This window comes from Abrus precatorius, unplaced genomic scaffold, assembly GCF_003935025.1.
Source record: "Abrus precatorius isolate BTA unplaced genomic scaffold, Abrus_2018 Scaffold6, whole genome shotgun sequence".
NCBI lineage: Eukaryota > Viridiplantae > Streptophyta > Magnoliopsida > Fabales > Fabaceae > Abrus > Abrus precatorius.
In genome coordinates, this window is record NW_020874406.1 from 22,872,782 (window position 1) to 23,011,782 (window position 139,001).

At 30.1% G+C, this 139,001-nt stretch overlaps 12 protein-coding genes and 1 pseudogene across 23 annotated transcripts; 6 read left to right on the forward strand and 7 right to left on the reverse strand.

Annotated features, from left to right (window-relative positions):
• The first annotated feature begins 14,269 nt into the window (after positions 1–14,269).
• Positions 14,270–21,409, forward strand: LOC113868601 (pyruvate dehydrogenase E1 component subunit alpha, mitochondrial). 2 transcript variants are annotated; one of them, XM_027504327.1, is made up of 9 exons: positions 14,270–14,368; positions 14,482–15,190; positions 15,265–15,344; positions 16,653–16,730; positions 19,476–19,571; positions 19,662–19,733; positions 20,238–20,291; positions 20,417–20,482; positions 20,893–21,409. In XM_027504327.1, the coding sequence occupies exons 2-9, from the start codon at positions 14,494–14,496 to the stop codon at positions 20,935–20,937; spliced, it is 1,188 nt and encodes a 395-aa protein (XP_027360128.1). In that variant the 5' UTR covers positions 14,270–14,368; positions 14,482–14,493; the 3' UTR covers positions 20,938–21,409. The 2 variants fall into 2 exon arrangements, with proteins under 2 accessions (XP_027360128.1, XP_027360129.1); XM_027504328.1 differs by having other exon boundaries at positions 14,279–14,368; positions 14,488–15,190.
• A 19,004-nt stretch (positions 21,410–40,413) lies between these two features.
• On the forward strand, positions 40,414–42,916 carry LOC113869012 (probable galacturonosyltransferase-like 9). The gene has a single exon (XM_027505096.1). It carries the CDS (start codon positions 40,797–40,799, stop codon positions 41,937–41,939), a length of 1,143 nt encoding a protein of 380 aa, XP_027360897.1. The 5' UTR covers positions 40,414–40,796; the 3' UTR covers positions 41,940–42,916.
• A 373-nt stretch (positions 42,917–43,289) lies between these two features.
• LOC113869013 (germin-like protein subfamily 1 member 1) lies at positions 43,290–44,221 on the reverse strand. Its single transcript, XM_027505097.1, has one exon. It carries the CDS (start codon positions 44,199–44,201, stop codon positions 43,533–43,535), a length of 669 nt encoding a protein of 222 aa, XP_027360898.1. The 5' UTR covers positions 44,202–44,221; the 3' UTR covers positions 43,290–43,532.
• A 724-nt stretch (positions 44,222–44,945) lies between these two features.
• Positions 44,946–50,421, forward strand: LOC113868651 (protein WVD2-like 7). 3 transcript variants are annotated; one of them, XM_027504437.1, is made up of 8 exons: positions 44,946–45,698; positions 45,926–46,585; positions 46,685–47,092; positions 47,223–47,290; positions 48,064–48,160; positions 48,288–48,359; positions 48,612–48,716; positions 49,485–50,335. In XM_027504437.1, exons 1-8 carry the CDS (start codon positions 45,657–45,659, stop codon positions 49,512–49,514), a joined length of 1,482 nt encoding a protein of 493 aa, XP_027360238.1. In that variant the 5' UTR covers positions 44,946–45,656; the 3' UTR covers positions 49,515–50,335. The 3 variants fall into 3 exon arrangements, with proteins under 3 accessions (XP_027360238.1, XP_027360237.1, XP_027360239.1); XM_027504438.1 differs by having other exon boundaries at positions 45,116–45,698; positions 47,226–47,290; positions 49,485–50,421; XM_027504436.1 differs by lacking the exon at positions 49,485–50,335 and having other exon boundaries at positions 44,951–45,698; positions 47,226–47,290; positions 48,612–49,437.
• A 1,004-nt stretch (positions 50,422–51,425) lies between these two features.
• On the reverse strand, positions 51,426–54,716 carry LOC113870411 (formin-like protein 8). Its single transcript, XM_027507002.1, is given in 5 exon segments — positions 51,426–52,641; positions 52,731–53,135; positions 53,232–54,119; positions 54,121–54,149; positions 54,708–54,716. Coding segments are annotated over 5 exon segments (2,547 nt in total).
• Positions 54,717–64,007: 9,291 nt separating this feature from the next.
• LOC113868884 (two-component response regulator ARR5) lies at positions 64,008–65,077 on the reverse strand. Its single transcript, XM_027504855.1, has 5 exons — positions 64,945–65,077; positions 64,764–64,849; positions 64,581–64,661; positions 64,431–64,501; positions 64,008–64,296 (listed from the first exon to the last, which is right to left on the reverse strand). The coding sequence occupies exons 1-5, from the start codon at positions 65,075–65,077 to the stop codon at positions 64,008–64,010; spliced, it is 660 nt and encodes a 219-aa protein (XP_027360656.1).
• Positions 65,078–71,737: 6,660 nt separating this feature from the next.
• Positions 71,738–77,377, forward strand: LOC113869288 (zinc finger MYND domain-containing protein 15). 4 transcript variants are annotated; one of them, XM_027505539.1, is made up of 11 exons: positions 71,738–71,911; positions 72,021–72,134; positions 72,236–72,351; positions 72,744–72,790; positions 72,886–72,986; positions 73,383–73,461; positions 74,321–74,429; positions 74,530–74,701; positions 74,828–74,899; positions 75,811–75,924; positions 76,020–77,377. In XM_027505539.1, exons 1-11 carry the CDS (start codon positions 71,810–71,812, stop codon positions 76,110–76,112), a joined length of 1,119 nt encoding a protein of 372 aa, XP_027361340.1. In that variant the 5' UTR covers positions 71,738–71,809; the 3' UTR covers positions 76,113–77,377. The 4 variants fall into 4 exon arrangements, 3 of the variants coding, with proteins under 3 accessions (XP_027361340.1, XP_027361341.1, XP_027361342.1); XM_027505540.1 differs by having other exon boundaries at positions 72,744–72,787; XM_027505541.1 differs by having other exon boundaries at positions 72,251–72,351.
• A 138-nt stretch (positions 77,378–77,515) lies between these two features.
• Positions 77,516–81,238, reverse strand: LOC113869287 (putative disease resistance protein RGA4). Its single transcript, XM_027505538.1, has one exon. It carries the CDS (start codon positions 81,132–81,134, stop codon positions 77,772–77,774), a length of 3,363 nt encoding a protein of 1,120 aa, XP_027361339.1. The 5' UTR covers positions 81,135–81,238; the 3' UTR covers positions 77,516–77,771.
• Positions 81,239–83,792: 2,554 nt separating this feature from the next.
• LOC113869382 (DNA polymerase lambda) lies at positions 83,793–90,918 on the forward strand. Of its 4 annotated transcripts, none has more exons than XM_027505682.1 (14): positions 83,793–83,913; positions 83,999–84,136; positions 84,621–84,971; positions 85,258–85,336; positions 85,420–85,550; positions 86,170–86,232; positions 86,731–86,910; positions 87,018–87,071; positions 87,676–87,764; positions 88,297–88,387; positions 89,427–89,507; positions 89,826–89,893; positions 90,456–90,540; positions 90,616–90,918. In XM_027505682.1, the coding sequence occupies exons 1-14, from the start codon at positions 83,803–83,805 to the stop codon at positions 90,712–90,714; spliced, it is 1,620 nt and encodes a 539-aa protein (XP_027361483.1). In that variant the 5' UTR covers positions 83,793–83,802; the 3' UTR covers positions 90,715–90,918. The 4 variants fall into 4 exon arrangements, 3 of the variants coding, with proteins under 3 accessions (XP_027361483.1, XP_027361484.1, XP_027361485.1); XM_027505683.1 differs by having other exon boundaries at positions 90,626–90,918; XM_027505684.1 differs by having other exon boundaries at positions 86,857–86,910.
• A 1,858-nt stretch (positions 90,919–92,776) lies between these two features.
• LOC113870412 (metalloendoproteinase 2-MMP-like) lies at positions 92,777–93,895 on the reverse strand. The gene has a single exon (XM_027507003.1). It carries the CDS (start codon positions 93,893–93,895, stop codon positions 92,777–92,779), a length of 1,119 nt encoding a protein of 372 aa, XP_027362804.1.
• Positions 93,896–97,392: 3,497 nt separating this feature from the next.
• On the reverse strand, positions 97,393–101,407 carry LOC113868598. Its single transcript, XM_027504323.1, has 7 exons — positions 100,781–101,407; positions 100,040–100,180; positions 99,591–99,956; positions 99,074–99,316; positions 98,441–98,533; positions 97,780–97,980; positions 97,393–97,698 (listed from the first exon to the last, which is right to left on the reverse strand). The coding sequence occupies exons 1-7, from the start codon at positions 101,087–101,089 to the stop codon at positions 97,486–97,488; spliced, it is 1,566 nt and encodes a 521-aa protein (XP_027360124.1). The 5' UTR covers positions 101,090–101,407; the 3' UTR covers positions 97,393–97,485.
• LOC113870413 lies at positions 101,232–103,815 on the forward strand (annotated as a pseudogene).
• Positions 103,816–136,493: 32,678 nt separating this feature from the next.
• Positions 136,494–137,819, reverse strand: LOC113869551 (metalloendoproteinase 2-MMP-like). 3 transcript variants are annotated; one of them, XM_027505928.1, is made up of 2 exons: positions 137,148–137,819; positions 136,560–137,053 (listed from the first exon to the last, which is right to left on the reverse strand). In XM_027505928.1, exons 1-2 carry the CDS (start codon positions 137,802–137,804, stop codon positions 136,898–136,900), a joined length of 813 nt encoding a protein of 270 aa, XP_027361729.1. In that variant the 5' UTR covers positions 137,805–137,819; the 3' UTR covers positions 136,560–136,897. The 3 variants fall into 3 exon arrangements, with proteins under 3 accessions (XP_027361728.1, XP_027361729.1, XP_027361731.1); XM_027505930.1 differs by having other exon boundaries at positions 136,636–136,753; positions 136,796–137,529; XM_027505927.1 differs by having other exon boundaries at positions 136,494–137,819.
• Between the last annotated feature and the right edge of the window lie 1,182 nt (positions 137,820–139,001).

Genomic DNA, 139,001 nt, shown 5'->3' on the forward strand with positions numbered 1-139,001 from the left:
TAATTTTGCAATAATTCTAATGCTTTACCTAAGGCTTTAGGGTATCCCTTTTTTTTTGGAATTTGAACTAACATGTTTCCTTTTTGTACATTTTGAACTTTATTTTCTTACCTATTATTTTTCGTTTTAAGTTCACTAACCATAATTTTTATCCTAAATAATGCAATAATGGTAGTATCATATCAAGTAACTTTGACTGTCTCATTATTCAAGCAAATGAGAAAAATGCATGTATTTGAAAGCTTTATCTTGATATATGAATATCTTTGTAATGAACGGTCACAAAGATTGGATTGCAATTGGGGCAATATTTTGGGAGAAAAAAAAGGTTTGGATCAAAGAAGAATAAGTGTAATAGGGCAACTTTTTTGTGGAATTAAAATAATTTTCCTTACGAAAGATGACAAAACCTTCTTTCTAAGAGTGCAAATGGAAATAAGTTTGAAAATAAAAAATGTGATCATATTTATAAATTAGACCCCACTTGGACATCAAAAGATTGAATACATTATGCCACAAGGATTTCCTGATTAGACTTTACTTCTCTCAGATATGATAGTTGGATCTCTTTAAAAAGCAAAATAAAGATGCAAAAAAAAAAAAGGATGGAAAAAAAAGGGAAAGATTTGATTGTTAGATTTGAAAAATACCAAAAAGGAAAAAGAAAAAAGGTTTCATGAAATAAAAACAAAAAAAAAGGTTACCAAAAAGGATCTTAAATGCAAATTAAAAAAAAAAAAAGATGTCCGCTAGGTTGAAAACACAAAAGAGCAACCTAGGCAAAAGTCAGCGCAAAAGAAAAAAGATAGACTTGACTGCCAGATTTACCAAAAAGAAAAAAGAAAAAGAAAAGTAAAAAAAAGGTTTCATGAAATAAAAAAAAGTTACCGAAAGAGATCATAAATGAAAAGCATGATAAAAGCTTAAATTGGATCAATAGATGTGTTGAAATCCTTAATTTGGGACAATTGGCATGATATATTCAAATAGGGGCAATTGATAAGTGTCAAACCCTAAATTGGGATAAATGATGTTCCAAGCTTTTCAAAATGGGGTAATTAATAATTTTGAGATGAAAAGAATAAAATGATATGAATGCAAATTGAGGCAAAAGAGAGCCAATTGAAGTGCTTGACTTCAAACTGGATAATTAACAAGGTTTCAAGCTTGGTTAACCTACTTCTAAGTTGGTTAATGAGTAGTCAATATTATTAACATGTGCAACTAGCATTGTTCAAAAAAACATTACTTCAGTATCATTGTAGTCATTCATTTTGATTCCATCCACTTCAAATTATATGCATTTCATTCTCCCCCGCTATACATTACCCTCTTTGCAATGTGTTTCATCTCTCTCTTAAATAAATTATTAATTTTCTTTGTTTTACCATTAATTTATTTTACATTTTGATAAACATATATTAAAGGGAAACATGTGTCTACAAAAAAAAAAAAAAAAAGAGAGAACATTGCAATTATTTTGATTTGTCTTGAGTCATAAAAAGTTCATTGGGTTCTCAATAAATACAACATAAGTATATCATCATTTTAGCTCATAGAATATTAGCAAAAGCTAATCCGAAAGCACGTTGGCCAAGCATCTAGTCACAAGTCAAGTAAAAAAAACCATGAGTCCTTCCTTATATTTGATTCATAAGGAGCGTGACTTTATAAGGATGATGGGCTTCAAAGTATTTGAAAAATGAAAATAACTTGTTTTGCATCATTTTCTAACATCATCTTGATTACTCATATTTGATTCATAGGGTGCATGACTTTGTAAAGATGATAGGTTTCAAACTATTTCAAAATAAAAATAATTTGTTAATATTCATTTTACATTCTTTACGTTTTACATCATCTTGACATCTTGCATCATTGACATTATCATGCATCAATTAATTCAACTAGAATTGTCTTTCATACTGCTTGGATAATCTTGATCTCTCAGCCATTCATAATTTTATCTTCATTATGCTTGTTGCCTATGATAAACATTCATTTCATAAACTCACACTTGTTGCACATCATAAGATTTCTTGTTATTCAAGTCCTTGTGCCCACTTCCTATTAAGGACACCATTTACTCCTGGTTCAAAGATCGTCTTATTGGTTCCCTCTCATAACTCTTTTTTTTTCTACCTTTAAAAGGTTTTTGTGTCTATTTCATTCCATAGTACTTTGTGCTTATTACTTCTTAATAGCTCTAGTTGCTACTCACCTCAAAGCCTCATAAGCTTGTTATGCCTATATTTGTTCACCATAAAGGACCATTTGCCTACTCCATTCCATAAGTCCCATGCCTATCTCATTTTAAGGGTCTATAAGTCTATCTCATCTTATAAGCTCTGATGTTAACTAATCTTAAAACTCTGGTACTTTCTTCTTCTCATAAATTCTTATGCATTCTCTATCTCACAGACTTCTGTACCTACATATCTCATAGGTCCCATAACTGTCCTATTTCACAGGTTCATGTGCCTATCTCATCTTATTAGCTACAATGACAATTGATCTCAAGCTCTTGTATTTGCTTTTTTCCATAGGTTCTTATGCATTCTTCACCTCATAGATTTCTGTAAATACCCATCTCATAAGATCCATGACTATCACATTCCACAAGTCTATGTATCTATCTCATCTTATGAGCTCTGATGTCAACTAATATCAAACTGTGGTGCTTGCTTCTCCTTATAGGTTCTTGTGCTTTCTTTATATCACAAACTTCAGTACATACTCATCTCATAGGTCCTAAGCCTATCTCATTTCACAGGTCTATGTGCCCATCTTATCTTGTTAGCTTTAATATTAACTAATCCCAAGCTTCTGTACTTGTTTCTTCTATTAGGTTCCTATGCATTTTTCTTCTCGTACACTTTTGTACATACCTATTTCATAGATCCCATGACTATCTCCCTTCACGGGTCCATGTATTTATCTCATCTTATGAGCTCTGATGTCAACTAACCTCAAGCTTTTATTTTTGCTTCTTCTTATAAGTTCTTGTACATTCTTCATTTCTCACACTTATATACATACCAATCTCATAGGTCCCAAGACTATCTCATTGTACTAGCTCATGTGCCTTGATGTCAACTAACATTAAGCTTTTGTACTTGCTTCTTCTCGTAGGTTCTTACGCATTCTTCATCACAAACACTTCTATACATATCCATTTCATAGATCCCATGATTATATCAGTTCACAGGCCTATGAGCCTATCTCATCTCATGAACTACGATGTCAACTAATATCAAGCTCTTGTGGTTACTTCTTCTAATTGATTCTCATGTATTATTCATCTCACACACTTTTGTATCTACTCATCTCATAGGTCTCATGACTATCTTATTTCACAGGCTTATAAGCTTATCTCATTTTATGAGCTTTGATGTCAGCTAATCTCAAACTCTTATGCATGCTTCTTTGCATAATTTTGGTACATTGTTCATCTTGGATAGATTCAATGTGCCTATCTTATCTTATAAGCTCTGATATCAATTAATCTCAAGCTTTTGTACTTGCTTCTTTTTATAGGTTCTTGTACGTTCTTCATCTCACATACTTCTATACCCACCCATGTCATAGGTCTTATGGCTATCTTATTCCACAGGCCCATGAGCCTATTTCCTCTTGCATACTTTGAAGTTAGTTAATTTTGAAGCCCTTGTACTTGCTTTATCTCATAGGTTCACATGCCTTCTTCATCTTACAAGCTTTTTCACTTACACACTTTATAGGCTTTCATGCTTTCTACTTTCATAAGTCCATACCTTCTCTTATAGGCCCTTTTGCACATACTTAGGACCTATGCCTAATTAGGCTTCTGTGCATATGCACTCTTAAGATTGCACACATCATAGGTTAGCGTGCTTGTTCTAATAGGTTTGGTGCTTACGCCACTTAATATGTCTCACATCTACTCACCTCATAGGCCCTTATACCTATTATATCTCATATCGTGCTTTTTCATAGACTATCATGCTTGCTACATCTCATAAGCTTTTGCACGTACTTACCTCATAACTTCATGCTTGTTGTATCTCATAAGCCATCATGACTGCACTTGTTAGGCTCTAGTGTTAAGTCCTCATGCTTACTTTAATCCATAGGTATCTAGACCTTTTCCATCTTACAAACTTTATGCTTTTACATAGACCTCATAGGTTCTCGTGCTTTCCTAATCTAATAGGTCTCTATGCTCATGACATCTAATAGACTCTTACCTACCCACCTTATAGGCTTTCATGCTTGTTACTTTTAAAAATCTATCTTTTGTCTATCGTGCAAGCCTTCGTGCTTACATAGGTTTTATGCTTATTAAATTCTTTTGACCTTTATGATAATGAACGTGTAAGCTTATTGTACCTCATAGGTTGACACACTTATTCTTACAGGCCTCACTCACTTACCAAATAATCCCTCAAGTAATTTCATCTCATCAGTTTCTACGTGTTTTCTTATAGGTCTCTATGCTCGTGGCCTTCAATAGACTTTTACCTACCCACTTTGTAGGATTTCATACTTGTTGAATTCAAAAATCTATCTCTTGCCTATCGTGTAAGCCTTCGTGCCTACATAGGTTTTATACTTATAAACTCCTAAGCTCATTGTATCTCATAGGTTAGCACGTCTATTCTTACTCGCTTACCAACGAAGCCCTCACTCAAGTTTATCTCATAAGTCTCTATGTGCGCTTCGTCTCCAAGGACTTAGTGCCTATTGTAATCTTAGGCCTAATGCCTATTTTACCTTTTAGGCTTTTATGTTAGTTTGTTTTAAAAGCTATAATGCCCATTCATCTTACAAGTACGCGTGTTCATACATCCCTGAGGCCTAAGCCAATACATGTACTTAATCATAAGCTTCATGTATTTTGTGCATCAGAGAATGTTGTGCTTGTTGCAATTCACAAGTCTCATGCTTCATATTTTAGAGGCACTCATACCAATTTTTCTTAAAGGTCCATATGCTCATTCCATTACTCATACCTCATATATCTCATAAACTTTACTCTCATTCTAGTTGGATCCCGCAAGGCTTCCTATTATCTCACATGCCTATGTTTTATTCTCATCTTATACTCTTGCATGTTTGAATCATCTTATGAGCCTTATACATACCTCATTTTGTAGGCCTTGACTGACTTCTTTATTGTTCTATCAAAGCTCAGTAGCTAACTGTATCTTTAATTTTTTGTTAAAGCTTGAAATCTTATCGACACATTTACATTTTTTAAAGTCCAGAACCTGACTGGCACCTTTACCTTTTTCAAAGTCCAGAATCTGATTGGCACATTTACATTTTTCAAAGTCCAGAACCTGACTGGCACCTTTACATTTTTCAAAGTCTAGAATCTGACTGGCACCTTTACATTTTTCTAAAGTCTAGAACCTGATTGACACCTTTACATTTATCAAAGTCCAGAATCTGACTGGCACCTTTACATATTTCAAAAGTCTAGAATCTGAGTAGCACTTTTACTTTTAAAGTTTCCAAAGTCAAGAATCTGACTGGCACCTTTACATTTCTCAAAGTCCAGAATCTGACTGGCATTGTTTATATTTTCACAATGTCTAGAACCTAACTAGTTCTCCTTCACAAAACTTGACTCGTATACAATACTTGTGTTACACAGGACCACAGATGAAATTAATTCAATTCTTTACTTATTTCTTACTATAATAATATGAAAAATTTTATTATTCATATTATTTTGTAAAAAATAATTAAAGAGGGGCAACTGTGAATACCCAATTTTATCCGGATCTTTGTCAAAAATAAATTTTAAAATAAAAAATTAAATATAATAATTTCTTTTTTAAGAGGTTAAGAAAATAGATAAAAAAAATTAATTTAAATTCAAATTTTTAATTTTTAAGTGTAAAATCAGATTTAGAAATGGTTAAAGTAGTTAGTAGATTTTTAGGAAAATGGATAAAAAAGAAAAAAAACTGATTGCTAGTCCTCAGAAAATAAGGGAGCCTTTATTAGGATCTACAGTTTTAGAAAATGCCTATAAATAGGAAGCTTAGGTCTTCAGAGGAAGGGACTTTGAGGTGGACACATTTTATTTTCTTTACGGAGATACTTTGAGAGCACAGAGAGAATTCAAGAGAGAAAGCTCAAGAAATGAAGAGAAAGAGAAGATTCAAGAGAGAGAGCTCGAGAAAAACAAAGAGAAAAAGGAAAGAGTTAAAAAGAAATCAACTGAGAGTTAAAGCGTAGTCCTAAAGATCAATTGGAAAGAACATATTTAAAATGTTGAAGGAAAAGTCGACTCAAAAACTCTGAGTCATAACAAATGAGTCAACAAAAATATAATACACTTCTCTTTATCATTCAGTAAGAACTACTATTTCCTTTTTCTTTTGTTGTTCCTTTTTTCTTTTACTCATCATATCTTCATGTGCTTTTTTTTTTTTTCTGTATTAAAAGTTTTTCCTCTTACAAATTCTAGTTTATCTAACCTAAAAACTTTTTCTTTTCTTATAAACCTACAAAATTTTTAATTTTCCTTTTACCTCTAAAATTTTTCTTTCTGCAAATCCCAAATTTTTTTTAACATGAAATATTTGTTCATTTTATAAAAAAAAAAAACATTTTTTCTACCCCAAAACTTATTCCTTTTGCAAAATCTTAAAGAATCTAATTTTTCTCCAACAACCTTTTTTTAATGATAAACCCTCGTTTTTTTGTAAACCTAAAAACCCTAATGTTATTTTAACCCTAAAAACCCTTAGTCAAACCCTAAAAATAAAATCCAAATCCATAAATTTTTTTTTTCTAACTCCAAGTATTACCTTTTTCTACAAATCCTAAAAATAAACTATTTTTTTCTAACTCTAAATTATTCTTTTTTTGCAAACCCTAAAAATAATATTTGTTTTTCTAACCCAAAATTATTCAATTTTATTGCAAGGTCTAAAAAAAACTATTTTTTTCAACCCTAACAATTTTGCAAATTATAAAAATTTAATTTTTCTAAATCTTAAAAATTCTTTCTTTTCATAAATTTTAAAACTCCTAATTTCTTTGCTTATCCTAACCTAAAGAAAAACTTATTTCTTAAATTGAATAAGAGTTATATACTCATCATTTTTGTTTGCTTTTGTATTTGTTTATTTGTTCTGTATGTCTCTCGTTTGTTTTTTTTTTTACGTGCAATAATCTCATATTAAAAGGTACATCAATTTTGCATTATTATAAAAAAATGAGTCTTTTGAATCCACGCAACGGCCAAAGAATTTTGATAGAGTGGAGGATCCAATTTCAACGTTACTTGGATCGTAAGGGTTTATTGAGTAGCCGTGTGCTAACTTGAACCATGTGCAGGAGTGAATTTACTTTAAAATGATAATAATAAAGAAAAATCAAGTTTTTTTTCACAAAAAAAAGAAAGAAAGAAAATCTTTGAAACTTATTCAAAACATAATTCTTGAAAAAGAACTACGTGTAGCTTTGATTCCTACGTTACACACGGAGGATACGTAGGAGTGTGAACGTGACCTGTCAAGTCCAATTTTTTTTAAATGTTTTTTCAGGTTCAAAATATTTTTAAAATTGTTTTAAACTAAGATTAATTTCTAGCACATTTTTTTTATAAAAATTAAAAAATAAATTTTTATTTTATTTTAAAAAATAGAAAATAGAAAATAGAAAATAAAAAAATAAAGTGTTAAGATAAGTTTTTTTACTATATATTTCTTTAATACAAAAAATGGAAAAAAAGAATAATATTTTTACAAATAACTCATTCCTTTGATTCAAATAATTTTTATTATATTTCCTCATTTTAAAAAATAAAATTAAAATCTCTCAAAAAATTTGTAAAAATTAGAAATAAATCTAAAAATAATAATAATAACAAATTTGAATATAGTAAAAAAAATATTAATTAGTTTCTTTTAGAGTAAAATAAATATTTTTAAAGTTAAAATAAAATTTTGCACATTTATTTAGAAGGTAACTGTTTTAACCAACAAACGTCGTAAGGTGTTAATATCTTCCTTACACGTAAACGACTCTTGAGCCCAAATTTGGTTTCAAAGATTTTATTTTAATTAAAAGTTTTTTTCAATATTTTCTTTAATAAACTTTGGTAGCAACTCCTTGTCATCGTCGTCCCGTCGTGACTCCAGTTGCGACCCACATTTTATTTTATTTTAGAATTTAAATTAATGATTTTTAGTACAATGATAAAATAAAACACAGCGAAATAAATATCTACATGTTAACATGGTAATAATAATAATAATAAAAAAAAACTCTTGCATATTAACACTCGACACTTCTTGGAATGAATTAATTTCCTTTTATGATGCAAAGATAACTTAGTTTCTATCTATCTATCTTCTATATCTATATGTAAAATTGACTACACCTATTTATTACCCTATGCATTAAATTTTGAAATGTATAAAGTCATTTTTATATATATGATTTCATTTTCTTATTACTCTATGCATTAAGATTCGGAAGTTATAAAGTCACTTTCATGTGCACTCACTTATTACTCTATGCATTAAAATTCAAAACGTACAACTTATAAATTGAAATTATATTTATTCATACTTATTTATCTTTGAATTGTATTTAAAGAATTTTTATTATAATTGATTAATTGTATTTAAAGAATTAATTCAGAACCTATAAAGTCACTCATATTAACTGCATCTAATTATTACTCTCTACATTAAAATTCGAAACGTAAAACTTACTGATTGAAATTATATTTTATTCATACTTATTATTTTTGAATTGTATTTAAAGAATCTTTATTAGATTTGATGAATTGCATTTAAATTTTTTTATTAGAATTGATGGTTATATTATGTTATAAATTGCAACGTAAATCTTTATACTATAAATTGCCTTACATTATAATTTATTAAAATTAACTACAACATTTTTCAAAGTTTATGAATTAAAATTATATCTGATTTATACTTATTATGAAATACATTTAAGAAGAATTTATTAAAATTTATGGTTATATTATATACATTGAATTAAAAAATTACACTTATAATATTATTACTTCATATTATATATTATTAAGTTAAATTTTCATAAATTCTTTTTACATATTTAAATTATTTTATTAATTAATTTAATTTAATTTATATTTCAATATTTACTTCAAATACTAAAATATAATGTAAATAAAAAAATACATTTATAAAATTATTACTTTATATTATATATTATTAAATTAAATTTTTAATAAAAAGGCAAGCTTACATATTTAAATTATTTTAGTAATTAGTTTAATATAATATATAATTCAATCTATATCTCAAAAATTAAAATATTTATAAAATTATTAATTTATACTATATATTGTTAAATTACATTTCTAATAAAAAGGTAAGTTTACATATTTAAATAATATTATTAATTATTTTAATATAATATATAGTTTTATATATATTTCAAAAATCAAAATATACGTTGAATGTGAATTATTGTTTTATATTATATATTATATTATTAGAGTAAATTTTGAAAGAAAAAATAACTTTTATTACATTAATATTTTATTTTTTGACTTTTCATATATCTTAAAGAAGGATTTCTTCTCTCCTTCTATAAGTCATATTTACATAACTTTTAAAAACTTGTTCACCGTTCTTTCTATTGTCATATTTTTTCTTTGTATTTTGCAACAATGTCAGCAGTCAAAAATTACTTATCTACATAAGTATATGTGTTTTCAAGTTTGATATTTTTTATTTTGTTTCACTAAATTGTGTTATATATTTTAATTTTTTTAAATAAGCATAAAGTATTATTTTTAAATTATATAATATATTGAATCTTATTTTTAATTGATTAATTTGTATTAAATCTCTTATTATTTTCTTATATTCATCACAAGTAATTATTTATTTTTATATTTCCATGATGTTATAGGAGAACGACAAGTTTCAATGAAAATAAATAGATTTTTCTTAATGATCTGAATTCAACAATAGATGAATGGAAAATAAAAGTGTGAATATCACGACTGTGATATTTAATTATAAAAAATATGAATGTATGTATTATAGGTAATATTTATATTTTCACATCAAGATCAATAAAGAATTATGTCAATATTGACATACCAGAAATTACTCATTTGATAAATTCATTCAAGTATTAAAATTATTTAAAATCTTTCTATTACATTAATTATTACTAATTTTTTACTTTTTATTTTAACTACATTTTCAATTATTCATTATCACTTTGTTGAAGGGATTTTAATTATATGCATATTGCTCACAATGTTGATAATACAAGATCTACTATTTTTCTTAAGTTAGAAAATTTTAAAAACATATCTGGAATATTGACAACGGTAAAATCAAAGAGTGATATAGTAAATTTAATCTCTTTTATACTTTATTCTTCTTACTTAAGTTTTAAACTAATTTTTTAATAAATTTTTAAAATATCGTAATTGGTTATATTATAACTGTGAATGATGTAATACTTAAAAATGGTTGGTATTATATTTCTTACTCTCATTGCAAGAAGAAAGTTTCTTTCACAACTACAAATTTTAAATGTGAATAATGTTATAAAGACGTAGAGTATCTAATGACAAGGTAATTAATTTATCACTATGTATTCTAATTTTAAAATTTCATATTAAAATAAATTGAATTATATATTATTACCTTAATTTATATACATTACAGGTTTCGTCATAAGCTTGATGTTAAAGATTTTACAGATTTAATTATATTTATCTTATTTGATGAAATTGTTGAACAATTAGCACAAATAAAGTTAACAGATCTTATTGCAACATTTGAAATTGTAAGTAAATGTGTTAATTTTTAACTTCTTATAAATAAAATATATTAAAACATATAATTATTTTTATGTGATAATTTTTTTAAAGGTAATGGTGAAGTGTTAAAGTTATCACCACAACTTTTAAAGATTATTGACACTTCACATATTATTCAAATAAAAATGAGTACTTACTTTGAAAGTCGTGAAAAATAAAGTTTCACTGCAAATAAAATTGTGAAGCCGATAGTGAAGGTAATATAGAAAATTAAATTAGAGTTTTATTACTTTCATTTATAATGTTTATAATATAATGATAAATAACTTTATTTTCATTGTTTATATTTACAGATTGAAAAGAAAGAAGAAATAGACAATATAAATGCAAAAATAAAAGAAAATAATTTGGCAATAAGTTATTCACGTATATCTTTAACCATAGAAACATCAAATTTACCAAAAAAATGAGAAAATTAATGTATAAATTATAAATTTATAATGTATTGTTCAAATTTATTAGATTAGTAATTTATATTTGATATTTTTTTTTAGGTTGTAACTTAAGGAAGACAAAGCAAAAAATTGTGAACAAAAGACAATAATGGAGAATTTAGAAGATTGAACCATTTTTATTGCAGTATTGTATAAATACTTTTAATATTGTGTAGAGTCTGAAAAGTAAAATGTCACTAAACATTTAAGTCTTTTATAAGATAATTTTGTTATTTTATTATATACATTTCTCTCATTTTATTATTATATATATTATGTATTAACTTTGTTCTTAGATAAATCTTATATGTGATTCATAAATTTTATATTATATTAACATTTATAAATTTAATTGATATAAAGATTAATTTTTGTATTAAAAATTATTATCTTTTAGTTTATACCTAAATCTTAATTGAAAATTTTTAACAATACTTTTTTTCTCTTCTATTATTTTAATTTTTTTAGAAAATAATTTAATAGAAACTGATATATAAAAATTATGTATAACCTACTAACATAGACAATATTTTATTTATATTTTATATTATAATAATTATGATGAAAAATTTAATTTTTTAAAATTAAAAAATTAACAATATTTATACTTAATGATTTTGTTGCAATGTTTTTTATAAAATGCTATAATGATGATGATAAATTTAAAACTCTTCAATTAAAACTAATTAATTATAATAATTAAAATAAATTAAATATTACTAAATATCATAACAATAAAAATGAATATGATTTAACTATTCTATTTTCATATTTAATAATTTTATATCATAATGAAGGAATAAGTAAAGAAAGTATAACGTTTTAATTCAGAATTAAGTTCAATTGTTATATTTAATTTATATATATATATATATATATATATATATATCATTTATTTTAAAATTTTATGAGTATGAAGTCTAAATCTTTACAACTATTAAAAGACTTTAAATCCAAGAAAAATAGAAGTTAGTGTTTAAAATGTTATAAAATAATTTTTTATATTAACATATCAAATTATATTTATTTATTAGAATTTCATATTCTAACTATATGATTATTTAAAATTTTTAGATTGAAATATAAATTCTAATGTTTTTAAAAAATTTTATGATAAGTGATAACATTCAATTACAAACGCAAAGAAGAGTGCTTCATAATGAAAAAATGTAGTCATTTTATAAATTTACAATTAATTTTCAAGATATAAATTAAAATGCAGATATTATATATAAAAATATGAAATCAGTACATATTTTTTTATTAATATAATTATTTATTATGTTATATTTTTAAATTATATATTTTTTAATTAAAAAATGAAATCAGATTCACTAAATATTAACCTCTTTTTATAGAATTAGATAATGTACGAGAGATTGACAAAAAAAAAATCTAGAAACAAAAATATCTAATTTATTATATTTGCATCAAAATTGTTAGAACACATTTATTTTTTTAATGGTGATATAATATTTTAATGTATTTATATTAAAATTATATTTATATATCTTTAAAATAATTATATACTTTTTTTACTTATTTTTAGTTCAATCTATGTGTTTCTTTTTATATAACATTTTAAAGTTATTTTTTAAATTTTATTTAAATTAATATTTGTTCTTTTAATAAAATTTTTAAACATTTCATTATTAAATTAGTTTATAGATATATTTATTTTTATTAATTCTTAATTAAAATGATAAATAATAAATAAACTATATTAATTATTTTTAAAAATTAAAAAATAATTATATAAGAAAAATTAATAAATTTATTATTTTAATTTTATAATTCAAATAACATAATTTTATTATACTTAATTGATTATTAGATAAAATTAATTTATTTATAATGTCAATCAATATTAATTCTATTAAATTATCAAAAAATATAAAATCATTTAATCATTTAAAAAAATTCAATTCCATATTTTTTTTTATCAAAAAGTAAATTTCCAAATTCAGTATATATATTATATGATTATTAATTTTTATTTACAATATTTTTGTATGATAATTTTATTTATATATAAAAAGTTTAATATATTTTATTTTTAAATATTAATATATAATTTTGTGTATATTGATATTTCAAGACGATTTTTAAAATTTCATACATGAATAAATACTTTTTTTTTATATTAGTCTGATAGATTATTTTTAAAAAATATGATATCATGTTTTAATAATTATATAGTAAAATTTTATTAATAATTTTAAATTATAATTATAAATAGATAGTTTATCTTATAAATTTAATTCAACAACTATAAACAAATATATAAATAAAAAATTATAAGACCTTTTATTTAAATTTTATAACATATACAAATTTATTATATTTAATAATTTATTGTTATAATTATTTATTTAAAATTTTATAATAATAAATGATTTATGATATCATGAAATAATATAATTTTTTTTTTACATTTTGAAAATAAGATATATGTATGTTATTTTATTTTATACTAAAAAATACTAAATTATACATATTTTAAATAATAATTTATTTTGATAAATAATTTTTTTATTATATTTATATATTTTTTATATTTAAACTATATATTTTATATTTTAAAATAAATTAATTTAATAGAAAAAAACCGGGCATATTTTCTAGTTTAAAATGTAATCTTAAAACTATTTTAAATATTTTTTATAAATGCTAGTGATATGTTTTAATATATATTTTTAGCATACTTTTAATTATTAACAAATTTATTAAATTTAAAACAAATTTATGTAATTTATAATAAATTTTATTTTTAATTTGATAAATGATAATTTAATTGTTTTTTTTTCATAATTATAAAAAATTAATCGATAATTGAAAATGTATTTAAAACAAATTTTAAAAAGTAATTTCCCAAAACTCCAGACTGACATCGGTGAGCTGTGGAGCAGCGAATCCAGGGGCAACACACAAAAGATGAGCGTGAAAAGAGCAATAAAGGCTCGCGAATAAATTGGTAGGGACTACCACACAGCACATAAAAATAATAGAAAACCAAAATTCGCCCTCAAATATTGGTAGCACACTTCCATTCTCAATAAACTCATATATTCATAGTTTCAGCTCTCTGCTGGTACCTCACCAACCCCTTCAAGTTCAATCTTCATCTCGATTACACTACCCTCATAAGACATTCATTTTTCCATTTAATTCAAAAATTAACTTTTTATTTTTTATATTTTGTAGTAACAGATCGAAATGGCTCTGTCACGTTTAGCCTCTTCTTCTTCCTGCGGATCCAATCTCCTCAAACCCTTCTCCGCCGCGTTACTTCACAGCCGTCCGATCTCCTCCGACGCGAACGCCACCCTCACCATCGAGACGTCCGTTCCCTTCACCGCCCACAATTGCGACCCTCCCTCACGCTCCGTCGACACCACTGCCTCAGAGCTCCTCTCGTTCTTCCGCGACATGGCTCTGATGCGGCGGATGGAGATCGCCGCCGATTCTCTCTACAAGGCAAAGCTAATCCGCGGGTTCTGCCACCTTTACGACGGCCAAGAAGCAGTCGCCATCGGCATGGAGGCCGGAATCACTAAAAAGGACTGCATCATCACCGCCTATCGGGACCACTGCACCTTCTTGGGCCGTGGCGGAACCCTACTTGAAGTGTTCGCGGAACTGATGGGGCGCAAGGAGGGGTGCTCCAAGGGAAAAGGTGGTTCGATGCATTTTTACAAGAAGGAGAGTGGGTTCTACGGTGGTCACGGTATTGTGGGGGCTCAGGTTCCGCTTGGTTGTGGGTTGGCTTTTGCTCAGAAGTATTCTAAGGATGAGAATGTGACTTTTGCTTTGTATGGTGATGGTGCTGCCAATCAGGGGCAGCTTTTTGAGGCTCTTAATATTGCTGCACTTTGGGATCTCCCTGCTATTTTGGTCTGCGAGAACAATCATTGTGAGTGCTTGCGTTGGTTAAATTTTGGTGCTTTTTTCAATTCGGTTGGTTTGATATTTTGAATTGGCTAACAGATGGAATGGGAACTGCTGAGTGGAGAGCTGCCAAGAGTCCTGCTTATTACAAGCGTGGGGATTATGTTCCCGGATTGAAGGTGAGCTTCGTGGATGGTGTTTTGTGCTGCTGTGTTTGTGGAATGATTGATTTTGTTGGTTGGAATAATGCTGAGTGCTGACAAATGATAATACACCCTTCATTTGATGAACCTTTTCTAACACAATGTGTTACTCGGTGAATTCATGTGTGTCTTGCTGAGAAGAGAGTTTGGACATGTTTTTTGGTGGGAGTCGTGTAAATTCATCCAATAATGAGTGTGTTGCTAGCATTGCTTGGGTTGTTTGAGAAATGCAGTTCAATTCCTTTCTTCTCTGATGAGAATGTATTGTGTAACATCTTGGTTAAAGGGGAAGGATGGATGGATGTGGAGTGTTTTCATTCTGGTATGCAAGGGGGCGTGATTAGGTGGCGGATATGGCAATACATCCTTCTTGAGGACTTGTGTATGAATGGACATGATGCATTCACGTGCTCAAATTATGGGCTCATTTGGTGGGTAGGATATGATAAGAAAGAATAAGATATCGAAGTTGGATAAGAACGTGATAGAACAAGAGAGTATGATACACTCTCAACCTATCTTATGTTTCATGCATACCAAGAGGACAAACTAGATAGCATTATCTTATTTTATCCAGCCTATTTCTAATCCAAGCCCTTTCAAAGATAAAAATTACACTAGAGAGATGGATATGATAAACACATAAAATAGATTTATCATATTCTATTGGTTAGACAAAACAGAAAATGGGATATGATAGAAAAAATTATCCTATCTACCAAATGAACCCTAATAATTGAGTATTATATGTTGATTGATAATGAATTTTATTTTGTGAGGCATAGTATTTATGGTTTATTAGTAGTGCTGTTATGGAACAAATGTTGTTTTGGGACAGCATTGCCAAATTAAGGACCACTTATTTATTTCAATTATATTTTAGGCCAATGCTTCTTTATGTTGTTTTTGTTTTTAAATTTGGATCCTTAAGTCTTGCACTCTTTCCACATCTCTTGTAACAGTCTGGATGAGTTTTAACTTTTGAGGGATGGACATTTTTCTTGTTCTTGCATTGAATATTGATGCTGTTGTGGACTCTCCTGTTTTAGCCTCCATGGGCTCCATTCCTGTTTTCATGTCTTGATGTCCAAATATGTAGGACTATGTTGACTATTTGTTGGACTTGGACACGTGTTTATGTATTTGCTTCCTACCATTTAAGTGTCATTATGCACTTGCATATAAAACTGTCTGTACATGGGTTAATTAAGTATACACAGTAGTCTTTTTAAACAATCTTGTTTGGATTATTTTAATTTTAATGAGTATTTGTAATTTGTACAGGTAGATGGCATGGATGTTCTTGCTGTTAAACAAGCTTGCAAATTTGCAAAGGAACATGCTTTGAAGAATGGGCCCCTTGTGAGTTAATTTATTTACTATTATGTATACTTGAATTTCTCCTCACAAAATTAATTATTGGCAATGTTGCGAATCAGCCATTCATCTACCTAAGGCTTGACATAACACTTTAGATTAGGAGGGATCAACTGTGGCAATTTCTTGGCTGTCAGACTAGTTTTAATCTTAGGGACAGGGGGCTATACTTGTTCATTAATCTGCTAATAATTGACAGAACTCCTTATACATTGTCAAAGCAACCTTGAACATGGTATTAGCCATTAGACTCAGTTGAAAGTATAGATCTTTGAATTAAGGCATACTAAGTGCATATAAGATGAGATTGTTTGGGCTTTCTGCCCCTCAAATGTTGCACGAGATTAGATTGTTCTGGCTTTCTTGCCTAAGGTTTGTTTCCTATTCCCTTGGAGTTAAAGATGGGATAACTTTAATTCATTCAATCTGGTCTTGGCGGGGATTGTTATAGTTTACTAGTGTTTACATGAAAAATTTGCCATCTTTGTTGAAACTTGATTCTGGATCTCAATTTAGGGAAGGAAATCACTTCCTTTATGGTCTACTTAGTAAATTTGGTAACCTAGATCCACTATTGTCAAGTAACCATTATGGCGGCACCATAACGGAAATCAATGACAGTTTTCAAGCTTTCCATAATAGGCATGGCATTTTTTGGTGGCAGCACCATGGCCACTGTTACTAGTGGCTGTTACGTGCATGGCAGTAATAGCGGCCGTGGCGGAAAAATGACATTTTTTGCAGAAAAATGGGTTGGGCTGCAAACCTAATCCAGTCCAGAGAAAGAATCCGTGAGCCCAAACCCTAATATTAGTTGCCTCTCTTTTTTGTCTCTCACTTCATCTCTCTTTTTTTATCTGTCTTCTTCATTCATGGTTCTTTTTTTGTAACCTTTCATCTTCTATTCTTTGTTCTCGTTGGGGTTTTGGGTTTTCTTCAACTCTTGTTTTTCTGTCGAGTGTTTCTGCTGCAACTCCAACAACAACTGCTCCATCTCCAGCGACTGATGAGGGAAGCAAAACAGAGACAAATGGGGGAAGTGAGTCACCCTCAAACTCAAATCAAGGACAGAGATGTGTCAAACAAAGACTATTTGAGAAGGGAAAGTGGATATTTGAGAAGACAACAGAAACAGAGATGGATATTGATTGATATTTGAGGAGGGAGCGTCAAACAAAGAAGTGGAGAAGAAAATGGGTCAGTGATGTATTCTAATAAGACTAATTTACCCTTAAAAACCTTAAAGCAAGGTCATTTTAAGGGCAAAAAGGGAATTTTTTTTTTAAAAAAAAGAAAGTCTTTTTTACCCTTCAAACTGCTTCATTCTAGGGATGGAAAGGGAAAGTAAACATTTTTACTAGCACTGTTGCGCTGTGTGGGGATAGAACCCACCCACAGTATAGCAAAAGATGAATAAAAACATAGAAGACATCAGAGCAAAAAATCTAAAATTGTTGATTTTGTATTGAATTATGCTTTGAATTGTGGGTTATGCTACTTATATTTTGAGTTAATTTATTTTTATCATTTTGTATGACCTATAATGTTTTTTATATATTTTATTATGTGTGTCATAATCTTATCATAATTTTATGCAGTTTTTTGGATTTCTGCCATGACCCATCATCTGCCATTGATAACTTTGCTCAGATCACAAAAATAAAAATTGAAGATGAAAATCTGATCAAAGTCAAAATGTTGCCACTTTTGTTGAAATTTGATTCTGGATCTCAGTTTAGGGAAGGAAATCACTTCCTTTATGGTTTACTCAGTAAATGGATAACTCAGATCACAAACATAAAAATTGAAGACAAAAATCTGATCAATTGATGAAGAGAGATAAAATATAACTATTTGAACATAATTAAAAGTAACTATGTAAAGAAGAGATCAAGCTGTTACGGAGAAGAGAAAGAAAGTACAGAAAAAGAGAAAGAAGTGAGCTGGCCAAAAGTGAAAAGATAGAAAGACTTGATTGTCATTGAGATGAAAGGAATTGAAGTGGTTGAAACTTGCTATGAGTAGTGAGTGACCCATTGAGGCCCTCTGATGTGTGTGGGATTTGTAGGCATTTCACTAGTTTCAACAACCAAGTTCCAACCCTTATTTAATTGCACTAATGGGACTTTGTAGGCAAGGTTCCTAACTGATAACTCTCAGTAACAGTTTCTAATAACTTCTGCTAACCACTCTTGATGACTTCCAATAGCCACTGCTGATAACTTCTGTGATATTGATTCTTCTTTTATCTTCAAAAATCTTGCTTTTCAATTGTACTCTGCTTGAATATAAAATGTATTTGGACACTTGGTCAAAATAATTCTGATATTAACAAGTAGATAACTGAAATTACTTGCCAGATTCATAGGAGTTGACATTGAAGGTGTTTGGTTTTATTTTATGCTTAGTTTGTAGCTGGATAATTTATTTTTTAAATTTATGGAATCAACATTTGATGATTTGCTTAGAAATTGCTTTTCTGGATCCCCATAATTCTAAAGAAATAGATTGATTTCAAAAAGTTTTTGTCCTTTGACAAATGATGATTTGAGTAAGAAGCTATTGAGGAGCAATAAATTTTGTCTCTGCTGACTAATTGATTACAGTTTGAAGTTTGAACCTTCTTGGGAAGGAATTATTTTACTGGAATGTAGTTGAATGTTACTTCTGAGGAATATATTGCTGTTAGATATTGATTGATTTCTCTATCTTATTTACTATTCTGCCCAGATTCTTGAAATGGACACTTACAGATACCATGGCCACTCTATGTCTGATCCTGGCAGCACTTACCGCACCCGTGATGAAATTTCTGGTGTGAGACAGGTTTGTCATGCTAGTCCCCAGCATATGTGTTTTTAGTTTAATATTTTAAGAGATTCATTTTAATTGTTTTCCTTGGCTAATATGATGTAGGAGCGTGATCCAATTGAGAGAGTAAGAAAGCTGTTATTGTCTCATGAGATTGCTGCTGAAAAGGAGCTAAAGGTGACTGAAATTGAAATTCCTTCTTCATCCCTTGAATTGTGAAATGTGCTTTTTAGAATTGGTTATGCATGACATCAGTCTTCCATCTTGATATCTGTGAAATTCACTCCAAACTTTTCCCTGAAAGCAGTCCATAAATAGAAACTTGTTTCTCTATTATGATGTTGGGCATCTGATTTTACTTGAAGGTTTTTATGATTCAGCTTATATAGATATTTTGCTTCCAAACATGTTGACTATAGTTAAGTGATTGTCATGGAATTAAAGCTCAGATAGGATAGCATATGGTCTGCTAGTCTTTTGTTAACGGTAGTTAACTTTCTCTTGGGTTTTATTCTACCTATAATAATTTCTGCAATTTGCAAAGATGAAATGGCCTATTTTGTCAATCTCAGATGATAGTTCATGATTGTTTTCTATTGAGTTTTATTCTACCTATAACTATTTTCTATTGAATTTGTTGTGATGACAATTAAGGATATTAATTCCATTTTCTTCTTTTAGGACATGGAAAAAGAAGCCAGAAAAGAAGTTGATGAGGCCATTGCTAAAGCAAAGGTGAAATCTTTTTTGTTAATTCATTTGGCTCACTTTTTCACTGTATACCTTATATTTGCATATCCTGTGACAACTGTATATTGTTTTAAATATTCCCCTTCTTGGTCTTCTTTTCTGTTTTCCAGGAGAGTCCAATGCCAGATCCATTTGATCTATTTACCAATGTCTACGTTAAAGGTTTAGGAGTTGAGGTATTGATTTCATCCCTACTCAGTACTCACTATATAAGTTCAGAGCATAAGCTATTCAAATGATGTATAGTAGATTTCGCAGCATTTTGCTTTAAAATTGAAGAATATATGTCACTATGTCTTTACAGCCTTCAAAATTTATAGGAGAATGGATATGCTTGACTAGTTTGATTCAATATCAAATTGTGGCAAATAACAGGATAATCAATTCGTCATTGAATTTTTAGATTGCATGAAATGTTGCAGCTGGATTTGTATTCAAGCAATTAATAATTGATAGCATTGCATACCATACCATCTATCCCTCTTTAGACCCCACAATGGTGGGAGGTCTGTGACTAAACTTCCTGTTATTTGTGTAGCATTACGTAATAGATGGTATGCTTAACTCTTATGATTCTGTATTGCAGGCTTTTGGTGTTGATAGGAAAGAAGTGAGAGCTAATTTACCATAATTAAGAACTTTGTCCTTTGAATATCTTAGTACCATATGGTAGCAGACTGATCAAAATAAATGAAGAATAAAAGGTCCTACAGCAGGTCATCTCTCTACTCTGCCTATTGGTTGAGTTCTTACCCTCGTGTATAGGAAATTTATGCTTCAGTAGCATTGGGGCAGAAATTATTATTTTTTTACCGTGTAATTTTGGAGGAGCTAACGGCCATAGCATTACCGTGATTGATGCAACAGGGGTGTTCTGAAAATTTGAGGAAAACATTGTGTACTACTGCTCTCAATCGGTCTTCCTTAGTTGTTGGCATTGGTTTTATTGTTATTCACCATATTGCGTTTCATCGAATCCATTTTCTGGGTACCAAGAATTCTCGTTCCTTTCGACAATTTTCATGCCTGCTGTTTGTGGATTGAATATTTGATACATCTGCCTTTTGTAGCTTGGACTAATAAGTCACTTTGCTGTCTTGATCTCATTTCCTTCGCATTTTCTGCTGCTATATGATTTATTGCTTCTTTGTGAAAAGGATGAAATAACGAATTTAATCATGGCTTTGGGATGTGAATGTTGATGAGGGTAGTTTATGTGATACGAGTAAAATTTAAAAAATTATTTATTTTAGGAAAATATTTACTTTCCTCTCTACATGTTTGATCATGTCTAATTTATTAAATGTGTAATGCGACGATATATATTTATTATCATGTAATTTCATATTTAAAATTAATTATTGACGTTGGAAACAATTAAAATGTTTACTTATTTTAAAATCGACTATGATCGGACCATTAATTTTAGAAATAATAAAAATTTACCAAATACATTTGGTACTGTTAAAATGCATGTTGATACCATAAATTTTGATTTTAGCCTTCACTAAATAATTCTTTTAGATTTGCTTTCGTGTTAAAAGCATTATTTAAGAAATTAACACAATTTTGAAAAAAATTACAGTAAAAATGTATTAATGTTATCTTTTTTTCTTTTTATTATTTAATTAGTACGTTTAAATTATTATTTAGTATTAAAACAAACTTATTTAGATTATTATTTTATTATTGATTTTATTATATCAATATTTGAGGTTGGCTTTAAAATTTTAAAAATGGTAAAATGATATTTAAAAAGTATTTATTACATTAAATTATCATAAATATGTTTCTTAATAAAATATCATTATTTCTGTATGTTTAAAATTAGTTTTAAGAGGTTACTTTAACTCTTTCTTTTCTCCCTTTTATTAAGAAAAAAGAGCAAATTTTTGTAGTTTGGTTAGGTTGCTTTGTATTGAGATCATATTAAAGCTCTACGCAGAACTATTAAACCAGATTGCAAGACACAAGGCAACTGTTATATAGGATCTGGTCGTGCAGATTTTACTTTTAAAAATTAGTTTACAGGAAAAAGTTTGCTCAATCTTATAAAATTCCAAATCTATTTATAGCTGACATGAAATATTTTAGCACACTCTATTCATGTCTAGGAATGGATATTTAATACATAAAATTTGTAATATTGAACATTTGTAGATAGTACAATAAGACAAGATATATGTGGACAAGTTCAATATTAAGATTGAATAAATTTTCATATCATATTAAAAAATTAGACTTAAAAAAGGTTGCTCAGATTTTATAAAAAATATTTAAACTCTATTTTCAACTGCAAAACATTTTAAAAACCAAAGAAAAAAGTACTTAAAAAACAGTAATTAAAGTTAGATGAATTTAATTCTTAAGTTATGACTCGATGATTTCTTTTCTTTAGTTTTAATGCGTCAAAAGGGCGAGAGAGGAATCAACACATGAAAAGACATTAACATCATCTTTTAAAAATAATTTTAAATAATTAAATGTAATATAATATTATATTAAAAATAAATTTTTATATTTTTTATGTAAATAATATTTTTTAATAAAATTTAATTATTTTTAAATACTTAAACTCAATCTTAAAGATTAACTGTTAATAGAAATATTTTGTATTTTATTTTGCTAAAATTACTATATAGTGCTTGAACCTTCCAAACTTGTCCAGAATCACCGGTCAAAAACATGTTTTGTTGAAATTATTTTTTATGAAATAATTATTCATTTTTAATTATTGTTCTAAAATTTAATAAAAAAAAACATTTCCTTAAAACATACTGAACTAAGCATGCACTATATAAATTAACAAGACTTTATTAAGATTAAGAGAATACGTTATATCACTTTATTCACTCAGTAAAATTCAAAGCCCCATAATAAATTTCTTAATTACTGGAAAAATCGATTTCATAGTTTTAGAAATAATCTACAAAGATACGAATGTTTTTGCATTGTTATCGAAGAGCTTTTGCATATATGCATTTTATAGAAGAGCTACTATCCATGTTACTTGGAGGCAATAAGACTTTGGTATTTTCAATTATACATTTGAATATTACTCGAGTTAAAGCAACATTAATATATTTAGTTGAAGAAAGAAATAAAAATAAATAAATACAGATATATAAGAGATAGGTAATTTTAAAAAGGATACATCAATAAAACAATATAGATAGTAAATTAAATATATTTGATAAACATGTTTATAAAGATTCAATTTATATCAGCATGTGAAAAACATTTTATTCAAAGATATTATACTCATGTTGATAAATTTGTCTATTTTGATATTTTTTTTAGATGATAAATATCTTTTGTAAAAAATAATATTATTTAAATTAAATATATTTGTATTATAACTAAACTAGCTCTTTTAGCAAGATTTATTTTTAGACGAATTTAAACCTAACATCTTATTTAAGACATATACCGTTTAAATCAATTATCCTTAGTTAAAAAAATCTTTTTCAGCAAGAGAAAAAATAAACTACTTTAGGAAATTTAATTATTTTTACAAAAGTCAAACTAAATGATTAAATTGAATTATTGATCATGAATTGATTGTATTCTCAATCTGAACATCTTTGATAAAAATTTAAGTATAATGCCAACAAGTGTCTTGAAATATTTATTAAGTAGCTAAAAAAAATATTAAATATGTTATAAATACATTTTTGCCTTGATATTTAACATTTTTTTATGTAAATTTTAATAAAAACATTATTCATTATATAGTTCATTTATATTAGTTAATAAGATCATTTAATTAAGTATAAATTAATAATAAATTTAACTAATAATTTTTTTAATACAAACATAAAGATACACAAAAAACAAAACTTATTTATATAAATTTTTACAAAAATAAAAAATGGTATGAAATGAAAATTGACAGTAAGAGTATAATCAAAGTTAATTTTAATTTTTTGTTTAACCACTATTTTGTATTATTTTTAATTTAACATTAAACTAATCATAAAATAATGTGTGATTTTGTCAAAATTTATACAAAAGTATTTTACACGAAATAATAAAGCTTAATTTTTATTACAAAATATATCATTTAATATATTAATAATACCATGTATTATATTTTTTTTATATAAAAAAGCTAATTAATTATTCTTAAATATGCGTTAAAAACTAGTTTCATCGATTAAAAGATATTTTAAATTAAAAAATATTGCTATAAGAAATGGAATAACTCTTACTTGTTAGGAATACTTTGGAACAAAGTGAAGTACATAACTAGTTTGTTCTTTTCTCTTTTGGAAATAGCTTTTTATAGTATGATATACAAATTATGTATAGTAGTATAAATATATCAATTATCTAAACTTTAAAAACATGGTTTATTAATTTAAATGTGGGATATAAAAGTCATAATTGCGTTAATATGTTATTTGTGACAATTTTACGGAAGTATGGGTTTTTAAAACTCACAAGTGGTGATTTTTGGAGAATCAACAATATTTAAATAAGTTATATGTCATGAACAGTAGATTTAAAACTTTGACGAGAATGTGGCCTTAATGAAAAACTGCCCAATAGCGAGTTTTGACATATTTGCATCGAGAATGTGGCTTTAATGAAAAATCGCCTGTGGCGAGTTTTGACATATTTGCATATTAAGTCTGGCCATTTGTCAGAAAAGTAAAGCGTGAATGCTGAACAGAAATTTTGCAGAGTGAAAAAATTTCTGCCACTGTCAGCTACACTAGAGTGAATGAATTTTTTCAAAGTGAGAAACTCGCTCTTGGAACTATATAATAACCCTTTCAGTCATAAATTCATGCACAAAGAGAACGTAAAAGAGAGAAACTAAGGTGGAAGAGAGAAGAGGGAACTGAAGATAAAGAAGAAGAAGAATAGTGAAAATAAAAGAAAAAAAAGAGTAAAAAAATAGAAAAATTCAAAAAAAATACGTAGTTCAAATTTTTTGAAAAATATTGTAAATTAACAAATTTCTTTAATATGGTTCGTGATACAACTATGGATTCGCAGAAACACATCTCATAATTAGTACGAGCTCAAAATGTAAGTAATTTTTATGATTTATGTTATTAAAAATATAATTTTCTAATTATGGCTAATTATTAAATATTAGTATTTAGTGATTAAATATCTAATATGATTAAATAATATTTTAAAATATGATAATTTAAATAATGTATTTAATGATTTATTTTTTTATGTTAGGTAATGAGACTATTACGACCTCGTTACTTAGCTATATCACTACTTAGACCTGAGATATATGACATTTTACAGAATGTTAAATTTTATCGTGTTGCACAAATATGTCAAATGCATATAAATGGTGGACTTGTAAATGCACTTGTTGAACGTTGAAGATCAAAAACACATACATTTCATCTTCCTTGTGGAGAATGCACAGTAACATTAGAAGATGTTGCTATGTTGCTTGGACTACGAATCAATGGTCTACCTGTTAGTGGTTCTACTAATCCAAATACTATAGCATTGCAGGATATGTGTGAACAGTTACTAGGTAGTCGGCTTGGATTTCACTATGTTGAAGGTTTAGAAATAAGATTGAAGTGGATCACGCAATATTTTGGTTGGCTTCCTACTAATTCTGACCATAGGATAGCACAACATGCTCGTGGATACATACTTTCTTTGTTGGGACATGTTATAATGCCGAATAAAAGTAATTCAGTAGTCCATGGAAAATTCTTACAATTGTTGGTGAATGTTGATGAAATTGGAATACATAGTTGGGCTTCAGCATGCCTTACCTTTTTTTATAGAGGTCTAGATCGTGGTTCATGACAAGATGCTAAAGAAATTTGTGGATGCCTAATACTGCTACAGGTATGGGCATGACACTGGCTCCCGTGATTTGCTCTAATACCTGATGAACCAATAATATTTTCACTTGCACTTAGATGGCGACACATTCGATATCCAACCAACACTCCATATAGAGACCTTGGAAATGTTAAAGTGTCATTAAATAAAATGGGACTTCGTGAGGTATCAGTTAATATATGTTAACTGTTGTTAAATAATTTTATACCTCTTTCACATTACTAAGGTACATATAATATATTTTGTATTAATGTAGTATTTATGACGACTATATGAGGATGAAGCTATTGACGCAGTTATTCTAGATGACAAGAGAGGCGAACGTTTATTGTGGTCAACTGCAAGCCCATTGATATGCTTTGAGGTTGTAGAGTGGCATGCAGCTGACCGTGTAATGCGTCAATATGGATTTGCTCAACCTATTCCTCTTCCGCCCCAAAGTCTTGAGGGAGTCTACAACAAAGACTTGCATGGTTTAAGAGAACCAAAGAATTGGAGATTAATACATGATGATTGGGTGATAATATGGGAAATTGACATCAATGTACATTAGAAGGAATGCCAATTGACAACTATAACCCTTCGAATGAGTATTGAAGTTGGTACACAATCTATGCAATGAATTGATTTTGGTTGTCCCTGCAAATGGAGCAGTCACAGTCTCAACAACAACAGTGCCTGTTAGAGCAAAATTCCATGTCTCCACTTACACAGCAACAAGGGATTCCACCATCCTCTATTCAACCAAATGAGGAGTTTTATTGGTCATCACATATGAACCAGTGGCATCCATTTCAATGGGATGAACAACCCCAACCTTCACGCATGTCTGTGGATAGAAGAGATATTCATCGTGGCTCCAAAAGTAGAGGATCACAGGGAAGGAGATATGTTGATTGTAGCACTGGAAGTGTCACATCTCATAGGTTTCTATGCACATATGACTTTGTTGTTGATGATGACACACATTGTCAAGTGAACAATGCTTCATATCAATCATGTCTTGGAAGATGACACAACAAACATTTACAGGCGCATCTGCAAATGTGTCGGATGTAGAACCTACATCACATGAAGAAGAGACAAGTGAAGCCACAAATGAGCAGGGTGTGGAGGATGATTGACTTAGAGGAGGAAGACAAGGGGGATTTTTCTCATGCATGTTACGTCCGTTTACTCATGCCCCTGATAGATATACTCCATCACTAATCAAGAAGAAAAAGGAAAAATAAGCATGAACATCAATAATTTAGGCTTATAATTAGTATCTATAGTTTGAATGTATTTTAAATTCCAAGTTTGTTAATCAATGTTATGTTTGTTATCAATGGAATTTCCATCCATATGTATAATTATTATTTTCACTTTGATTTACTTCCATTTCCATGTTCCTTAATCAATGTTATGTTCTTCATCATTTGTCAAATAAATAGTTAATATTTTTATTGAAGGATTAATAATTTAAAAGTAACTAAATATGAGAATTAATAAAGGAACAACAACATCAATAAGAACATGAACATCAATAACAATAACACTACGAACATGAACATAAACATTGAGTACATTAACTTCAACAACATCAACACTACGAACATAAACATCAATACTGTGAACTAGACCAAGAGCATTTGGACATCTCTTTCGGTTGTGTCTTTTACCTCGGCAAAGATTACACCTTCGTGGTCTTCTTATCTCACACATATCCATCTCATTAAGAAAACGTGTTGATTTTGCATGACCTTTAATTATCCGTTTTAAGGTCGAGTTTGGACAAAGTTTTGGACCTCTATATTTTTGCCATGTGTTTTCATTTCCAATCACCCCAAACTCCTTTTTGTATACTTTGCATATCTCAGTGATCTTGTAAATATCATCAACATAAGCACGCCAATCAATATTTTGACTAGAGCAAGCAGTAATCACATGACGATATGGATATCGATCAGTTTGTATGTCACCACAGTTACAATACTTTTGCCTCAAATTGACTTTATATTCTTGATTGTTGGATACATCTTGAACGAGAACAACCTCATTCCTTCTGTCGAATACAGTCACACAAAGATTTCTAGAGGCCTGTTCACATGATTGAACTCGAATCATCACTGCTTTAGAGAAAATATGTCCAGCCTCTTTCAGTGCATGTGTCTCACACCCTTTACGTGCAAATAACTCAGTCAATCGAAAGTATATTGTTCTAACCAGTGCTGTAATTGGAAGATTGCGAGTACCCTTTAACACTGAATTAATGCACTCAACAATGTTAGTGGTCATATGACTCCATCGATGCCCACCGTCATATGCAAGAACCCATTCTCTCATGGAATTTCATTAAGCCAGTCTGTATAAATCTCTCCACGTTGCCGTAATTGCTCATAATGAATATTAAATTCATGTTCCGTTCTCGAATAACCTGCAAAACACAACCCATTTATATAACCATTGCTAAATCCATACAATATTTGCATATAATTTTAAAAGTACTGAAATAATGTCAATTACCCATATGGACGACAAGTTTATGTAAGAAAGATGCCTTGAATCTTCGCAAAAAATTGGCAGTAATGTGTCTGATACAATAAATATGGAATGCCTTTGGAGGTTTCCACTATCCATTGCTTCGTCTTATTGCTGCATTATCAAGAAAAAATTGCTAACCATCTGCAGTTTCTCCCTCAACAATAGCAAAGACAATTGATAATATAGTTTAATTGTCATCTTGTGCAACTGCCACTAATAGAGCTCCTTTGTATTTTTCATATAAATGTGTCCCATCGACCTGCACAAGTGGTTTGCAGTGTCTGAATGCTCTAATGCAAGGACCAAAACTCCAAAAAAACTCTACGATATATTTGAACATCAGGAACCTAGTTATCATTGTGATGAGCTTGAACAACATCTAACTGAACAACTGATCCTCTAACAACATCACACATTGCTATACACCATTGCGGCAGGGCTTCATATGAGGCTTTCTACTGACCAAATACATTTTCAATTGCTTTTTGCTTTGTCATCCATGCTTTCCGATATGTTGTTGTGTATCCATATCGAGCTTGAACTTCACTAATCACCAATTTTATGTTAAAAGAAGGGTCAGATTCAATCATTGGCTTAATACATTCTGTAATTGTTTCTGCATCTAACTTTCTATGATCTTGTGAAATCCTTGCCCAAGTACAACTATGTAGCCCGTTATACTTTCTAATTTCTCAAAAATACGTGTTTTTCCTCAAACTAGCTCGAACAAGTCACTCACAATCTATGTCATACCTGACACATTTACAATAAAATGTATTTGATTCAGACTTGAAAACTTTGTAGTCCACTCCTTTTGATATACTATAACTCTTAATTTTTCGTACAACAACTTCTCTGTCATTAAATTGCATTCCAACATATAATTCTCTGTCTACGTCACAATGACTTATAAAAAAAAAAAAACTAAATATCATTCACACAACTAAAGATAAATTTATTACTGCAAATATAATAAAACATGTCAACATACCTAAGTTAGCATACTCTGAAAATTCAGGAACTTGCATAGCATTAAGATCTAAAGCACGCATGAATGATGGAACCCCATACATATGTTGGTCAATCACTGAGTTTGATAAATGACAGTCATCATCATCTGCATTGTCATCCAAACTATCATCATCATTATCCTCACCACTTTCATAATCTCCTTCAAAGTCGTCATCGTCGCTTTTGACAATATTTTGTTTTCATTCAATATCTCTGTTAGGAACAACACTGACATATGTACCAATTGTAATTTATTTAAAAACAACATACAACTCAATTGAAGAATTTTGGTCATGACGCTCGTAATAAATCTGAAACATTTGTTAAGTATCATCATCATTGCTTATTTCCATCACTTGGTATTGCATGAAACCTTTAAAAATAAAGATTGAACACCTGTAGCTTATTCTCTCCACTATTTTTGGAGTCTCTACTTTAATATATTGACAAAACTAATATTTAAGTGCTTCAAGTGATATATTGTAAGGAATATGAATGCAAGTTGGCTTATCACACGTAAATCTCACACCTTCACTCATATTTAAAATAATCTCACTATTAAAGTAGACTATTGTATTTTTATTTTTTTTTTCAATTATAAAATATGAGGAAGGAGAATTCAGAAATGTACAATAAAAAATTTTTAAGATGTAATTTGCTAAAAATGCAAATGAGTTAAAAAAATTTAAAACTCGTCAACAGCGATTTTTTATTTTAAATCGCAAGTGGTGATATTTAAATATATAAAAACACTTTTTTGATTTAAAGTCTCCAACAGGAAGTTTTAACTACAAAAAAAAATTTATCCTAAAAGTCTAGTAACGTTTTTAACGTTAAACAAATTTTCAGTCTTTAAAAATTGCCACATGCGATTTTTTAAATGTCATGTATATGTAATATTGATTACATGTCCATGTTAAAGAACTTTCGTGATAGAAATGTCATATTTAAAAAAAAATCCTAAAAACACTATATTCATGTTATACTGAATATATCTATACAATGATATTCTATTAACATCAACAATATTCTATATTTTATATTTTTTGCATAGAAACATTAAAGTGAGTGGTACTAGTATGCATGGAGGTGGCAAATCATGAAGCACGGTGTATTTCACGGGTGAGTTGTAGCCGTCAGATGCATATTTTGATCAGTGATTGATGATGATTAAGTACACTGTATTAGAATCTTCTGAATATTTTATTAGGTGGGTCCCACTTTTGCAGTGCTATGTTCTATGATGATCATAGCTATTTTGCTCAGTTCTGTTCCCACGTGGCAGCATCTTATGTCAAATTCAAATGAGGACAAAACCACCGTAGATGACTCTGGATGCACCATTAACTATGTGTACGAACTCTCAGAGTATCCAATGCGTTCTCCAATTACACATGCACTACAAGTACTTTCCAGTTTTTTAATTATAAATAATAGAACATTATAAAATAATAAAAATAAAAAGAAGATGGTTAATGATATAAATTACTATGAGAATATAAATTGGATGTAATGATAAATGAAATATACGCGTAATAAAATGTTTATTTTAATGTATAAATTGTTTTTTTTTCTTACAAAAGTTATATATTAATTTTAATTTATAAATGTATCAATAATATTAATATCTATTTAATATTCTTCACCTCTTTCTATTTCTCTCATTCTATTACAGGACATCATTCATTGCAACTATTCTTTTTTATTTTTATTTCTCTCTAAGTAAACGCTTCAATAATTTTTATTGATTTAGGTAAGCATAGTCGCAAATTGTGAAAGAAAATTAGTTTAAATTATTTTCTAGATTTAAAGATTCTGATACTGTATTTTGTGTGAGAGAGATATCTAAAAATACACTCCAAAACAATATAAAATTAGTAATACAATAAATAATTGTTATATAATCTAAATTTATATGTTATTTTTAAATATGTTTTATCGTCTATTAATTTATGTCAATAAAAATATTTAATATAATTACAAATTATTAAAATAAATTTTTGAATTTTAAATAAAAAATAACATTAAAAAATGGCTTCTTTTACCGACAGCAGCCTATCGAGGTTACCCGTGTGTATTGAGAATAAAAAAAGAAAAATAACTTTTAAAGTTAAATAAAGAAATAAATAATGGGTGGTAACCTGCCCCTTAAAAATGTCAATTATGTTATTACCTGCCATCTCAACTCACACGTGCAGTTAAATTGGTCACAGTTTTCAACCCTTTTTTTATATGACAAAATGTAATTAGTTTGTAGAGTGAGTGGGTGAGAGACAAGTTGTTCTGTTTCGTGAATTGAACTACAATATCACCCTTTTCAACTTTACTAGACCTTATCTTATTTTTTAAGGTATACAATTCAGTGATTGCCAAACGAGGCATTGAAAGAATAAACTTATCTTAATCAATAATCATTAGTCACATTATTTTACTTCAACTTGGTTCGTCTCCGCATCTCAAACCACACCCAATCCCAATTTACAATTTCTAATTTATCCCCTCAAGCCATATTATAAGATTTGCATTTCCACTTTCTGCCATAAACTATTCTTTTAAACAGCTAATGAACTAGTATATTTTATTTTATGCTATTTTTAACATCAACTTGGGTGTGCGTTGAAACTTGAAACTGTCACGAGCCAGTTGAATGTTTGTGAGAGAGTTGTTAAATTATGTTACGGGTATTGGATTCATTCGCTTAATAATATTCCTGCTAGCCCCATAATTTTATTTATTTTAAATTTTTAAACATTACAAAAATATGTATCTTAAAAATATATATTTAAGGTTAGAAAAAAAAAAAAAAGAACTTGTTTTCGTTTAATTAAAGCCAGAACTCTATCAATTGTAATTGTTAAATGACACGAACCACCATCATAGATGTTATTACCCTTTTCCCACTTTCGTTGTTTAAAGTTATTGCAGACTGCGTGCGTGCATCGTCATTCATCAACTACTAATGTTACCATACTCGAAGTAGTTGATGGTTTAGGTTCATCAACGTAAGCCAATTAACGATGTGATAATTAATTATATGAAAACAAATATATAAGAAAATAATATATAAATTTTGTCTTTATACATAATTTGATTCAATCTTCACCATGATTCTACTTAATTTGAACATGTATGGGTTCATAAATATGTGATTTTCTTTATATCTTATTTTGTCGCTTTTTTCAATATGTGCTTCCCTTTGCAAGAAAAAGCCTTTTTCCTAAGTAGGCAATGGACTTTCCTAGCACACCTAGTTTACTTTTTTTAGAACCACCAAGTTTATCAACATACACGTGCTAGTATAGTGGTGCACGAGTTCAAGAGTTTTATTGCGTTAAACTTGAGAATCAAACGAGTTACAAATAGTAAATTACTTCATTGGTTGGTGAAAATTAGCTTTTAAGGTAATGATAATATCATAGCATAACTATAACTACTCTACCTGGTAATTTAAAATAAATTTGTAAAATGTTTTTGTTATTCAACATAGCCACTTTACCGTGTGATTTGTGTATAAATTTAGTGTTTTGTAATGTCATAGGACTATGTTTCATGCAAATTCATTAAATATTTCAATGTGATTTAGGTATTATATAGAAGTATCAATCACATTTAAGTTGATTCTTTTTTATTCTAGTAATGTGAAATTATATGACTCATAGTGTACTTGTCAAAAAAAATTCCTATCATGAGTCAATGTACGGAGTAATGTAGCTATATAAGCATGGTATAGGTGACAACGTGTAGTTTTTACAATTCGAAGAAGCTACTTATAATAACATTGTTTACATGAAAATTTTGGTACATTTGTAGTGTGTGGTGTGGTACGATAAAAATAAATAAAATTAAATGTTTGAGAAGTTTATTGTCATACATACGTCTGTAGGAGAAAGTACACTACCAATATCACTTCCTTGTAACTTAGGCTATAGTTGGAGTGCTTAATAATGATACCTACAATGAAATATGGTTGGATATAGTATTGTCTAGCAATTAACTTCTTTTTTTTAATATGTAAAAGTGTAGACTTTCAAAAATGTATATATATTTGTTACATATCGTAGAGTTTTACCAATTTTAAAATAATCACGTTGTGAGAGTATCAACTAATTTAATTAATTCAATAATACTTTACTTCTTAAATAAAATTATTGTCTCGCTTCATTGTGTTAATTATTCTAATAGTGAGGATTTTAACGCTTAAATATAAAACTTTTTCTTTCACCATTTATATATATATATATATATATATATATATATATATATATCCATTATATAGTCGTATTATACTAATAAGTACTTATTTTGTTAATGAAAACTAATAGTATTTTAATAATTATCTTTGGTTGACAGTTCGCCAATGAATATATGGGTTATTTTCTTTATAAAAAGCTTAAATAAAGAGTGCAAATGATAAGTTGAAGAAGAACCAATTCAACGTAGAATTAATCCATTAGTGAGAATGTTAGGTAATATGAAATTTAATTTTTTATCCTTCACAGTGATTTGCTAACAACCTATTTGAAATTAGCTCATTATTTTAAAAATACTTTGTTTCAGGTTATCTGTCACATTATAAAATTGTTGAAGTCTCAATTATATTTTTTTTCAGCTTTACTATTATATTTTAGGTTTTTTACGTAATAAAAACATTACAAAATGATAATACTTTGAGTATTTTAATAAATGATAATTAATTAACTGCAACACATGTTCTTAAATTAATATTATTTATTAACTTTGTAAACTCATGCATTATTTTACATAACAAATATTGAAAAACGGATTGATTGTTAGTAAAAGTTGACGCAGTAATTACTTCACTTGTTTCGTCAGTTTATGAATTTTACATAACAAATATTATGTATCGGGCGCCTTTATTAACAGTTTATTTAATAACTCATAAAATTAATTAGAATGAATTAAAAATAATTTATTTTGATAAGTTATATTACAATATTTATTGAAATAAAATAAAAAACTATGAGAGCCATAAGCTATCTATTGACTTTTTAAATGAACTTTTATCAATTTTTTTTTCTATACTAATAGATATTTTTTACCGGAAAGACTCTTATTTGAATTAAGTAGGAGTATTATGTACATCAAAGTTCTTTCTCCATCGAGTAAGATATGCAATCCTTCATTTATTATTTATATATTAAAAATATATTAATATTTTCTCAAAAATAAAGATAAAACTATTTTTATTGTTTATTTTTTTATAAATGGCATGGAATACAAGTGAGTAAATAACCTATTTTTAAATATAAACAAGAAGTCAGTAATAAATTTTGAATGATTTTTTTTTGTATGCATAAAAACTATTTTAGCTGCCTCTTGGATCTTTTTTAAAAGATAGAAATATTACCCAACTATACAAGATATATATCTTCCATATTAATGGCCGAAGTGTTTTTTATTCGTATGAAAACAATATGAAAAGTTCCTAACAAGAAAATGGTAGACTAAAGATGATTGTGATTAAGTTCAAAAGCCATCGTAGTGGTGGTTTCATTGCTTGTTAGTTGAGTCCTCATTCATTTGAAGGATAAAATATTTGAATAAAATCTGGCTTTGTTGTTACACTTCACTGCTTAATTTAGAAGAAAAGTGGAGTGCGATTTTACATATGCAACAGCTAGCCCTCGAATTGATATTGAGTCAACCATTATAGGGAAGAGATTGTTTTCTCAGCTATGTTTGTAAATTGCTAAGCAACATCTCATCCAATAATTGCATGTTAGAGAGAAAGAGGCATCTGTGCAACACGTTGCATAAAGAAAGCAGAAGAATAACAAACCCTTACGCCAAAGACACGTCTATGCATTTTGATACTCACTCAACCATGTACACAAGATATAGATAAATAAATAATATTAATTAAAGTTTTCAACATATCAGTTAAAAAACTAAAGACATTTGATTAATATTTTGTTTACATTATTATTTAATCATGAATTCATATATTAACCAGAAACACTGTTGGTGATGTATTAGTGACATAGGCAAAGACCTTGAAGTGGAAATTAGCTAGGCTTGTTCACATTCTAGTTCATTTAACCTTTTTTCCTCAGCTGTCAAATTCTTCACAAGAAAAATGTTTCTTTCTTTATCTTATCTCCTTTATATGATCAAATAAACCAATCAGAAATGGCACTCGAACAGTTCTCCTTCGTTGGGTCAATTGGTCAAGCTAGTATGGGTCTTTCGCACCATCACGCCTGCTTAATTAATCTTCGTTATTCTTATCACAATATCCATCAACATGATTAATATCTCACCAAAAAATTGACATATTAATATTTAATTTACTTTTACAAATATTATGACTCTTCTAATTTAAAATGAAATCTTTAATCTCTAAAATCCAACTCCCAAATATTAATGTTTGTGCAAAGCGTATAATAAAATTGTGTGCAAACCTCCCAAAACTTCGTCCAACATTGTTTATGGAAAATGGGGCAGAAAAAGGGAGAGAAGATAAAAAGATGAACTACACGTAAAACATATCTTAGACTTTCACCATTGTTTATGTTTCGTTCACTGTTTCACCAAACAAAAAAAAGTATTTTGCATGGGAAGCATACAAAATTACTCACTCTTTATTCACAGTTTATACATTCTTAATTATTTAACTTGTTGAGTAACACAATTTTATTTATTCATTGACAGAGAAATCTCAAAGCCTTAGCGATTAAGAAATCTTAAAAAAAAAAAAAAAAGCCTTGACTCAAGGTTCATGTAATCATATTGAATAATTGATTGATTATTTCATATACAAATTGTATATAATTGATCGACAATCATAGTTTTCTATTCAGTGACCTAACACGAGTTTGTTAGGTGTTGTTAAGCATCAATAATTCAATTTATGATTCTTAAATAATAACTTTCAAAGAAATAACGACCTTTTAATTTTTTGGTAAATGGAAGACCCAAATTTAATAAGTTCAATCAAAGCCATTGGTGAAATTTTTGAATTGGATTGAAAATGAAATTTGGAAAGTGAAACAGTGCAATTTGGGACGCACGTGATCACATGGTTCTGCCAGCCAAGCAATGTCTGCGTCACTTCCATTTCAACTGTTTGCAACTGGCTTTCCATCGCTGGACGCAAAGAATATGACCTTTTATAAAAGAATAATTCTAAATAATTTTAGATATTTTTTATTTTTTAAATAATTTCCTTATTTCATAAATAAATAAGTTATAGAGTATTATTTATACCTATAAAATGCAAAATACACTTTTATTTAACTTTCTTTATAAAATATCAAAAACCTCGATGATGATGTTGTACAAATAAAATAAAACATTACTACTCTTAAATTTATTAGTTTCAACATTTATCTATTTATTTACACTCAATTCTCATACTTAACTGCAACTTAGTATATTTTTATACTTTTATTTGAGTGTAAAATTTTTATTTAAGAAAAATATACTAGTGTATGACTCTAGCCTGATTATTTTTTTTTGCAAGTTAATGAAAATTTAGTGTATGACTTTTAATCACGTTGAAGCTTCCTGTATCTTTTTATTATTAATTTAAAATTTAAAATTTAATTTTTTATAAGAAAATTTTATTGAATTTTTTAATATATCTTTAAACAAAATTTGTCATCAACATAATGATTTCTATCAATTGCAATTTTTAAAATTAAATTATTAAATTGTTACTACGTTATTTCAAATAATTTTATCTATTAATAATTATATTATTCAGTTTTTTAGTTTTTTTAGTTTTTACTGCATAATTTCCTTAATTATTTAATATTCTAATTATCTGTATTTTTAATTTTTATTTGAATCATAAAAATTTTATTTTTTGGGTGAATAAGATGAATTAGAAAGATATTACATTACAAAATATATTTATACTCCCTTAGAAATATTAAATTATATTAAAAAAATAAAACATTGCTAGCTAGATGTTTTTGTAATTGTCATCGCTATTGAAATAAAGTTTATAAATTTAAATTGAAAACTTAAAATTAATTTGAGATAAGTTAATATGAATAAGTTAAATGAATTATATTTTTTTATAAAAATAAAAATTACGTAATTATTAAATTTTGACAAAAAAATTAATGGTTAAAAAATATACAAATAAAATAAAGTTTGAAAGGTAATATAATAATCAAGAGGTTTCATTAATCAATTTCTTACAAATGTTGTTAATTACTATTTTAAAACTACTAATTAAATCGTTAAAAATATATCAAATATTATGAAAAATAAATACATTAATAACATTTTTTAAAATATTAGTTTTTATATTTTAATTACCTCTTCCAGTTTTATTTATAAAAAAATGAATAATTAATTTATAAAAAATAATAATAATATAAATTATATAGTATCATAAATTTATTTTATATTTTAAAAACAAACATCATATTAAATAATTAAATTAATAATTTATATAATAAATAAATATATCTATTATAAAGATAATGAATTGAGTGTCACTCAAAGATGTCTAATTCTATATTTTATTTATAATTTATCTAATTAGTATTATTATTTTAATTAACTAATTAAAAATAATGTTTTATATAAAAATATTTAAAATTGTCTTATTATTTTAGAATGAGAATAGATTTATTCTAAATAAATATATAAAAAATTATTAATTAATACATTTAAAAATATATATTTTTAATAAATTTCTTTAAAAAATAATAATTTCTTATACACACAAAATCAAAAGAGTAATATTTACAAATATTAATTAATATTTACGTCAACTAAATATTTGACATAAAGTTTAGTTGCAGGAATCTCCCAGAAAATTTTAAAAGTGACTTCTCTCTTTGTTTTTGGAGTCGTGAAATTATTAAGTGACCTGTCATTGATTTCTTTGATGTTAGTGGTGGAAGCCCTGCCACTGAAAATGCTGTGTATAAAGTGCTTCTTGCCCATCGTCGTCGTCATCATCATCATCATCATGGAGATTGAATATTAATCTTTTCTATTGCTCATCCACATACCTCTCTCTTCCTTAGTGCTCTGTGGTTGTTGAACCCCCTTTCTTTTCATCCTCAGTTCAGTCCTGGTATTATTTTTTGTGGACTCTTTTTCCTTTTTCTGAATAACGTTTTAGTTCGCTTTACCAATTATAAAATCAGTGTCCATTGAAACTAATAACTACCCTAAACCCTAAAAAATAATATACTTTTTAAAATGTTAATGTGTTGAATGTTTTACTTTTTATTAGATCTGTATAATTAGTGTCTTAAAATATTAGAATAAGAATTTCAACAAATTTTGTTGGGATCGGTGAATCCTTATAGGTTAGAATTGAAGAGAAGATTATATAATGATAGAATTGAATAGCAGAGAGAGGTGCATGAGATTTCTTTTCTTTTACATTGAAAGGGCCAAACACCATTTATGTTCATAAAGAGGCTCTATACGATCCCATCTACAAGCAGATCAATTTACTCTGCATTAACAATGCTTGGAATTCCAACCAAAAAGAAATCTGCAAAGTGACAAAGTGTGCATGCTCGTAGCTAGCTGTCACAGTTATGGAGAAGGTAAATCTAAACTAAATGCACTAATAAATACAATCTCTTCTTTCTAAAAAAAAATAAATCTAAAAATAATGTTAATCTTTTTAAAAATAAACATAAATGAGGGTAACTTTTATTCTCGTTCATTTTCACAATAAAATGTTAAAAATACATAGAATGATAACGTAATTAAGAAATAATATTATCTACAAGTTATAAAAGAACAATATTTGATTTTAAAATATGTAATATATTAGGTAAGAAATTTTTTCTTTCAAAATAATGATTACTATATAAAATTATTTCATTTTTATTCTTCAAATAATTAAAAATATTCTTAGCTATTTTCTAATTTAAGAAATTAAAGATACTTGTTCACTATATTTTTAAATTTTTATTATTAGATAAATTGCATGTAAATCTATGTTGAATGCAATGTAAATTAAAATTATTTAATGTAGTTAACATGTGTTTACTATAATAAAACATTTGAGAAAATATTTAAAACATATTTCAATTTATGTCAGATGATTCGTAAGCCATATTTTGGATTAAAAATATTTATTCCCAATGTGTTAAATATTAGTGTACACACATAAAAAAAAAATTAAAAGTAATGTCTTTTATTAACTAAATAAGAAAACAAAACGTTATATTAATATTCTTAAAATTATTAGTTGTTATGAAATGAATATTATATGAATTACACAACACAAGGTTCACCAAATCGGGTCAAGTTATTTGAATGGAATGGAAGTTTGAATGGTACAAGAACAGAACAGTGGCTTATAATTGTGTAATATTGGAGATTGGAGCATTGAATTAAAATTGGAAAACGTACAGCTTATGACAGCAAAAGTGTTTGGCACGTAGCTCCTCAATGCGTATCCACCTGTCCCTCTTAGTCTTATGGCATTTGCTCTTTAAATTCTGCAAAATCAAATCTAATCCAATATACATCATTAATCACCACCGCGTAAATACCGTTTTTGGGGTGCTTCATTTCATACACGCCAAAACATCAAATAAAACCCCCTACAAATCATAAAAAAGATTAAAAAGAAAAGTACAAAAAAGAGAAAAGGAAACTAAATTCTTTGCTTAACAGCGGTTTCGTCTAATGTGTTAAAACAAGACACGTTCTCTTACCTTTTGTCTTGCAATGAGAGAGAGAGAGAAAATTAAAAAGAAAATAGAGACAGAGAGACAGAGAGACAGAGAGACAGAGACAGAGACAGTGATGAATGAATGAATGAATCTCATATAAGTAATCATAGATTTCCCTTTCTCAGAACTCCAGCTACCTCTCCCTCTTCCCTCTTCTCTCTTCTCTCTCTCTCTCTGGAACTTCCATTCACCACGGTTCCAGAGAAAACTCAAAAAAACCAAAACGCGTCCTCTTTAAGACCCGCCAATAAAACAAAACAAAATAGAGAAATAAAAGTCAAGAAACAAAGAAAGAGAAAGAAATGGCCACATTTTCCTCCTTCTTGTAAAGCCAATGCTATTCTAACCCTTCACAAACACCCTTTCATTTTCCTCCACCAAGAACCGTTTTTTCCACCGACCCACTATCCAAAACCACCCTCTTTCCCCTTCCCCAATGCTTCCCCCCCGCTTAAGTGCCGTCGTTTCGTCCCTCATTCTATGCTGTCTCTTACCCGCCTTTTGCCTTGGAATCCGATCTTTTCCGACCACCATCGCCGCCGGCGATGCTCTCTTCCACTACGCCGAGGCGCCGGAGTACCGAAACGGGGCGGGTTGCCCCGTATCCACGACCCGTGACTCAGTCCTCTCGTGTGACCCGTCTTTGGTCCACATCGCCATGACCCTCGATTCCGGTTACCTCCGTGGCTCCATAGCCGCCGTGCACTCTGTCCTCCGCCACTCATCGTGCCCGGAAAACGTGTTCTTCCACTTTGTCGCGGCGGAGTTCGACCCGGCAAGTCCTCGGGTCCTGACACGACTGGTGAGGTCCACTTTCCCTTCGTTGAACTTCAAAGTCTACATTTTTAGAGAAGACACGGTTATAAACTTGATCTCTTCTTCGGTTCGTCAAGCACTCGAGAACCCTTTGAACTACGCAAGGAACTACCTCGGAGACATGCTTGATCCGTGTGTGGACCGAGTCATTTACCTTGACTCGGACGTTGTTGTTGTTGATGACGTTGGCAAGCTGTGGAACGTGTCACTCACCGAGTCACGTGTTATTGGTGCACCAGAGTATTGTCATGCAAATTTCACGAAGTATTTCACGGATGAGTTTTGGTTGGACCCTTTGTTGTCACGTGTGTTTGGTTCTAGAAAGGCTTGCTATTTCAACACGGGGGTGATGATCATGTACCTTGTGAGGTGGAGGGAAGGGAACTATAGGAAGAGGATTGAAAATTGGATGGAACTGCAGAGGAAGAAGAGGATTTATGAGTTGGGTTCTTTGCCTCCTTTTTTGCTTGTTTTTGCTGGGAATGTTGAGGCTATTGATCATAGGTGGAACCAGCATGGGCTTGGAGGGGATAATGTGAATGGAGTGTGTCGGTCATTGCATCCTGGGCCTGTTAGTTTGTTGCATTGGAGTGGCAAAGGGAAGCCTTGGGTTAGGCTTGATAATAAGCAACCTTGTCCGTTGGATCGACTTTGGGAGCCTTATGATTTGTATAAGCCACGCCAGTTTCAGAATAGGGTCAGGGATCAGCCTTGGAGTTTCTCTTCTTCTATGTTGGTTGGATATGCTCATGATTTGTTATGATACGAGGACGATGATGATTCTTTGGTACATTTGTTGTTCAGAGATTCTTTGGTAGCAGTGTACAGATTGATTGGGAGGGGGGGTCTTCATTCTTTCTGTAGAATTTTTACTTTTATTTTTTGAGATGGTTAAATTCTTCTTGTTTACATATGAAATTTGGATTCTTTTTGTGATGGGGGGTTCCATTTCTTGGAACAATTTTGGTGGCGGGGTTAAAGTTCTTTGTAAGGGACCATTATTGATTGTATGTTCCAAATGAAGTGCAGAATAACAGACAGTTGTTCATTGTTTTATTTGGATTGGGTTTCTATCATCTTTTGTTTCCTTTCCTACCTGTTGCCATTAATCAATGAATGATGAAATGTTAGGTTTTGGTTTGTTTTGTGTGTCCTTCCAAACATAGTTAAAAAAAAAAGTTAAAAGAAACTTTGTAGCTACAAGGTGCTTGTGATGACACATTGCCACTCATCATGATCCAGAGTTGATCACGGATTCACCATGATTTATTGGGTAAGGTAGAATAAAGTGAAATATGAAATGCTAGTAGGTTCACTCACGGTTGTTTCCTTTGCCTTCAGGAAACTGAAATGCCTAACCTCAGTGATCGTTGTTTTCATTCATCAACTACTTTAGACCCCACACAGCTCATTTTATTTGGAAAGTTCTTCGCGTAAGGTTAAATCATTGCATTTTCATCTTGACTCGCAATTTTCTTTAGACACGTCATGTCATGAAGTTTTCTGAAGACGTCCACGAGAATCCAAGGTAGGATTGCTAGTAACTCGTATAAGAATATTAATAATAAATCAATAATGTTTTTTATTTTATTTTTATATTTGTACATTGTGTGATGAAGTTTTTATTGCCCTTTCTTTTGTGTCCAATATGAAGTCGTGGCTTCCCATCCGGGTTTACCAAAGTTGACCAGCTGAGATGTACCGTTATAATGTCAATTTCAAATGAAATTTCGCACTTGCTTACGGAATCAAACTACAACAAAAATTGGAATAATATTGAAATTCCGAGGAGAAAACATGCTGTCAGTTGCCAATTGCATTATTTGCAGCATGTCTACATTCTAGAAAACATTTATTGAGGAATAAAAAGTAAAATAGTTATTGCAGTGGTTATTTTTATCCTTATTTTAATTTGAGATAAAAACAAGAAAAATAAATAAATTCAAAGTACTGATTGCGAAAAGAGTATGTACTATAAGAATATACATAAAAACTTGCTCCATTTTTTCAACATCTTAAAACGAACTCCCTACTATTTAAATATTGTTAACAAATTAAGATAGCAAAACAACCCAATCAAAGAGGGGGAAAAAGCACAAGTATACTTCACTCCAGAATAGTAGTCAATACATGGCTCAGATCAACCATCTGATTTTAATTTGATTATTAAACATGTAACTTAACATGTCGGTTTGCATGTCTTCTTCTTTTCATTTTTAAAAACGCAATCTAACATTTTAAATATGCCAATCTAACATCATGTTCCCACCTAAGATCCCAAGCATCATAGTTTCAAAATGCAATAATAAATTAATCATATTGGTAACTATAATCACCTCCATTATCAGCATAATTATCATCCTCCAAGGTTTCTACGAATAGTTTCCACTTCCTTGCCACTAATTTGGAAAGCTTTCTCAAGTATTTCATTAGGAATAGAAGGCTTGCTAGCAAATGATGCAAGTGATGCTATTTGTGCACCTGGGTTCTGGCTGTTGAGACCAGATAGGGCCAATGCTGGTTCCCTAGTGTCACTGTTAAATAAGAAATGTACAAGGCCCTTTGGGAACACAAATGACTCACCGGGCTTCAGGTTTTGGGTAAAGACACGGTTGGATGTGTCAATAAAGCCCACAAGAAGCAGGCCCTTGAGGCAAGTGGTAACTTCTGAGGCCCGTGGATGAGAGTGAGGTGGCACAATCCCGTTACCCGCTATATCGACCCGGACCAGTACAAGGCCCAATGTGTTAAGCCCAGGAAGATTAAAAGTGTTTGTGGGGGTGACACTGAAGCCGAATGTGTTACTAGTGTTGCCAGGCTTGGATAATGCAGATGTGACAAAATGCGATGGGGAAACTTGTTTTGGGTTGATGCAAGGCTCACCATTGATGAAAAAATTGTTTTGGTTATCTGCAACACAGTAGTCTTGAAGTGGGTCAGGGTCAGGTCTGCATCGGCCCAATAAGAAGGATAGGGTGAATACTAATAGTGGAAGAGAGTGAAAATGGGTACTCATTTTGGCCATCGTAGGAAGAAACAAGACAAAAAATAGATATAAATATATGTACTACTAGTGTTGTAGTTTGGATTCTAGTTGCATATGCCAAATTATATATATATATATATACATGTAGAAGAGAAAGAGAGAGCAGGTGGTGGATGTTGATATGTAATTAGCTTTCATGAATACTGTGGGGTGTGGTGATTGAGTAGCTTAAGAGCATAGGATGAAGGAGAGACAAGGGAAAGCTTAAAGGAAATGTGATCAAGTCATTATAAGCCACACAAGGGGATGATGTCTACGTTCTATTCAACTGAAAATGATTTGTGATTAACGTGCTTAATATTCCCAAGTTGAGTCTAATGATGCCAACCTCATTCTTCATTTGGGCTTGGGCCCATTTATGGGCTACCACTACTTTATTCAGCACAGATGAAACGTTGTCGTTTGAGGTAGTAGGGACTAATACGGCACCGTTTTTTGTTCTTATTCGATATATTTTAGTTCAGCCAATTGATCATGGTCCACATGTAGCCCAGTGACATACATAATAAATTTTGAGACCCGTCACATGCAACCTTTCCTCACATACCATCATGTGTGCAGCTTTTGTTCATGTGGGCCTTCCTTGCCTTGCATTGCATGGTTGATCTGATCTAATTATCACCGCCTTGGGGTATTGAGTCTCTTTCTATGAACCATATAGTATTGAAATATTCGTTAATATGATTAATAGGAGGAAATTTTTTAAGTATAGTTGGTTGAACCTTGTGATCTCCTTGCTTTATTATTCAATGCATGCCCACTTTGTTTAGTTGAACCTCCTTAATGTGAGACAGTTAATCTCAGTTATCCATATAAACTATTTGCTAAAAACGGTAATCTTTTTGTTCTTTTATTATTATTATTATACCTTAGTACATGGTTTACCCTTCATCATTCTATGTCCTTTCATCATGATCTCAAAAGTCTAAACTGCTTCAACCTTGGCCCTCACTGAAAGCAGTGGTACTTAATGCCATTAAAAGTTAAATCTTCTTTTAGGAATACAATACAAAATTGTGATCTAGAACCCTGAAGTAACTTTGCACTTTGGATTGCTTTTGGGGGATACTGGATTGCTTTGTCTTGATGATTGGGTTTTACATCTTAGGAGTTTCCTGAAGTACCACAAGCAGACAAAGGATGCCAAAATTGATATAGAAATTGAAGTTAAAGGAAAGAACTATTCTCTCTCACTACACACCCACACACACTCTCTCTCCACATTCCACATGCACATGTTCCTGCTATTCTTTTACTCATCATTTGCTGCAAATTACTTTAGAGTCTTCTTTTTGTCCCATTGTGACTATTCTTACTCCTGGTCTTTTCAGTGAGATATCCAGGAATGATTAGTCCCTCATTGCTTGTTTACAGGCCATACCGTGCATAGCTTCTGTGCCTTTGAAATTGTGGCTGAGTAGTAATTTTGCTTCTATGGGTGAATTTCTTGTAGATGCAACAATATTTGAAGATAAGGTAAACCCATTTGTCATTAAGGTTCTTTCAGATTAAATATTGATTCTTTATTATAACTATTATTGTTCCTCGCAAATTTGTCTGGCTTTCTGGTTGGATCACACACCAATTTATGATTGTTAAAATTCTTTGCTTTTATTTTTTGTTGTTGTTTGTGAGTTGTCCTTGTGTTGGTTGTCCGCAATTATGAACACAAGTTTTTGTTTTTTTCCCTGATATTAAACCAGATGGGAGAGAATGCTACTTCCAGTCCTGCTTTGCAAGTGTCTGTTTCTTTTGGAAGATTTGAGAATGATTCCTTGTCTTGGGAGAGATGGTCCTCTTTTTCTCCAAACAAGTACTTGGAAGAGGTTGAGAAGTGTGCCACACCTGGATCAGTGGCCCAGAAGAGAGCTTACTTTGAAGCTCATTACAAGAAGGTTGCTGCCCGAAAAGCCGAATTGCTGGCTCAAGAGAAACAATTTGAGAAAGATTCTTTCAGATCAGAAGACCAAAATGGAATAGATCTGAGTGGAAACACTAGTGGTACTGATGCAGAATATGATATATCCAACACTCAAGGTTCCATTGAAGGGGTTAAGCAAGAAACCGGTTCTGTTGGTGAGATCCATAGGACCCATGTTAATGATTCTGAGGAAGAAGTTGCAGTTTCAAGGGATTGTCAAAGTTCATCACTTGAGGTAGAGAACAAGGAACTAGAAAGTAGATCACATAGTTCCTTCCAGATAGATGAACATAAAGAAGATGTGTGCATGAAACAAGAAGAAAGTCTTAACAGTGAAGCTGAAAATGTGAAGGAAGTTTCACACGTTGTGTACAAGGAGACAGGAAAGGTTTCAGAAGTTAAAGCAAAAGATGTGAAATTGTATCATCCAAAGGAATCTAAGGTTTGCATTAATCCATATATCCATCAAATTCATGTTCATTCAAAGGTTGGCTACTTGGTTACCCTATTTTTTATTTGTGACCATCTATAGTTTGGACAGGTTAACTCTGTGAAAAGGGATAGCAATGCAACCAAGACTAAGAAGAAATCGATGCTACCTACATCTAAGGCATCCCAAATTTCCACCCTAAAAAGTTCAAAGCCTACATCAACTCCTACGAAAACAGTGACACCTTCTTCAACTAAAAAGGGAAATTCTTCATCTTTATCTAGGAGGCAAATTACTTCCAGTGTGGAAAACAAAAAAATTGCTAACAAATCTTTGCACATGTCTCTGAGCTTGGGTCCAAATAATCCTGATCCAGCTCCTCATACTGCTATGAGGAAATCTTTAATTATGGAGAAAATGGGGGATAAGGACATAGTCAAACGAGCATTTAAGACATTCCAGAACAGTTTCAACCAGCCAAAATCTTCTGGTGAAGACATATCTTTGATAAAGAAGCAGGTAATTGGAAAATCTTTATGCATAATTGTTTATTGTTGATAAGTGGTCCTTTTTTTGTACGATATAAATGGTCATATTTACCTCTAGAAAATCATATTTTTTTGAAAATGTTTTCCTCTTATTTTCATAGCAGGTTCCATCAAGGGTGACTGTGTCAAAGGTTCCGACAGCTACAGCTTTGAGGAAAGAAAATGGACGGTAAATTTTTGAATTTAAACTGATATGGAGTTTTCATTTGCATAAATTTTGTTTCCTTGATAATTGATATATTTTGCATTGCCATTATATTTATCTCTTTCATCCTATTAATGCATCTCAACAAGATTGTGGATAAGCTTATGCACTTAAGATTACCATGTGATGTGATGACGTCATATTTTTATTGGTAGATTGTTTTTATTAGTAAATGTAGAATGGATGAGGAAAGGGTAGGAAGTTATTGTTATTCAAATATATTTTTATCTTCTAACTTTTCCTAACAATATCTCCGATAATTTTAGTTAAAAAATTTCCTTTCTTTGAAACTTAATTCATAAAAGAGTATTTTGAGGAACGTTCAGTGTTTTATATTGAACAGAAACTGCCTGCTAGTTTTGGATTTGAGGAAATCTACTCTTGCTCGCCTTTTTCTTTCTCAAATTTTCACTTTGTTCAGTTACTCAATACTATTAACTTATACCCATTTATTATTATTAATTGCATTTAGTTTAGTTCAGAAGTACTAATTTACACCACCTATAAAAGGTTTCTACTCTTTTCCAGATACAATCCACAGGCTTTTCCCCTTCCATAACATAATTAGCATTGAAGTAAAATGATGGTAATATAGAGAAAATATGGGTCAAACTCCTTTCATTGACAATACATCTGATAAGATTTCTGTAAAACAAATATGATTAGCTCTATTTTGATGAAAATATAAGGAAATCAGTTTTCTGTGTAATGATCCTTTTGAAGTTATTTTTGAATAGGTCAACTAAGGTTGAGAATATTGATAAAAGAAATGGAAATGTTGTACGAACTACTCTGGGCCCAAAAAGTGACATTAGAGCTGAGAAAGGGAAAGAGGTAGGACTGGCTCTTGATGTTTGTCTATTACATTTCATTGCCTTTAACATTAGATTTTGAAAGTACTGCTTGTTTCTAGTTTTCTACCGACCAAACTACGCTCTTTCACCTTTTGTTTCTTAATCAGTCTCCAAGAAAAATAGAGGAAAAATCTAATGCAAAAGAGGTAGACAGAATGCGTCTCCAATCAAAATTGAAGGTAAAGGTATTCTTTCATGTTCCAAAATGTCTCTAGAAATGACTGGCATTTCCTATATTCCAATCCTGCCATGGCTTCTCTTAAGTTTGTTAACATATATTAAGTTTGCATCAGAGGGAATTGTTTAAAAGATAGCCTGCATAATGGTACTGTGTTTTATAGAATCACTAATAAGGTTTTTAGATAGATAGTGCTATTTTCATCTGCAAAATATGAATGAATGGCATTCTGAACTTTGTATTCCTCACACAGGAGGGAAAAGAGGAAGAAATGAAAAGGCTAAAACATAATGTCAAGGCCACACCCTTACCAGCTCTTTACCGTGGTCAAAAAGCATCAAAAAGTCGTCTAGAAAAGGTATGTGCATTACATTTGATCTGTCATATCTACCATGTCAGCAACAGGTGAAGACTAAGGATAGCAGATCTTTGCTACATAAATTGTAATTAATGTTTGTTGGCTAACTGTTTCTTACATTGATTTTAGGTAATGACTGTCTATTTCTTTTCTTTATATTTAATGCTATAAAGCAATAGGAAAAAGCTGTTATTGATTGCATTCTGGAGACACATGCAAATGACTAGAAAACTAAAACTTAACTTTTAATTGAAGTAAGCTAAAACTTGTGTTCCTCGACCTATAACTGGCGTCTGGTTACTGTAGACTAGTTAGGGAGATCTATGAGATCTAGCTGTTTTCTTCTGCTATATAAGTAAACCGTTTTCTGCCAATAGAGCACAGTGGTTTGTGGGTCATACAAGAGATAATGATAAAAGTACTTGTTTACATTTAACAGCATATCTAGGATTACAGTACCAGTAAGAATTTAAGATATCAATGTTCGCTGGTATATCTTGTCAGTCATTAACCTTTACTAATTCCCATCAAGCCATCTGAGGCATGATTTGCGTGCTATTTTGGAGAACAATTTTGCCATGATGCTATGTAGCACCCCTTGCTGTTTAAAACACTGAGAGCTCTATAAATATTACTACACTGCTATATCAATTATTTATACACATGTATCAGGGGAAAAAAGAGGGGGGAATGGGTGAAAGCAAAAACAGAAAAGATTAAATGAAGCATATTCCATTAACTGTTACTGTGTCATGTCTACTCATGCAGGGTGATGCTAAAACTGAGAAATCTCGGTAGCCCCACAAGTGGTCAAGATGAAGAAAGAGGGAAGAAAAGAGGTCAAATAATACACCAGTGTGTCAGGTAGATCCGTATGTTCAGGGGAAAGGTTTATGGAAACAGTTTAACGCTATGATACTTTTGTTTAGTACGCAATAAGGGAGCAATCTTATAGTTAAATAGGAGCTTATGAATATTATGAGGAGAAGAGGAAGGCATCATTTATTGATGATAATTTTCTTCCTAGCACCCTTCCTAGGCAATATTTTGGTTAGAAAACAATATTGTATAATGTATCTAATGTGAAAAATGCATATATCGCTTGTAATTGGCTGCATCATTTTTCTTCTTGTCTATCCATTCTATGGATGATTGATATAGTTTCCAATGTGTTGTAGACCATGTATCTCTAAAAAGCTAAGGTGATATAAACCTTGTCAGTCTATAGAGTTCAACTCACCCATCTACCCCTTCACATGCAAAGATGCAAGACTTGTTGCATTGGGAAACATGATTGAAGAATTTTCAGAAACATGGAACAAGATAATTAAGTGGATTACACAATGCAGATTAAGTTCAGTATCAAGTTTGACACACTTTATGTTCTGTGCAATATACACTGTGATCAGAAATAAATCTTGCTGGCTATGCTATCTACATGAGGAAGAACTCTTGCACTAGCAACTTGGAATTTTGAACAATTGTACAAAAACTCTCCTACTTCCTATTCTTTTTTTGTTTATTATGCTTTCTTTTTGTTTTCCCTTCAATTTTGTAGTCAAGCTTAAAGTAAAAAAAAAAAACATTTATGCATACAATTATGAAGATGTCTAATACTTCCAAATGCATGTATAAGCAAGATGGTACAGTTGTCACTGAAAAGTTAAAACCGCCCGACCTTTATAATAAAAAGGAAACTTGCTTGCAGAAATAATTGTCAGTGGGAAGAAAATTTATGAATGTTTTCTGACATAAACTGAGACCTATGCAGCTAAGATATTAATGTCAATTTGCTGTGTACTTTGCAGAAGCATATCTGATTCATTGTCTTGGTGAGTTAAGTGAAAATAATCATTGATGGCATGAGTTCCTTTGGTCCATCTTGTCAACGCTGCTCTATTAGTTCATTGCATTAGGCCTAGCTCCTTCGTGAGCTATGCTAAACACGTGTTTGGAAGAATTTTTGCACATTTAAGTTTGAACGAAATTAATTTTATAAAAATAATTTTTCATAGAAGTAAGTTTAAAGTAACTTAATTTACGTTTGAATTTTTTTTCCTAAAAGTAACTTTTTAATAAACTTAAGTATAAATTTTTAACTTAACACAAAAACTACTTCATTATGCCGACTCAAATGTGAGTTTGAAAGTAAAATTAATTTGGATCGAGAGCAATTCAACATTAAAATTTTCTGCAGAGCGATTATAATAAAATAAACGTGATTCCATAGCATTTTAACGTCTAAACATGCACTGTACCCGCTACTTAGGCGACATGTCCTATAATTGAAAGAAAATCCGTTCATTGAACTTGCAAATACAATACAAAATGGAAGAAACGGAGCAAGTTCTGGACTTATGGTTGATGACAAAAGAATTCAACATCTATATATACAAGAGGCTTAAAAAATATGCTCAAGAACAATAGTTCTCTGTACAAGTGACACGTACGTTTTAGATGTTAAAATGTGGAAAATGATAACATCACAAGAATGGTTTTACTTTCTGAATTTGCTCGACACAAACTAGTCTCATCGTTGCCAAAGTTCACAGAATCTGAAAACCTCCAGCGGTGAGCAGCAGTACTTTGGAACTTGTATTGAACTCCGATGTCTAGGACTTAGCTATCTTATGTGAATGGTCCAACAGAAACAGTTAACTCAGTTAGGCCAATCCTGGTACCTCTCAGCAGACAATTACAGTGTTACTCTTAATTTACCTTAGGTATCTTCCTCTTCTGCATGTTACGTGCAATCTCAATGCATGCTTGATCAACCATTCCCAGAAAATCCTTAACTATGACAAATAGATAAAGAGGTTGTTCTGCACTATCTTTAGAAGTTCCTCCTTGGTAATAATCTGTTGTTCTTTTCACAAGTTGCATTACCCTTGTTTGCTCCTCCCTCACTAATCTCAATTCCTCTTCAGCATTTTCAAGAAAATGGTTCATTTCTATCACAAAGTTTCCACCATTGTCATTCCCGCAATGGGAAACAAGTACTCTAATCTCTGCTATCCTGGCTGAGAGTGCTGAGATTGAACCAACAAAACTGTTGTAATCTGTAACCGCAGCTTTCTTCACATTGGAAAACTCAGAACTGATCCCTCCTACAATTGGCAATCCTAGTGTTATGTATTCCCTTTGTCTTTGTTCATTTGAAACAGTTGAGTTCGGGGAGTCTCCACTGCTGCTACTGCTTCTACTACTACTATTACTACGACTCAAACTATAGTTGCGGTTAAGAACAGCACGTTTCCCTTCAGAACGAACTACTTCTTCAACCACAAAGTGAAGCAATGTGGTTTTTCCATCGGTGCTCTTGACATCAGAGAGTTTCCTTAGTGAAGCCAAGTTGAAAGCTTGAGCATTTCCTCTATTAGTACCTGCATTCATGCGATTTCCAGCCTTAAGCACCGCTTCAAGAAGCTTCACAAACATTCCTTGGTTTCTAAGCTCCTTACACCCCACCTCAAGGGTCTGAAGAAACTCCTTGATTTCTGCAATTTCGGAGTCGTAGTTCAACCTGAATAGCATGGCATTCAATCGCTTAAATGCTGAAGGAACAGCTTTGAGGATGTGATATAGGAAAGATTCAGCAGCTGCAAGTCTTGAAGGGTCTCCCTCAAATGCAAGTATAAGGGATTTCTCTTCTTCTGTTGGGGTTATTCTACCCAGCTTTTCAATGGTGTCTGTATTAAGGCCTTGGCCATCAATGAGTGCATCAATAACTGCCTTTCTTGACACTGCCAGAGATTTCAAAACTATAGCAATGTTCTGTGATTTCCTGGGGTCAAGAAGGAAAGCACTTGTTGATGGAGCTGTGACATCCCTCTTTGGACTCGTTGAGTTATTTACTTTTGGAGTATTATCATTTCTGTTGGTGGCAACATACCCAAAGAGAGCTTCCATAAGATCATCATCAACCCTGAAGTTTAAGAAACCATCAGTAAATGCTAAATGGAGGGATCAACTTCAAAATTTACATGTTTAGAAAATCTAGTATATTGAGATTACCTGAAAGATCCACGGTCAATTTTGTCCCACACCATAGAGTGATCAAGATTGGTATTCACTTTATCCCAATGTAATGGCTTTAGTTTTACTTCAGGTGAAGTGTTTCCTTGCTTACTTGTGGGAATTGAAGTGCTTTCAATAGGGGTAGGTGGTGGTTTTGATGATGACTTCAAAACACTTGCCTTTGGTGGTGGAGCAGGTGGTGCTGGACTCTTTCTAGCAGGGATTGGTGGAGGAGGTGGTGCTGCTGCTGAGTTCTTTTTATGGGGGATTGGAGGAGGAGGTGGTGCTGCTGCTGAGTTCTTTTTATGTGGGATTGGAGGAGGAGGTGGTGGTGGTGGTGGTATTGAGCTCTTTCTAACTGAGATTGGTGGTGGTAGAGGAGGAGGAGGAGGAGGTGCTGCACTTACTCTATTTGTGATTACTGGAGGGGGAGGTGCTGGTGTTGGTGTTTGATTCTTAGGTACTTTAGGAGGTGGAGGTGGTGGTTCAGGACTTGACATTTTTGGAATGGATGAGAAAGAAGTGGAGGGTGGTTTTGGTGATGAAGGGGGAAGGGGTGCAGAAAATGGTTGTTTAGGAGAGTCTCCAACTGATGAAGGAACAATAGGAGGAGGAGCAGGAGGTGGAATTTTCATGATTGTATATGACTCTTCAGGAAGAAATATATTCATATGGGAAGCTGAAGATTTCTCTCTAAGCAAAGGAAATTCTTGAATGGACTCAGATATTTTCCCATGGTTTCTTTCATGATCATCTTCTTTGTATTTGGAACTTTGCAAAACCTCCTTTTGAAAATCCTTGTTTGGTAAGTTTTTACCTTCAAGCTTTCTCCAATAAACCACATCCAAACCATCCTCATCAACAATAAATCCCTTCACGTTTCCTTCCATTCTCTCAAACACGTTTACCTGAGGCACAACACCCCTATCTACAGGGGAAACTGTGTTGGTTATCTCCTTTTTCCTCTTTGCTCTAAAGCACCTTTGAACTAAGAGGAAAATCAAACCAGAAAGAACAAGAGTACTTGCTGCTGTGGCAGCTACTGCAGTTACTATCTTACTTTTTGAAGAGGTTGTAGATGCTGCTACCGGTCCTGGTGATGGTGGTGATGCATGTGGCTTTAATGGTGGCTCAAGAGGGGCTGTTGAGGGGGGTGGTTGAGGAGTTTCTATTGGATAGAAAGTTTCAATATTCTGAGAAAAAGTTATTTGGCAGTGGCAGGTTGGTATCATAGAACTCTGTAGAACAAAAAGAAGGCCGAGAAGATGAAGCATCTTCTTCAAATCCATGAAAGTAGTGGCGAAAAGATTACAATTACAATGAGGTTTCTAAAACCAGATATGCTGTTTTGCTTTTTCTGTTCTCCGATCATTGCAAGATTTGTCCTTCTTTGTCTTGTGCTTTTGGTTTTGCTCGCTGACAATTTCAATAGAAGTAAGCAGTTAAATAGTATTTGTTTATTTAGCCTTCTAATTTAACAGGCAATTATGACCAATATGACCCTTACCCTTGAATTGAGTAAATTATGCAGTAAACGGATGATTTAGTCATTTAGTTGTTTCATTAAGATTTGGTCGAGAGTTGAAATTCACAAGTGGGCGTGCAACTGCTATACTATGTCAAACATGTAAGACATATGATATTCTTACGGATGTTTTTACAACAACTCATACAAAAAGATAAATTGTGGCATTAATTATTTATTAATTAAAAAACACATGTCAAAATTTAAAATGATTTTCTTTTATTTTCTGTATAAGTTATCAAGTAACTTTTATAAGAATATTATTTCTCCACATATTAAGGTACAGGTTTGAAGTGGTACAATCATGATTCAGAGGCTTTTTCAAATGCCATAAACTTGTCGTACAGTATTCAAAGTCTGACTTAGCTTTTGTCTTCAAATGTGAATGTGAAATACTAGCAGACTTTCATAAATTAACAGTTTTAAAGGCTTAAAATAAGAAGGGGTACCAATTCCATTCTAGGAATTTTAGCTGAAGGATTTGGTTGACTTATGAGGCTCACCAAATTCTGTTGACTGCATGGTCTTGCTAAGGCCAACCCCACGATTGAATATTCAGTATTCACTATTTAAGAGAGTGGCCTAACAATACGGTGAAGTGGTTGGGTTGGGACAATGTAAATATGATGCTATTCTTTATGGTTCCTCTCGCTTTTATTTTTTCAAATCACATGTTTATTGGTTATGTAAACTAAGATAGTTTTATGTGCAATTTAGCAACAGTTTTAATTCTAATGCAATGTTAATGTAAAAAATATTATTTTTTATTGTATATTGTCGCATTATTTAATTAATCTAATAACATGAGACAGTAAAATATTAAATGATATAACGATATATTGTTTGATACATAATATAAGCCCCAATAGTATGAGTTTAAATGAGTAAATCGTTTTTCATCAGATAAAACTTCTGTAAAGTTAATATCTATAAAGTGAAAAAGTAAGAGGTAATCTGTCATTAATTTAATTTAAAGTATATAGTAGTATTGATCTATGAGAATTTTAAGGGTGAACAATGTTTAACTTTCTTATTCTAAGTTCACTTTAGAAGAGTTTTTATTTCTTTCCTTATCATAGATTGTGTGTGACACTTGATAAGATAAGGTTTGGTCTTTACATCTTAATCCTATGATTATATGATAAACCTATGAGGCCCAAGTTGACTTTATAAGATTATTGTTTATGAACTTGGATAAAAATACATTATTTCAATTCCAAATCAATCCTAAAGATCCCATTCTACGACACCCAAACCCATAGCTAAGTGACATTGATCTTCAAGAGTAAAGCTTCGTTTCTTACCAAATAAATGTAAGTGAGGCTGAATTAATGGCCTAACGCCATAGTGAACATGGTGCTGATCCAAAAGCTGCAACATCAACAGTCCATGAACTGCATTCCTCAAGCTTCACCTTCGATTGCATCATGCTTTTGACTCCTTGTGAGTACATGAAAGAATCAAGGAAAATGAGGGACTACTTGCAATTTTGATTAATTCAGAAATGCCTTGAAAGCTTTCTGTTATTGATGTTTATATCTATATGTATATAAATAAATTTTACAGCACATTAGTATTTAACACTAAATTTATTAACTATAATACATAGCTAATTTAATAAGAACTACATTAAATGTTAATAATATAATTAATTGTTGTATTCATTGATTGCAATGCATTTTAAAATAAAAAAAAATCAAATGCATATTAGTATTTAAGTTTCTATTTATTAAGTATAATATATAATTAATTTAATAAAAATTATATTAAATATTAATGATATAGTTCAGAATTTAATTTGAATACATTTATAGAGTAAAATTTTCTTACACTTTCATTCAGTCATAAACTAACATATTAATGAAAATTATTAATTTTTTAATAATTAATTTGAAATTCATATTTACTGTGCATTTTTTTTATTAACAATGTAAATTTTTTTTATACTAACAATAAATTAAAATTAAAATATGCATTTTAATATTATTAATCATAAATTTATTACATGACTAGTTTTTCATATTAATAAAAATTATTAGAAGATGATCAGTACAAATTTAATACCTAAAAATATATACTAATTAAAATATATACATTTAAAAAAAAGTATTATTATTTAGGATAAAATTACTTTATAAACATGTTTTAAAATAATAGAAATAAAATATACATTAATATAATAAATTCAAAATGATAAATATATATGGTAATTTATTTCTTAAATTATTAGTAGTTAAGTACAGTTATTGTTCCATATAAACTGTGATGCGTTACTACATATTTAAATATTTACTAATTTTTTATTTATTATTATTTATAAGACATATTGAAGAAACACAATTAAAATGTATATCAATATGTTTTTAAAATTATTTAAAAAATTATATATATATATATATATATATATATATATCTTTACAATATTTTATCCAAATACTGTTTGTTCATTTTAATTTTATTTTATGTATATAGTTATATTAAATTGAATTTGATCCATTACAAATAATCAAAGAAAAAAATATATACATGCATGTTATATAACAGAATTATATATAGGATCTTTTATATATTAAATAAATAGATTCATGCTATTTTATATATAATGAATAAAATTATAAGATTGAAAAAATTAAATTACCAATATTGTGTATTGTATTGAAAATATAATAAATAAAAAAATCAATTAACATAATATTATGATTTTTTATTTTATTTATGATAAAACTTGTTAATAAAAAATAAAAAATTGATTTAATGTTGTTATTACTTGTCTAAAAAAGAACCTCTTTTTTATTTTATACATACACCTACATCTTTTTGTTGTTTAGAACTCTTAGATGGTAAAATAGCTTATAATATGTTTCTAAATATTATTATTGTATACAATATTAAGTTAATACATTTTAAATAGATATATGTATATTTAATTTTAGGTAATTTGAAAATTCACTTTTTTGTCAATTTTTAAAATGATTTTTTAATTATTATTTTTTAATTTAAGTTGAAATTAGCACGGAGCAAACATGTTCAATTAATAAACTTATAGAACATTATTATTTTGTCAAGAATAACTTTCTTGTTAATGATAAGTCACATTGATGAATTTAGTCATATAATATTCAATAATAAGTAATTATGCATATAAAAAATCTTATACAATTTAAATATTAAGTGATATGTAATAAGTAATTCAATGACAATTATTTTTTTATATCGTAAACTAAATTGACAAAATGAATTAGTTAACTTGATTAAGTTGGCCAATAACAAAAAAGTAAGATTTGTATATGTTAAGTTAAAAAGACTTAAATTTAATTTAGAGTCGTAAAATAGTGTAAAAACAGGTAAAATTTGATTATTATTTTTTTAAGTTTAAAAAAGAATATTTAATTTTTTCACTCGCAGGGGGACAGTTGCCGTAAAGGTTTAACTGATGTGCTCTAGAAACAGACATATTAAAAGAAAGTGTCCTCCCAAATGTATCAAACCAGCAAGAAATCGTTACCTCACTATCTATAGCCATAGATTCATGTTTTTCAATCTTTAAAAGCTTTTATTGAGTCGTTGAAAATTTTGTGAGGCAACCTTAGATGTTTGGACCAAACAATAAGAGAGTTTAGTTACGCCTAACTAAATCTCCGGAAGTGAGAAAATGGGTTTGGTACTTCGACACTCACAAACGATCGAGTTCTTGTTCAATTGTGCTACTTTTTTATTGAGAGTTCAAAAGAAGTTCAGTTCTATTATATAATCTACAATTGAGGCTAAAAAAGAAGAGGAAATTTTTGAAAAATAAAAACTGTATAATTTTCTTTTTGTTTCTTTTTGGAAGACTCACTAAAATTAAAATAATTTACAAAAATATTTAAAAATTATTATTAATAACTATTTATAATTTATATATTTTTTTAATTTTTTATCAGAGATTTTTTACACTTCAAAACATTATTTAAACTATACTCAGCCGTTTAATACTCAGACTAAACTTCATTAATAGTATAATTTTTATCAATTAGATAAATTGTTTTAGTATATTATATAAATTTTAAACACGGAAATACTAACAACTATTTTTATATTTTTTTTTATTCTACATAGTTAATATATTAAATATAAATATTTTTTATCTAATAAGAATTAATATTGCATTAAAAGAAAAGATTTACATAATTATACTGTGTAAATATGATATTTATAAAATATTAAATTTATTTTTAATTTTAAAATATTCTCTTTTCGAAATTCAACTCTCATAATTTTGGTCAGCGGCGAGGGATTGGTGGGGATGTGGCGAACAAAAAGGCAAAATTGACGCAAATTGTGAGTCTAAACTTTGATGGGTACGTGAAATTAGCCGAGTCACCACTCAGCCCCCAACTTCGAACAATTGTACTACCAATTAGGTCGAATTTGTTGCTTTGAATAATTTTATTTATTTATTAGATGTACATGTATAAAAAAAACAAAATAATTATGTAAAAAAGTATTTATGACAATGTTTGATTAATTTTTTATTGAAAAAATCATCCTAGGTGAACATAAAAAAATGTGTGATTTAGTTTATTTTAATTTAAATGTAATATTAAAATTAAACTAAATTCATATTTTATAATTAGTTTGAATATTTTTACTTTTTTAATTTATTTGAAATGTTTTTTCAAAGAGTAGCTTAATTAATGTGTGTTTATAAAAAAAAACACTAATTAAAAAGGTAAAAGTATAAAAGAATAATAAATTTATTTATAAACATAATAATACTCAATTAAGAGAAGATAAAATCTAAATAAAAAAAGCTATATATCTTATATTTATAGAATATTGCTATAATATAAAAAAAATAATTTTTATGTATACAAATATATAATCTTTTTACATTAATATAAATTTAAAAACTTTTATAACTTATACTTAATAGTAAATAAAGTTATAACTTACTAAAAGTAAATTAAATAAAAAGTTTAAATTATGTATAAAAGTTTTTAAATTTATATTAATATGAGAAGATTCAACTCTGTATATATATTATAGGTAAACTAAAAATTAAATCAAAATATAAATAATGATTTTTTAAAATTGTTAGTTTGATTAATTTTTTATCTAATTGATTTTTTTATCAAAATAAATATTTTTATTTTTCATTTAATATTTTTAAAAAACTTAAATCCCTTTAAGTACAAGCCGATTTATATATCAACCAACAAAAATTCGTATAGATTGATTTAAGGGATTTATCACAATTGGTTTTCATTAAAGAGTTTAACATGTTTAATTCTATTTCTAACATTTAGTCGCTTAGAAAAAAAAAATTCTAACATTTTGTCGATATAGAAAAAATCAGATATGGAAAATCCCAATTATAATGTTGTGTGTTATGGTGTTGTAAAAATTAATACATTCTTAATTTAAATAAACTGTTAATTATATCGAGTAATTTTAAAATAAAAAAAAAAGTCAAGTAGCTTTGTGTATATCCATATTATTTTAATTGCCAATTATGGAGAGTAAAAAAACTTTCTAACATTTTATTGTGAATATTTTTTATTTGTAGACAAAATTACTTATAAAATTTTGAGGAACAAGCAATGTGATATGGTTGGTTGAACAAAAGTTAAGATAATTAAAAATTTGCCGAAATCATGTTTAAGTGTTTTGTAAGTAATATTCATTGTAACAATCATGTATTGTTTAATAGTTTTGTTTTATTATTAACTTGATCAACGATCTGTAAAAAAAACATCCAAAGAAATACATTTAAATAATACATAATTTTATTTTACCGAAATTTGAAAAATAAATTTAATCAAATAAATAAATGTACATAAAGTTAAAAAGGTAAAATTTACATAGACAATTTTACTGTAATACAAATTATATTTTAAATAAAAAATAATCGTATAATCATGTGCGGCTAGTATATTAGAGATTGCAAAAGTCTATTAATTAAGAAAATCAATGTAATGGTTGAGGTACTTAACGTGAGGAGATAATAGATTAACAATAATGATTGTAGTGTGTGTATGAGTGAGGGGGTATTACTGGTTTTTTAATTTTCTGTGATAAAAAAAATTATATTTAATCATTTATGTAATTATTGTCTTATTTTCTATGTTTATTTAATCATCGTTTCATTGAAAGAAAAAACACATTGAGAATAAAAATAATAATTAAAAATTACCAGTGATTTTTAAATATTTTATACTGATATTATTCAATGATTTTGTAGATAAATGATTAAAAACATATTATATAATTCATTTTATATATTAAAAAATAAATGTTATCACATTATCATATCAAATAAAATCAAAAATAATTTATAAAATTTAAATTAATATTGAATTAAAAGACAATATATGACGTGAAAATCAACCCATTAGCATGATAAAAAAGTTTGATTTCTAAAAATATTTTTACTTATAAATATTCTTAAAATGATTTTATTCAATAATACTCATAACATATTTTTTTAAAAAAACTAGTACTCACAAATTATATAGAAATTATTTATTAAATGTTTAATATTTTAAACTTAAATTTTCAATTATTTTAAAAAATAATATCACATAGGGTCGAAATAATTATTTTCAATTTTTATATATTTTAACAAAGTTTTAAACGCGTATTTAAAAAAAATGCAATTAAAAATATTTATAAAACATTTTGATAATTATTTGATAGTATAATTGTGGATTGTTTTTTATATTTAGTATTTAGAAATGATAATACTAAAATATAATTTTTTAAAATTATAAAAATTTAAATTCTTCATTAGTGTAAATACAAAAAATAATTAATAAAACAACAATAAATTGATAAAGTATAACAAATCGTGAAAATTTTTAAAAGATATTAAAATATTTTTTTGTCAATAAAATTTTTAAAATAATAATACAATATTTAAAAGTATCAATAATATTTTTAAAAAAAATTCTATATTTTTAAATTTTGCTAAAAATACCATATTTTGATTTTTTTTTTCCCTAAAAAAAGCCTATAATTGTTTGATGGTCCAATCGTCGAAGTTCGTAGCTGACTACTGAGTGGTGACTTAGCTAAACGTGCGTCAATTTTGGCTTTTTGTCAGCTACGCCTACGTCACCATTCACCACCAATCTCTCCAGAATCATCTTCGTCAACCCACTTCATACACCACTCACCAAAATATTGTGAAAAGATCATCTCCTGACTCCCAAGTGAACGCTGATTTTTATATTCACCAACAAAAAAGTGTACACTGATTTCTGAGATTTAACATAAATGCTTTCGTAAGAGAATTTAATAAGTTTAGTTCAATTTCTTATTTTAGTCACTGTAGAACAGGGGTCTCGCCAAGTTCTTAGCCTCTTTGTAGACTATGCTAAGAAAGTGCTGGTAGAGTTACCACTAACATCCTTGGCCCCTCCAAATTTTATGTCATTTTAAATAGCTCATATGTACTTTAGGATGTAATATTTAAGATAATTTTTTAAAACTTTCTTTTCAAACTAAATAAGTTCATTTATTTATATTTCTTGCATACCAAAAAACATTAGAACTATTTAGAATTAAATAAATTGTTAATATATGCGTTGACTCTCTTTTAATTCCCACCTAAAAAATTGTAAATTCGTGTGATAGTTGTCTCTTAGTTAAATGTAAATCATTGCTCAACTTAATTCTAGTCGTTTCTCAAATTGAAAGCCAGATACTTGTGTGTCATTATATGATCAGTTCATCATATATTTCAGTAAATTTATTTACTCATCATTTTGAAAATTATATTTTTCCTTTAATGATATTTTTTCATTCTTTAGGTATGGGATTACTTCTCATTTGGTGTATCAAAGACTTCACAATTATTGAATACAAACCCTGTAAAAAGTCTTTCAACAGCTGAAACAGTTCGAACATAATTATTATTTCAAACACTAAAAATAATTAAGAGTGTGTTTCTGTATTTATATAAAAACCAATGAAAGTTGAATTGATTCAATTTTTTTTATGATAAACAATGTATAATAACTTCTGGTGTATCTTCTCTAATATAGCTCCACCAAAAATATCCTTTAGCCATGCAGAATAATTGAGGAATGGTGAGAGCATTTGATGGAGTTTCTTTATGAGGCAACTGGCTCATGATGATTCCCGTTTAAGCATCTAAATTTAGCCCAATTAGGCAACAAAAAATGCTTTTAGATACGAGTCTATGTGTCATCCATGATAAACTTTTGTCTACAATGATAACAACAAATATCACTAGGCCCAACCATGAGATATCCCACAGTGACAGAATCAAACAAAAGAAATCAGATTTCACGTATCACAAATTTGCCAAACATGAGCGTTATAATTAAAAACCAGAGTTTGCACCCATCATAATTTAAAAGGCACTCCATTATGGGTCCAGCCGGCAGATACAATATTGATGCCTAGCGGAAAGTTTGTCTGCTTCTTTCTTCTATTATGCCCTGCAATTTGGGTTTTATGGACCCCCAATCAAACCATCCTTCGTTTTAATTATAGGCCCAGTCTCTATGCATTAGATGGATTATAATCACTTTTGTCTGTTTCTCTTGGTCAAGTCGATAACTCATTAATTCAATTTAATTGAGTATGAATCAAAGCTAGAACAGCCATCGTGAAATTATTTACTCTTTTAGTGGTTATCTTTCTCCTCTAGTAAGAGTAACAATTATTACACTTTGTTGCTCTTATTCATTAATATAATTATTGTATTTAGAAAACTAAATAGTTTTTTTTTAATGTTTAGTCTAGAGTGCCTTCAAAAGCGTTTCATTTATCTCTTGAAAAATTGTTACATGCGTTGTGAGATTAATTTTATACTAATAATAGTAAAATTTTATTAAAAAAAGATTGATTATACTTTTATAACTTCAATGTACAAGAATGTCTGTTAAATGAAAAATCAACACCACGGCAATAATTGCAAGATAATATGAAGAAAACAAAAGTTAGATGTCTAGGATTTGTGATGGGATGATATGATTAAGCTTCAGTAGATGTAGAGAGCTGTTCCAGTTTGTATTGGCATTGACAACCCCAACCACCAAATTGTTCACCCAACCTTATAAAACAAATGCTTTGGGAAACGTGAATCTCCCCTGCAACAACAGGGCGTAAGTAGATCACTCTGGTCCAGTATCAACAACCAAATATTCTGGTTCCACCTCCACATGACACACGCAATGTTTTCTGATATTACACAAAGTTTATTGCAGCTAAACCTCCTCCATTGAAGACAGTCAGACAAATATAACAGTTCTAATGCCCCACAACACCTTCCCACCCTCTTCCTTAAGGGAACACTTGAACCATTTCCAATTCACTTCCCCATTCTTTATAACAGACAAGATCTTGCAAACTTTTATTCCATCTGTTTCACATCTTTTCCATCCCCAAATTCATACCCCTTCTACCCCATATAGTATTATTTTATTTCATGATTTTGATTAAACGTTTATATAAAAGGGCATAGTCTTTTTAATTCATCTTTACCCTTTCTTCAAAGACAAAGGAAAACAATAGTAAAATATTTCAATTTCTCTTTTTTTTGGGTACATAATATATTTCAATAACTTTAACCCACCTTCATACAAACAAACAAAATAAATTAACGATAGATAAGAGCAGGGGAATGCAACAAAAACCGTTACACAAAACGGGTAATTGCAACTCGAACCCCAAAAGAGGAAAACAATAAATTTTAAGAGCAAAAAGAAAAAAATATGGATGATGATATAAGAAAGTAGTCAATCGGTGCTAGTCATTTTAAGCCGTCTGATTGGAGAATCAAGGACGCTAGGTGAAGATGAAGGAGATGACGAGGGTGATGGTGATGATGAAACTGAAGAAATGGACGGTGGCGATGATGACACGTCAGAGGTGTCATGCAGCTTCCTTTTGTTGTTGATCCCCACAACAGCACCGCCACTTTCTCTGTCTTGGCTCTCCCTCGTTGCCATGTAACCTTTCAAACGTTTAACGTCAGATAACTTCACTGGCTTCACTATGAAATCCTCTGCACCTTCCTCCAAGCATCTACATATTTTCAAAATTACCCAGTTGTTTCAATTTCCAAAATTTAAATAACATAATATTACAGTGATAATTTTTCAAGTTGTAAAAATATTTAATATGTGTTCATTAAATTCGCATTAAAATAATGATAATACCTGTCTATGCGCGGTAAAATGTTTTCAGAAGACATGATCACGACGGGGATTTCTCTAAAAGTGGACGATTCCTACATCAAATTAAAACTTTTAACAATTTTCACTTAACATTATTTTAAAAAAAAGGTTTATATGATTCGAATTTTAAACCTTGATTTTTTTAAGCAACTCATAACCGGTCATTTCCGGCATGCAATAGTCTGTGATGATTAGATCCACCTTCAAACCTGGCTAAGGAGAAAGAAAAATAAAACACAAAGCAGAATATTAAGGTCCAGTTTAAATGGAAAATAAAAATAAAAAAAATGGATCGAAAATCTCTCTGATACATACGACAAAAGCATCAGATTCAGAGGTTCTTCTCTGCTCGTCCAGACCCAGAAATTGCAGCGCTCTGATTCCACTATCCACAGCAGTGACTGCAAATTTCCCATCCAAACAAACCTTAAACCAAACGAAAAAAATGAAAAAAGAGCATCCCAAATTTGGTTTTGTTTTGTTAAAGCACACTAACCTTTACAAGCTGAGATTTTGAGCAAGCGCTCAATGACCTTTCGATCAACGAGGCTGTCATCAACGGCCAAGACATGAACCTCTTGGGAATCCTCCGGCGAGACATCAAGCGAAACAACAGCGTTGGAGTCCATCGAAGGAGAGAGAAGAAAGTGAAACGAAAAGAAAAGAGAAAGAAGAGGAAGGGGATTCCTTAACGTGGGTAGGGAAATCTTAAATACAATGTAATTACAGTGTAAATGTAATGTGACATGTTGTTATGTTGTTGCTCAATATCCATCTGTCACCGCTCTCTTTCTGAATAATAATAAAAGTCTCTTTTGGAAAATCAAATCTTAAAATCTTCTCTTTTTTTATTTATATTTTTGGAAGATGGCGCTGAGATTCTGATATCCACTTTGGTGTGTAATCTCAAAGACTTTTTCTGATCCCTACACTACGCTACTAAGTAAAGTATTAATGACACGTCTCCAGCACGATATTTCGCCGATGTGTCACGAGATTTTGGTCAATCATGGGAATTTGTGAACCATGTTGCACAGTCATTGGTCGAGAGAGCCAGCAGAGTTGACCGGAGTCAATGCTGAACGAAACCGCGCCGTCAAATCCCTCAACCGGTGGCATCACAAAAACTGCTTTTCACGGCGTCGTTTTTTCACTGTTCCTTGTTTGGTAATTCGTGAAAAGCGGGAACTAAGGTTATGTTTGGATAAAATGATTTTAAGAGAAAAAAATATATGGATAAAGTGATTTTGTGATTCAAAGGATCATTTTCTTATTTAGTAGATTTATTATTTAGTAAAAGGAAAAAAATTAGAGAGACGGGATTCATACAAAAATACACACCATTAATGTCATGAAAAGGGATGGAAAGAGACGTTGGATATTTTTTAAATTTTTTTAATATATATTTAAAGATAATTTTTTTTATTCATTCAAATAAATATTTTTTCGTTTTTATAATTTCATCTAATTTTAAAAGTTCACTCAAACAGAGCCCAATAAAGATACAAGGTGCGTGTGCATCTTTCTTTTATGTGGTGTTGTAAATAAAATAAAGAACACAATGACAGTAGAGAGTATCTATGCTAATCTCGTTGGAAGCGATATCATACACGTGCTGCCTCGTGTGTGTTATTTACTATTTACCTCTTTTGTTTTGATTTCTATGTCGATGTTGATGTGCCTTTTGTGGTAAAGGTTGGTGTTTATAATGTACAAGATATTCCCATGTTGGAAATTAGATAAGGAAGTGAAATTTCGAAGCGATTTGCGTTGTATTTTGTTCCTGCTTTTTGAATTTTAAGCTTAAGCTTATGCTTAGTGAGGTAATATTTAGAAGATATTCTTTATGGATTGGAGAATATTTGATAATTGATGAAGATTGGTCAAGACTTATAACAGTGCCAGCTCAAAATTACAAACAAAAATTATATTTTATCCGTCCCAATAATTCATTATATTTGAGTAATAATTCTAAATCATAACATGCAAAGATCAGCGACTTGTACGGTCGAAGGACATGGGAATGATTTTAATTTTCATAAAGTCAATAAAAAGTTTTTAAATTAAGATAATGCAAAACCCAACTTGTCTAAATTAACTTAATTAATCTCAACTTTAATCTGAATATCGGTTTGGACATGGAAAATCGTTTTGGCTTCAGGTTTACGCAGAGCCACGTTAACCGTTTTTAGGTTTCATGCTAATGGGAAGTATTTGGTAAAAATGTATTTTTAAATAAATAAAAATAGCATTTAATTTATATAATCATGTGTGAATTGTTAAAATTAATTTTTTTAAAATTATATGGACACTTAAAATTAATCTTAATTATTTAAATTTATTATTTTTTTAGACCTCGTGTATCCTCCTATTTGTCCCATCATTTATCTTTACTTTGAACAAATTATAGGTAATTATATTTTGTCTTAATTTTGGAATGATTTGATCAATCTATTTGCTCCATTATGTTTGCCTTTTGTTTTTGAAATGTTTTAGACATTAGTGTTTACTTTGAGTAGTCTTCAAAAATCACATTTGTTTTAATTTTGAACTAATTTATAATATTAAATATATTTGATTTATTTTAATGCTTCAAGTGTTATTTATTCAGATTTATACACGTTTGAGCAGCAACTACATTTGTCTCAATTTTAAGAAACTTCAATAAATTTCATTTGTTTTAGTTTTAAATCTTTTAAGCATCCTCGCCTTAACTTAAGTATTTTTGTATGCCTTATTTTGAACAACTTTAAGTAATTACATTTAACTCAATTTTAAACTAATTTAGAATATCATGTTTGTCCTGCTTTTGCAATATTTTAGAAAGTACTTACCCCAAATTAAACTACTTGAAGCATTAAGTTTTCTTAACTTTTAAATGTTTCAAGTATCTCGACCCTTATTTTGAATAAGTTTGAGCAAATCACGCTTATCTCAATTTTAAATTGATGTTAGTAATTAAATTTTTTTAATTAATTTAATTATAAATATATTAAATATTGAACTTAATTAAAATTACATATAACATTTAACTTACACATGTAGTGGTTAAAATTTATTTTTTTATTCGTACACAAAAAATATTCTCATATAGAAGTTTTTTGAGCTGGAGTTGAAAGCTTTAAGATCGAGGTTGTGGCAGATCAAATCAACGAGGGATATAAAATTTTTTATAGCGATATGTGAATTCTTGGAGTTGTTTTCCCAAGAATGATTTTATTTATAAACTAATATATCGTAATCAGATGAGAAGTGCTGCGAATCCCCCATTCCAACCTGCTATTGCAAATGGGACATTGAAGAAAAGTAGAATGTGTCACTGTGCTTCATTCATCAATCTTCATAGTCAATAACAAGGCGCAGTCCTCCTTTTTTTATTCACCGACTCAGTCAGTACTCAGACATAATTTGCATTAGGGTGATCATAAATAGTAGGAAAGTGTAAAGTACGAAAATTTATAAATTTGAAATTATCAAATGAAATTTTACATACTTAATTATAAAGAAAATAATAAGTTTTATTTCCTAATAAAATTAAGTTTGGATAATTTTGTGCAGTTTTTTTATTATAAGTTTCGTAGTAATTGATATTTTTGTTTGCATTGTGTGCCATTTATTTTATTTAAAAAAATGATAATACATGCAGTGTTATTAAAATATTAAAAAAATATATTGGAGTATATAATTATTTATATATCATTTATAAAATTTACTTTTATAATGTGAGAAAATCAAAGTTATTTATTTGATATAAGTTTAATTAGGAGAGTATATTAATAAGTTAAAATGATTAACTTTATTTTTTCTACAAAGTTTTCTTTAAAAGAAAAAGATGAAGGAAATTTTAATAGATTTTGTTATTTTATTATTTTCCTTTTTTGGATAAGAAGAAAAGAAATGGTTTTTTTTTTCAATCTATCATATACATTTGTGTATATTTTCATTCATTTTATAACTTTTAGCGAAATTAAATAAAAAATAAAATTACTTGTTCTTTTTTATTAAATAATACTCAAAGTGCTTTCGTTTAAGATCAATTTTTCTAGAAATATTTTAAAATATGTTAAAGTGTTGGGATAAAATTTTAATTAAGATATAAAAAACAAACTTCAAATTATTTTAAGATTTTATGATGAACATCATCTAGAAGTATTATTTTACATAATTTAAAATTTATTTTTGGTCTTAAACAAAGGAAAACTTTTTAGAGGAGTAATATTTTTTTTTAATTTCTGCTGCGTAGTGTTAAACGAAGCCGAAAAGTCTATTCCACACATGCACTACTTATTCATCACAAGTTCAGAAGTAGATGGTTTTTTTAATTAAAATAAATAAATCATATATGTAATTTGCATGAACTGTTGTAATGATAATAATAATAATAATTTAAGTTTTGCTCAAATCACGAAACATCAAATATAGTTGCACTCTAGCTTTAAAAATGAAAGCTTTATTTTAAAAAACAATTGATTCCAGGAATCCATATAAAAAACAATCACAGGATTTACTAATAAACTAACACCTAATAAGAAACCGACAATTAAATCGTAAGTTTGTTCATGTCATATGCTTATTAATCAAAAAGGTCAAAATACATTTCGAAAGAGATAAATTTTGAAAAAATCAGCCCTAATTTGAACTATTGGTGACTACAAATCTACAATGAAATCAGCCTTAGAAGTTCTTCCAACTTGACAATCTCAACAACCATCTAACTTTACATACCGAAATTATTAGATATTAGCTTATTGCACTAAAACAAGATCATCTCTCCATGCATGCTGACAATAGAAACAGATACAATTAGTTCAAGCTTAAGTGCTAAACTGTGTTTTCTTGGAATCACCAAAAAATCCAAGCTACTTGGTTAACCTTTCCAAACAAGATGCATATATAACGATCAAAACGAAATTTAAATTTAGGTCCTCTCTTATATTGGTCAAATTGAATCTCAGACCCCACAAAAATTTATGACCCCATTTTTCTATTTGGATCCATCTTTCCAACCATCCATAGTTATGGGTCAGTAACTACACACCGCACATTTGAATAGGTCAAATTCATATGCTTTTGACCTTTGGGAACTTAATTTTATGAGAAGGGGTTGTTGCTCAATGCTGAGTTCAGGGTTAATTGGCTAATAGGTATCATAGCTCATTTGCATATTATATTCGTTCATTACATGGAATGCATATTATGCCCGACCAACTGAACAAGCTATTTGGATTAGATCCGATCAATATAATTCGAAGTTCAAATATTCAATAGAATCGTGGACTCTTATTATATAATAACAAATAGTAGCTACCTTTTGTAAAGGGTTTAAAGGGAGAAAAAAATAACCCATCGAATAGTTGGTATTTTATTTGATTACTCAAGATTTGGCATCTCCTTTTTTCAATACTGAGTGTGATCTTGGGGTATCATTTTTATTTGCTTGTACTATAGCATTATCATAGGAACATTGGATCTCACTTTACCAAACAGGTAATCAAAGCATTTTCTTTGAACGTCAAGCAGAATAAGAAAACAAAGAAAGAAAGTTGGTAGCATCCTTCATCTTTTCAAACACTAAAGAGATACGGGACATTGAAGGTGGAATTCAAGGATATGCTATGATATTATAGGAATGCCAATGTTTAATTACTAGGATTATAAATACAAATGGGTCGCCTAAATGACCTTTTCGAAATGAAATGGTTAAGGTGTTATGTTCTGATGGCCAGGAAATTGTTGAAACAACGCAGGAATATTATATATATATTAGCTTTTTCTATTGAGGAAAGGGGTTAAGCCCTTTTTTAGTAAAAAAACAAAAAACTTCGAAATAAAAAAGTTTCAAGAAAATGCTTGAGCTTGATTCATTTTAAAAGTATTCACACAAAACATATCCGCACTCATTTATTAAGATATAAGGATAGAGAGAGAATATGAAGAAAAAAGTTAGAAAATTAAAGAGAGTTAAAACATTTAATAAATTGTTTATGTTCTCATTGATTCCTCATTTTTAAAAAGATTGAAAAAAGAATATTTTCCCTTTTCATATATACTTTGATACGCTTTACTACTTTTAGTGATAAAAAAAAAACACCAACGAAAAATGATACAAGATTAAATGAATATGATCATGTTGTTGCCTTCAAAGACACATTTTTTTTTTTATATTTAAGATGACAATACGGCAAAGATAGTACAAGATCACAGGCATTTTGAAAACTTGAGAAAGATCATCAATTTAGACAACTAATATATTTTTCATCTAGCTTGATTGTTTGATCATGTTGCTACATGAAATTGATTCTCGTTCCTAACATATTGTGCTTTATTTCAAGGGTTGGTGCAGGTGGATGAAGGAAATTTTTCTTAGAAGAAACCCAGCTCTAAGATAATAAAAGCTTCACAAATATCAAATTGGTGCTCTGTATCTTGGGAAGCATGGAGAATTTCCTATTTTGGAGATTTTTTTTTTTACAAATGATCTTTAATGTCTTTGTGAAATTAACAATATTAGAATGGAGAGTTGGTTGGTTGTTGCCCTTCATATGACTCCAGTTGTGCCAATAAGAGGTTCTACCTTAGTTTTGGAAAAGTAAGTAATAGGAAAAACTATTTAATAGGCCTTTGTGGTAGTTCATCAAATATTGAATAAAATATTTTATTAAAAAAAATAATGTCTAGATTATTATCTAGATTTCAAGAGCTGTTAAATAATATCTAGATTTCCTTATCACTTTGGAATGGGACCATGACAATACGTAATTTCTTTTGATTAACTCATTGTTTTGTTTAGGGATATTTGTTATTAAGTATTAATTAATTCATAAACATTTACTAAGCAGTAATGGACAATTCAAGAGTATATGTATGTATGTATCATTATTTAGAGGGAAACAAAGCTTTAGTCATCCTAAAAGTTAATATATTCAAATTAATATAAAAAGTAAATTTAAAAAATACTTAATTTGATGATATAAACAGTTGAGATTTGAATAATTTTTTGACAACAAAAATTTTAAATTAATGAATTTAGAAGTTTAAACGATTAAAATATAGAAAAAATAAATATAAAATATAAAAAATTTATTTTTTTAAAATGTAAAAGGATTATTTTTAATGATAAAATCATTTGTTCTAAAAGACAAAATATAATAAAAATTATCACTTTACCAAAAAAATAAATTTATTTAATTACGTAATGGATTTTTTTGGGTCAACTGATGTTTTCCTGCTTGACTAATAAAATTTTCTCATTACGTCAAAGAAATGGAAAAGAATGGGCCATACTGGGCCTGGCGAGGGAGGGTTGGGCCGGGCTACCGCTCAAAATATAATTGCGTGCGGTGGTCGGAAAGTGGAAAGCGATGGAGTGCGCGGCGAAGGGGAGCGGAACACGGTGCAGCGGCGCCGCCACAAGACCTTGCGCTCGTTGCGAAGCCGTTGCTTATTGCTCTCTCTCTCACCAGGTTCGTCACTGTATCAAACGATATTGCTCATGCTATTTGATGAATCGCAGTATTTTCCGCCACGCATCCACATAGCTTCGTTAACGTTGCTTCACGTTTTGTCCCTTAGATTGCGCACTGGAGTCGTCACAAACACGAGTGTGATAGATTACAACAACAGATGAAAAACATCGAAGTCCTCAACAATTTTCCTTTCACTTTCTCTCGCGAAGCCACAGTTCAGGTGTTCACTGATTTTCTTACTTCTTAATACTGCTTTTCCAAAAAATACAATTTTTTTTTGTTTATTTATTGGTTTGGTTGATTTTCATGTAATTTTAACAGGTTTGTGTAAAGCAGGAAACTAGGTGTTCATTTTTGAACCAGAGGGGCCTTCATCGAGTTGGAATGTGGATGCACGAATGCAATTGTGGGGCATCTGCTTCGTTCGATTCTTTAGGGTTTCCTCTTATTTCCTTCATGTTTTGAAACTTTTGTTAATCAAATTTATATTTTAAGTGCATTCAGATACACAGCTTATCAAGCGTTTATGCAAATAAGCTCTTTTTAAAATGTTAGTTTACGCCCTAAACTTACTATGAAACCTGTTGGGATAAGTTGAAAATAACAAGAAGCATATTGAAATAAGTTAGAAAGTGATGAGCTATTTCCATAAGCTGGTCATAAGCTCTTCTAAACATGCTCTTACAAGTGACGAGTTCCTATTTGAGTTGAACAATAATCCAGTAATTAAGCCACGGTGTACATCTAACGATTATTTTGCAGTTAAAAACCTCTACAGTTAGTTTATTATTTTAGAGCAAACTTGATGTTTAGAAATTTATTTTTGCAGGTTAAACAATGGTTGGGATCTGCCTAGAAATTTATGTCCATGTTGTGGTAACTCTATACTTCAAGCTTATTGTTCTTCAACTTCCGTTCATCTTTTCTTATTGGATTTAATTTAAAGTACAATGCAACAAATAAATGCTCAGGGCCTGACACTACCGTATCAGAGAAGTTGCATAATTGGAGAGACTATTATAAGTGGAGGTGCATCCCACTAGACTCACCTGTTGCTTTGCTTCTTCACTGGGTATGATCATGTAATTTTTTTTGCAAAATATCTCTAAAAAATTCAATATTTTTATTATCATTTCAACTGTGTTTATGAATGTTAAATATGTCATCTCATTTTGCTTGTATGCAACAGTGATGATATATGCAGTTGCCTCTTTTGGTTTATTTACAGTTTAAATACAGGGAGGGTTTCAGGCCTTCGATTTTTTTTTTTACTCAGACTATATAAAAATGAAATCTCTGCTTTCAAGTTATAAGTTCGAATTAGGGGCATAAATTGTTTTCCCATTTGTTATTATGATAGATTACTGCCACTAAATTTACTGCCTCTGACAGAAATTACAAGCATGATGTAACAGGTAGTTTTAGATTCCTTTTTTTCGAAAAAACTATATGATTGCTTCTATTTCAGCCACTTACAATATATCATGCTGCTCAGCTTGTTGGCTTGAATCCTGAAGTCCGTGATAAGTTGTACATACATTATCTTGGTAAGTCACCCACTTACAAGTTTTCTCTTAGCATTTTAATTTCTATGAAATATTTTTCATTATCTCTCTTTTATGTTAATTGTTATGAATGGGACTTGAAATATGTGATTAGTCTCTCAAAATACTTTAATCATTTTATACATATATGAAAGTATGTGAGGGCCTAGGGAGATTTATATTCAGTTTAACTTTCCAGAAAAACTACCGAAAGAACAAGATGCAACCATGGACTTTGTTATTGAATTGTAGTTTTTACATTGCTTTAGTTTGTTTTATTTCCAACGACTAACAAAGAAAAAGTACACAATTAGAAAAACTTGAGTAAGTTGACTGTGAGCGTTATTTTGAAACTTGGATTTGCTTTAACTTGAGATGATTCTACTTTTTCTGGATAAATACCGAGATGTACATGGTTTATTGAAACTTGAAAGTCAGAACTATCTTATCAAATAATAACTTCTTGTCTTATTCTATATTTTATAATGACTATAAATGCTGCTTCTCCTTCTTTTCGGACATTATGCATTTGTGATTTATATTTCCTCTAAAAATGTAAAAGCAGAAGTACTGATTCATTAATCAACTAACCTAAAACTCCTGCTTTGGTATGCCTTTTTTTCCCCCTTTGTTTTTGTTAAAGAATGAAATGAAGTTTTCAGGTTTCTCTATGTATTGTTATGAAACTTTTTTTCTCATCTTTATCAGTTTTTTCATTTTATTGATCATAAATAAAATTTTTACTTTTGAAAAGTGTAAATGCTTTCCATAAGGAGGCTTGCATATGTATTATAATAAAAAAAATTTGGATGATTTCCTGGCATATAACTTTGCTTTCATGAAATTTTATATGGAAGGACAGGACCTGAGAAAGAGCTGCTACAACTTGCGGTGTTTGGAGAATTACTGGCACTCTTTCCTGGTGTGCATGTTCATCTAGAACTTGTTGGACCTGCAATTCCTCCTCATAGGTCTTGATGCATTGATCATAAGTCATTGATTTTTCTGTCATTTGATACTTGTCATTACTTGGTCTAAAAATATATGTCCTTCCTGCCTCCCAGTAAACAGGGATGGTGAGAAGATCCACATTTCTAAGCATCCTTGTTGCAATGAACTTGAGTGTGAATGCAAACTAGCAAGTGAAAATACATCCTTAGAAACACAAACTGGTATCACTTCAGCGTTAACATTGCAGCTTTGGAAAGGATTCTATCATGACCGATATGAAGATATTGTTAAGGTATCACATTGCAAATGTCACTTGTTCCTATGATGTTGCTTTCATTTGACATAATCTTGCTTGAATTAATTGTCTGTATTATCCTCCAAAATCAACAGTTTATCTTTAATAATGTTCCACTTACAGAATTCCTTCCCTCACCTAGTGATTGCTCCAAATAGTGGCATTGCTGCCTACTCCAGTTGGCTACCAAGTATTGTACGTCTCTCACCTTGTTCTTATCCTCTGTTTAGATGTTAGTTTTAGTTTGGCTTAATTGCTCTTTTAGTTTCCTTGCTTATTGGAATGTTCGATTTTAGTCTCCCAATTTTGAATTGCACAATTTTTGTCCTCTCTTTTTCTTCACTAAATAAATTTCATCCATCTATTAAATTGTCATCTAATTTTTAACAGTTGATTGTGACAATCCTTCTCCTCCCTTCTCTCAGCCGGAGTTCCACCATGTGAATGTCGGTGGCCCCTTCACCTACACACACAACTGGGTCATTATTAAATCTTCCTCGACCAGCAACTTCAACTTCTTTCTTCACTTCCCCTCTCTCCTCTAACCCCACCGCTTCTTTTCAACACTCATTTGCAACAGTGACAAAACATCGCATGTTTCTCAAAGTTTGGAGCTTTTGTCCACGTATCTCTTGAATTAAAGGTGCAGCAAGTCATAAGAAAGTGCTCAAACTTAAGATTGGATTTTGTGTGACTTAAATCCCTCTGTGAACGGTGTTATTAGAAGGTTGAGTCATTGGAAGGAAGTGGCAGGGATAGGGTTCACTAATAGCATCAACAGGAGGTCTTGCGGGTGTTGGTTGTCACTAGTTGAGCTTCCTTCATGTGGTGGAGTGGCTTGGGAGAGAGGAGGAGGAGGAGGATTGTCACCGTTAACCGTTATAAATTGAATAACAACTAAATGAATAGATGAAAGTCGCTTAATTAAGGGAAAAAAAAAAAGACTAAAACACAAAATTGAAAATTAGAGGATTAAGATTGAATAACCCTTTAAGTAGGGGGACCAAAAGAGCAATTGAGCTTTTCAGTCGATACAGATTTTACAATAAAAAAGAATTAATACTCATTTAGAGTATGATTTGTTCATTTTTTTATCAAAATTTCAGGAGTTAATCGAAAAGATTGATGTTCCAGTTATTTTGACTGATTATTGTGAGGAAGCTTGTCATCTTGCCGCAAGTTGCATTAAGACTGTATCTCGGCGTCCTCTTAGATTGCCTGTAAGCTTCTCATTCGTTATTTGCTGTCTTGTCTTGAAAAATAATTTCATTGATCATGACCTAATATTTGAATGATCCGTTGCACCGCGATGTAGGTCCAGTTAAATCCTTTCAGGCAACCTATGGCTGTGGAAGAAAGCGTGCTGTTGCTTCCATGCTACTCGAACTGCTTTCTTTTTGGGATGTAGAGAGTAATGATCTAAATATCTTAAACCACTATATATTGGCCGGAGAGCTGTGTTAGCTCGTGTTAGCTCTTGACAGCCAACAAAATTTGTCTAAACCCATAGATATCTCACTCATGACGGATTTGTTAGAAACGTAGCTAATTGTATGAAAATCAAATTATTGCTTTATCCTATACGAATGAAAGATGCGCTGGATTCGAGCTTTGCAAATATGTTCACTGAACCAATAGAGCTCCCTAGTGTTGGGTCATTTGCAGCACGATTTATAGCAGCTACAATCATCCTGAACATTTCACGTTTCATAATACTAATTATTATGCCTCGGATATGGTAGTTAATTGATTGATAGGATACTGCTTCCAGGTCTATCACAAGGTCTTTGCTGGATGGCAAATTTGATTTCAACTATCAAACCATCCTCCTTCTGCGGCTTCCTCCCTAAATACCAGACAACGGTGCTCTCAGCCAAAAGATGAAATACCTGCTGTATATTTTATATTATACCATCGTCATCAGTATTATTATTTGCTATCTATGAACAGATCATGTAATCTTCACTATTTAACTTATGAGAAATGCTAGTGATATATTTTTTAAAACAATACATTTAAAGGACACAATAATAAAAATAATTTTTTAATAAAAAAATAAACATTTAAGGTTATTAATGCACTAGGTTTTTTGATATTTTGAAAATTTTAAAAAATTATTATATATACAAATTTTATTGTGTTTTTGAACATATTAAAAAAAATCATTTTTGAGATATTTTGTTATTATTATAGGTTAAATTATTATTGTTTACCCAGCGAATTGTGGTTTTATTAATAGAAACACACAAAACATTGATATAAAAACATTATTTCAATGCAAACAATAAATACATAATAAAAAATTAAATACACGTGCTTAATACTAAACATAAAGTCTTTCAATAGGAGTTAATACAATACTTCCAAATCGCTGCTAAATATTTTTGGAATAACGGAATATAATGTGATGCAATCATGAAGCTAGTATGTAGAAATAAACTGAACTGAAATGTTTTTCTTTTCTTTTATGTTTTACGAGATGGAAGAAAGTTAATTCTTGAATTCTCAATTGAAACATATAGTGATTATTAAGTACTAATTACTTGAGCAAGTTAAAGTATCTTTGGCATTTTGAACTCAGGTTGCACAACTAGATAAAAAAAGAAAAGGAATGAAACACAGGAAAATGAGACGTTAAACAATGAAGTCATTTCACTTCGTTTGCATATCTGAAACCCCCTAACATTAAAAAAAAAAATCGAAAAAAAAGAAAATAAATTGGTTCCTTCATTTTATAAAACTCTTCATAATCTTCCCTTCTTCAAGCAATGCTGGATATCTGAAGATTTTAACCCTAGCAATAAAGTGGAGAATACTATTTGTATATATAGAATCCAAACTTGCATTGGAAATAATACAAATAAGCAAAGAAGCTAATAATACAAAACTACTTTTTAAAACATTGATAAATCAATTAAATAAAACATCAAACGATACAAATGATATATCTGAAGATTGCAAGACTTCATACTTGCCAAAGCTTACAAATGATATGTTTTTACGCATACGTAAATTTAAAAATTTTTACATTCAATCTAAATTTTCCATGACTTTCATTTAACTTACGTTAAAGTAATAAAATATAATTTATCCTTGCGTCAGAATATACAACGGCCCTTAAGCCGTACTGGATTTGTACGTTTCTTATGTCAATAAAGTGAACATGAGCTATTTTTGACCAGTCTTCTCCTGTTTCTTTCTCACATCGCTTCTCTAACTCGGGGCAACGGTAAATTGCCAATGTTTTCAGACCGCTAAGGCACTGAATGCTCATTGGAAGACACCTCAACTTGGGACAGTTAGAAATTCTTAATTCCCGAAGCAAGGCAAGGTTTCCAAAGCAGTCTGGCAAGGATTGTAGGTTTAGAAGATCCCAGAGTCTTAATGATTGCAAGGCAGTCATATGTGGTAATGCCTCATCCAAACATTCCATCTCTTCGCATTTCCCAATATTCAAATCCTCAAGACATGTTAGGTATTTAAAACCTGCCGACATATTGAACTTGGAACATTCCAAAATTTCTAATTTCTTTAGAGAGCTCAACCCTTCCATCAATGATTCATCACCCAATGACTTGAGCCTGCTGCTACCCCTTATATACAGTTCTTGGATAGCCTTAAGGTTAATGATTCTAGTTGCAAGTATCTCAAGTTTGGAGAGCTTATAAAACTCTATTTTCTTTAGAGAAGTAAGGTTTTGTAGCATCCCATCTGGCAAGCATGTTAACTCCTCATTATAATTGAAACTTAGGGATTGAAGACTACTGAGCTTATGAATTGAACTTAGCACTTCCCTGCATTTACCTTTTATGCGGAGATCATTGATAGATGGAAGGCTGGGCAAATCCAACAACTCAGGACAATCAGTAATTTGAAATGTGGAAAGGCGCGGAAACATGTTTTCCCCATCCTCCCTTGCTAACCTTATTAAGTTTGGCATTTCCTCCAGTAACAGAAATTCTAGAGCCATGAAAACTGCTTCACCGTCGTAGGACTCTTCGTATAGGTGTATTATATGAATCATGTTACATACACTTAGCCTCTTTAGAGAAGGTAGTTTCCCCAGCTGCGGAAGTTGTAAACAATTATTGCAATCCACCAACTCTAGACGATTTAAATGTGTGAGAGAAGGACTAGACATCCATGGTGGAAAACGTGAACCTTTATATCCTCCCACAACCAAAGTCTCAAGTTGTTCGGTACGAGGTTGAAGCACTTCAAGAATCTGTTCAGCTTTTTCTTGTAATTCAGACTCTTCATTTATGTTCCATGATAACAGCAATGAATTTAGGTGCTTAGTCGACATATTGGCTTCTTGAGCATCCCCAACTCTTTTGACCCTCTCCAAGTGCTTGATGAGAAGCTCTCCTTTAAGGTTTAGTCGACCCAGTTCTGTCAAAAGGAATCCTCTTTTGTCGCCAATAATATACCTGCTTAACGTCCTTAGGGAAGTCATCATCCCCATATGACGTGCCAAGCTTGACAGTCTGTGGCAAAACCTCAAAGATAGATGTTGTAGAGCTCTTAAGCGTGCCAAATTAATCGGCAACCTTTGAAGATGATTGCAATAGTCTAATTTCAAAATTTCCAGATTCAACAGTTCACATAGGGATTCTGGAAGAGTTCGAAAATTACCATGAGAAATATTCAAGTATCTTAGATATTTTAATTGACCAATTTTAGGCTGCAAACTGTCTAGTCTCTCCCTCTCAAGCACCCGCAAAGAATAACATTTTAATATGTCAACTGGAAGCTCTTTATATTCATAGAAGTACTGCGGCACTGTATAGGTTTTCAAAGACTTGAATTGGTGCAACTGAATTGAATTGGCCTGTTCATATGACTTTTGCCTGTAAATTAAGAGATGTCGGATTCTTTCAGCCTGGGTAGTTATACCGTTGTCGTCATTAACGCAACATACCTCTTCCGAAAGAGATTGAGCAAGATCATGAACAAGATCATGCATCTTGAAACTTGTAACTCTGCCAAATTCATCTTTCTGAATATCTTGGAAAAAAGATCTCCAGTATAATTCATTCCATACTTCATCACCCACATCTTCAGCATCCAAGATTTCATTAGAGGAAATGAATCCATTAGCCATCCAAAGTTCTATTAGATGTTGCTTGCTTATTATTTCATCTTTGGGAAATATAGCACAGAAGGCAAAACATTGTCTCAATTTTACAGGCAAGTTCAAGTAACTTAATCGCAAGGCAGGTATGACCAAATTCTCATCATCTAAATTCCACAGCTTACTCTCCTTAACATAGAGCCATTCCTTTTCCTCTCTTTTAAAACGCAAAAGACTTCCTAATGCAATTGCTGCAAGAGGCACTCCCCCACATTTACTTACTATCTCCTTCCCTATCGCAACAAGCTCTGCCCTTTCTGCTGCATTTGGTTCAAAAGCTCGTTGTTTAAACAGTTCCCAACAGTCATTGTCAGATAGTTTTGATAGTTCATCAGGAGACGTTGTTCCCATAATTGATGCAACCGTTGAAAGACGGGTAGTGACCAAAATTGAAGTACCCTTTGCTCCACAATTCAATACAGATTTCATCCTATGCCAGTTCTCTTGATCATCATCCCACACATCGTCCAAAACAAGCAAATATCTTTTCCTTTGAAGCAGATCTCGAAGTCTTCTCTGCAACGGCTCTAGATCCAAATCCTCACAGGCTCGCCCAGATGCTGCTTCTATGATAGCTTTTGTCATTCTCTTCAAGCTGAAATCTTCAGAAACACACACCCAAATTCTCAGCTCAAAGTGGTTGACCACCCTCTCATGATTGAAAATGAGTTGAGCAAGTGTCGTTTTTCCAAGTCCACCAAGACCCACAATTGGATAGACCGATAAATCCTCAAAATGAGAAGTATGGACAACCAAAAAGTCTACAATTTTATCCTTATCTTCTTCTCTTCCAAAGACTCGAGGTTGAGAAATAATTGAGGTTGTTTGGCGCCAAGCAATGACTTCAGCTTTCCTCTCTCGAACCGTCTCAGTCAAATGAAACTTCGTCCTTTCTTCAGCAATTTCATCTAATCTCTCTCTTATTCTCTTCATTTTCTTAGCAATCTTGTAACGGGAAACAACATGCTTGGGGTGAAAAGAGGATAAGCAAGAGGTTTGTACCGTGTCTAATAGTCCGCACGAGACTCCATGATACTCCAACTCCAATGCTTCAGTGGCACACTCGTCCAAGATGTCATCCAGCACATAAGCTGCATCTTTTAGCTTTCGCAGCCAATCTTTGATAGCTCTGTTCGAGTATTGTTTCTCCTCAGCATCTTCAAGTGTAGCCTTGACTGTAGAGAGCGAGCTGGTAAGCCTTTCCAAGTCTTGATGGAAACCCATAAAGAGTCCCAGTTTTTTCTGAATGAGAGAGCTGATATTCTCAAGCACAATTTCAAGGACAGCCTCAGCCATCTTCAAAGTTCTAGTAGTATCAAGCAACAGAGGTTTCACGGTTACAAATGCAGTGTTAGTAGAATCGAGTAACGAGACTATTAGCAAGGAAAGCAGACGTTTTGAAATTTGCAAACTTTTCAAGTCAAAAAGTTGCCTAGTCATTATTGGGTACAGCTGCATGCAGGGACCCATACACGCTTTAAGAGCTGATATTATCTGAATGTTTATGAATCCTACAAATAATAAAAACATACATAGACTTTGAAATGGGAAGTCAACAATTAAGGTTTGCCAAAGTAAATTGATATTTCAATAGTTTAATACTAATAATCAGTTCCTTAATTTAAATCACATCATATATTCCAACTGTCCCATTAAGACAATCTTATAATTTTTAATTCAATATCAACCCATGTATTGCACAGATTGTAAGGGACATATTTTTTAAACATATATAAAGGTATATTTATATACTAATGTTTCATTAAAATGTTAAATAATAATACCATGTTTGGCATATAAAAATAAAAAAAAGAAATATACAAACTTGTATAGGAGTCACACAAATTAGGCTCTTAACAAAACTGCCAACAAGAAAAAAAAAGAAAAAGTAAGAGAGAGCTATTGTTATATTATTCCTTACTTATCCTATTTATTCTCGATAATTATTTTTGTGCTATTCCTTATTTAGCTTCTTTATTCTCAAAGTCTACAACACTTTGTCGTGGTGGTACCCCACAGTTCTCAATTTTGACACTTTTATTTTTGTTGTCAAGTCTTTCAATGCTCTGCAATAAAAAAAAATTTCACTGAACCATAATCAAGTTGGGCGAACAAAAAGTGGAACACTAAAATTAAAGCATGTTTATTTCTCTTTTTAAAAAGAATTAAAAAAAAAACTAAAAATAATTTGTATTTAATTTTCTTATTTTATTAACAATTCCCATTCAAATTCATTTATAACATTAAGAAAACATATTATTTGATTAAATATAAATAATAAAGAAATAAAATAAAAGAAATATAATGCCATGAAATTTATGCTTGTTTTAAGGATATACTTGTTTATTTAAGAAAAAAGTCATCTTTTTGTTGATCACTTTTTATCGAATAATAAAACAGGTACTGAGAGAATTTTTTTTTTTCTTTTCTGGTTCTCATTCACCGTTTTATCCATATTTTTTCATTTTATTTTCTCTCGTTCACATATCTTTCTCAAATCAAACAGAACGCAAACTAAATTTGTTTAATTTTAAAAATAAAAATGCAATTGACTATAGAAATATTGAAAACCTAAATTTATACATAATTTAAATTGAAAAATGAGTTACAATTAATAAAAACTTAAACAAGTGGCTAATACACACAGCCTTGGCACTTGGCAGTAAAAAAATTAAAAAAACCCTCGGCGGCAGTTAAAAATCACTCCGATCCATTCTTAAGATATTGTTTGTTTTTGGATTTATGTTTGATAAATCACAGATTTATATTTATTTTATTTTTTGGTAGAAATTTTTATTTATTTTAATATTATCAATTATAATATTGACCTAATATAATTTATTATCCCCTTTTCATGATGTAAGGGTCCATTTGTGACATGGTGTGACCAACTAGAAATGTTGGCTCACGAAGCCATTGGTTGCTTTGTGACACACTGTGGTTGGAATTTGACCCTTGAAAGCCTTAGCCTTGGTGTTCCTGTGGTGTGTTTGCCACAACGGAATGACCAATTACCTGATGCCAAGTTTTTGGAGGAAGTTTGGGAGGTGGGTGTGAGGCCGAAGGAGGATGAGAAAGGAGTTGTGAGGAAGCAAGAGTTTGTCAAGGGTTTGAAGGTTGTGATGGAGGGTGAAAGAAGCCATCAGATTAGAAGGAATGCCACTAAATGGAAGAAGTTGGCAAGGGAGGCAGTTGATGAAGGAGGTAGTTCTGATGATATTATCACTGACTTTGTGAATCGTTTGATGAATGCAGATCAGAATGGAAAGTTGAGCAGCTCCTAGAGTGTCTCATCTTATGTTAGTTAATGCATGCACATCTTCAAGCCTCATTTGGCTTCATTTTTTAATCGTTTATGAAAGTTTATGTTAATGTTTGATTGTGACATCTTTTGTTAGTGTGTGTGTCAACCTTGGTCGTCAATAATACCTTTCTTTCTAATTTATACATTCACGTTTGTTTCAAATCCTTTATTTGAAAAATGTATCAGTTCATACATACTGAAATAAATATGTATCAGGCTTGGTAGTTCATAAAACCTGCAGCAACCCACTTCATGAAAATGAATAGCATTGTCATCACAAAGAAAAATGATCTTAAAATCGTTGTGCCCAAATCTTCATCAGCTATATATACGAAAAGAACCAATTATTAGCTCCAAGAGTGGTGAAGGGAAACAAAATTCCATTTTCTATTTACGGTCTTTCTATTTCTTAAATAAAATATTACAATAATTAATGCAGTAATAAATAACTAAATTATTAAATGGCAATTTAAAAAGCCATGAAAATTAAAAATAAAATTGAATCTGGTAGTAATTATTCTATACTATACCCAGTCTAACACAACTTCACAGAGGTTGCTTACGTGTCCTCCATCTAGCGCAACACGTGGAGCTTGTACCAAAAGGTGACACATATGGATTGCCCCCAAGCATACCTCACTCATCAGAAACCGCGGCAAAATGGCGCCAAAGGCAAAACCAACGAAGAAACCTGCGTCTGATCCTCATGGAATGTTCGCTGGAATGGTTGTGTTATTGATTCCCAAAGGGATTCAAGCTAGGAGAATCCAGGTACAACCTTCAACCTCAAACGCCAATCATTGTATGTAACTGCAGTTATTGTTTTTAAAATTTGTATACATTCCCGCTGTGTCAGATTTGGAAGGAGAGGTTGGTACAAATGGGGGCTGCAACAGAGGAGCGTCTATCCAAAAGGGTCACTCATGTTCTTGCCGTGGACTCAAATGCCCTTCTTCAGGAGTTGGACAGGGAGCGTTTGTCACGTTTTCAAGGGGTTAGGTTTTTTTTTTCGTTTTAATTTTATAATTTATGAGTGGTTGACTTTACTATTGTTTCAATGGGAATGAAAAGATAAGTAAACACTTTTGGCCCTCCCAATTTATACTTGGCCTCCATTTATCAGCAATATTGATTGGTACTTGAATATTGCTGCGTTTTTTAGAACCTTGTATACATTTAGAGGACTAATAAGATGTATATTTATTAATGTGGTCAATGTGATGTGATGTAATGTCGTGTATATCTTTCAATGATCGAAGGAGATATCTACTTATGGAATTTGAAGGGTTTTAATCATGTTCTGAGCTGCTGCTTTTAAGAATTGTTATGTTGTGCTTTGACTTTTGTAGACTGAAATTGAAATTGGTACTTGATTATTTTGTTTGATTCGGGTTTCTGCTTTTGTGTTCAGAATGTGCTTTTACACGACTTTTATTTGTTTGTTTATTTATTTTTTGAATTAACGATGCTTTGTGCAGAGAATTCTCCTTTATCAATGGCTGGAGAACTGTTTGAAATCAGGGGAGAAACTATCTGAGGATATGTATGTAATTAACTTGGATCTTCAAGGTGAACATATACCGGAGAAGTGTTTGGACTCTGAACCAACTGATCCAAATCGAAGCACCTCTAGCGATCCTCAGCAATTACATAATAAAAAGGTCAAATTATCTTCTGAGGATATGAAAATTGGAAATCTTGAAAGTGATGATGATAGAAGAGAAAATGCACTACTTTCATCAACAAGCACGACAAGCAGTCATGGTGAAGTTGACAGTTTAAGTTATGGAAACTCAAAATCTCAACACCTTGGTGCTGAAAATGAGGCAGTAAGTACTAAGATCTGTATGCCAGCTATTGAGGATTATTTGGGTAAAATGTTTTCCTTCCAGAACTAGATCTTCCTCTAACACCACTGAAAAGAATAAGCTTCTGACAGAAACAAAATTAATGTGCCATATAATTTTGTATAGATAGATTGGAGAATAATTATGCAAATGGCTATGGAGCATGTACAATTATGAATTATAGTTTATGTATTGTTTAAGCATATACTGAGTTTTATGCCTTCTTTTTGAAAGTTGAAACTCATTTAACACGGAGTGCACATTGCAGTCATCATTGACATATTCTCCACCTGATCTAAACAAGAACATAACAGAGATATTTGGGAAACTTGTGAACATATATAGGGGTAAGGCGCTTATAACTCCTAGTCTCACACTTTGTAGTGTTTATTGTGGAGCTCTTGTTTATTGTGCTAGTGCTGTTTGAAAGCATTGGGTGATGATCGGAGGTCCTTTAGCTATTACAAGGCTATCGCAGTGATTGAGAAGTTGCCATTTAAAATTGAAAGTGCTGACGAGATAAAAAACCTGCCGTCTATTGGTAAATCAATGAAAGATCATGTAAGTGTATGTGGCCAGACATTCTGTCTTGAGCTTCTATCCTGCACCACGCGTCATGTTGTTTTTATCTATTGGTACTTTTAATGACTATATATATATCTTTAGTTTCTGATTATTAGTTGCGAATAGCTTTATTGTTCTTCTGCCCTATTAGATTTTTCTCTTCTAAAATTTCAACTGTCTTTAGTGGAATGATATCATTTAACTGTCTTCTATGATATCCTTCTAGCCTAGTTATTGTTTATTACTGTAGGAATAAAGGTGTTTGTGTTGCCTAGTGTATACTGGGGATCCATCTAAGAAAGCAATTGAGTTTCAGTGTGTTAATACCTGTGAACAATGATTCTTTCAGAAAGTTTGTTATTGGAAAATCAATCGATGATTGTTATTACAACAGAGATGTTTGGTTCTAATATTTAAGTATGTTGCTTATTTACATTTTTTTTGGCTTTTGAAATTTGATTTCATTCAATCTAAAGGCAATGAGTCTCCATTAATGGCACAGCAATATGAATTTGGACCTCAAAAAGACATTTTCCCTTTCTTATGTATTGATTTAGCATTTTCTTTTACTTTCTGGTCAGATAATAAAACAAGCAATTATTTTTACTACTTGCAGATTCAGGAGATAATAACTACTGGGAAGTTATCCAAATTGGAACACTTTGAAACTGATGACAAGGTATTATAAGCATTAACTCTGGTCACTTTGAGATCCATGAAAATATTTGTGAAAAGTTTATTTCTTAGCTTTAATAATTCATATTTTTTTTAATCCATGATCCTTGTGTGATCACATATTTGAATATTTGCATTATCTTGAATTATATGCGCATGCGCAAAAGCACATGTGTAATACGATGTTTGATAACTATCATAACTTACTGTCCTAGTATTGGAGCTTATAACTATATTTTGGTGTAATTTTTGAGTGTGATGCTCGAACTCAATTCTTTTTCAGCTAATCTGTATTCTATTATTTGCATCAATAGTGAATGGTCGGTCTACTATATGTAAAAAATTATTTATGAACTTTGTAATAGTTATATTTTAGTGCTTGGTTTTTGAAGGTGTGATGGGAAATGCAAAGTATTCCTTAAGCTATTAACACCCAGTATATTTATTACATTTTGTTACAATTTTTCAGCCTTCTCTTTTTCTCCTGCTTATATGACTATAGGTGCGAACAATATCCTTATTTGGAGAAGTATGGGGTATAGGTCCTTCCACAGCACTGAAATTGTATGAGAAAGGACATCGTACATTAGATGATCTGAGGAATGATGATTCACTTACAAATGCACAGAAGTTTGGGTTGAAATACTTTGATGATATCAAGCAAAGGATTCCACGTCATGAGGTCTGTGATACTGTTCTTAAAGTGACACTATCCCTCAACCCCACTGCCTAAGAAAAAAGGTCATTTCCTTTTACCCAAAAACATTGATGCCCTTTATGATTTGATAGGTTCAAGAGATGGAACACATTTTACAGAAGGTTGGGGAGGATGTTTTACCTGGGGTGAGATTGATATGAGCTTTTTATCCTGTCATGAATGTTTGAAAGGAATCTGTCAGATGAAATCTCTCTCTTTATGTCTGTCTGTGTACTGCTCAGGGTGAAGGGAAGCATCCATTATTTATCCAAGTGTTATGCTGTGTGCTTTGAAACAAAATGGGCTGCTTTCTCAGATTATCAATGGTTATGTGGTGTTCAGTGCTGCTTTAGTCTCTCATCTCTCATTTTAGGATGTGGGGATGGCTTTGATTTCTAGTTGTTGATCTTGGTGCTCAAAGTTACCAAGGACATGGATATGTGGAAATGTTGGATGATACAAGCTTTATTTAGAAAGCTACAACTTCTGTCATCTATGTTGTTATAATCATATTTTGCAAAACTGTTGCCATTCACATCATGTAACTTAGGGATGCCATGTTTCTCAAACCCTTTTCCTCGTGTGTTTCAATTCATGATCTACCTTAGAGATGGTCGTTGATTCTTAATATTACAAGCATACTCAGCATATATATATATATATATATATATATAATATTTTATTTTTAATTTTCTTTTTTTGTTGCTTCCTCAGTTTGAATTGCAGCATGACATTGAAAACCTGATACAGGTTTTGATTATTTGTGGGGGATCATATAGACGTGGCAAAGCTACCTGTGGGGACATTGATATCATTATAACTCACCCTGATGGAAAAAGGTACTGCTTGATTTCTTATGACCTTTATTCAACAGTGGAGTACAGACAATTTGCATATAAATGAAGGTGTTTCCATATTCTAACTGAAAGTAAGTTTTTCAAATAACAATTTTATGCCTTTTTTATGCTATTAAAATCAAATTTCCTTTTGTACATGGTTTCTATTTAAGTTTTAAATTGTAATAGTATGTAAAATAGTAATTTCTATTGGTCTCTTGTATCAAACTTTTTCCTTGACAAAACAAAATTAAAATGTTCATTTAGAGCCATGATTTAACTTTGAATACAGTTTTTGCTTTCATCAATTGAACGGTTATGTGTGTTCTGAACTGTTAAAATAAGTTACTTAAGTCATAGTTTTTAGATTCCTTGATTTATGTAAAGATTAAATGGCTAAGACAGTAACTTCACTCTCGCTGTTAGGAGAATGTGATTGACTTACATTCTGCATTTATCTTTCATCTTTTGCTTGTGGAAACTTCTCTTTTCATTTTTAGAGGCTCAAAAGTTTGTTTCATGGCTTGGCTTGCAGTCACAAAGGATTTTTGCCAATGTTTGTAAAGCATTTAAAGGATATGAATTTCCTTAGGGAGGATCTAATTTTCAGTACTCACAGTGAAGAGGTAATTTTACCATTTTTCTCTTGTCTTCAAACGGTATTTTTTGTTTTGCTGATTGAGCTTTCCTGCAAAACATAAATAATATTTTTTTTCCTGGAGAGCATTATTTCATGTATTTGTTAATATTATCACGAATCAGAGTTTGAATGTGTACTTGTGTTTGAAGATGCAAAGCATATAATAGTTTGTTCAGTTTTAAATAGCAGTTTAAGCTCACCACATTGGTGGATTTGTTTGCAGACACTTACTGTTATATAATTCATATGGTTGAAATTTTAGTTTATAATTGTTTGAATGGTTGAATAAGTTGTCTATGACATGATACCTTGAAGTGGTGTGTTAGAAACTGGATCAAAACACCTTGAACTGGGATAAATTCATTGTATTATTAATTAATTGTGGCACCAATAGATGGCAGTACCAGAACAGCAGAATAATAGAAAAATGAAGGGTAACACAGGTTGATTGAGAGACCCTGGACTCTCCCTTACTGACTTTTACCTTTTCTTCCTTCCCAATTTTCTTCTTCCTAACTCCTTTCCTATAGCTATCCAGGTCAACTTGCAGCCATAAATTTCTATTCCTTACCTATCACTCAATTATTTCCTTGTATAAATGGTCAATCCCCCTTGATTTCTGTACATGCAATATGTTATTTTAATCATTCAATCCCCCCGTCATTTCCTAATGACCTTATTGATTCGTTGTCTTCACATAGAGCATGTATTTTTAAATGACCAGCTTTTTAGTGAATATGGGGAAGGTAGGACATTATGTTTTCTGACTTTTGTTATTAAGATTATTTGGAACTTGGATTGGAATTTACAGCAATATTTTAACATATTAAAAATTGCAAATCTTATAATCATGAACTTTGTGATTTTTTCTTTTATTTTTATTTTATACCATGAGTGAGTAACATAAACCTAACGATCATCCTATTCAATAAGGAGCTGAGCTCATATCTACCTGCCAGATGTTTGTTCTATATATATATATAGTTTTTTTTTTTTTTGGTGTTAATTTTTCTATGTCAGGACAGGGAACTGATTCTGGTGTTGACACTTACTTCGGTTTTTGTTCCTATCCTGGACGGGAGTTGCGGCATCGTATTGATTTAAAGGTGACAAATCTCATAGAATATTTTATGAAGGCTTATGGGAGTTTGAAAATTTGTTTTCCCCCCTTCCCCCCTTCTCCATTTAGTTTTGCATATAATTTTAAATGGTTGTATTACCATGTGTTTTATGTATAATACTACTGGGATTATTCATTATTCATCATTTAGCAGTTAGCGCTTAATCATGGGATACTGTGTTAAAAATGTGAATTCCATCGAGGTGCTGGTTGTATTTTGTTGCTTAGCTAACTTCTAACATCCACAGCTTATTAGTTGTAGACTTCTCTGAAGAGCACACGATTGATTTTAATGTTTTGGCAGGTCTACCCAAGAGACATTTATGCTTTTGGACTTGTAGCTTGGACTGGAAATGATGTATTGAATAGGAGGTATGCATGCTTCTCTATTCACTGAACTTTCCATTTCTAAAGTTTTGGCAAATTGACTTTCATCAAAGAAGTTCAATTAGTATCTCTGGGAATTTTCTTTTTATAGTGTATGAGATTAATTTACTTTCTGATGTACCATTATTGAATGCTTGCAGAAGTTAAAATAAATATGGAATAATTTATTAATATTAATAAAAGAGAATGGAGATAGAAATGTGCAAAGCAAGATATCCCAAATGACACGCATGCTTCATTTAGGTATAATTTCTTTAAAAAATGCGGAATGGTACCCATTCTCTAAATTGGCTATCAAGAGTAAGAGATGGCATCTTTATTTATGTCGGGATTGTTATGGTGAAAACAGGAATATCTTTTCAAAACCATCCCAGTCTTGTATCGTATCTTTTTATCGTGTAAACAATGGGTTCTTCCATCCATAACCATATATTATCATTTGGTTGGGGGCATGGTCAATGTCTTAAATCATTTCTGGATCATCCATTTTTCAAAGGGACTAGTTATGGTGCCGTCTCATTTTTCTTTATATGGTGCTTGAGTGCAGGTTGAGACTGCAAGCAGAATCTAAAGGATTCCGGCTTGATGATACAGGATTGTTTCCAGTTACTCAAGGATCTGGTGGCAAGCGGGTGTGGCTTTTCTCTTTTGAAGTTCTATTGATAGTGTCCTCTTTGCTTGAATTCTCACGTATACTTATGCTGCAGGGTGCAAAAGGTAGTGCAAGTTTGAAATTCTATACTGAAAAGGAGATATTTGATTTCCTCGATTTTCCTTGGCATGAACCACATGAAAGAAATCTCTAAAACTGTGGAGACAGTTTATGTTAAGTGGTCTCCTCCTGCTTGATTTTTATGACTTCAGCATTTCACCTTGTAGAATAGGATGGATGTATCTGGCAAAAGGCGTTTCGTTTCTGGTCTTGAAAGGTTTTTGTGTAAATTTGTATATATGTAGGATGCAGGATACGAGTCAACATATCTCGGGTCGAGTTTAGTAATATATATTTAGTGTGTACAAAAATACCTCAATGGAGTTTGTTTAAAATATATAAGAAGTTCACACATTTTATTAGGTAACGCTTTATCTGTATGTTTTTGTGACAATAGTTGTGCCGGGCACACTACATAACGTAATTACCTTTTTCTGTCTTTGTTTATTTTCATTATTGGATTGGACGTGAAGTGTCCCTGTGGGACTCTTGCTGTCTTGGATGTTGTCGTCCATCAAGTGTAGATAGGGTCTCTGAAACTCCGGTGACAAATATTTGGTTTTGGTTTTAATGAGTAGTGGGTGTTAGTGTGAGCATTTGCGAACTTTACATAGTTTGGTGTTGGAAACAAATTTTGTGACGTACAGAAATGCATGTTTCAACTAACCTCGGATTTCTACCCATTGTTGGCTTGTTTAAGATTTCCATTGTTAGCTACCTTCATTTGGTAGCTTGTTTGCACTGTTGGACTAAACTTGCACAATGCTAAATGTTCCCAAAGTCGCGATAGCATGCCATTGCACCTTCTTAATAATTGGGTCGCCCACAGTGGAATTTTTTTTCTTTGAAAAAATGAGCTCGGTCCCTTAATTTTAATGATTCGGTTGTGCTCTTTTTCTAGGTTCAGTAACAGATTGGGTATTTATTTTCTTTTATATTAATCACTGTTTGAGTTTGTAGAATTATTTTTTTGAATCCAGTGATAAATATAGCCATTGACTGTCTTGATTCTTGGATTAGAGTTTTAAAGTCTGTTAGCTTCTCAATAAATTTCTGTCCATTTCGAATTATCTTTTATGAACTGAACAAAACTCCCCCGAGTTCTGGTCATATAGCATTATCATCTATGGAAACGATCTGAGTTGCACACTACGCTATTAAACTTGCAATTCGGTTTACAATTGATCGATCGAGTTCGGCTCTCGAGTCAACTGCTGTTGGGTTTTTCTTCACAACTTTCACAGCCTTAATATGTGGAATGCTGTTCTAGGATTTTGGAGGAAAATAGCAAGTCAAACTAGGAAAATAGTATGTTAAAATATATTTAACCGAGAATTTTAAGAAAGAAGTTCCGTAAAACATACATTTAAAACTTTCTTAGTTTTGGTTTGAAGGAAACTCGTAAAAAGAGAAAATTTACTCCAAAAATAAAATATAAGAGGAATTTTTAATCTACAGTCCGTTTTTATTTCGGTTTAAAGTTTATATTTTCATGTTTAACAATTTTTTAAAGAATTATAATATTTTATAATTATCAATAAAAGCATCACTTACAAAAATAAAATTAAAAAAAAAACATTAAATTGATTTCTCTTGATGTTAGCATTACATACACTTGCATTATTTTGTATTAAAAATATTACACCCACTTCTTTTGTAATTGATCTATAAATATAATTAATTCACTGACTTAAAGGAACTCCAGTTGTTATTATCCTAAATTGGGAACACAACTAAATAGGTCTCTTCCTCAGTTATTTTTAACTCACGCGAGTTAGAAATAATCTATATATTTTAAAAATTTATTTAACTTTTCAAAAAAAGAATGCATAAATTAATTTTAATTTATAAAAAAATTATTTTTTATAATATATATTCGCTTAAAACATTACCTAAATTAGGCAAAATTATTTCTAATTCACTTAATGCAAACATTATTAAGATATTAGGTTTATTAAAAAAATACATTAAGCTTTTGGTATAAAAGAGGAAAATTAAGAAAATAATAATTTATTTAATGATCCGAAAAAGAATGAAGAATGCCAATCAATCACGGTCATTCCACGAATACAAACGAAATCCTATATACGTATCCGTATACTCGTACGTGTCACTCCTCTGTACAAAACTACCTAACAATAACAAAATACAAAAAATCACACGTGGAACACAAACACCAGAAAGAGAGAGAAGAGGAAGCCGCACGTGGATGCTACGTGGCGAGCACCGTCACTGGAGTCCCTCTCGCGCGAAAAGGTAGAAGGAGAACCAGTGAAGTTAGGATTAGAACCATAGAGTTGCTGAATCCCTTCAATATCATCATTAGCGAGTTCCACCTTCCTTGTTCGCGACGCAATCGAAGGGTACATAATAGCTTCTTCCACCGACGAGTGACCCAGTCCAAGCAAGTGCCCAATCTCGTGCACCGCCACCGATTCAAGATCCACCGCGTTCGACAGCGCCGCCTCCGTCACATCGCCGGTAACCACCCAGTCCTCCGCCTTGTCCAGGTGGAACCTCCCGTCCGTCGGCGAAAACGCGTGCGCTAATGTCCCCAACACGCCATCGAACGGTTCCCCATCCCCGTGGTCCCCACTGTAAAATCCTATTTTAATATCCGCCTCTTCATACGACGTCGTTTCACGGAACGAGATTGTCGTAACCTCTGACCATCTATCAAACGCGGTTGCAAACACGCCCTTTGCGACGTCGTCGAGGCCGTTGTCAGGGTCAAACGCGTAGGTCAACTCCTGTGTCCCCTCCGGCCACCGCTGCTGATCCGGGAAGAACGAGTAGTGTGACACTGTGTGGAGCTTCGCCGTCGCGTTAGTGTTGGACTTGCCGGAGTTCATGGCGGTTGTGCCGTTGATGATGTCGGCGACCCCGCACCGGGGACGCATGATTTGCTTCAGCGTGACGTCGTCGAGCTCGCCGGTGACATTGAGGTTGAAGTTCTTCTGGTAGGCTCGGACGGCGGTCTCCAGCGCGTCGTCGAAGTCATCGGTGAAGTTCGACGGCGGCGCGTTGGGGATGTATCCAAAGTAATGAAAGTAGTTTTTGAGATTGGAAAGGCCGTTGTAGGCGCGTCCGGGGCGGCATCCGGTGAAGTTGCTATACGCTTCCCATGCAGCCGGTGGCGCTTGGTTTGATATCCACGTGGGGATGGAGGATACATTGGGGAATAAACGAGCTGAAACTGAAGGCAACGTTACGGTACCGAATATTAATAGCACTGTGAGAGCGAAGAGGGGATAACGGTGTTGGCGAGTAGTCATGTTTTACAGAGTGTGATTACGAAGAAGGATTAAGAAGCAGGTGACACATATTTGCATATATATTTATATGAAGTGAACTATGAAGTCTTCGTCCACCTAAGTTATCATACATATCTTTATGCGTTGAAAAGTTGTGTGATGGTAATCACCTGGAAGAAGCCACCATTGGAAACGACGACGTTGGCTTCGTGATCTTCGTTTAGAACAATGTATTCCATTTTTAGTTTAATCCTTTGTCTGTGGAATGTCTATATTGAATGACGAAAATATGGAGACGGCGTTGTTTGACTTTGACACATTCCCTCCAACTATGAGGTTTCCTTTGGACTTTCCATGCCTACCAAGTTACCAACCAATGCGAAATAACTCAAAAACAAGCATTATTTTATATTTTCCAATTTCAAACAACAGGAATTAAAAAATAGCCCAAATTCATTATTTTTATTATTCTTAAAGTAAGGGTAGATAGTACTCTCTAAATAAAAGAAAGAGAGAATAATTTAGTCCATCGGTCTTTTTTTTATATATAAAAATCATTTTTTTATTTTATTCCAAAAGTTAAGCAATTATTTTTTTCCTTAAATTTTAAAACAAGTCAATTTATACACGTATTTATTATATTTTATTTATTAAAAAAAGTTAAACCGGTTGTTATTTAATTCAATGACGGCCTATTGTTAGTTTATCAATTTCAACTTTTGTTTCAGTCTCTAGAAGATTTAGGTGAACACTCTTCTTCTCATAATTTTCAAATTTTGGTTATATCTCACGGTCTTTTCTCTTTTAATTTTTAATATACAATTAGATTTCTCAAGAAGATAAAGGGAAGTATATTGACTTACGTAATACTATCTCACAATGAGCTAAAAAAATATTATGTGATAACCCACGTATGTGTGTGTATATAGTGAAAATATAATTAAAAAAAATCATTGTTTTAAATTAGACACTCGTGTTATATTGAAAATTAATTAATAATATTCATAAAAATTACGAAAGAAAAATGAAAGTACCGTTATGGACATACATTATAAAAATATAAGCAAAACATCATACACATTTCAGTTATTTTACAAATAAAACAGTTATTTTAATGAAATCATAAAATAATTAATTTTGAACACTATAATAATAAAATTTGACCTTCAATGTTTTTCTCCTAAGAATTAAGAAATAAGCACATATTAAAAAATAAAACATTAATCTTGAAATTAGAAATTGTGATTCCAATCATCTGTTGAAAGAGCTGTTACTGCTGGACCATTGGGATTTGTTAATGAGGACTCATTCACAGCCGTTTTGGCTATATGCATCATGTCCATTAGCAAAACCAGGATGTTCGAAATGTGCATTTTGGTTGTGCCAAATGGTCAAACTAGCAACTCGAAAACTTCATATCTACCAAATTATTCATAATTTTTTTTAATAAGGATTATTAAATACTTATTTAAATTTATTTATTTAGCAAAACATATAGGTTTAAACTTGAAATTAAATTTGGTTGTTAAAATGAGTCCAACGCAAAGTTTATAATTTTATTTATTATATTTATTTAAAAATATAATTTAAATAACTATCAAATTATATATAAAACATTTATCAAGTTTTAAAATATATTAGATTTATATATTTTTTTGGTACAAAAGAAAGGAAAAGTGACAAGAATCAAACTAGTTAAGAGAATTTATCTAAAATAACTAACTCTTGCATCCAAGGGGGTATCAATCAATCCAGACTTTGAATTGCTTGTCAAGTAGAAACTCATGCGCTAGTTTATCTACCATTAGAGTACGAATATGATGTATCAGGTTCAGATATATCAATGGATAAGTTTTATTTGACAGAACTGTGTCCACAGCTTACTGCAATCTGTCTCCACCACAATTCACCTGTAAGAATTTTTAATAGCTATAGTCAATCTCCATTTCTTGCATATAACTCTAGTGATTCAACGTTTATTGCCTTTATTTCCTGAGTGTTAGCTACTACATAATTAGAAACATGTCCATGATAGATAAGCATCTTCAAGTTTAGTAAGAATTATATAAAAAAAGATTCATTAATAATTTAAGTTATAAAAAACATATATCTTCCAAGATTCAACAAATTAAACCTATTTTAAAGCCCCAAAATGCTTCAAATTGACAAAAATTAACAAATATTTCATTGCTCAATTTGGGAGGAGCTTTAATGTATTTCAACTCGCTAGTTTAGTGCCTAGTGTATATCATCTATATCTTATTAAAAAATGGCTTTAGTGCGGCTAAATTTGATAATTAGTTCACTATTAATTACAATGCAATTACAATTTAACAATTGTTCAATAATTTAATTATATTTTGCCACAATATTCTTTAACTTTATTAATTACAATATATTATATTGAAATGTGAGTTATAACACTTACTGGTCAGCAATTTATTTTTGCTAAGCTAACAACTTGGCTGGGTTATCATTCATTAGTTGATTCAACTAATATTTTTTGAAAATCACCCATCGAAAGCAAAGTAATGTGCTGTTGATGGACCTAAAGTGGCCAATATATTTGTGTTATACAAAATAAATAAAATATATGATAATGTATTTGTTTTACACAAATTAAATATTTTTCATGAAAAACTAATAATATCTAAATCTAAAAAATAAATATGCATACGATGTGTTAATTTAAACCTTACATATATATATATATATATATATATATATTAATATCTAAGTTAAATAAGTAAATATTTATACTAAATAATAATAATAATATTTCAAAATATATTAATATAGTCATTATAGAAATAACATTCAAATGATAAAAAAATTATTTAATATAATAATTTATAATAAAATAATAAAATACGAAAAATACTTAAGCCGTGTAAAGAATAAAAATACTAGTTAAATTTAAATGTATTTATACACTTTAAAAAAAAAATAAAACAAGAGAAATACACATTCCAAATTTTTTTTCCCCTTAAAGCAAGTTAGCTTAAAAAGAGTGTGAAAAAAATTTGGCATATTTTCCTAACTACTTTATAAAGTATTAAATAAAAGTATCACACATTTATTATCTTGAAAATTTTTAAAATATTTATTAGTTTCTTCCTTTAATAATTAATAGAATTTGCAAGCATAAAAAAGAAATAATACGTGAAAAAATTATGTGCAATAATCATTAAGAGGGCTTGCACTGCAGTTTCGTGAGTCAAGCAGGTTTGCTAGTCATAGCAAGGCTAGAACATGATTTACCGTAACGATGAAGAGTACAAAGGAATCTTCAACTCCAATATCCAACAAGGTACAAAGCCATAATGTTTATAATGTTCTTCACTGACATGTTTCCAGACACATTGAGATAGTATAATATATAGAGTTCATCACGAAGCATAGGTAATTATCCTCCTACTAACGATATACGTGTATAATATCACACCATACCCACCAATACAAATTCTTGTATACAATGTCCCCTAGTCAATTTAAAATGGGAAAGGTGAAGTTCCATGCTGCAATGTGTCCCATGTTTTATAGACAATTCCACAATAGCGAACTATTAGGAGCCTCAAGGTAAGGATGGAAATGACAGAGAAGAGACAGAACTAACATTTCATGGGCCTAACATAAGTTGGAGGAAGGGAAGGACATTGCTCGTTCATATTGGCATACGGATCCAAAGTGTTATAACCAGGCAATTCCATCCTATATTCACCAAGAATTTGGCAGAATGGAAGCCGGTCATTCTCATTGTTGCACCATCTTGGTAGACGAGTTTGATTATCCTCAAAAATCCTAAGCATGTATGCATCGCGAATCTACAAATAGCAACACAATCATAGGTAAAAGCAATTATAACAACCAAAGGTTCATCCAATCAGTAAGGAAGCTTGGCTTACTGTGAATTCAGTTACTTGAATGGAGCTAGAAATGGGACCCAAAATTCCAGCCGCTTTATACATTGAAAGAATGAAGGCAACACATGTTGTTGATTTCCCATCACTGTATACCCATTCATCTTGTTCTGGAATGGTAAGTAATTGATCAAAAGCTATCCCACGCTTCTCAGTCTCAACTAGAATGTCATGCAAATCCAAACCCTGAAAGCACAAACAAATGAGATCCCATTAAAAATAAAGTAATCAACAGTGTATGGTACACCAAAATCTGCCCAACAAATACAACGGAATTTGGAATGAGGACATACTAAAACAATGTAGAAATTTGTAGAAAGTCTAGGATATTATATAGAAAAAAGTAGAAAAAAGTTCACATTTGACAAAACCACTACCATAATGAAACAAAATCAAGCTTTTCATGGTGTCCTCACATCAACTTTGCATTATAAAATGGAATTTCTTTATTGAATCTTTCGTAGTTTGTCTAGCTGTCAATACTAGGAAAAAAAATACAGAACAGCACCAGAAACATTTTGAGGTCATTGGAAGCCTAAATCTCAGAGTGAGACGTCCACTTCTTGTTTTGAATGAGAATTACTCCACCACATAAAGTACAAGAAATCAAAGGACAATATATTTGTAAACCAACATCAACACATACCTCAGTCCCTAATCGCTTATTCAAAGCTTCATTCCACATGTTTGCAGCATAAGCTGGCTGCATTCTTGTCCACATAGACATGACAGAAATTACCTGCAAAAAACATGTCATTCAGAAGCAAACTTCCATTGCTCTTGGAACCAGAACCTACAATTTTAATAGGGAAAACTGTAAAGTGGATGTTTCCTTTGTATTTGAGCACAAAGGGGCAGAGGGAGGGTAGAAATTAGTTGCTTCATGCACTACCAGGTTCAGTATTGCAGAACTGTAGGAAAGAACACGCAAACCTTTCCTTGTGACAGAAAGAGGGAAAAAATATATATCATCAACAAGGCAGCAACAATAGCATCACCTAACCCTTTCTGTCTAAATATTCCTTCCATACTATGGCCATCTTTCCGTTCTGTGTATCTAAACAATAAGTTGCCTCTTAAAGCCCTAAGTACTAAATATTTCTTCCCCAGACTGTAAACCCTGTCAAGATTTAAATTTGCTTCTTGGCAATCAGTTGGCACTTACCCCCTTAATAAAATAATGCAGTAGCCTCCTCGTAATACAGCATATTCTAAATACAAATGTTGCTTCAACTGCATAATTAAGTTAATCTTATACAAATAAGACAAACATTTATACCAAGTGAGCATCAAGAGGTGGAGGATAGTTGTCAGCTACAGTATCAATCCAACTGAATATCATATTATGATAACCATATGGCTTGCCAGACATGCTCCGCGCATACTCCCATGCCGCTGTGGAGTTGAATTTTGCACGTAATGCTGGATGCAGGGGAAGCAAGGCTATCTGTGGGTTGGAATTATCTTTAAGAGCTAATGTCCACCATTCATGCCATGGAATTACCACTATTATTTCTTCACCCTGCACAAAGACACACCATCAAGAAAACATAACCCTGTTTTATGTTAATATGATCAATAAAAACACAATAAAGAGGTCTGGTCACCACCCTTGGCAACTAAGAAGCAATTACAAAATTCATTATTCACTAGGCACAAACCGATGATGATATGAAGTTATGAAAACATTTTTAAAAAACCAAATTTGATAAGAGGTCAATAAAATGTCTAAATATATGTTTGTGTGTATGTTGTGTTGGTACACAAACACACTAAAATCTTCCCACATTTTATACCTTTTCATTCTCATGCCCAGATTCACCAACCCATAAATTGCCCATCTCATCCTTCAAGCAAACTGCTGTATGACCAGCAAATGCCCCCGTCACCCACTTCTCTAGTGTCTCAAAACCTCCCCACCTACCACGGATCTTTGACACAGCTAAAAAATCTCCAGAATGAACATCTGCAGGATCAATAGTTGCTTGCCAAGGTTGACTGCGTTTCTCAAATGTAGCTCCCATGTGTTTGTTTAGGAAATCTAAGTTGGCCTTCTGACCCCATGCAGTGTTAGAGAAAAGAGGCAAAACATCAATTAGAGAAAGCAGCGTCCCCAGCATCCCTGATGGCATGAGAAACACAGAAACCCCGTGCTGCTTTACCTGTATAATTAAACAAGAACATTATCTTTCTGTAGTTGGGATTCAACAATAAAAAATGATTACAAAAAAGAAAAGAACAATACATATTCCAACTCTGCAGGCTCTTCCCATGAATCGAAATTCAAAGTATGTTCTCGTGCAGCAAAGTAGTAGTCCCATGTAATCCTATACGGCGTTGCAAAAACATACAGATCCATGCAGGTCCAGCTGTGTGCAGCCGCTGTCTGTAAAGGGCCAACATTATAAAATGAAATTTACAATGGATGTTATAAAGCAGATGAAGAAGGGGGAAAAAAAGCCAAATACTTAAATCCGTCATTAATCAATCCATCCAACAGTCACATCCAACACCTGATATTACCAACCTTTAAAATATGAATTAAACTCCGAAAGAGTACTAAGAAAAAAAGTTTGCACCAAATTTACAGTTACACAAAAGTAATAATACAGGTACCAGCAGTTACACTAACAATAATTCATCACAATGACAAACACAAAGCAATAGCAGTTCAATTGATAATCATCATCAAATCCATCCCATTCTCAACCACTACCCTCTCTACCCAAAATGGATCATACTGTCTTCCAGTTTTTTTTTAAATAAACAAAAAGTAATCTTAATCCAGAAAATCATATTTTCTATTCACAGATAAACAAACACTTCAGCGACAACCACACAGAATGATGAAACGACACTATCAATCCATAAACAAAACACAGTTAAACACAATCAACAAACACTTCACAAGATACGTTCAATCATCAATTGCGATCATAACACATGACGATCAAATCAAACTAATAATAATAATAATAAATACAACCTTGAGATAGAGAATGGCACCACCCAAACCGGCACCATCGGTGCCACTGGCGGTGAACTCAAGCTTTGCTTCATTATCGTAAAAGCAAGCACCTTTCCACTGAATCGTACCGTTGGTGGGAGTCACGGAACCAACGAAAGAAGGGAGCAAATCGACGGCGCTGTGGAAATTGTTGAGAACCGGCCACGATATGCCGTGAGGGAGAACGGGGAGAACATCGTTGACTCTGAATGGGACCTTAAGAGCGTGGCAGAAGCAAGAAAACCCTAGAAATACAATAAAGAGCACGAGAAGAGGGGAGGGAGACATGAATTTCAAATTGGGAATGAGGGTTTCAGGGGATTTGGTCCATTCAGGGATTAGGGATTTTGGGGAGTGCTGATGGAGACGACGACGGAGACGCAGAGCGGTGGTGGTAGTTGGGGATTTATTCTCGGTGGTTGCGGTGTAGATGGGGGCTCACAATCCCACGTGGCATGCACGGGATGATGCAAACCGTTCCTAACGAATATCTAATTGGTGTTTACACGATGAATCAATTAGAAGGAATTGAAGGTTGTCAATGTCAGCTTTAATTTGAGCTTCCCTTTCTACTCCTTCAACCTAAATTGCATTGTCAGTTATTGCACTGATTATTGTTACATTCGCACTCATTTAATGCATTAAACGACGAGGATTATCCCCTTAACACCACTTCCCCATAGTAGTTACATCCAAATCTTTTTATGCATATCTACTTATTTTTTAAAGAAAAATTTAGAGCAAGTCTATTATCATTTTATATTTATTTTTATTTAATTTTTTTATAAAAAAATTATTAATTATAATAATAATAATTAAATAAATAAAAAGTGACAATAAATTCCACAATCGTCGTTAATATTTTACGTAAAGTAATCTGTGCATTGCGCCAATATCACTGGAAATAAGTTATTATATCATGATATAATATTATAATTATAAATAATAAAATAAAAAAATTATTAAAATTTTATGATAATATGTAAATTTTTTTAAAGTTTAAAACCAACTAGCACGTATTTTTACTATAAAATTTGTATTACCATAATAAATTTTATTAATTTTTATTTTTTTAAAAATTTATGATCCTTATAAGTTTTTTTTATATCTTTGTAAGGATCATAAATTTTTATAATAAGGCAACTATCATAAAATATGTTTAATATGTTAAAAAAATATATCATCTTTTAAGTTTGAAAATAAAATGTTTATTATATATATATATATATATATATATATATATATTATTGATTTAATGAATTTTACAAATAATTTCTGCATCGTATATATAATCAAAAGTGTTTTAATTATTTTTATATCAACAACCTCAGTTACATAACAACTGTAATGATATCATTAATTAGATTAATTTTAATATTTAAATAAATATAAAATACATTATTTGTAATAAAGTGATTAATATAAAAAGCACATTTCATAACAAAAAAGCTCGAATAAAAAATGTATTAAGATTTTTTTAAAAAAAATATTTAAAAGTTAAATTTACGTATTCAAAACTATATTATTCATTTAAAGTCAAATCATTTGTAATTTCATAATATTAATTATTTATTCATCTTCAATATTTATAATAGTTAAACTAAAAACATTCGTTCAAATCTCCATGCATCCGCCATAATGCAAAGGAAAAAATTTTACAATCAGTTGAAGGCAATTAAATCTATTACTCCTATCATCAACATTTCATTAAAATGCAAAATTTAATTATTTTTTTAAAATAAAATTAGAATTCTAATTTTAATTATTAATAATATATCATAATAACATGCAATGACTTAAAAAATATTTAATTAAACTAATACTATTAGCAACTCTTTTAACATGGTATAAAATCTAATTGACATATTTTTTTTTAATAATTTCAACTTTAAATATAAAAAACTTGACCAACATTGTATCAATACTAAGAGGAAATCTTTGCCTATAAAAGTAAAAAAATTATTTTAAAATATTATATATAAACCCTATTTTTCCGCTGGTTCCTCACAGTACTGATTCTAGTTTTTCCAAGACTTAACTTCATTCTCTCACCATCTCATTCCTTTCAGTTTCATCTCGATCATTTACCATTCCCACTAGCCTGTCCTCCATCCACATACACAAACCATGGGAAGCCATACATGACATTACCAATTACAATCATGGCCAAAACTACAAAGGCTTATCAAAATTCGAAAACTACATCCACTAACTCGGTTGCATCCCCAACTCGCCACTCTCCAGCTTCACCGACACCTTCGACGACAACCTCGTAACCGCCATCAAAACATTCCAAAAGAATTACAACCTAAACATCACAGGTATCATCGACCACAAAACTCTTCAACAAATCATGAAACCCCGATGCGACGTTCCCGACATCATTAAAAAGACCACTCCGACGTCGTTTGGCAATGCTCACGCCCACGCCCACGCGCACTCCCTCCACAGAGTCACCCACTACTCCTTTTTCCCTGGCTTTGTACAGTAGCCAGTGGGGACTGTAAACCTTACCTGTGCGTTCTTGCCAGAGATGGATGTCGATGATTCTATTAGAAGCTCGTTTGCGAGGGCGGTCCGAACGTGGGAGCCAATGGTGGATATAGCGATCCGTGAAATTTCAGCGCATGACATGGCCAACATTACCATTGGGTTCTTCAAAGGTGAACATGGTGATGCACTCCCTTTTGATGGCCACTTGGAAAGTTGGCACATGCATTTGCTCCAACCGATGGAAGGTTACACTTGGACGCCGATGAGACTTGGGTGGCGTCTGGTGACGTCACCAAGTCACCGGTGGAATCTGCCTTTGACTTGGAATCTATTGCTGTGCATGAGATTGGCATATTCTAGGGTTAGGACACTCTCTGGATCCCAAAGCCGTCATGTATCCGTATGTTGAACCAAGAACTAGGAAGGTGGATCTAACCGACGATGATGTACAGGGGATTGCGTTGTTGTGTTGCTCTACAACACCTAGATATATGGGTGTTCCTCAAATAATCTATGAATAAGAAACCAATTCATAGGATAATTCTTGCCATGCCATAAGATGCATGATTGATCGATGTATGATAATCATTAAATTTGTGAATTTTGTATTTCTTTAATGATAAAATGTTTTAGCAATTGCATTAACAATTATTTTCTTCATTTCTTATCTTTTCACTTTTGTAAGAAAATCTTTTTTCATTTAAAGTTTTTTTTGCTAGTTTTTTCATTTAAAGTTTTTGTAGTATTAATTACTGTCATTTTAATATTATGTTTTTATATTTATTTAAATTTTTAAAAATATTTTACACTGTTATCATTAATAAAAGTAAAATAATACTAAATGATAAATTTAAAAAAAATGATTTTAATATAAATAAATATATTAGAAAGTGAGTAGATAAAGGAAAACAATGAAAGCAACGTTTGATCATTAGGATTGGGGTTATTAGTACAGTAATAAATGGGATAAGATTTAATTGTAATAAGTTTTCATGTTATTATTAAATATTAATTTTACTTTAATTCTACCTCTTTTATTTTTTATTTATTGCATTTCTTTGTTTTTTAGAGTATTTTTCATTTAATGAAATATTATACATTACCAAGCATGTCTCTCAACTATTATCTCTTGAAAACTCTAAATAGAAAAGCTAGAACAACTTTAACTTTTTGAGTCAAATCTTTGTTCATGTAATTACACCTTTCTGCATCCCAATAACCTAAATTTGTTTAATTCTTGAGTTTTATCTTTAGCTATCTCTATACTTCGTTGTTTATCTTTAGAGAAGCTAAAGTTTATATCTTTTCTGTTTTCTTAGAAAAGGGAGCCTGAAGGAGTTATTCTGCAAATAATATTTATAACAGGACTAGACGTAACTTTCATTGGTTAAAAGTGAATCATGATAAATTAATGTGTTTTGTCTTTTATATCTTTTCTTTGAATTTTCTATTTTTATAAACCTTTCTATTTATTACCTCGATGCTTTCATCACACAATTCTTGAACGTTTCAGAAAATGTTTTAGAAACATACAAATTTTGGAAACTACCTAGTAAATTTTGAATTGTTTTAATTCTAACCTTTTTTTATAACGATGACAAACATTTAAATATAAATGCGTGAGACTGTATATACAATAGTAACTAAGATGAAAAAAATAACAAAAAAATTAATAATGAGAGCAATAACTTAAAAATGAAAAGGTATTAGAAATAAAAACACAGTTAAAAGAGCGTTTTAAATGTAAAAAAAAAATGTTAAAAAGAAAATATAAATCATATATAAAGTGAGATAAATAATTAATTAAAAGAAGAGTTTGCGAGAGATAATTGTAACATGTGTACATAAGTTTATACTATTTAGATATATAGCCTTTCAGACTAGCCTATTTTTAAGTGGACTCTTAACGACAGGTCACAACGAGCTAGCCCGTTTTGACACCCCTAGTCGGATGTGTGGCCTGGATCTTGCCAATGGAATAGCATGGCTTGGACTTGCCCAAAAAGAACCATGGTTTGGGCTTTGTTTCTAGGGGCCAATTTGGTCCAAATCAGATATTGAACCAGGGCCCATTGGACGTCTGAAAAAATGAACTTTTTGCTGCCGTCATAGGTTTCTATTAACATTTGGTTGACCAAAAATATAGTTTTTATCTTTAAAATGATCATAATTTTTGACAAAAAATAAAATAAAATAAGACACTGATCATAAAGAAGTTTTATCTTTAGATGAGACCAAAAACATTTGACCAAAAAATATATAATTTTACGTTAGAAAACATTTATTTGGGAAACTTCTTTGAAAGCCTAATTATAATATTTATATTCTAACCTAAGCAGAAGCATAAATGACACTTTTTTTTATCTCGCCACTCGCTCATTCAATAATATTAATAAAGATTAAAAAAAAAACTACACTATCAATCAATTAGGATGTATGATAAATATCATTTTTAAATTAAATATTACAAAAATTAACAATTTTCATTGATATAATAAGAATTGAATGATTATAATGTTAAAAAACTTTACACAATACATTCAAATTATATATATATATACCTCTTTTAATTTACATAAATGTAGGAGAAATTAAAGGAGATCTATATTGGTGATAATGATATATGATGTTATACTGTCATATAAATAAAGTGAGGATAATTTATAATTAAAAAATATAGAGATATTAAATAAAATTTCATTAAATTTTAATGAATGTGAGTCCAATTTACTGAAATGATTAACTATATTACCTACATTTGGAGTCTCGTGTTGTCTAATTTTTAAGCCTATATTGGCATAAGTTTAACGATGTAAACTCAGGTATATTGTCGTACAATACTAATGCGTTCATGTGTACGCATAAGGGATCTGTAAATCAAGATTATTGATCTTATACTGTTGAATAGTATCAATAAAAAGTCACATTTTAATGGTTAAGCATTCATTGATATAGTCTTAATTTATCCTGTGAAAACTTAATTACCAATCTAAAATTTGAAAATTACACTAATAGTATGATGATAAATATTGATGGATAATTTCATTGATAATACATCACATTATTAATAAAAACTCAGTATAAAAATTAATAACTCTGTTGAACAAAAGTTAGATTAATAAGGTAATTCTAATGCCCGGCAATTTTGTTTTCTGTTTATACAAATACACACAAACAAATTTATACTGTATTTTATTTTTAAAAACAAGAAACTCTTTTTAAAAGAGAAATGAAACATATTTTTAGTGTGATTGTTTCTCTCCTGAATAGTTCTTCATGTAGAAAAGATTCAATTTATAATCTTTTTGCATAATGTAACACGTATCAAATAGTCAGCATGTACATTCACTCCGAGGATTCATCAACCACTATGTGATCGAATTTACGATGTTAGACTCATAAGTTGATAGTAACAGAAAGTATTTATTTGTTTATTGTCATGCAAGTATGAATGTTGAATGATTTTAGAGATAAAAAATACATTCACTTAATCCATTCTCAAATAAGCCGCTTCTTTTCAAGGCCTATATTCACAGGTACACAATTTGCATATACCATAAATAATTGCAAAAGGTAATAAGAAATTAAGTGATGCATCTGTATACTCTTATTGTTAACAAATTAACTAAATTTGCTCATTTTCTAACTATAAATATCATATATTCTTTATAGAAATTGACCCAAATTTATATTAAAGAGATTGTCAAATTGCATGGGATATATTAATGTATTATATATTTCAGAATTTCCAAATTTACTTCAAGATTCTGGAGAAGTCTTTATGCATCTTTAGGAATTAAGTTGAGATTAAATTCTGCATATTACTCACAAAGTAATTCAGTTAGTCAACATAGCTTATGATGAATCATTATGTGTAATGATTGGTTAACAAATACTGGATCTTTATGTGATTCAGCTGGACACCAGGTGATAATGTAGGTCAGAAAAGAGTTTATTATTGAGTGATTTAGTTTATCATTTAGTGATAGAGTGGACATAAAGTAATAGATTTTGACAGCGTAGCTCGTAGAAAGTTATTAAATATATAAGTGTGTCAACAAGAAATTAGTTCTTAAATGATTTAGGTGGTTATCAAGTGAGAAAAAGAGTCAACACAATCTTGGTCATTAAGTGTGCTAGCTCAAAAAATCATATTTAGTGTGATTGTTTCTCTCCTCTATAGTTTTTGTTTAATGTAACATGTATCAAATAGTCAGCATGTACATTCATTCCAACTATTCATTAACCCCTATGTGATCAAATTTACCATGTCATGAATTATTTTAGAGATAAATTAATTCCTAAAACCAATCTTGAAACCTCATTAAACTAAGAATACAATGGCCAAATATTAAACCTTGTTAAAAACAAATTCACTTAATCCATTCTCAATTAAGCCACTTCTTTTCAAGGCCCGTATTCACAGGCACACAATTTGCATAGTAATAAGAAATTAAGTTACACATGCATACTCATTTTGACAAATTTTCAAGACAATAATCGAATTAGCTTATTTGTTGAAAAACACAACATGGCCTCAATTTAATTTTCATTTATTGTCCACCAAGAATTATTAACTTCATCTTTTCATCTAAAAGATATTCTTACTTTGTCTAACCATTTATCTACTTTCTTCACTCAGGCATGGTTCAAGCCATCGAGTGATAATTTATTCAGAAACATTGGCCACCAAGGTCATCTTCTGCATTTTAACAAAAAGTTTAAAATATGTAAGCAAAAGATTATGAGTCTAAATAGTAAAAAAAAAGGAACAAATTATTCAAATTAACTTAAATTCACTCTTTTTCACATTCTTATATCAAGCTCGTGTTCATATTCTATTAAGAACCACTTGTCTCCGGAGGAAGCAGTTATGTACCTTTTAAAATTGCCCTCACAGCAGGCAGGAAATGGTGCAGCTCATAAATGATGAAGTAGGGAGGATCCAACAACTCTATGACACTGTTGACGATGGGTGTGTCACCATCCCAGTAGGCTCTGGTTGGGGCCTCCTTAACATTTTGTACTTCATAGTACTGCTGTTCTATCTAAATCATCGTGTTGCACTTGCTTTGTTCTGGGAACGATGCTAGTCATTTACAATAGATGCTACTATTTCTCAGCTCAGTGGTATGCATTTTGCATGTCAATCACTACTTGTTCTTTTGTTTTTGAAAAGCAAAATGTGGCAATGAGTACAAGTGTACTCAAACCAGAATAAAGAGTAAAACATAGATAAGCCTATTTATAAGCAAGAATACATTGAACTAGTCCTTGAGATGCGAAAAGAGATCAGAATAATGTAAATGACATGAGTGCAATGGGTAGAGCTTGACCCTTCCTGATGTATAACTAAGGAACTTTTCACATAGTGCATGATGAGAAAATACTGCAAAGTAGACTGTTGCCTCCTTGTATAGTCGCATAAAGACATTAACACACCCAATTCAATTTCAAAGTGTTTTTAACAACTGAAAAACTTTCAAAATTCAAGGTGACATAGGCTTTGTACCCAACACCCTCAATCTCTGCAGAAAGCAATGGTAGGTTAGAGCCTTGTTAAAGTTAGACCTTGCTGCCCCTATACTAAATAATATCCTTTGAACCTTTGCCAACAATCACATATTTGAAGTTAGCTTTATTCGACCTTAAACTCCATTTCCATTTTTCTGGAGCTTCTCAACAACTACCAATGAAGTAAAACCCGGAAAGTGAAGGCACATTACAAATAAATATGTGTACGTTTGATTCTTATGAAAGTTTCAAAAACCAAGTAGTTTTAAGCCACATTTGAACAAGAAGTTTAATCGAAGTATTTATTCGATTATTAACTTATCTCACAAGAGTTTATTCATGGGTTTCATTATAAAGTTTATTAAAATAAATTAAAAAAAATTATCCTAAACACTTACGAAAATAAATGAAAAAACAAGGTATATAAAAATGTCAAGCCATTTTAATGCATACAAATAAGTCTATAGAAACTCTTATCTCTCTTTAATCATATATCAGTTCAACAGACAGTCAAGAGCATCCACAAACTAATTACAAAATGAGTCTTATTAATCTACGTTCTAATTACATTAGTTAAGAAATAAATTTAATTAAAAAATCACATTGAAAGAGCATTAAAAATCACAGAAAGAGTGCAAAATTATACTTCTCAATAAAATATTTTTATTTTTACTTCTTGAATCAATATTCTTTAAATTGACAGCCAATATTTCTTTAAAATAATCAAGTTAGCATTTTCCTTATAAAATAGACAAGCATGAAGCATAACAACGTTAGGATCGATCGACAAAACCTTAGAAACAGCTTAATATCAAGATTGAATCCTATCAACGTCTCTTTTGTTACAGTTCATAAGCCTTTTCAAAATGTTCATAACAACGTTCTTCTGTTGTGATAAAAAGGGAAGGGGTAAACACAAAAAGCTAAATTAATTGTTTTTGCAAACAGTGCTTAAAACTTGACCCAAAATTTTTGGTACAATTTTATTATATTGTGTTTCAATTCTTTAGAAGTTTAATGTATGGGTAATTTGAAATCTCACAACTTATAACATGGCTCCTCAATATGTATAGTTAACTTAAAATCTTTTTTTAGAGAAATCATACTAGAATATCATGAGAGGCACAAGTTGATGATATCCTCACTACACACACACACACACATATATATATATATATGAAATTTTTTATAATTTTTTCAACAAATAATTCTAAGAAAATAAAATAAAATAAAATAAAATATTCCAAGAAATAAATATATTCTTACCATGAGAGGAAGAAGTTGATGCTATCCTAAATACCCCCCTTTTTTTAGTGGAGTTCATGTAGAAAACATAATTATTGAGAGTGACTCTTCTTTAGCCGTGGGCTGAGTGAATAACGATCAAAATAGTCAATAAATGTTACTAAATTCCTTAAGCAGAATTGATAAGAGAAGAGGTACAATGTATGAATATAGTCCATGTTTTCAGAGGACTAGTTTCCTTTGCAGATTCCTTTGCCAAACAAGTGTATTCTAGACCTTCAAATCTGTGGACTTTCTTTGGGTGGTTCTAGCTAGATAAAGCACCCGTTGTACTACCTACAATTGCGAGGGTTGTTCTCAAGGGGTTTTTTTCTTCTTAATATATGTCTTTTTGATTTGTTTTTCTTTAAAAAAAACCTTTTATGTTTTCATTTGTTTAAAAAATTCTTTTATCTAACTTCTTTATTAGTTGAAGCTAACTTGAACTCTTATCGAAAGTTAGATTTATTCTACTTCTTTGATTTAAAAATATTCATTGAGTAGTACAAATTACAACTGACTCATTTCATTTTTCTCAAATGAATATGAGCTTCATTCATTTATGTTAAATATTTTCCATTTTTTAATATGAAAATAGGACAATGAAAGAATATATAATTATTGCTATAAATAATATCCTTAATTTCTTTCCACATACTAATGAGATATCAAAAGAATTGTGTAAGGTTAATGCAAAAATAAAATAAAAGGAATACATAAATAGAGAATAAACAATACTAGTAACATTTTTATTGAAATAAGTATGCTTGAAAGATGCTCTAAAGCAAAACAATCTCAACATACAATGACGAGTTTCATGTAATAAAATATTAAATTCAAGGTAAAGTCCATTTAAAAAAACCTGCGAGTGAAGTAAATGTAGATTTTTTTATATAGTTAAAAGAAAGTTTATTAAAAGGAGTATAAGGAAGCATTAGCAGTTCTACATCGTTTTAGAGATCACTCTATACACATCTTAGCATGTATTGTTATCCAAAATAAGTGTAAAAATTGAAAAAAGTATTTATAATTGTGAAAGGACATAACTTTATTAATATAAAGAAGAGAAATTTATGAAGCTATTATGAATTGAATAATACTTCATTTTATGAGAGTGTATAAGTTAGAAATTATTAAAAAATTCTAAAATTTTAATATGTGAGAGTAATTAATATATAACTACTCTTTAAAGTTATTTTTAGAGAGCATTAACATAATAACTGCTCTTCAAAGTTACATTCATAAATTTTATTAATTCCTTTTGTAAATGATCACTTCAAAATATGTCAAAAAATATAAAATGGTGCAGTAGAGTCTTGATACAACAATTTGATAAGTTCAAACTTGAACCACCAAACTTTGTAGAGAATCAAGATCATGATAAATATTTCACCTATCCACAACTGAGATTAAGTCAAAAATACCATTTCAAAAGCATATACTTCTCAAATGATTGTCATAGCAGCTAGATATGATTTATCTTCTTACCTCTCAGCAAATTAACCGCTATTATAAGAATAATTTAATTTCTAAAGCTGAAGATAGTAAAACCATGGAGAACCAAACCAAGAATAGAAAGAAATCCAAACCTGATGTGTGGCAAGAAAATAATAGATGTTGACTTTGACTAATCTCTTGGTGGGATCGAGTCACAAAACTGCATAAAGTATCCTGTTAGAGAATCACCTTACTCAAACAATTTATTCCTTGTAGAAAGCCGGTTCAAAATTAAGGAGTTGTCACGAGAAAGTTAACATCTTATGAAGAACAACGCACTTTCAAAACTTAAAAATATGTCCATCAGAATTGTTAAAAATGTAGGAAGAGGATAGAAACTCCACAAACTAGTTTGCCGCCCAAATAGTGTACACCTACAAGCTACTAAAAAAAGTTCCAACAACATACGTCATTCTTGTTTTTGTTTAAGGATACTGAATTTAAAATGTTACTGAGCTCGTCAAACAAAATTTCCTCCCTCACAAAAGTTAAGTCGTCATCTTCTACAAACCACAACTTTTTATCCTTATAAAATCTCTCAATTTAAACCACTTTTGCTACATGTCTATATTTGAAATCAATGATGTATCAGACTTGATATTTGGGCTTGTTTTCTATGATGCAACTTGTATCGTGTATTCTCTTGCCCTCTTGAGAGGGATACTCAAGTTCCATATTCATCAGTAAAGTTTTTTGGTTTGGGAAAAAAATTGTCTATGCCTGAAATCTATAATTACAAACAGAGTCTCTAGAGAATTATCTAGCTAGGATAATCAAAAGAATTACTCATGTAAAGACTACTCACCCTTTCCACCAAGGGACCGACGGTTGGGAGATATATGACCACCTTCACTTACTATACTTCCCAATGCATGGTTATGCAAGCCCTATTACGTGTCTATCATTATACAATTACATGACATATTAAATATTTTTAACCTAAAATTTTATTAGCATTCGTAACTTAATAAATACCATATGTTTTTTTTATCAACAAAGATATTTATTAAATGGAGTACAAGATGTATCACAACATTAACATCCTGGGTATGTAAAAATATGTCTAATAACACATCAATACACGGCATTAGATTTAATAATCAGTTGCAAAAAAACCTATACTTCATCAGACCTAGCTCTAATTTACAATTAAGCTTTAATTTGAACGTACATTAAGAACTTATTTGATCAAATTCAACCTTGTTAAAGACAAAATCTTTGATGCAGCCGTGAGGACCATATAATTACATACCAAATAGTCATCAAGAGTAGATTCGACTATATGTAGCTATAACCTGCAGTCACTAAATCTCAGAAAAAATCTCACATCTGCCTCCAACATAACCCTATTATAGGATTAACTTCAAGTGCTTCAACTGATTAACGTTCATAACACAATAAAATTGAAACAGAAAAAAAAAACTAAACAATTTAAAAAGTTTCTTCTCACGCGGCTGTTTAAAATCACGGTTAACACACTAAAATTAAGGACGATTAATCGATATTGAGGCACACTTTATCAATATTTTCAAGATGCCCTACAACCAAATACCACATGGAGAGAAATTTAAAACTAGAATCATTACAATTTATCTAATTTATTTGCACCTTTACTAAAATTAACAACCAAGCCCTAAATTCATATCTTATCTCCCAGATTCCTTAGAAGTGGTAGCAAGTCTCAGTTCAAGATCGATATTATCATCAACCCCTAAAACTGGTACTTGTACAATAGGTGGAACGTTATGGTGACGCGTACCTCTCCAGAACCAAGTTGCTTCAGCAGCCGCACTTGCACCACCGAAAACAGAGGGTGGTGATAGTACACGTGGAAGATTAGAAGGTGCTGATCCTAGTGCTCCTTGATTAAACATAAGAGGTGTACCCACTTGGAACATGTGGCTACTTTGATGCACATGCAAATACTGAAATTGGGCTAGCCTTGCCATTTGTCTTTCTCTCCTATGCGCATTTTGGTGGCCCCCCAACGCTTGCAAATTCTGAAACTTGCGATTGCAAAATGGACATTCGATTTTCTTTACCCCATCATCATCACCTTCGCAAGGAACATCTTCAGTACTGGACATAGCCGTCAAAGGGAAACCAAATAGTTTCAACGCTGAAGAGGAACGTTTCTCTGACGATGAGCTCATGCTTGGTTTCTTGGTACACTTCTAACACTCAATTCTCTTGTAGGGTATGATATATATAGAGAGGAAAATGTGTTGCTGATTGGTACCCCATAAACATTTGTCTTGAACCACATACAACTTAAAATTTTCCGATTGTTGAAGTTGCAAGTTGCAACAATATCTTAACGTAAAGTGACATGGAGTGGTTTCGGCTTGTCCATTGTTCTTGTTCAAATGCTGGACAGATAGACCTAAATCAGGTCCCGCAAAACTTTACTAGATGTCTAAAAGATGTCTTTTCTTTTATATATCATATTATGGTATATATTGCTTGTTAACTACTAATATATAAGCTGATAAAGTAAGTATATACTCATGGAAAAATTTAAATATGTAGTTTAAATTTGTATGCTAAAAGGACTAGGGAGAGTTTGATGTATTTACGTAATTCAGGAAACAATGATATACGAGACAGCCAATGACCTAGTGGGAAAGTGATTAGCTGCACCCTGCGAATCACTTGAAATTCAGGTAATTAATATACTCTTTTGAAATATATAAAAATAATTATTTTATTATATTTTTATAATTATTTAATTTTATCAAAATTTGATACAAATAATTAAGACAATATATTATTATAATTTAATAATTATTAAAAAACATATTTTTTATAAAATTATTAATATAAATATAAATATTAATGTTACATCGATAAACAAACACACGGTTTATGTAACTTACATCCTCACATACATAGACTTGGAAACTTAATAATTTTCATAAAATATTAATTTTATAAATCTAGGTCGTTAAATAATTAAATTTAACAAAATTTTCTCCAAAAACATATTAATTTTCACTCATGTATATTCAAACATAACAATTTTAAAGCATTGTGATCCTTTAGTTTTATTCTGAACTTATAATTTTCAAACATCAATTAAATAAAAAAAAATTATTAGTTACATTTATCTTCGTCAATCAAACAAGAGAGAATAAAGAAATAATTATGGTAATAATAATAATAATATATAATTACAAACTAATTACCTAATTGATCAATATTTAAAATTAAAGAAATAAATTAAAAAACAGTTAAAATATTAAAAATTTAAAATAAAAAAAGATAAAAATATGTTTAAAATCAAAGTACTCTTAAGATAGTCAAATATAAACTCTATTTCTACAACATGACAGTTTTAAATTCATTTAACTTCAAATACAAATTAAATTATTAGAGTTATTATTTAATGTGGAATTTAATTTAAATGTTATATAATTTTTTTTATAATGTCATTCAACTATAAATTAACATATCAATAAAAAGGATTTTATAATAATTAATGAAAAAACTACGTTAACAACGTATTGTAATTCATTAATAATATACTAATTTTTATATTCATAGAAATAAAATATTTTTTATGAAATTTCAAACTTACTACTTTTATTCGTTTCTCTGATAATTTTTTTTTGCACAAATCTAAAATATATATTTTAATCAGTTTTAACATCTTCTTAATAAATATTATATTAGTATATAATCATTTTATATTTTTATTTTTTAACGTGGCTATACATTTATATTAATATTTTTATTATATTTTTTTTGTGCCATCCTTTTAAATAGTAACATTCGTTGATTATATTGATGATAGTTGATTATATAACAATTTAACGAACTTTTTTTTTTAATTTGATAGATTTTTTTTGGTTTTAAGAAAAAACTCTCAATATCTTTCTCAATCATAAACAAAAAAAGTTTTGCATTTAGATCGAACTAAGCTTTAAAATTATTAATATGTGACATCATCAAAAATTATAAGGAGGTGTTTGATATTATTTTTTACTTTTTCAGAAATATTACTTAAAATTTTTTTTATTTATATTAAGTATAAGATAAAAAAAATCCTCAAGAACATGAGATTCTCAAGAAAATTAAATTGTAAACAAATTAAAATTTTTATTTTTTTTATTTCAATAAGTGAATATGTTTAACTTTCTTGAGAATCTAAAATTTTAAGACAAAAATATCTTTATTTATCTTACTTAACTTTACTAATTTTAAATTATTTTTGCACTTTTTCTTTTTTTTATTTCATTGGTTTCTCTCACGCTCTCTTCTCCATAATTGTTCTATTCTTATTCTTTGGTAAGTATGTATTTTTATTCTTTATTTATTTTTTTGTTAGTTTACCTGTTGTTATTGTTTACATAACTTTATATGATTTTTATTTAAGTTAAAAGTATTTTTGCAAAAGTAATAATATTTTTTAAAAAAAATTAATACCAAATATAAGAATTAAAAAAATAAAAAAGTTTTTTAAAAAGTTACTTAATAGACCAACATAGATAATAAGTTACATAAGATACACATTCACAAAAAAACATATTTTTAAGAATCTTACTTAAAAAGATTTTAAATACAGCTCATAAAAAGTTAAAACATTGCTTTTTATTTAATATTATTTTACGTAAATATTTAAATACAGCTTTACTTTACTTTGTGTAAAAGTTTTCATTTACATAAAAATAAAATGATTAAAAATTAAAATCAAAATTGTGTCCATAAAAAATCTGATGTGATGCTGCAAATGAATTATTTCAGAAATAAAACATGTTAAAGAAATACAAGAATAATTGTATTCTGCAATATATTTTTGAAAGGATCTTTATGATTAATATTTATGTATGGGATCCTCGTAACATGAGTCTTTCTCATAGTTTGTTTTCTTGGAGCTAATCGAAAATATTGTAGAATGCAATGAATGAAGTGAGTGAAGGAAATGGTTGGGTGAATTATAGAGGAATGTCATGTCACGTCGATAGGGTCTAACGCTACTCATTATTATTGGTTTCAAAACACAGTAATAACAGCCAGGTAGGGGCCAACTCATTCACCAATGCCATCTTTGTATTGCTAAAGTGACGTGCCTTCTTTTTTGTCACTACATGTCAGGTTTATATATATATTTTAATTTTATTGAGATTATTTTTTTATATTATTTTAGAAATTATATATACCAAAATAGTGTTTTTAAAAATAATTAATGATTTATCCAACAAGCTCATCTTTGAGTGGCCATATCTCATAATAAAGTGGTCACCCCCCAACTCTGGGCAGATACTGTACAAGGAAAAAACAAAGAAAATAGAGTCTGCATAACTTGCATCTGTCTCAATATTGTATAAAGAAACTTGCTTATAGTACGAAACCAGCTACTATATATGGATCTAAACTCGTACCAATTCATGTTTTTCCTGATTGGATAAATATTAAATTAACAATATCAAAAATATAATAATTGAGAGAGAATGTATCCTCTGATACAGATTATAAATTTAAGAAAATAAACATTTTATTTATTATGTTAAATAAAACAAAATTAAAAAATAAATTTTAAAAATTTCAAGGTAAGATTGGATTTAAAAATTTATTTTTTAGTTTAAGAAAAGTTACATCACAAAGTAAAAAGATTATAAAAACTCACACTTAAAATAATTCTTACTATTATTCAACTTTAAGAATGGAGACTCTCATTTTATATATAAAAGTAGATAAACATTTCATTAAAAATCAATCCCGTTTCATAGTAAAATAACAATTGAAAATTGAAAATGATTTTTCATTAAAAAAATATTAACACGAGTAATGTCACCAAACTTTTTGATATATTTTTAATCTAATTTTTAATAAATTTTTTATTTATTATTTTTGTAACGAGTGTCTTTAAGTATTGTTTAGCAAAATCCTATCGTAATTTTTTTGATATCGTAATGCTTTTTTAATATATTGTCATTCTTTGTTTTTATTTTTCAACTTATAAAATTCTATGATTTGAATTTACATATTTTGTCCAAGTCTTGGGTCAGTTAAATCTTTTCCATCGATGAAGAATTAGGATAGATCAATTCCATTTCGCGTAGATTGCTATGACTATTTTAATTAGATACTATTAGTTAACATTAATTTGTAGCAAATTGTTGAAATTCTAAATTAAAAATAATAAGATTATGCAGTGAAATATGACTGAGAATATTAAGGTCTCTAATTGGTTTTTACATCTACTCTGCTAAGGCAGCTTTTGAAGCCTCGATCTTTAGGTATGGATCAAGATCTTTCGGCTTAGATCAGTACAAAACAGCTTTGTGGTTCCATCAAAAGAAAAAGAAGAGTTTAATTAAATATTTATTTAATAAACTTTTGTATAAGAATTTATGACATAAATTTGATCATAAATTTGTTTAAAACAAGTTAAAAAATATTTTAATAAACTATATAAATTTTTGTATTAAAAATTTATAATTTTTTTCAAATGTTTCATTAAGGCTAATATAAATAAGTGTTTAAATTCTTTTCGTTTTCTATGCAATTAAAAACTTTATCCGAAAAAATATAGAAATTACTCCAACCCAAACATGAAGACGCATGCAGCTTGCTAAAACAACTATGTGCCAAAGAAGTTATATGCTTTATTTAGATTATAAGTTTATAATAATAATAATAATAACAATAATAACAACAAACATGTTAACGATGTAAGTTTTGTGCTTATTTATTTATTCCATATATATAACGTAGTTTCACACATTGCAGCATTGTTAAAGCACCATTTGAATGAAAACGATTTTTTTTTATTACATGGAAATTAACGGAATTGCAGGGCCACGGATGTTAATCGCGCCTGAAGAGTGAAAAGAAAGTTTATACCTTAAGATGACAATACATACTTGTAAAGCTGAAAACCTTTAGAAGGAAGAATAACACGGAAACTTGTCATGTTTGATTCTGAATAAGATAATTCCAACCCAGATATTAATTTGAGCATGCAAGTGAAGAAGAGATCAAGTGCGTCCTTTGAATGATAATGCACGAGACATTTCTATATTATGCAACTTCAACCTTGTTGGCAATCCTAATTTTGATCCCAAACACAATAACCAAAAAGAAGATAGCAAGCAAGAATCTCCATTTAGAAGCTCGAATGAAACTTCTGAACAAAAAGCAAATTAGCCATAATAAGCTTAGAACAAAATCTCCCCCCAAAAGTTTTTTCCTTTTCATTTCTCTCTTCCTTACATATCTAAAACTGGGGTATATGAATTTATTGATAGAAATTGGCCTTTCTCACTTAGTTTAAAGGCTAAAATAATAATGATAGTTATGATAACAACAAAAATTAGAACAGTCTAAATGTTACATGAAGTGGCTTTTGAATGAACAGTGTGTGAATGAATGTATGGAAAAGGAAAGAATGAAACGTTTAAAAATACAGAATAATCATCAATAATTATATCTCATTTGTACTGACCACGAATCTCCTAAGATATCTGATCTGATATCTGTCCATATTATTGTCACATTACCCACTTTATTGCATCTATTGTATAGGCGAATCATGCAAATCATTCATCAGCGTCTCTTTTCTTTGTTGACTAACAAGTTTTTGTTGGAAAAATCTATAGTATGATATTTTTTTTAATGAAAGCAAAAATAGATTTGTCAATATTAACAAACTTCTTCAAAGGATGTCCTAAGGAGGTGAGCTTACTCATAATCCATATTTTTAACATTATTTTCAGTTATTTTCACTAAAAATATATTCATATAATGTGAAATTATACTTTTGCAAAAGCATCAGGATCGAATGCCTCTCATCAAGTCCAAAAAATTGCACAAAATTCTGCCATGTAATTGATCTCGTCAAATTAATTTAAAATAAAAATCCACACCAAATTTTTCCAAAATGTAAAGTGTGAATCATGATTTACCTATAATGTTAGAGTACTTATGCCTTATCTTATATATGGCTTTACTTATTCTAGAAGTTCGGCAATAATGTCAAACCTCGCATTAGCAACATAGTACCAAATTAATATCAGACAGCTCTATATAGCCAGCAGCTGTCAAATAAATAGAGAGTGACACGGAGCATGTTGGTTTAAGGCGGGGAAGACAGAGATCACAAGGATTTAACCCTCATTTGCAAGTTACTTAGGAGGAGAAATTTTTTTAAATTTTTCTAAACTTTTTGAAATTTTTTTAACACTAATTTTTTAAGTTCTTTTAATTTAAATTTTTTTTTAAAAGTTTTCTCTTTCTTGTTCTCTCATATTTTTTTACGATTAAGATTATAATATATTTTTAAATATTAATTTTTCAAGTAAATTTTTTTTAATTTATAAAAAATAAAAAATATAATAATATCATTTATATAATTAAACTTTCCATCACTTTTCTTTTTTAATATTAAACATTCAAAAAAAAAATTAACATCTTTCTTCCTCTTTTTTCCTTTCCTTCTTTCTCTTTCAAATCCTTGTCTTCCCTCCCCTTCCAAACACAAAGCTTAAAAGTAATGACAACTTTGACTAAAATATAATTCCTTCCTTCTATAGGTAGAATTGGTTCCACCACCAATCCGACCAAATCCAATTTGATTTCCTCACTTGGCAATGCTAATTGCTAAGCGTTCGTTTAGATTAAAGTTGAGTAGAATTAATTTTAATTAAATAATTTTAAATTATTAAATATTATAAAATTGTATGTATAAATTAATTTGAATTATATATTTTATTAAATATGTAACAATTAATTTTTTTAACCTTAAAGAACAGATCGACTGTCTGGTCATAAATAGCATAGATTAATGCCATAATCACTGAAGATCTTGTTTGCTTCCTTTATAATTATAACTGTGCCCTTACTAGTTAGACCCCCCTTCAAAATTGATACCTTGATCAAATACCTTACAAAAGAAAATATCAAATTGAAGCTTCACAACCTTTAAAAAGGATCCCTATCCATCGAAACCTACGGCAAGACTTCACAATAGATTTTTTTTATGCCCTTGATGCTATTTCTCAATCCATTTTTTTTTTATCGAGAATTATTATTTCCTGGGGGTTCTTCCAGAAACATATGATTGATTCTATGGCCTCGTTTACCCTTAAACTTCGTCAACTTCCCACTTTCCATGTTGTTAGGAATTAGTTACACAAAAGGCTCATCTTATCAGCTTGGAACCACTACTATTAACTCTTCAATCATCCCACTGCTGTCATCTCAACAATCATCATTATCATCTTCCCCTTTTTAGGGGATTGCTAGACAATTAGACTTTCCTTATACTATAAATCTGAGTCAAGATAGTCCAACTAGATGAAATTTCGATAAAATATTTGATATCTCCGCGGCATATAGAGTATATTTAGTCAATTTAAACAATGTGGGTCTGGTATTTTGTTTGCTAACACATTCCCAACGAAGTTTGCAAAGGATGTTTATGGGATACTAGAGTTGTTTAAAAAATTAATTATCGATAATCAAATATCCAATTGTCAGTGATTATTTACCCATGATTTGTAAGATCAAGTTAGCAATGTCTCAACAGCTCAGCTCTCTTAAAAAAAGGATAGTAGTAAAATATATGTTCAACAATTTTAAAGTTATTGGATATGGTGTTTCATGATGGATAGAGTTGCTAAAATTTTGGATTCTATATGCAAGCCTGAATGTCATTATCCAAAGAGTATGAAGTTGAGTCTTTTCCAAGTTGAGTAGATTTGACAATTGTATTATGATTAGGATTTTGATTTTTTGTTAGAATTTAATAAAGAATCCAGTAATAGCTCTCTATTATATGGAAAAATGGCTAGAACCTAAGGTGGATCACTATTTGGAGGAGAGGGTTTTAGATTTTGATATTCTGTTGTGGAAGAAAAAAAATGGAAATAAACATCCAATAGGCATATCAGCGGTGTAAATCATTTTGTCCGTTGAGGTGAGTAGCATGGAAGCATATGTTACACTGTACTGCATTGACCTTAGCACTCTTTGGTTAAATTTTCGTTCTCCTTTTTAGATTGTCCAAGTTTTATTAAGAGTATTTTAACCATAGTTTTACTTAATGTAAGACATGACATAATAGACCCCTCTCATGATTTGTACTAAACATTTATAGATAGTCTTAAAGATAAAACTTAATAGACTCAAATATTATATTAAAAATAAATTAGACATGACTAAATCTCAAAAACTAGTTCAAGAAAAAACTATCACCTAAACCTTATTACAAACATTTTAACTATATTTTTAATTAATATAAAATATTTTTTTAGTTATCCCAATTATCGTCTACATTATAATTTTTTTTAACCAATCTTATAAGAAATATTTTAATAATTTCTTTTTTCTCTTCTTATTTATTTATTTATTTATTATTATTAATCCTAGTCTTTAGAGTTAAGAATAAACAACTAATAATAATAAAATTATATTAAAAAAGATATATTTATTATATTTTTATAATTTAAATATAATAATTGTATATTTTTTTATAAAAAAATTTATTTATGAATCTTTAAACTTTCTCTTAAGGATTAAAGTTAACAAAATTTTATTATATTACTATTATTTGTGTAAAGATGTTTGATTAATAAAGATCTAAGTTCAAAAGTCCAATCTAAGTTATCCCAATGCTTGGATTGTATCGGCCCAGTTTACAATAAAATGAAACAAAACAGCTCTGTCTCAAACCCAACATTTAGAATCAAAGGTTCGGCTTTGATGAAACGCTAATTGTATCGGTTCGGCCACTCCCATAACCCAATGCCATTCACTGATTTTTTTAATCTCCAAGTCACTCGCTACACGTCAGCATATCTTAACGCAACGATGTGGCGCCGACACCAACTACCGTTTCCGTTTCAACCTAACTAACAAACTCTCGTGGCCCAAAGGGAGTTTTTCCCACGCGACGTGATGGACGTGTTCGGACGCGCGTTTCAACGGTTTTGTGTTGGTTATGTTACAGTAGGATCCAATGTCGTTTACTAAGTGCGTTCAAACACGTCCCTATTTATATGATCACGTTTAATATATTTTTATTACAGGGTCAATGTATTTAGTTAGTTTAAATAGAAAGAGTAATTTTAACTCTAAACTTATGCTCATTTAAATGCCACAAATTGTAATTTCTCTGCTGTGTTAAAAAAATTTACATTTCATTTTACTAAAAAGTTACTTTTAAAAAAACTAATTAAGCATGAATTACATTAATTTAAACTCAAGATTTTAAAATTATTTTATCAAATTAAATTTGTTCAAATTCATATTTATAAATTTAAGAAGGTATAAAAATAGTTTTCAGAGTTTTTATAAACAAAACCATCTTATGTTTAAATATAATTATAACTTTGTTTCAGAAAGATAGTTAATTACTTTATTTTTTTACACGTAATTAGAAGGCAATACATCATTTTAAGTTTAAAAAATTCAAAAGTAGTAATTTGCTGAAGAGTCTCGTTGTTTGGTAGGGTAGGGTTTGGGGACGGAGAGAAACTGCAAAGAAAGCTGAAAGGTAGAGTTTCATGTTAATGGCCAATGGGTATTTCATGCTTTCCAAGAATTTTTGTTTGACTCCAATTACAAGAGCTGAGGAACAATATATAGATAAGCAAGATAAGGGTAGTGAGTTCCATGGTCCAGGGTACAAGTGGACTTCAACGCGGGCCTTGGAGAAGGGTTTCCTTAATTTATAATATACTTTTTTTTAAATACTTAATTATGAGATAAATTTAATTAAAGATTATATCTCCGTTTCATTTTTTATTTTTAATATAATGACTATTTTTCATATTTTTATAAATTTTAATCAATTTTAACTAAAATTTTTAAAAACGTGTTAAGATATACGTTAGATATTATATTTCTAACTTTATTCATCTTCTAGATAATTTGACATGTATTAGCAAAATTTTATTTATAAATTGTTAAATAAAAAATAATTTAAGGACAAAGCTTCTAGCACACCATCTTTGAAGAGTTTGATCCAACTGATGGAATTTATATTTAAGAAGTTAATATCTGTTTTAGAAAAATTTATTTTAAGAAAAACGTTCATTTGTTTTAAACGTAATTAGAAGACAATATACATCAATAACAGTAATCAGTGTACAATTAAGAGAGTTTTTAATTTTAATTTTTAAAGTTAAGTGTAAAAATTAAAAAATAGTAATATGTTTATTACATTAAAATAAAGAAAATGTGATAAATATATTTTATAATAAAAAAGTACCAACTATGGCGGCAGCGTTTGGCTGTCCGGAAGAACAGAGCAGTGGGAAGAGACGATAGAATTAACCCTTTTTTCGTCAAGCATACTTCTTGCGAGGAACCATCATGGTAATTAATATGTGATGTTCCTTTTCATCTACAAATAAATAAATATATAAATATAAATATATATATATATATATATATATATATTGTTCTGATTTAAAAAATAAGAAATCATGATTATTGATAATAAAAAAAAAACTTGATATATTGTGAGAAGTTGATAAAACTTACAATGTTGTGGAACTTCTTGTACAACCTTTTGAAAGATACTGGGAAATTTACAATCAAAGGTTTTGGAGAGGTTTCTTAGATCTATTGAGCTGGTCATTTGTTCGTGTTTTCAAATGAAGCAGAACTTACAATTTATAGAAAAGAAAATCACTATTCTAAGATTCCTTTGAATAATAATTTCTTCTTTTGTCAAATCTTCTTTTTCTTTATGTTGAGTCTTTTATCTTTTTTCTTCTTTTGTCAAGTCTTCTTTTTTTTTATGTCGAAATCATTTCTTCTTTTGTCAAATCTTCTTTTGCTTTTGTCAAGTCTATTGTCTTCTTGTTGTTACAGAGAAATTCCATAACAATCATCTTCATTATCAAAATAGCCATAGTCATCATCTCCTGCTGGACTAAGGCTTCTCATGTTGTCTTTATCAGAGGATATGTTGGTAACCTCTGGAGATATGGTCTTGATAATTTTCTTGAACTCTTCTTCACTTCCAGCTGTACTCAGACTAGCTAGAAATCTGGTTTTTTATTGTAAAAAGGCTTATTTTTGTTTATATTTTATTACATTCTCGCTTAGAGGAGGATGTTGGACATTATTGTGTATCCACTGAACAATTTTTTCTATAGTGAGTAAATCTAAATCGTAATTTATCCACCATTTGACTTTTATGGTCCTGATTAGTAACTGAATAGATGAATCATATTCTAATTTTGCAGAATCATATTGCCACATCATGATCCAAGATATTCCTTGTGAGGCTATAAAAGAAATAAATTTATATAGTTCTGGAAAGTTTGTTTTTTCTTGGAAATGGGCTAATGCTATTTGAGCTCTTTCTGGTAATATTTGTCTTATTGGTCCAAAATTATAGAATCAAGCTGAAAACCATTTTGAAAAATATAAGGAAATCCCTTTCCGAAACCAAATGAACCAGGAATAGTTGTCTGATCGAAGAAATAAGAATTTCTCCTAAACTTTTACATAATCAAAATAATTATATTGTGAAGACTGATAATCTATCGTAAATTTACGATAGCAATATAGATGTTGTCCCCACTCCTTAGGAGTGAGTATTTAACAAATTTTAAATTTTAAAAAAATAATTTCTTTTTGTTTATTTTTCTTATGAGTTAATTCTATTGACTTTGAATCAATCAGAATTAATTCATAAAATTCTTTTTTTTTGTTCAGATGAGGATGGAACCATATGGCAATTTAGGGGAAAAACCTTTTTTGTTATTTCAGAACGATTTAATTTAAACCATTCTGCTTCAATTTCCATTATTGGAAGACCATATGGTTTCTCATAATATTCTGGAGTCTTGTCTGTTATTGTTGGCTTTTTATAAGCATATTCTGCCCATAATGGTAACTTTCTGGTTTGTGTTGTTTGAGTAGTCATTTGGGAATTTTGGCCTGGTTTGGCTAGAACTATATATTGCTTTGTTGGTTCTGATGATTGAATTTGAGCTTTGGTTTGTAATACCTGTAGACAAGTCATTAGGGTTTTACCTTTATCTCTTGTAGGGGTTTTTAGTATTTCTGGTTCATTCTTTTTTGGTAAGGCATAATCAGCACTAGTCATTTTAGACATTTTTTCTGTAAAAATTCTCTTGTTAAATAATCTGGTAAAAAATTCTTTTTTCTTTTAATATGTTGTATTTTGAAATTGAAATTAGATAATAATGCTTGTTATTTGGCAAAAATATGTTTTGAAACTAGATTTTGAACATCTTTTTGTAAGACAGAAGGGACTACTTTACAATCAGTTCTTATTAAAAATCTTTTATTAAACAAATCATCTTGAAACTTTTGAATGCACAAAACAATGTTTAAAATTTCTTTTTTAACAGTAGAATATTTTTGTTGTGCACGATGTCATATTCCTGAGTAATACCTTATAACTTGTTTTATTGTGGATTCTGGTAATTTTTATTTTAATATTCCCCCATATCCTAGATCTGAAGCATCTGTTTCTACAATCAGATAGGCTGAAGGGTCTGGTATTCCTAAACAAGGGAGATTTTTGACTAAAACTTTTACCTGTTGGACTACTTTAGTCATTTCTTCATCCCAAGGCTGAGGATTTTTCCTAAGACGCTTATATAAAGGAGCGCATATTGTTCTACTATTTGGTAAAAAGTCAGCTAAATAATTCAGACATCTTAAGAATCTCTGTAACTGAGTTTTATCTTTTAATTGGTCTGGGAATTTGTCTGCAAATTCTATAGACCTTTGTATTAGTGTTATTATTCCTTGATAAATATTAAAGCCTAAAAACTTAATTTTATCTTGAAAATTTTTTATTTTCTTAGCTGATACACATAATCTATTTTGCTTGATTAATTCTATAAATTTATTCAAATGTTGTATGTGTTGGTTAATTCCTTTTGAAAAAATTAATACATCATCTAAATAAACTATAGAGAAATTCATATATGGATAAAAAATATTATTCGTAATCTCTTGAAACTCACTTAGAGCATTTTTTAATCCTTGGGGCATAACATTCTATTCAAAATGCCAAAAGGTACTACAAAAGTTGTTTTATACCTATCTTGTTCTTTTACTGATATTTGATAATATCCAGATTTCATATCAAATTTTGAAAATATATTAGCATTGATTAGTCTCTTAATCAAATCTTATTTATTAGGTATAGGATATCTAATCCATTTTAATACTTTATTAAGGGGTTTGTAGTTTATAACTAATCTTGGAGCTCATCTTTCTTGTTCTGAGGCTTTATTTACATAAAATCTAGTACAACTCCAAGGTGATTTTGAAGGTCTAATTAAACCTTTTTCTAAATATTCTTGTAATTCTTGTTTACAAAATTTTAATTGTTCTTCATTCATTTGAATTGGCATAGCTTTTGTAGGTATATTTGTTTCATCAAATCCTTCTTCATATGGTAATTCTATTTCATATTTTTTTCTATGATGAAAAGCTATAAGATTTAAATTACAAATTTCTTTAGTAATTCTTTTTTCAAAATCTTGAATAATTTTTTTAATTTTTTCATTTTTTAGCTATTCTTCAATTCTTTTATATTCTATTTCTTTATTTATAAAATTAATTTGTTTTTGTTTTCTTTCTATTTGATTTATTCTAGTAATTGATGCTTCTTGTACTAAATATAATTCTCTAATTTTTGGTGGTTGTAAAATTCAAATTTTATTTCTCTATCTGGTATTACTTTACTAGTAATTCATGTGCTATTAATTTCCCAAGGGTATAATAATGTTAAAAATGAAGTTCCTAAAATTATTTTATTTTCTATGTTTTTTACTAATATAAATGATGTAGTAAAACATATTTTATTCTTACAGATTTTTCCTTTTGAAAGCTTATAATTTATGTTAAGTTTATTTCTTCCAGCTGCTGATAACTGTTCTGTAGTTTTTTCATAATATTGTGTAAAAATTACTCTTTCTTGTATGCAATTTACATCTGCTCCTGAATCTATTAGTGCTATTAGATTAAATTTTTCTTGTTCTATAATCAATGTAATTTCACATCACCATTTATGTGAAGTGATTAATGTTAATAATTCTAGATTAAATATATCTTGTTGATCTTTCATTCCTAATGTACTAGTTTGATTTTCTTGTGATCTTAAAATTTCTTTCCCTTCTAAAGATAATAATCTAATTTCTAAATTTTTCTTATATTCTTTTAATTTTTTTATTTCTGTTTTTAGATTTACTATTTCTTTTTGCAAATCTTTCATAATGGCTTATTAACTTGGAGTTCTAAACCTATTAAGTACTTCTGTCATTTTTATAGGTTTTATTACTATTTTCTTTGGTTCTTCTCTGGTAACAAATTCATTAAGTTTCTTAATAAATTATATTTTTAGGGGTCCTTCTTCTAATCCTTCTATTATTGTTATTAAAGATTGAGTTTGATCTCTGGTTATAGTATTTAGTTGTGAAATTTTGCAATCATTACAATCACATAATCCTGGTCCTAAACAGAATTCTTGTTCTTCCTCAGACTCTTCTGAGGTATTATCTAATTGATAAATTTCATTTTTTTGTGTATTTTCATCTTTATATTCTCTGTCTGAAAATTCTGGTTCTGGCTCAGAATTTATTAGAACAGAATAAAGAACTTGTTTAAGTTCTTCACTTTCAATAGAGTGAATTTTCTTTTCAACTCTATATTTATCAGCACGATGTCCATATTTACCGCACTTCCAACAATTTTTCTGAAATTGATTACTAGTATTGTTATTATTATTTTGTTGTTTAGAAACATTCTTTTTATATAGTTTTTTGTAAGTAGTATTTCTTTTATACTGTTTCTTTTGATAATTAGAGGGATTTTGGTTTTGCTTTCTCTTATAAATCTTTCTATTGTTCTGCTAGGGGCTTTTATAGGTCCTATTCCATATTGTGCGCAGAAGCTTCCTAGTTCTGCTTTTCCTATTATTTCTTGCTTTCTGATTTGATTTTGTAATTTTATATCTCCACATATTTTTATTCCTGTATCCTTAACAAAACCATGTAACTGTCCTAATATTAATGTTCTATAATCTATATGTTCTCCTAGTCTAGTTTTAATATTTTCTATAACTTTTGCTGCGAAAAGGGAAGGGATAGCACAAATAAATCTTTCTTTCTAGTATGGTTCATTGGCATCTTCTAACATAATTACTTTTGACATAAACATATCCCTATACCATTCATAATCTGTCATGGTTGAGCATTTAAGCTTATGTAATTGTTCTCTTACTCTTTCTCTAAATATTATGGGATCTCCTGTAAAATGTAATAATATTGTATATATAAGTGTTACAACAGCATCTTGTTCATTATTTTCCTGTTTAACATGTCCTAATATAAATTCTCTATCTGCAGGAGTTATGTAATTGTCCCACCAACCTCTAAGCTATCCAGTAAAGCCTTGAACAATAGCTTCGGCTGTTACCTTATCAGAGACATTTTTCATTTTATAGGCAGTAGCTGCCATAGCCATTTGTTGTGTAATATCAATAATTTGTTAATCAGAGGCACCATCTATATTCCATTCAACTATATCATTGCCTCCATAAGAATTTTGTACAAAGTGTAGTCTATTTTCTAAGGCTACATCTGGTAGAGTAGGCCTCTTGTAATAATGTTTAATTTTTGGATGATCATAAATTTTATTTATTTCTAAAGTATTTATTGATTGTTTATCTAAGCTGAGTTTAGCTATTTTTGTTTTTATCTCTTCTACATCTAATTCAAGCCCAGATTTCTTTCCTAATTCTTTCATGGCTTGGGCTGACATGGTAGTGATAGGATATATTGATTTGTCTAAATAATTTAATTTTTTGATACTATTACTGCTACTTGGGCTTTCTTTATTATTTTTCTATTCTGGTTAACTGATTAGTCATTAGATTTATTATTGTATTAGAATAATTTAGTTGTTAATATATTTTGTTTATGTCTTTTATTTATTGATTCACTATTTTCATTAGTCTTTTTATAAGGACTTGCTTCTACTTTTTCATTATCTACTTGTATTCTTATCTGTTCTAATGGAGGATATTCAGCTTCTACTATTTTTCCTGTGGTAGTTTTCCAGATATTTTTAATTTTTTGTAAGGGATTTATTTCTTTATTGAATGGATATTCTATATTATTTTTAATATAATATTTCTCCATCCAAGGGAAGAAATAAGTATTTATTTGTATTTCTTCTAAGTATTTATAGAATTTTTCTCTAATTTCTATCCTTTGGTTTTGACTGAATGTCTCTATTAGCCAAGCTTTTCTATCTATATTGTGATCTCCATCTATATCTTCTTTTATCCATTTTTTATCAATAGTAAAAGGTTCTCTCCTTTCTATTGTGTTTAAAACTTGAGATGGTGTGGGACTATAGTTTATTTCAGAGTTTTGTTCATAAACAGGAATAGAAATTCCTGGTCTAGTGGTATTATCTAATTTAGTTAAGTCTATTTCTACGGTTGATCTACTAATAGAGTGTCTTGAGGGTTTTCTAATAGATGATGGTTGTCCTATTCTTATTGATCTAGATCTATTCATTCTTAATCTAAATCTATCTGGTTCTTTTATAATATCTCTGATTTCTGTATGTTTTTTTTTTTGTAGAAGAGGGTTCTTCAAAAATTCATTCTTCTGGTATGGTTAATTGGTCATGCCTAAGCCTTTTAGGGACTTGTATTAGGCTTCTGTTTAGATTAGCCTGTATTATTACAGTTTCATCTCTATTTATTTGCCTATTTGCTTTAAATCCGTAAGGAATTTTAGTAATTTTATAATAGACTCTGTAGATCACGTGAAATGGATCAAACGAGTCATCTACTATATTTTCTTGTACTTTTGTAAATATTTTAATGGCTTTAGCAATTTTTTCATTATCTAAAGATATTGATATGTTTAGGTAACAGTTAAAGAAAACTAGCCCATCGTGTAGGTTACTTTCTAAGGTTGCTATTATTGAATCACTTTTATTTTGTAATTTCATGTCTCTTAAAAGTACAAGTATAGGAAGATCTACTCCCAACTTGAAGTTTAGTTTTACAGCTAATTGAATTAATCCTAAATGGATAAACTTAAATCATTCTTGTCTATGTTTTTGTACTATTTGATCTTCTAATAGTTGTATTTCGCTATTTAGTTTTATTCCAGGATAAGAATATTCTATTTTGTGGATCTGTTCATGGTTATTTCTAAAAGACCATACAGACCTATCTTTATAAACTTCATTCTCTTTAATTATAGGTATAGACTAATCATGTAAAGACTTTTCTATATCATCTATGGTAATCTGTTGATGTATTGTTGAGGAGGAGGCTATTAGAGAAGAGGAAGAACTTTCTTCTTCTGCTCTCAGTACTCTTATAATTATTTCTTTGTTTCTTTCTAGAGCTAAATTACTCATTGTTCTTACTCATTGTTCTTAATAAATTTGCCATTTTGAATCCTATAGGCTATGGGAACACCCAGGCTTACCAACGGTTTCACTGCCTACATACAGGGCTTACTACCGGAAACACCCTCCAGGCTTACCAACATACAAACAGCTCTCACTGCTACCTATTTGAATTCTTAACAATAGACTTATTTTAAATAACTAATAATTAACTCAGGATTTGACAAAAGATAATCATAAAATAAATGATATGCATATGAAGAAAATTAAGCTCTTGCCAAAATCTTTAAGTCCTTTTTAAATTCTATAATATCAAAAAGATAAATCTTTTTTTAAATACTATTCTTTTGATTGTAAAGTTTTTTGGTTTCTTTTAATTTTCTTCTAATGTCAACTGGATGGTAAAAATCAATTTCTCCAAAATTATTAACGTAAAGAGGCATAATAATATCGTATCTCATATATATATATATATATATATAATAAAAGGAATTATTAAAAATTAAAAAATAACTCATAATTTTTAATGTATGTTAATATACTTGAAGAAAATTATTGTTTATTTATTTCTTAAACAGTATTTTAAAGGCAATGATTAACTTAAAAAAAACAACAGTAATTAACAAAATATATATTTAATAATTTGATGTACATGTCGATAAAAAAACTTAAATTGTACTAACAAAATTAGTTATGATAAATAGTTTGATATTGTTTAAGTAAAATTTTAAATTTAAATTTTTAAGTATATAAAATTTTTAATAATAAACTCGTTTACCCATCAGAAAATGCAACACGAGTCAAATACAGGTTAAATTGGATGAAAAAAAAAAAAAAAAGCTCGTGTCAAGTGCTTGCTCCTTCACGGTAGCCGAAGTGGGTCGCAAATTTCCTAGCAACTAGCCCAAATAAGAAACTTCAATTTGTTAATTAAAACTCTCTCCAGGCAACAAAAGAAATTCCACTAGTTATTAATTAAAAATATTTTATAAAATTCAATTTGCTCAAATTCATGTTTATAAAGACTTGCACAAACGTACATTAAATTACTTTTTGGCTAATAAGTTCATATAAAAATTTAAAATAATATTAACTATTATTATTTTATAAAAGTATTTTATGGCTCGTTATCTTTTGTCTTACATAAATATTTTCTAAAGTTTATATCATTTTATTAATTTGAGAAAAAAATGAGTTCTAAAATAAATAAAAGTGATGCACGATATATTCATAGAATATTATGATAAATTAAATAAAAATAACTTTTATATAAGCATACAATAAAAATATATAAATTTATTATAATATATTTTTTGATTCAGTTAAAGCATGAAATCTAAAATTTGAACTGTACTGTAATATAAAATATTTTTTTTTAGTTTTTAATTTAATAAATTTTTATTTAATTCGTTCTTAATTATATTTAGCAATTTTCAACTTATCCCATTTGCATACGACACCGACTCTTCACACACACACACACACACACATATATATATATATATATATATATATATATATATATATGTGTATTAATTTAGATAAATTTTTAAAAAATCTTTTATATAAAAAAATATAATATAAAAAAACTATAACTTCCTTCACAAATTAGAAATAATTTTTATTTTTCAATTTTTAAAATTATTTCATTTAAATTTTATAAAATTTAAGAATATAAGTTGTTTCTAATTTATAAGAGCTATTCATTTTTATACTAATATTTTTCTCATAAAAACTTTTTAAAAAATTTATAGAAACTAGATCATAACAATTTAATAGCTGTTTTAAAAAAAATTAATTTTAAAAAAGTATAAAAATAGTTTTCAGAGCTTTTACAAACAAAACCATCTTATGTATAAATATAATTATAACTTTGTTTCAGAAAGACAGTTAATTACTTTATTTTTTTATACATAATTAGAAGGCAATACATCATTAACAGTCATCAGTTTACAATCAAAAGAGTTTTTAATTTTTATTTTTAAAGTTAAGTTTAAAAATTACAAAATAGTAAACTGTGATTTATAAAAAAGTACCCACTAGGGCGGCGGCGTTTGGCTGTCGGGAAGAATAGAGCAGTGGGAACAAGTGGCAAGAATTAACCCATCTTTTTGTCAAGCGTACGTCTTTTGAGGAACCATCATGGTAATTAGTATGTGATATATATATATACCTTCGGAGTTCAACAATGGATTAGAGTTAAGCTTTCAATTAATTTCATCAAGCTAAAATTAACTTTTCATACCGTCAAAATATTATTGGTTTAAGAAAATTTTCATGTTATTAACATGAATGGTTCGTAATTAGTACATTAAAATCGTTATTAAATTAAGGTTTTGGATTTTAACCTATATTAGAGACTGTCTGATATTTTATAAAAACTAAAACAATATTTTAAAAATATCAATTTCATATTATACATATATTTATATATTGTTATTTTCAAACAATTAGAATAAAATTAAATAAAATAGGAAATAATTAAAAAAACTAGAATGGACAAGATCAAACACTCAAACTCTTTATATAAATGTAATTAAGCCCTGTTTGTTCTTTATCCATACTATTCGTGTTTGATTTTAACAAATTATTTTTACTTGTCATATCAAATGATTAGCAGCAATGGTATTTTAGTTCATTTTTATACCTACAATCAACAAAATACTGGTTTTACGCAAACATGTAATTATCTACGTTTGATGAAAAACGCTAACTAATATTCTAAGAGTATTAGTTAAAAAATAAAAAATATTAAAAATTTAAAAGATACTCATATAATTTTAAATTTATTTTAATATACTTTAAGAAAATTATTATTTATTTATTTCTTGAGCAGTATTTTAAAGGCAGTGATTAACTTAAAAAAAAACGACAGTGATTAACAAAATCTATATTTAATAGTCTGATGTACGTTCAAAATCTGAGTCAAGATAGTCCAACTAGAGTTTGCAAAGGATATTTATGGGATACTAGAATTGTTTTAAAAATTAATTATCGATAACCAAATATCCAATTGACAGTGATTATTTACCCATGATTTGTAAGATCAAGTTAGCAATGTCTCAACAGCTCAGCTCTCTTAAAAAAAGGATAGTAGTAAAAGATATGTTCAACAAATTTTAAAGTTATTGGATATGGTGTTTCATGATGGATAGAGTTGCTAATATTTTGGATTCTATATAAGCCTGAATGTCATTATCCAAAGAGTATGAAGTTGAGTAGATTTGACAATTGTATTATGATTAGGATTTTGATTATTTGTTAGAATTTAATAAAGAATCCAGTAATAGCTCCCTATTATATAGAAAAATGGCTACAACCTAAGGTGGATCACTATTTGGAGGAGAAAGTTTTAGATTTTGATATTCTGTTGTGGAAGAAGTAAAATGATAAATAAGTATCCAATGCTATAGGCATATCAGCGGTGTAAATCATTTTGTCCGCTGGGGTGAGTAGCATGGAAGCATATGTTGCACAGTACTGCATTGACTTTAGCACTCTTTGGTTAAACTTTCATTCTCCTTTTTAGATTGTCCAAGTTTTGTTAAGAGTATTTTAAACATATTTTTACTTAATGTAAGAAATAACATAATATACCTCTCTCATGATCTTTACTAAACATTTATAGATAGTCTTAAAGATAAAACTTAATAGACTCAAATATTATATTAAAAATAAATTAGACATAACTAAATCTCAAAAACTAGTTCAAGAAAAAACTATAGCCTAAACCTTATTACAATATTTTACCAATATTTTTAATTAGTATAAAATATTTTTTCAGTTATTTCAATTATCGTGTACATTATAATTTTTATTTTTTTAATCAATCTTATAAGAAATATTTTAATAATTTTTTTATTATTAATTTTAATCTTTAGAGTTGAAAATAAATAACTAATAATTATATGAAAAAGGATATATTTATTATATTTTTATAATTTTAATATAATAATTATAATTTTTGTATAAATTTTTTTATTTACAAATATTTAAATTTAGTCTTAAAGATTAAAGTTAACAAAACTCTATTATTATTATTATTATTATTTGTGTAAAGATGTTTGATTAATAAAGATCGAAGTTCAAAAGTCCAATCTAAGTTATCCCAATGCTTGGTTTGCATCGGCCCAGTTTACAATAAAATGAAACTAAACGGCTCTGCCTGAAACCCAACATTTAGAATCAAAGGTTAGGCTTCGACGAAACGCTACTTGTATCGGTTCGGCCTCTACCATAACCCAATGCCTTTCACTGATTTCCATTAAAAACTATCAGAAATTTTTTAATATCCAAGTCACTCGCCAGCTGGACGAGGTTGCACGTCACCATATCTTAACGCAACGATGTGGCGCCCACACCAATTACTGTTTCGGTTTCAACGGTTTTCTATTGGTTATGTTACAGTAGGATCCAATGTCTAGAGCTTGGGCATATATGCACGAGCCATGTCATTTACTAAGTGCATTCAAACACGTCCCTAAATAAAAAGAGATTTTTTTTTAATTTTAATATTTGAAGTTATGTTTAAAAAATTCAAAAATAGTAATATTTTATTTAAAAATATATATTTATATATTAAAATTATGAAAATGTGATAAATATATTTTACAGTAAAAAATACTAAAAATATTAAAATTAACATTTTTAAACTATTAATAACGACTAACTATATATGGCGGCGGCGACAAGTAACTGCATCGCAAAATTAAAAGAGCAAAACGACGCGCAGTTTATGAGCCACGCGATTGGCTGCGAAAAAGAAAATCCCTAATCCGTTTTGGGGAAGAGAACAGTCGGAGCAAGTGGCAATAGACGACAAATTAAGACCTTTTTCGTCAAGCACGCCTCACTGGACTGTACTTGCGTTGTTTGATTCCTTGTCAAGTGGATCCATGGATGTGTACTCTTGCGTTTGTCGCCATAATTAATATGAATTTTAATTAGTACGAAAACTAAAGTTTTATAATTATCAAAATTTTGTTAAAAAATATCAGTAACTATATAATTGAATTAATCTATTTTAAAGAAAAAATAATACTGTTTGGTAAAAGAGAATTGCACGAATGCATGTAGGAATCATCTCCTGTGATTTCCGGTCAAATACATGACTTTTTTTCTTTCAACTTTCTCATAAGCAATAAAAAGTATTTACGTGTGTATTCATGCAAAATTTGTACTGTTAATTATTCTTTTCTTCGTACTGAACAGCACAACTCTTTGAGACTTCGTACTTAATTAATCGGTCCCTTCAGGTAAGAAGCGAGACTGGACCGACAAGGACGAGATTATCATGAAGTCGAGAAAGCGATTTGCTTCAGCTTCTTGCAAGATTTGCTTGGTTATGGTTTGAACTCGTTCTAATATTGGTTTTGGCAGTTAAGAATCTTGCTCTTCCGAGGTGACTCGCTCACCTCAAAACCACCATTCCTATTGTCCAGCTGGAGCTATGACCTTTTAACTTGTTCTACCTTTTCTTTTAGCTTCTCACTGCTTGCAAATTAACTTCTCTCTTAATTTGATCTTAACAGACTAAATAAATTCATTTTCTTTTCACTAGACCTTTAAAAATTAATCAAGTTCTATAATAACAAATTATATAATTTTTATTAAATACTTTAATTATTGATCGATACAAAAGTAATCTGCACGAGTGACAAGTTGAAATCCACGGTCAATGTAGAACAACACGTAGGACTATAGGACTACGAGACGTGGAGAGCTAATACAAGAAAATCATGTAAGCAAGAGACAAAGCTATACTTAGGAGTCCCCAGAGGCTACCATGTCTAGCAGAGTTGGCGCTATGGCTATCAGAGTTGGCGCTATGTCTATCAGAGTTGGCGCTAGTATAACGTTGCAGAATGTTCTCCTTATCATTTTCCGAGAGCTCCACCTTCCTTTGCTTAGATGGCAATATAGAAGGGTACATCACCGAATCCTTCTCAGAAGAATGGTCAAGTCCAAGTAAATGTCCAATCTGGTGCATCGCCACACTCTCCAAATCCAGAATATCATTCTTCCATGAAATGTTCTTATATTCACTCGGCAACGCCCAGCTCTGGTTACCATCGAGACGTATCTCCCCTGTCATAACATCAGAAGAAGGTTTCGATCTTATAATAATACTATCCCCGTACACCATGCCTTCAATTTTGTCATTGAAAGCATATAACCCAACCTTGATGTCGGCGTTATCGTAGGTTGTCTCCGTGAAGTTCAACACTGTCGTGGCCTTTGCCCAGCGCGTGAATGCATCTCTGAACACCTTGGTCATGTTGGCTGGGAATTTGTCTGGAGAAGGAAAACCGTAGGTGAGGTTTCTCTTACCCTTTGGAAACCAAGTGTTCCCAGCTTTTGGCCATGAAAGGCCATCGGCGGCGAAGGAGTAATTGAAATTAATGTCGGGGACAGCGCATCGTGGTAGCAACATTTGCTGAATAGTCTGCTTGTTTGGTAGTCCTGTGATTTGGAGATTGAAATATCCCTGATAAGTTTTAAAGGCTGATATTGTTTCCTGGTCGATATAATCGTTGAATGGTCCAGAGGATTGAAGGTAGCTGAAATTAGAGAGGTATGCTTTGAAACGATAGAAGCCTTTTTTTTGTATCCGGGGTAGGTTTGGTTGTGGGGGAGAGAACCACTTTACGATAGTGCTTTCCTTGCCTTTCATGCCTTCTTCCCAAAGGTTCGTAGCCACTTCCTTCCCTACGTGGTTTAAATATTCATAGACTTTGGGAGAGATAGAAACTGCAAAGTAGGATTTATCGACAAGGAGAAGGAATAATAGCAAAGCTGAAAGGTGGAGTTTCATGTTAATGGCCAATGGGTATTTCATGCTCTCCAAGAAATTTTGTGTGACTAAGTACAAGAGTTGAGGTACAATATATAGATAAGCAAGTTAAGGGTAGTGAATGACCAATTCCATGCTCCAGGGTGCAAGTGGACTTCAGTGGGGCCTTGGAGAAGGGTTTCCTTAGCTTATAATATACTTTTTTTTAAAATACTTAATTATGAGATAAAATTAATTGAAGATTATGTCTCCGTTTATATATATATATATATATATAATGATTAGTTTCATACTTTTTATAATTTTAATCAATTTTAACTAAAATTTAAAAACGCGTTAAAAAAAATATGATAGTGATTATATTTCTAACTTTAATCATCTACTATATTATTTGACATGTATGAATAAATTTTATTCATAAAATGTTAAGTAAAAATTAATAATAATTCTAAAAATAATGTCTTAATTTTGTTAATGTACCTGAATATTCGCTCATAAAATACGCCAATTTAATTAGACATGCAAAATTCTCCTTTAACATTCGCGAGAGTTTATGATCTTTATATGCGAATAGAATTTAAAATCTAATGAAGAGAATAAAAAACATAAACAAACATTTTTTAGAAAAAAAAAAAAGGCATTGGACGGGAAAAAAATATGAAGTTTGTAAAAAGAGATATATTTATTATATTTTTTAAAAAAGTTTTTTAAAAATTTTTAATTAATGTTCTTTTAGTATTTTTCTTTTTCCTCAGAAAGCGACAATGCTTCTAGCACACCAGCTTTGAAGAGGGTGAAGGGTTCGATCCAACTGATGGATTTTATATTTAACAAGTTAATGGCTGTTTTAGAAAAAGAATTTTAAGAAAAACAGTTAATTTTTAAAACGTAATTAGAAGGTGATATACATCAATAACAGTCATCAGTGTACAATTAAGAGAGTTTTTAATTTTTATTTTTAAAGTTCATTTTAAAAATTAAAAAATAGTAAACTGTGATTTAAAAAATTATATATTTATTACATTAAAATAACGAAAATGTGGTAAATATATTTTCTAATAAAAAAGTACCCACTAGGGCGGCGACGTTTGGCTGTCTGGAAGAACTGAGCAGTGGGAACAAGTGGCAAGAGACGACAGAATTAACCCATCTTTTTGTCAAGCATACCTCTTTTGAGGAACCATCATGGTAATTAGTATATATATACAATTTCGGAGTTCAATAATGGAGTAGAGTTCAGTT

Excerpts from the sequence above, each read along its gene's own strand:
- LOC113869012 (XM_027505096.1), top strand. The coding sequence starts at position 40,797 with ATGCTTCCCCCCCGCTTAAGTGCCGTCGTTTCGTCCCTCATTCTATGC.
- LOC113868651 (XM_027504436.1), top strand. The coding sequence starts at position 45,657 with ATGGGTGAATTTCTTGTAGATGCAACAATATTTGAAGATAAG. Across the intron at positions 46,586-46,684 it reads ATCATCCAAAGGAATCTAAG|GTTAACTCTGTGAAAAGGGA; the intron begins GTTTGCATTAAT and ends TAGTTTGGACAG. Across the intron at positions 47,093-47,225 it reads TATCTTTGATAAAGAAGCAG|GTTCCATCAAGGGTGACTGT; the intron begins GTAATTGGAAAA and ends TTTTCATAGCAG.
- LOC113868598 (XM_027504323.1), bottom strand. The coding sequence starts at position 101,089 with ATGTCTCCCTCCCCTCTTCTCGTGCTCTTTATTGTATTTCTAGGGTTT. Across the intron at positions 99,957-100,039 it reads AGCCTGCAGAGTTGGAATAT|GTAAAGCAGCACGGGGTTTC; the intron begins GTATTGTTCTTT and ends TTAATTATACAG. Across the intron at positions 97,981-98,440 it reads ATAAGCGATTAGGGACTGAG|GGTTTGGATTTGCATGACAT; the intron begins GTATGTGTTGAT and ends TTGTGCTTTCAG.
- LOC113868601 (XM_027504327.1), top strand. The coding sequence starts at position 14,494 with ATGGCTCTGTCACGTTTAGCCTCTTCTTCTTCCTGCGGATCCAATCTC. Across the intron at positions 15,191-15,264 it reads GGTCTGCGAGAACAATCATT|ATGGAATGGGAACTGCTGAG; the intron begins GTGAGTGCTTGC and ends ATTGGCTAACAG. Across the intron at positions 20,483-20,892 it reads TTAAAGGTTTAGGAGTTGAG|GCTTTTGGTGTTGATAGGAA; the intron begins GTATTGATTTCA and ends TCTGTATTGCAG.
- LOC113869288 (XM_027505539.1), top strand. The coding sequence starts at position 71,810 with ATGGAGTGCGCGGCGAAGGGGAGCGGAACACGGTGCAGCGGCGCCGCC. Across the intron at positions 72,352-72,743 it reads GCTTCGTTCGATTCTTTAGG|GTTAAACAATGGTTGGGATC; the intron begins GTTTCCTCTTAT and ends TTATTTTTGCAG. Across the intron at positions 72,987-73,382 it reads TTGCTTTGCTTCTTCACTGG|CCACTTACAATATATCATGC; the intron begins GTATGATCATGT and ends CTTCTATTTCAG.
- LOC113868884 (XM_027504855.1), bottom strand. The coding sequence starts at position 65,077 with ATGGACTCCAACGCTGTTGTTTCGCTTGATGTCTCGCCGGAGGATTCC. Across the intron at positions 64,502-64,580 it reads AGTTGCTTAAAAAAATCAAG|GAATCGTCCACTTTTAGAGA; the intron begins GTTTAAAATTCG and ends AATTTGATGTAG. Across the intron at positions 64,297-64,430 it reads ATTTTACCGCGCATAGACAG|ATGCTTGGAGGAAGGTGCAG; the intron begins GTATTATCATTA and ends GAAAATATGTAG.
- LOC113869382 (XM_027505682.1), top strand. The coding sequence starts at position 83,803 with ATGGCGCCAAAGGCAAAACCAACGAAGAAACCTGCGTCTGATCCTCAT. Across the intron at positions 83,914-83,998 it reads TTCAAGCTAGGAGAATCCAG|ATTTGGAAGGAGAGGTTGGT; the intron begins GTACAACCTTCA and ends CCGCTGTGTCAG. Across the intron at positions 88,388-89,426 it reads TCAGTACTCACAGTGAAGAG|GGAACTGATTCTGGTGTTGA; the intron begins GTAATTTTACCA and ends ATGTCAGGACAG.
- LOC113869013 (XM_027505097.1), bottom strand. The coding sequence starts at position 44,201 with ATGGCCAAAATGAGTACCCATTTTCACTCTCTTCCACTATTAGTATTC.
- LOC113870412 (XM_027507003.1), bottom strand. The coding sequence starts at position 93,895 with ATGACTACTCGCCAACACCGTTATCCCCTCTTCGCTCTCACAGTGCTA.
- LOC113869551 (XM_027505927.1), bottom strand. The coding sequence starts at position 137,804 with ATGAAATACCCATTGGCCATTAACATGAAACTCCACCTTTCAGCTTTG.
- LOC113869287 (XM_027505538.1), bottom strand. The coding sequence starts at position 81,134 with ATGGCTGAGGCTGTCCTTGAAATTGTGCTTGAGAATATCAGCTCTCTC.